This window comes from Corvus moneduloides, chromosome 3 (assembly GCF_009650955.1).
Source record: "Corvus moneduloides isolate bCorMon1 chromosome 3, bCorMon1.pri, whole genome shotgun sequence".
NCBI lineage: Eukaryota > Metazoa > Chordata > Aves > Passeriformes > Corvidae > Corvus > Corvus moneduloides.
In genome coordinates, this window is record NC_045478.1 from 53,665,968 (window position 1) to 53,810,146 (window position 144,179).

The window sequence follows — 144,179 nt, forward strand, 5'->3', positions numbered from 1 at the left end:
CAAGTCATAGTCTTTCAGCCCCTGAACAACATCATTGATCCCCTGTCTTGCTGTTTCATGGTCTGTAGGACTCCCCCACAGTGGCAGCGGGACAATGTGAGCTGCATTTGTTTGGTCTTGTGCAACGAAGATCACACAAGACCAGTGAGAAAGACCACCTGCACCAGACCAGACAAATAAGCCCAAACTGAGCCGTCCATCATGGAAGCCCTTATGCTGCCTGTGAATGAAGGTAGATTGGGGAGTACCAAGGGGATGGCTGTTGCAGGCTGAACCCATGAGCTGCACTCACTCTCCGATCATACTGCTAATCCCACAGTGAGACCATTCATGTACACTCTGTGATGAATGGGCTACCTACTGTATTTGATGTTGTGGACGCATGGGAGAATCAGTGGAAGCAAAACCTATCAGGATCTTTTTCTTTCATCTCTACAAAAGCAGGAATTATAACTATTTATCTTAGGTTCATTAGGTGACTCACTGTGTTATGCATTTAATATATTTCACATGGACAATGTTACATCTCTTTTCAATAAGTAATTTAAAAGAGCTGTTCATGTCATGCAAGACACAAACAGTCTGTCTGTAAGGCAGTATCTTAGATCCTGATCAACTTTGTCACATTTTCTTGTTTTCAAATTCCTCATTTTAAAAATACGAGTCAACATAAATAGCTTTGAATCTTTGTTACCTTATTAACCAATGATGAGTGACTCATAAAATATTTACATAGACAACAGTCTTGTGCTGGTGATGTATTTTCACATTACTTAGTAATTTAAAACATGTCAAACCTTTCCAAATAGTAGAAACAATCCAAACATGAAACCTATGTTGACCTTAAAAGGCTGCTACTTTTTATTTTAAGTCAAGCAACAATCATTACCACAGATTATTCACTGTGCATTCTTCATACAACTCTTTATCAGCAATGCCCACAAATATAACTCTAAATGGTAAGAGATAAAGTAGATGGAAAGGGATGATGTTACATCGCAGCACAATTTGTAAGGGAGTTTGTGGAAGACCATATGGAAAATGGATAATTTAACATTTCTTAATATTTTAATACTTCTTAATACTATTAATTAATATTATTAATACTTATTGAGGTAAATAAATTACATGTTTTATAAAGTTACTGATTTGTGTGTTTGACTGAATCTGCATCTGATCATTCTTTGCATCATAAGAGTGTGCATGAGTATGCAAATGAATTTCATGCATGAAATGTATGGTGATGGTGTAAAGAGCATTTAGTGTGTGCTCTTTACGGCATGGATGTACTATAACCTAGGTGACCTAGACTCATTAAAAATACTATCCTCTTTTTTTTTCCCAGGGCGATCAGTAGAAATGAATTTCGGCTCCCCATTTCACAGTACACAGCCATGGTATGAGCTGGAGCTGGTGAAAGAATAGATAAATTTAACATTCTTATTTATCATGTGGATATTTAGATAATACATGGTATTTTCAGTGTGTTCAGTGGCAAAAGATGGTAGTCCCCATGTTGTATAATAAGAGACATGTGTCTCCTTTGGCAGGCACTTAGTCCATTCAGCCAGCTAACTTCAGGCAGTACTTTACTTATGAAAAGAAGAAAGAACAATAGCAAAAATTCACAACAGTCTCCTGTTTCTTCCTGTTTCTCAGAACACTTTTCCAGTGTGAGCCGTGCAACTTGGACAGCTGTTCACTAAAGGCAGTATCTTAATCACACTTTTCCATGCAGACTGGAGCAGGTCAAAGAAACAATAAAAGCTCTGTCATCTACAGGACAGAAAACTTGATCACACCACGCTTCTAAGGTGACTGGCAGGTGTTGAAGATTTTTGGGGCAGCATATGTGACTAATTTCTCTGTTTCTGTACCTCAAGTTTGTTATATATTTTAATGCTGAAAAAAAAAAAGTCCTTTACAAACTTTTATTTTTCACTTCTATCTCTGTATTTCACCTGTAGTGATATGGAAATTAAATACAGTAATTTCTAGAGGACACGTAATATTTGAGAGGATGACTATCAATATATAAAGCTGTAGGGGCTGTGAAAATTTTCACTTTGGATTTTGCTTTTTATTTCCCTCTCTTTTCAATATTGTATCATTATTAGTCAGACTTCTACTGTTTTTTGTCTTGACGAAACAGCCCATTGAATAATTGAAGTGTAGGAAAATATTCATATTTGCTTTGAAGTTCTTTTAAAATGAACAGAGACATTGTTATTGGCCCTAATATGTAAAGTTAAACTGTCTATCCTGTGATAAATCAAGTCCACTCACACTGAACCTGATAGAAGGGCAGGGTACTTGATGGCTATAGTGAGAGGGATGAAGGGGATAGTAAGGCATCTGCAGTGATTTTTTGAAAATACCATTACTTGGCCCAAGGGCAGAGAGCAACACAGACCCCTCAGGTGGAGGGGTGTCAGTCTCTAGGATGAGACAGGCTAATCCCTCCCTGCAATGGACTTTAATCTTAGTAATACTGTCAATGGTATATTTCTATTTTTCATTTTATTTTCATGCCTGTCCAAGACAGCATTTTTTACAATGCTGGTAAGTGTTCTGACCTTAGGTTGGAGTTTGGATGATGAAACTAGTAAAGTGTTTAAAGGTCTTTGTTGAATCAAGTCCTTGGAAGAGAAGATATGTGGCCATTCTGATTAAGTTATAAAATTTATGATCTAGAAAATCTCACACTGAAATAAAACCTGCAGAGACATGTATAGTAATGATGGTGTTTAGCAGGAACAGCAGTTATAGAACAGCACAATAGTTTTAGATGCAGAATAAGGTAGAAACATGTTCAGATGAACTTTTTTTAAAGGCTGGAGAACCCTTTCAAATACCTATCAGTCCAACAGTCCTATTCTTCTGAAGCAAAGTCCAGTCTTCCTTACTTTGCTTATCATTCCAAGGCTATTCCATGTGGTTGCTCTTTACTTGGCTTGGATTTGCAAGATACGAGGCAGCTTCCAACAGAGTGCAAAGGTGACAGAGCAATGGAACAGGCTACCCAGAAAGACTGTTGAGTGTCCTTCTCTGGAGATATTCAAAACCTACCAGGACATTATCTTGTGAAACCTGCTCTAGGTAAGCCTGCTTTAGCAGGGAGTTGAACTTAGTGATCATCAAAGGTCCTTTCCAGCCCCAACCATTCTATGATTCTGTGATTCCATGATTCTGTGGTTCTGTGATTCTGTGATTCTTTGAATTGATGGTACACTATTTTATTTCAATGTGGAAAATCATCACATAGGAAGAAGCCTAGTAAGTACCCTTCACAGCAGAGTTATCCATATTATAAATTAAGGAGGCCAAAGGCTGCTTCTTATTGAAGGAGAGTAAGACGTGGTGTGGTGTAACTGGGAGATTCCCATCTGTGGGGAGTCAGAGTGGCGCAAGGAGGGGAAGGTGGGACATAGGGCAAGGAGTTTGGAGCCTGCTGCAACTTCTGTTGGTCATGTGTGATAAATGACTGCAAATTATTATCCCTTGACTTTTCCCCTTGTTACAGGTAGAAATTAAATCCTCCCAATATACACTGAGTGAAACCTGACCCAATAAAGCAGATGCCATTCTCTCCCAAAAATATGTGGGGAGGAGTGTCAGGAGGTTTCCACTACTGTCTGAGTCGTAGATGAATGGATGCTCCCCAAGCCAGTCCCAACCTTCTCTTTCACCTGCCTGATTTCTTCAGTTGAAGGTCTGAAACCTTTCATGCAACCTCCTCAATGTTTTCCAAGTTACCTAAAGAGGGTATGACAGAGGGATAAAACACAGGGTTAAACAACTTGGCCTAGTCCTTTCTGCTACTCCTAGAAATACATATGATAACTTTGCTAAACTTTTTGGAGGTCTGGCAGTGTACAAGGTAAGGCTCAACCAGTCATTCTACCTTTTGCTGTCAGTTCTTGAGCTGTGGTGGAGTCTCTTGGAATAAGAACTTTCTGGAGGAGAAGAGTGGTGGCATCAGTGGTTAAAAGCAAAACTCATGTTAAAAGAGGTAGATGAGTAAAACTGACAAGTGACATACTAATGCCAGGATATAAGGCTGAATTACTTTCTTATCTTACTCATACATGATAATTTGATTTTTGATTACATGTTCACATACCATTTTAAGAGGATCCTTGCCTAGTTCAGTGTACCTGATGTGCTGCACTCACGTAACATACTAAACAATGTTCAGCTGCATTCTCCTTGTTCAATGTGTGGCTGGATGGCTGGATGCCTTATTTACTGCATTCCCTTCTAAAATTAGAATTATTAATTTCCTCACAGACTTTGCTGTGGTGCTTGTGGTGGTATTAGAGACCTTAAAAACTAATTAATACTTATCTTTGTCAGACTGCTGTGAAATAAACTGGGTTTATTTCCATCTAGAGATGAGGAACCAGAGCACAGACAGAATAAGCTAGAATATTGCCTGGTTTTGAGGCTGATTTAAGTTATCTATGATATTATATTTAAGTACTGTATTTATTATGTGTTATACATTATAACAAGAAGTGCATCTACCACCTTCACAAAAATTTCCTGGGAGTGGTTCCACAGTGCAAAAAGTGTTTTCCAATGTTCAGGAGAAACTTCCTGTGTTTCAGTGTGGGCCTTTTGCCCCTGGTCCTGTCACTGGGAACCATTGAAAAGACTTGTCTCCATCCTCTCTGTGCCTTCCCTTCAGGTATTTATGTATATATTGTTAAAACCCTGTGAGCGTTCTCCAAGCTGACGATTCCCAGCTCCTTCAGCCTTTCCTTACAGGAGAGATGCTCTAGACCCTTAATAATTAAGAAGTTCCTGTTTTTCCAGCCTGTTGAGGTCCTTCTGGATGACAACATGACCCTCTTATTCATCAGCCATTTCTCACAGTTTTGTGTCATCTGAAAATTTGCTAGGGGTACACTCTGTGACTTATCCAGGTAATTAATGAAGATGTCAAATAGGACCAAAACCAATCAACCTGGGGTACCTCTCTAGCTACCAACCTTCAACTGGACTTCATGCCATGGATCACCACCCTCTGGGGCTGTCAGTTTAGGCAGTTTTCACCTCTCTATCTGCTCACCTAGCCCATAATTCATCAGCTTCTCTAGGGGAATCCTATGGGAGACAGTGGCAAAAGCCTTACTGATGTCAAGGTGGAAGATAGCCACTTGCTCTCCCCTGGTCTACCATGTCAGTCATCTCATCTCAGAAGGCTATCAGGTTGTTTGAGTATGACTTGCCATTCATTAATCCATGTTGACTATTGCTGATCACCTTCTTGTCCTTAACATGCCCAGCAATGGTCTCCAGGATCAGCTGCCCCATTGTGTTCCCACGGATTGAGGCAAAGCCAACCTGCCTGTAGTTCCCTGGCTCCTTTTTGACGGTAAGAACAGCATTTGCTTTGCTCCAGTCTCTGGGCACATTTCTCAGTCACTATGATCAATCAAAAATTATCAAGCGTAGATCAAAGACTATTGAGAGTTTTGAACAGGCTTTAACAGATTTTAGCCCTTAGGTAAACACAACATAATTGCCCAATTTAATCTCAGTAGCTCTTTATCCAATGAAGACAAAACTGAAGTTTTTTACTATTACAGTTAAAAAAAATAAAGCAGATAAAAAAAAAGAGCAGAGAATCTTAATACAACTGCAGAATTGAATTGACTTTTGGCTTTAAATTCCATTGATTTTGATGTATTTGTCATGCTGTCTTGTGCAATTCTGATGACTACAGTACTGATAATAAAAAAAAAACCCTGGCATTTGCTGTTTAAGCCTGAATATTTGCTTTCAAGTTTGAACAAATCTTGGTGTTTTTATTAAATTAAATTTATTGTGAAAAGAGTGTTGGAGCATATTGTTTTCCAGGCCCTGCTGATTCTCTATTTATTATCAATATTTGCTGGAAGTAATCTAATTCCTGCTGAGCTGCAACCAGAAAGTTACTTCACTGTCCAAACATTGACAGCAGTTAGAAAAAAAATTCTAGTTTATTCTTGTCTCTTGAGTTTGCCATTTTATTGTAGACCTACATTTGTAATGATAAAATTATTGATCATCTTTTTTTAATATGAGTAATTGATGACACTTGAAAGATTGATTGTTTTTGTCTAAGGTTTCTTCGGGTTATCTGAACCTTATTTCCTTCATTATAAAACCAATCTATCTCATGAGATTTCTGTCATTCCTGTCATTTCTTATGACAATAAAAACAAACCTTTTTCTACATGGTTTTGAACACTGGTGTTCTGACTTCATACTGAAAATTAAAAATAAATAATCTTAGCTATTTTGTTGGAAGACTACATGAAGATCCAGTTTAGACATGTATGATTATACCAAGGAGCTGTGGCAGTGTATATGCATCCCTTAGCAGCATCACATGTGCTGAATTATTACATTCAATCTCAATCATCCTTTCCACTCTTTCAGTGGCTAACTGTTATGACATCCTAATGAAGAATTTTTGAATTTTCTTGAAACTTTGATATAGTCACTGCTCCCTAATCTCTTTGATAGGCAAGATGGTGCCAGAAAGGGGCGTGTCCTATATGGGAGAAAGAACAAAGGGATCAAAGCATACAGTTCAGAGACAGGAGATCATTATCTTTCTCACAAAAAACTACCCACATTTATTTAATGCTTCATGCAACATGCACAATGTAGGTAAATATGTAAATTAATATATGGAGAGGCTTCTAACGGACAATCAGAATAGAATTATAAAATCATTTAGGTTGGAAAAAACCTTTATGATCATCCAGTCCAACCCTTAACTCAGCACTGCCAAGGCCACCACTAAAGCATGTCCCTAAGCACCACATCTACACGTCTTTTAAACACTTTCAGGGATGGTGACTGCACGACTTCCCTGGCTAGCTTCTTCCAGCGCTGAATGACCTTTTCCACAAAGAAATTTTTCCTGACATCTAACCTAAACCTCCACTGCTGCAACTTGAGGCCCTGTCCTCTTGTCTTATCACTTGCTGCTTGGGAGAAGAGACCAACCCCCACTTCCCTATAACCTCCTTTCAGGTAGTTGTAGACAGTGATGAGGTCTCCCCTGAGCCTTCTTTCCTCCAGGCAAATGTGTTTTGTGTTTGATTCCTAGGTATCTTCACTGATTCTCAAGTGTAAATTTGCCTTTCTGACTTCAAAATACTCTCCTCTACACCACCTAAAAGGATAAATGCAATACTGTTATTTTTCTGGGGAAAACCCCCCGACAAAACTGAACAAACAACCTTGAATTCTGCTTACAGTGTCTTTTTCTCTGGCTTATTTGGCCACTTCTCAGCTATTCGGGAAGGTAGTTACACAAATTTTAGCCACTGTTATGTAGAGTAATACCAAAAACTTCTTCCTTACGGTTACTTGAGAGCTATGTTTAAAAAGTTAGCATCCAGTCAGCAAAGATAAACTGTGCATGTGGTTTAGTTGACTAAGCTCACAAAAGAAATAATGAAGAGTCATAAAAAGGCTGTAAAAACCATAAGGTCATAAAAACATCAAAATTGTGAATATATTATCAGAAATGTTTCATAACTACTTAAAGAGTAGCTAGATGGTATGAACTACTAATAAATTTACTTTGCTATGAATAGATCCATAAATTTGACTGATGAACCTCAAAGGAGTGTTATGAGCTTCATAACATCACTCCTTTGAGTGAGTAGTACTTTATTTCAAAAGTACATAACTTAGTGGAATTGTACAGACTGAACAGTTTATTCAGTAGAAGTTAGCATACCAAAATCTGACCATTCATGAATTAGGGTCATATCAAGCCTCCCTTTGACCTCAGTGGGATTTTTGCCATTTGCTTCAATGAAAGTAGGATCAAGCTATCAATGCTTTAAAATGGTTCAATAGGCAGTGTTATTGAAATGCAAATGTTCTCTTAATCTGAACTTCCCATCTCCCCATTCAGAGTTGTTTGTAGAGAGTTTTATTATCGGCTCTTACTCTGGGACCTGTGTTAGACAAACATTTTTATATACTCATTAGAGAAATAATCTGCAGTACAGGGAAATACAACTTCAAATTTTGTAAGTATAACTCTAAGCAAATTTAATGAGTTTGGTTTGAAAAGCAACCAAGCCTTGTTGTACCACCAGCACTGAGCAAAGGTGAAGTTAACTATGCTGTTGAGCAGAGTATGTTCACTCAACACTTAGTGTGAATTGACTTGGTTGGTGTCACGAAAATCTATCAGGTAGTCAATTGCCAGGAGGCACTACTTGCTACGGTTTCATATAACACTTAAAATCACTGGAGCTGCAAAAGGCTGGTGTAGTGAAAACAGAAGTTTGAGCTCATGTATTTGATATAACCTAATGCTAGCTCAGTTTCATTCTTTGTGGATCAAATGTCATCAACACAAATGAGTGGATAAACCAATAAAGGCTCCATTTTATTAAAATCAAACCATGCCTGTCTTCCTCCTGCCTACCACAAACCTCCTTCCTATTGCAAATGCCTGGCTTTCTCTTCCTCCTCACCAGCAATAGTAATTACTAACACCAAACCAGTTTCACTGGGGAGTAGACATAACCTGTTCAGCTTGCTTGAGATCTTGAAAAGCAGTCTAGAGCTTTCAGCTGCAGCCAGCAGGCCAGCCTGCATACTTGTTCTAGGCCCAGTCAGGAGTGGACACACTTACACACGGTTGGTTGCTTGCACAGCCAGAAAATACACACCTTCTGACTGGTGGCTTTGAGGCAAAGTGTTGCCTCTCAGCCTCTAAGGGGGACAGATGTCAGCATAATTCTCATTGGGTAAAGACCAAAGGAGTTATTTTGTGAGAGATGTGTTATACAGACCTACCTTGGGTATTTCCCAGTGCTCTTTGAGTACAGTAGCCAACATAAAAGAAAACAAAACAACACCTCCCCTCCTGCCCCACCCAGGAAAACCAACAAACCCCCCCCCACCACACACACACCCCCAGCATACCACCTACCAAAAAAATTTAAAATCCAGTTGCAACCACTTCATGGTGTAGTGATGGAAGAAAAGAGCTAAATGGATTAGTCAAACTCTATTTATTTTCCTACTAGGTATCAATTCAATCTCATCACTGAGACATAAGAGGGGCACTGCTGCTTGAGTCAGAGTCTGTTATTATTGCATATGGCAATTGTTACAAATTTAACCTTTGTTCTGGGTATGTAGTAAGCTAATTTAAAAGACAGCTTGTTCATTGTTATTAAAGCACTAATAATAATAACTCTTATTTCCCTATCAGTAGTATTCTAATTACCAAGGACAAATGGCAGGTCACAGTGCCGCCTACACATTTTTCAGGGACCAGAGGTTGCATCCTTACTGTAATATAAAAGACACAAACTTGATTACTCTCCCTTAACTATTCATATTATTTAGGTTTTAACCTACTTTCTGGCATGGGTTTGGACTTGCTCCTCAGATGCGTCCTAGGCACAACTTGGGAAGAAGTATGGCCAATCACCTGCTATTGATTGCTGAATGGCTGAGACTACCGTGTCCAAGGTTGGTAGGGAGGCAGAAGAACCAAACAGAAAGTATGAAAATCATAAATTCAGATGTATTCTTGAGAACGGAGAATGATCCCTAAATAGTTTCATTTACTTGTCTAGATTTAGAGTATAAAATCCCACTGTCATTAGACTTGTAATTCCCATTAGAACAAGTCTTGGTCTTTCAATACCAATAATTCTCTGTAAAGATGAAGCAGATACAGAGGTCAGAAGAACTTTCACAGGGTTATTTAAGCAAACATATTCATGCTACTTATACCTTCTTTCTGTACTTGTGGCCACAAGTCATTTTGTGCAGGTGAAGAGGACTGTAAGTTCATGAAAGCGATTTAGTTACTCTGGAGGATGCAGAAGATCCTGAATGGCACTGGGCCACAGTGAGGTTTAGGAGACAGATGACATTCCATGCTCTTCAATTCAGTACACATTATCCAACTGGAAGAATTGTTGGGGGACCTTTGGGTGTACTGAGCACTTTTCCAGGTGATCCATATATACCTGTATGTTTGCACCTATGATTATAGACAAAAGTCTTTCACCATCATTTCTTTTAGATGCTAGTTGAAGTAATTTTCCTAGTCGCACAACTCTTCCTAAGATCCAGAATGAGTCCATGGGCCTGAGAGGAGTGCTGCTTCCACCCTTATTAAAACACTGCTTGCAAGCACTGCAAGACCTTTGCTTGTCTTGGAAAACTCCCCATTGAGTAACTTTGCTGAGCGGGATTAGTCCTGTTTAGTTTATGAGATCCAGCATGATCACAGCTGTGATGATGTTGCACCTAGCCAAGAGAACAAAGCAACCACGTCTTGCATATATGCCTATTTGGTAAAAAAAGAAAAAGAGAAAGAAAAACAAAAAAAAGAGAAAAAGAAAAAAGAGAAAAAATTTAAAAAGTTAACTAATTGAGGAGGGGTTTTTTTTAGGGTTTTTTTCCCCTCTTTATAATTAACTACACTTTGTTCATCATTTTGAGGGGATTTATTTTTAACTTTGGTTGAAACTCTTTTGTACAGAAGTCTGTGTTATATGAATTCCAGGTTTTGTTAGCAATGGATTAAGTTGTGGGAGACTCTGACCTTGTGATACTACCATGTTTCTGCTAAACAAAGTCCGGTATGCCAAACAAAGATGTAGCAAGTAGTTACGAAATGGCACGGCTATTACACATGCTTTTGATTCTCATTGTCTGGTGTTTATTTTGGGATAATTCTGTTTTGAGAGTGGAAAAACCAGACTGTAAATAAAAGGGAGGCCTATGATAAATGCATTATACTAGACCCTTCTCAAAAGACTAATGGAGGGCTCTTCAGTGAGTGCCTAAGAAATAGGAAAGTTATTTTCAATAGTGAAAGAAAAAGGTAAGAATATTCTGGGACACAATGACAAGTCAGAAAAATAGTTATTCACCCACTTGCGCAAAGCCGGAGTAATTTACTGTTGCAGCTCACAGTCTGTGTTGTTTCCCTCCTATGTAAGGTTTCTAGGTCGCCGCTTCTGGTGCTGCTCTAAACCATGCAGCTCCACTCCCAACATACTGCCCTCCTGCTGGACAGTGGGAGAATCTCTATTGCAACTTCCAGGAGATGTTGAGTTAGCCAGTACTGCATTTCCACATTTCCACTCCTGACTTCTCTCCTATATTACCCCACAAATGAAACCAGATGATAGGAAAGGAAAGAAGAGGGAAGGGAACAGGTCAGACTGAAGGTCAAATTAATCCAAAGACCTAAAAGAGTGCAATACAATAATCCAAACTCATAGTCCAAGACACACTAATGCCATTTTAAGATGAAACTTTTGTTAGTGACGTGGATTCAGCCCTTAGTCCCAGAAAACATAATCTAAGTTATCTACTTGTAGTTTTATAGCTCTATAAATCTTTAAGGCCAAATTCTGTCCTTCTGCACATGCAGGACTCCATTTATTTCATGGGGAGTTGCACTTGTATATCAGAGGGTAAAATCTGGTTATGTTTTCTAGATAGCAATAGGAAAAAGGGGAGGTCTTCCACTTTTAAAAACATTTACTGTATCCTAGCAATGTGCAGCGATGCTATGCAAGCCTGACAACAGACAAATGGTATTGAGAGATATTAAACCTTTCAGAAGACAATGTGATAAGCTTTGGGATTCTGTAGGTAGGGCAAGTTCCAAACATTGATTCTAGGCACAAAGCAACTAAGGTAATATAGAAGGAAATATCTGAAACCCCTGTGTTGAGGTTGATGCAAACCTCAAGAAAATCTGACTGTCCAGAAATATAAACAGACAGGGGAATTAGTAGAAGAAAAAAATTTTTTCTCAAGGTTTTGTAACTCAAAAAATTTTATCTACTTTTTTTTTTTTTTTTTTTTTTTTTATCATGTATAGGCTGCATTTGCAAAATCGTAGCCTGAGACTGTTGCTTTACAGCTTGGAGCTTAAGTGATTTTAAAGTTCTTAAAAGGAACAGCTAAACTCTCTCCATAAGCAAATTAAATATGAATCAGCTGTTTAATTCTCCAGGATAAAAAATTAAAGCAACAGGAAGAAATGTACTAAATGAACAGCTTTATGATCTTGTTTGCTACAAAGTATAGCTAATTAGAGAAAACATTATGAATTTAAACTTTGCTGGAATGAGAAATTGTTATTCACAAAGGCACAGTATGGCTGTGCATGTAGCCTGCCACTATTTATGATGCCAAGTTGACTCTTGAATAGGTTGTGCAATTACCAGAGGAGGTGAGAGAGATGGGAGTCTGAAGATGACAAACACTGCTGGCTTCCATAATCTCAACTTCTTTCAGCCATATATACAGAAACACGAACTACAAACAGAGCAAATGGAAAATGGCACTGCTGAATGCTTTTCTATGGAAACCTTGAAACAATTTCATTTCCATCTTCTAAAATTTCATAGGATGTGTTCTTAGTCTTCATGACAAGGTTCTGCCTGTTCAGCGTTACCTTCTTCCAGTTATGAGAATTACCATTTGATCAGTATTTATTGTTGTTCATTAGGTGCTCTACCAAAATCTTTGAAATGAAGTGTCTCCCAAAAGAATGTACTAAGAGGTATGAATGAAAATTTGGGAAATATCAGACAGGGAAAGACTTATTTATACTCCTGTAAATGCAGCATCTTGATACATCTTCATGTTTTGTTACCTTGCACACTTCTGACTTGACAGCATCATGCTCTGGAGCTTGGCTGTAGAGACGAAGGGAAGGAACAGAATTTCCAGAGAGAATGGCAGCATATCCAGTTGTGGTGGCAGGACACTCTGCTTGACCCTTTGAGCAGAGCTGATGCAACTTTTGAAACAATTTCAACTCCTGTCCCTATTGAAGAGTCCAACAATCATAAATGAAGATTGAGAGGAACCTGAACCAGGTTTTTTTGCATAGCTCAGCAATGGATTTAGCACAACTTTTTGAGAAGGATTAGATGCTAGTATTTTAAAGGGTATTTACAAAATATTTGTCAAAAAAATAATTCTCATATCCAACTGTCTTAATATAATGACCAAATAATTTAAAATGTACACTTAAAAAAATAAAAAAGACTTGCAGTTTTAAAGCCTTCTTTATTGTAAAATCACTTAGGAGAGATAAGAAAAAGTTCTTTTATGGAAACCTTAAAGATATTGTTCCTCTAGCTGCTGTACATTTGGGTTCTTGAAGAGGAGATAAAGGCATGGCTCTTCATTTGCAGATATTTTTACATCTACTAAATGACTGGTTTGAAGCCATTAGGGTTGAGGCCCTATCTCATGACAAGTCCTTACTGCTGCCTTCTGCTGCGAGTGAGAGCAATATCTGAGGCCTTTTTCTACTTAGGTTTCTTTCCTTCTCACGAGTTTACCAGTGAATTGGGTCATTCTCTGTGCCCAGTGATTTTGTGGTAACTTGTTGGTTTAGAGTCCTCCAGAATGATATCTTTAATATACTTATGAAACTTCTTCACCAGTAAAATATGTGGGCTAAGCCCAAAACCAACACTAGCACATCTGGGGTGTCTATACTTTCTGGCATCACTTCCCAGTACAGCCACATAGTAATTAAATATCTAGCTGATATCATAGCCAGTCTGGATAGCAGTTTTATCAGATGTTAAATAGCAGGAAAACATACAAAAATAGCAATGGCAAGCTCTGCTTTATATGATAACCTTAGAATGCATCATACAAAATAAGACATTATTAGCTCTTACTGCTGGTTGAAACAACATTCCCATTTATGTGGTAGTGAAGTCATTTAACTGATAGCAGTGGAGTCCTACTAAATGATTTCTGTGAATCCCTGACACGCTTTGAATATAGCTATTGAATACAGCTATATTGAGGTGTTGAATATAGCTGTTCCCAAAGGAAGCCATGATGGAGGGGGATTGTAGGTCAGCAGGGTGACATTTTCTTCATCCAGTGACCAAGGGAATGAGCTATATTTTACAATGCCAAGTCAGGGACTGTGGTTTCTTTTGCCCTCATATTTCTCACTTAAATCTGTGTCTCATGGTCCTTTTCTAAGTTGCTACTCATCACAGCCAGTCTAATTGTTATCCTCCTTATCAGTGACACTGGTACAGCTGAACAAGATTAATCACAAGTCATTTAATCAAACCAGACCCTCTAATTTCTGTTTGCATTTTGGGTTTTTGATAAGAATTATCTACATTAGTTCACTACTCCACCACTGTGTCCTGTCCAGTTGCACATGTAGTACCCCACAGTGCCCAATGTCTCTGGACAGCAAATTCTTCAGCTGTGTCATGGTTCTGCCACTTCCTTTTCATGTAAATCTGCTGTACCTCCATCTGCCACCTGTGGAACAGGGTTAATTTAATCTGCCTCGTATACTGGGGCTGCTGGGTAGGGCTTAATTCCCTGGGTGTGTCTCTAGTGCTGCTTTATTTTGGATGAGACTTTTGAAGTGGACTTTCCATCTGCTCTGATTACCTCACTTTGGTTCATCTTGGAGCAAGTCTTGCCATATGCTTCTTGGGTCCTTGCTTGTGTTCAGCTAGGGGACACACTCCAGCTCCACATCTGATGCTGTTCAATCAACAGAATGGAATAAAGCAAGTCCAAACTGAAACCTTCAAAATATTTAGCATAGGGGATATTGAGTCTCTGGTACTAACTGTTTTGCTCTGCATGTCCATTCCTATTGTGCCATAAGATATACTGAAAGCATAGACATTATAACTGATGGTTGCCTTTGTGATCCTTAAATGAAGAAAACAGCAAAAGTATGAGGTTTTGTGTGCATTTCAGAGAATAAATGCAGTCTTTGTGTTTTAATCCCAAATTTAGGCTTTATTTCACTGTACTATTTTAGTGGGACATTCCATAGTTTATATAAGAAAGTTTACCTTAGAAGATCTAATAGCAAATGGAACCTGCTTCTGCACTTATGTAAATAAAATCTATTCATGCTGAGCTCATTCTGGTCCATGGACATTAACCAGCAATGTTTATTTTTTTATACCTGGCAAATTTCCCTGAAATTTTCATTTTGAATAGATTCAGAAGGTTAACACCAGTAGTTTATTTTGATACACACTGTATACACATCCTCAGATACTAAGCTACATTTTGGGGTTACAGTAAAGTTAGTTTTTAAGTCCTCCACAACAACATTCCCCTTACCCCATCATAGGCTTGAAATGAAAATATAAATGCCAGCAAAAGAACTCTCGTACACGTCATTCCCTCGCAGCACTTCTGTGGTTTAGAGCACACCATTTTTATTGATGCTATCTTGTGGATGATTCTTATTCCACTCTTGTATCTTTCACTCTGATTAAATTCTGATTGTCTCTGCAGTATTACTTTCAATATAAAGAAGCATATGAATAATGAGGCCTAGAGAAATATTTTTTGTTACTTGCTCGAGTCCTTGGTTTTTCTTTTGTCCTGTACAAACCTGTTTTTTTTCTGTCTACCATCACTACTGACAACACTGCAGAAACCCCTTTTTGAGTGGCAGCAAAGTATCACTCAGTTTTGCGCACATTATCTTATACGCCAGCTATGCTCAGTTAGCTCTCGTACTGATAAAAGTCTCTCCATGTCTCTTAGCCAACAGGAGGTGCTGAGGAATGATGCAACAAATATCTTTTCACTGAGATAGTCGGGTTCCCTCTGTGCTCAACACAAAGATTTTCACTAAATTGTGAGCTGGATCTAAGCATTGTCACATCAAAGTGAGGATTTTAGTTCTATTTTTAGGATGGCATTTGGCTAGAGTAGGGACATTCTTCTTTTGCTCTTGTTTTTATTAAATAACCTTTAAGACAAGTGAGCAGGAACATTCAACCCAAAGTAATGCTTTTTGCTACTCCAAGAGGGAGCAGTGTCAATGCACGCCATTTATTAAAGGCTTGGCTCTTCTTGATCTGCTTGGAATAAATGACAATATATTACAATGCTAGAGGTGGGATAACCAATAAAGAGAGGAAATATTTCTAATCCTTAAACTAACTAGCAAGATAAACTGCAATCACAGCTTTAGATTATATATTATGTTAAACAGTGATCAAAGAAAATCCAAAGGAGATAAGCAAATATAGAAGGATTTTCTTGTTGTCAAGTTAGTGACTACTGGTTATCATTCACCCCTAAAAATTCCCCTCTGCATTTGTTAAGATTAGTCCTAACATAACTGAAATGACTACTGGACCCTTGAAACACAAATCCTCTTCTCACTCCACTTGCAACTTGCGTGTAGTGACTAAGTATCTTCAGTACTCTTCTAGGGAACAATTAGTAAGGGCTGGAAAATACATATTATTTCTCATGTCACTGTATTCCTTCAATTTCCTGGAGGTTTCAGTTCTCAGTATGTGATGTGGACACCTTTCTTCCAGTAAGGTCTATGAAACCAGATAATCACTCAGCACAAACACTTTATTAACAAGAGCAGGCAGGCATATGCACCTTGGAATACTTAATCAGCTAGCCAAAAGCAATCACTGAACCAGCAATGAGTAGTTTAAACAAAATATGGAATATCATGGAAGACACCAGGGTAGGAGAATATATACTGTAATTCCCATCCATAAATATGAGAGCCTAACAAATTATAAATGCCTAGAAAGATAATCCTGTTACCGAATAAATCCTACAATAATACAGTGTATAATCACTTTGTGAACGCTTTGAACATTTTTACAGTGATAAAAAAGTGTTGCATGGATTTATCAGGAACAAGTCTATCTCATTTATCTTTGACAGATTAATTGGCCAAGGGGATAAGGATGAAGAATAGACTTGTTAGATCTCAATTTTAAGAAAGCTTTCCACAGAGTCTTCCACACTTTTCTCAAAAGGAAACTGGAAAAATGCAGTTGATTTCACCAAAAGATACACATGGACAGATGTCACTTGTTGGTCTAGTTCTAACCACTATTTTCATGAATGACTTCATATATGAAGCAGTGGATCCTCAAGTTACACCAGCAGATAGGAAGTGCCTGCAAGTGCCAGCACTTCAGAGAACTGTGTTAGAGCCTGGAGAGAAAATCTGATACAAGTGGTACAAATTAAAAAAAAAAAAAGTGTAGTTTGCCACAGGTATCAACTGCATGAATACAAAATGGGAAATGTTTATGTGGGATGCAGGACAATAAATAAACCTGAAGACTATACAGCCCCTAAGCTAAGTAAGAGTAAGCTGCACTATATGGCTGAGGAAAGATGAATCTCACTGCAGAGCATGCTAGTTAGAGTGCCTTATGTTCTGTTTTACTCTGCTGGCACTGGGGAGACTCAGTTTGAGTGCTTTGTCCTGTTTTAGGCACCACATTATAAAACTATAGATAGATATATAGAAACAAACTGGAGAGAGTTCAGAGGAGAAGAAGAATGATAAGTAGTATGGAAAACACACTGCATGAGGAAAGGTCAAGAGAACTGGTACTGTTTAGTCTAGAAAAAGAAGATTAGAACAATGTGACAGCAGCTTTCCTGTATACAGAGCTAACTGTTCACCATGTCCATGACAGGCAGACAAGGAGGTGGTAATTTAATTTGCAGCAAAAATTTTGCTGCCCTATTGGGAAAAAGCTGTATCTTGGAAGGCAGTAATATGGTAGATTAAGCAGGTCTCCAACAGAGCTTGTGGAATCCACTGCACAGGACAGATTTGTGCAGAGGTGAGGTGTCTCTCCAGCATGGTCCAAGGGACTGAGGATGCCTGAAAGCAGAGAGAACATTTGTCTGACTGTGTATTCATGTTTCTGTCGTTCAGCTTTCTAACAAGAAAAGAAATTCCCACTGGATTTCAACTTGTGACAAAGAGTTTTGGTATTTCTCTGGTCTTTAAGGGATATTTATTTATCCAGTTTCCATTATTTCAGTGTCTTCTCTTATTGCTCAGACTGCTCCTCAAAACTCATAACAACATGTATGTTACTATCACTATTTCACTTGGAGCTTATTGCTCACACTCCCATTTCGTGTAATGTGAAAAAACATTCTCACATTTAGGAGTATGCAATATCCTGATAACAGTTTAAAAGGAAAATATTTACATTAGTCTGGCTGTGATAATGTGAGTAAATATTTAGCTGACTATTTAGTAGCTGGGTAGTCAAGAAATGCCATACAACCCAAAACCAGATGAACAACAAGAAGATTCAGTTCCATTCACTCCTTTCCTGGCCCCAGAAATAGGTACTAGCACAGAAGTAGAGACTTAGCTACTTTCCACATGTCTGGACATGCCAGTGTCTCAACTCATCTTACTTCAAATGCCACTTTAAAATACATCTGTGCTGTAATGCATAAAAGGAACCTGCTGTGCAATAACATCTTATGTAAATTGTGACTTGTGGTTGTTGCTACAGCTCCACTAAGCATTACAAGCACATTTCACCCCTACACTTTAACTGGCCACTGCTTGTCTTAAACACCTGCCTTGTGTTTGAGATTGCAAACTTTTCAGGTCAGAGTTTACCTGATGCTTGTACAGTGCCTCCCATATTTCCCTCTTGCCTGTCATTCCCATTAGTACTCTAAGCACTATTTGTGCTATCTACTGTAGTTCTACAAACCCAAGCTATGTCTAAACTCTTCTTTGTAGCATCTTTAAGTTGGCAATTTTTAGTTATCCTCTGGGACCTTTATTAATCCACCATGAACCTTTATACTACAATATTAACTTCCTGTCCTTTGGCTAAAGCAATGCTGCCCTACTCCTATCATTCCAAGAGGCTTCTGCAGTGCTTATTTTCCTGTTCCTATGGACCTGTCTGCTCTTCCACTGGCTCCTCCTCCACCACCACATCAAATAAACTACCCCCTGCTCTTCTCAGGCTGTCTAATGGCTTGCTGCCATATTCCAAGAAGCCAGTTCTGCTCTCTCTCTTGGCCAGCTTTCATTACCCACATCCTAGACTTTCAGACATGTACTTACACATTCCCAGCTCAAGTTTTCTCAGCAGAGTAGGCAAAATCAAATTTTGCTACCCCAGCAGGTTGACTGCTGGTGTGCTGGCACTGTTGATAATGCTTTTTAATCGTTTCTTCTACTCTCTTTTGTATGGTCTGTGCATATCAATCTCCTCTCTCCCCCACTCTCCCTTTTCCACTCCCAACCCCCTTTTAGGTTAGCAATTTATCAGGGAAGGAACCAGTCATTTGTTTCCCCATCCAGCACAATAGGGTCTTGGCCAATGACTGGAACTCACAGATAAGTCATTCAGTCTTCATTAGCATCTCAAGTTTTCTGCTTTCCATTGCAACATACATGGCTTTTAACAAGATCAACAAAGTTGCTCCCAAACTTCTGATCATTAGGCGTTTCTTCATTTTCTTTTAACACTGACTGATCCAGCTCTCATTTCCTTATCAATTCAGTCCAAATCAGTGCCTTTTAAGAACTGCATAAGACTTTCTATTTTTTCCTTTTCTTTGTTGATTAATTTGTCTTCTTCAACAGATGATCCTTGAATCATAGTTTATCCTGCTTGGTCATTTTACCATTCCAAATTATATTACCAACATTTTTCAGTCCTGTAAATCATATAATCAGTCACTACTGTTAAATCTGAAGAGCATTACATGCTCAGAGGAATAGTCCACTTCTTTCATAGAGAAGCTCTGAAGTCTGTGGTGACCTCTAATAGTTGTAAAAACCCTGTACCTGGAGCAAGAACACAGGGATTTCTGGATTTCCAGTCTTTCTCTTCATCTACAGAGGGCATGTTTACTCAAACTGATAATTCTGTCACTAGGATGAATCCAATATACCTTTTGCTGTTGCTGATATTGTTCACCTATTATTTGAATATCCTGGAGAAAAAAATCCGTGAAACCTCTAGAAGGTCAGCAGCATGCAGGTACCCTCAGCCATGCATCTTTTTCACTCCCAGTGCTGATAATATAGAGGCCTGAACACCTGGCTGAAATTAGCACATTTATAAAGGTCAGCCGGCTGAAACTCAGAGAAAAACAGAAGAAATAGTTTCAGCAAATGGAAAATATTTGGCAGAACTAGCCACAGCAGTTCTCAACATGGGGAGTTCTGCTCTGTCAAATAGCCAGCTGTAGTTATCATCTTTATGGATTTCCAGAAGCTTGTTGGTTTTTTTAGTGAGTGGCAGAAGTGCAGGAGCCACATATCTGGCAACTTGATCACAGTGATTTCCCTGTTGGATGGGACTCCCAGCAACTTTCAGCATATTTACTGCAGCATACTGGGCTTGGGAAGAAGTTGCATCTGCCCCGGAAAGAGTCGCACAACAGCATTTGTGCCTGCAGCAAGACTGGAGATCTCATTGCTCTGCTTGTTTTGCTGGATGGCTGCTGGATGACAATGTGCTTTGAAGTCCCAGGTCTCCATCTAGAATGAAGCATCTTCAGCCAAGGTGTACCTGCTATGTGCATCACAGCATGTAAGCTGTTAATAAGGGTTCTTAGTAAGAACTCGTTTCATTTATTAAAATATAACTACATGTACAGGCAGTGGCAAATGAAAAGGAAGACAAGGCAGAAAGTGCAGTTGGCATTTTACCACTATGGCACACAGATGAATAAAACCTAACCTAACCAGAGGTCAGAAAAGACCATACTTGGTGAGTTACACTCACAGTTTGTGGCTAGGACAGAAAATGAGAATTATCATTACCATATACAAGGTTGGACATCATGGGAAATCATAAGGATTGCTTTGGAATTATGAAAATGTGGAACTTGTTGGTATTTGGCCAACTCCCAAAACCCCTGGTTCAAGTTTCACTGTCCAAAGGCCAGTTTGATTAAGGAAGGAGGCTAAACTCAAATGACTTGGGTTAGGATTTGGACTCTTCTATGTTCTTGATCATCTTACTATCCTGTAGAAAAAATTGGAAGCATATGAACCATTTCTTGAGAAAAATAAAGCAAAACAAACCATTTTTTTTTTCTTCTGCCTTTGCTTTTTGCTCAAATATAGGGGAAATTATTAAACTTGGTAAAATTCATTATTCATTGTTGGATAAGCACTACAAAATATATCTGCAATGCTTTCCTCAATTATAAAGATTAGTCAGGCATTTACCTTTTGCTTGCTACTTGGACTCAGTTTTAAGATCCCAAAAACCCCAGGTCCAACCTCTTGGTTTGCAAGAAGACTGATTTAAGAAAGTAAGATTAATAATCCACTATGATTTTTTGGAGAGAGCCACGATGTGCTCATTAAATGAGGGGACTCATCTTCTGTCCTTTTCAAGACCAATTTTCCTAAGTATTCTAATGATCCAGTTTTACTGGAAAAAAATTACTGGAAAACAAATGCACTCGTGGTAGTTTCAATATATATTTGCAGTTCTGGAAAAAGTTTCAAACAGCAATTTAAACTGTACAGGAAATCCACAGATGTGAGTGTGAGCTAAAAATGGCACTGCTTGGAATAGTGGTTTGGCACAGAAGCACTGGGCAGATAGAAGATTTCATACTCAGGATAATGAAAAAAAAGGGAAAAAAGCTTTGAAGAAGCAGCAAAGGAGTCAGCTATGAAACGGCATGAAAGTTTTATATTTTATTTAAGGCAGAAAGAAAACAAAAATGTAAAGGGCTTGAAGATAATGAGTTGGTTTTTTTTAATGACAGAAACCAATTAAAAAGCCATCTTTAGACCATTTTTTAAAGAAAGTGACTCATTAAAAGGAACTATAAATAAGATTTGAGCTGTAAAAAATTGTTGGGAAAAGACTCTTTACTACCTGACTGGACACTTTTCATTTATGGCCTGTCAGGAAAAATTTTCAGAAAATTAAAAGACTAAGGCTAAAAAAATATGATAAACAAGTAGCAATTTATGTGATGTGGCTGTCTACATGAAAATTGTTCATAATTTGATTCATGTGTGGAAACTCCTAATAAGTTCAATTTTGTGAAGATGTGGATTTCTCAAAGACATAAGCAGAACTGAAGAGTTCAAGGACTGCAATGTGTGTGTAAGCTGGAATTTCTTTACATCAGGTGGAACAGGAACTGTGTCAATTCACTAGTCCACTGGAAAAGGCTTAGAGAGAAATGCTCCTAACTTAATTCAAATGCAGATTTAGAGATGAGAGTGAAAAAAGGTTTTATCAGCAAAAATCTGATGCTTTAAAGGCTGAAAAATGTCAAGCATTGGATTAGTGGAAAAGTGGATGTTGCTAGATGCTAAGAGAAGTACAACTTTACAAAGAAAACTGGAGCAACAGCAAACATTTTTTTTTCAGGTATATAAAGAACAAGGAAAGAAGAGACTTCTAATTAAACATGTGGCTGTTATTAGTAAGCCAGGGAAGAGAACATAGGTTTGGCCCTTAAAGTAACTGAATAATTTACCTCTGAGTTTGATGGGAAGGATAATGTTGGACATGAAGTCTGGGGTGGAGGAGTTAACGAAAACAGACTACAGAGGTGGGGAGGAAAAGGTGCAGAAGACTTGGTTTGTTCAGAGCCTCCACAAAGGTCAAACAAATGCTAGAGAGCAAATAGCACTCTAACTGGGACTGTCAGTATTTTAAGAGCACTTTCCTACCACTGAGTTCAGCCGTGTCAGGCACTGCTGAAGTCACAATTGGGCCATTGGGCAGTTGCCTAATGGAAGGTGTTGGGTGCTCCTTATCCCAATTCTCTCCCAAACAAAAGCATATAGTTTTTAAAAACACTTTTTTGACTGGCATCCTCCCTGGTGGGGCCAGTGTCTTGGGTGAGCCTGGAAGTTGTAGTCACTTTAAACCAGCTGGTGAAACACTAAAGGAAAACATCTGCTTGCTGCTTGCTCTTTGTATTTCTTTAAATGATCAGAATAGCAGAAAACTGTGGACTGTAAAGGTACAAGTTTATTAGAATTGCATATTTTAGGAGTTTCCTTTAAGAAGAGTCATTCAAAAGCTCTTTTAGAAGGAAGAACCTGCATTTAAAATGTCTTAAAGCAACCATGCAACAAAATACTGAAGAAATATCAAAAAGAACAACAAGTACAGTGCAGTAATTTTAACAAATAATAGAAACAATTAAGATGAAATAAATAAAAGCAAAGCTAAAAAGAATTATGGCATAAAACACACGCATGAATGCTATGATTAATGTAAAGGGAGATTGCATATTCTGTTATAAATGTTTAGTGCCTTTATTTTTAACATTGTAGTTTACATTATGGATATAATAGCCTTTCAGAAATGGCAGATAAATGACAATTTCAAGCTAAGAATTTTTCAACTACTTAAGGAAAGTTTGAATGCCAAGTTTTCTTATGATTTTTATTGCAGTATATTTACATTAAAAGCTAGAGATATATAAACTAGAGCAAAGAACCCTTTACTCAGAAATATAATTTGTTTGGAATTCCTATGGCTCTGCTCTCTTGCAGCAATATGCATATATTTAGATGACAACAATAAATCTTAAGAATAAAATCTCAGTACTTACAGATTAAAATACACTATATTTTATTTTGAAAGTTAATTTTATAATTCAACTGATACAAAAAACTCATGCAAACATTTCTAAGAGCCTATCTATTTAAAAAAACCCAACTTTCTTATATTGTTTATGGTTACAAAGTAATAGTTGGTTTTGTACATTTTTGCAAACATATATATCCCCTGTTGATGACTTTTTTTGTATTTTTGCATTACTATGGGTTTTATTTCCTCTCCATTCAGGACTGGAGCAAACGAACTGTTGATCTGATAAGAGAGAAAACACATTGATGGATCATAGAAGACGGGCATGAATTTTTTCAGATTGCTGGAAAATATTTGCTATAAAAGGAAATAGGCATTTTTTGGGAAGCATGTTATTGCTATGAAATTCAAAGCCCAGTTTAGGAGACCTTTTGCATAAAAATACCACCTCTGTCTTAGGACCATGGAAATGTAAAATGGGCACCATTGTGGTTACAGATATTGTGAAAGACCCAGGTTAAACTTAATGGCCCCACTGAAGTAATTCAATTTCACAGAGATCTTAGGCTGGAGTGAATTAATGTGATCACTGAACTGAATTTTTCTGTGGAATGAATTTTTCATGGACCAGCTGAGCTGCTCTGTTATGAGGGTGCTGCAGAGTGATGACATGAATTCAGAGCAAAGTATTGTACTAAACAACTAAAGGCAAACGATAACAAACTGTTTTATGTATGTGCAAGTGTTTGTGTGCTGCCTGGAGTTTTATATATCTTCTCAAGTACTATGTTTCCTCATAGTACTTGATCTGGAGTTAGGAGAGATGCTATCATGTGCTGGAACTCTCCTGGTGTGCTATGAATGACATAATTCACCCCTGATATGTAAGTTCATGATGAGGAATAGAAGGCTACTCTGCTTTTGATCAGTTTGTTATGCTCTTGTCTGAGGCATTACACAAAGCCTCTTGGGCAGAGCAATTAAACTAGTCAAAGCACTCGAACATGGCTGGTTTGCTGGAAGCACTGTGAGGTGGCCTCATGGGGCCACACACTAGATTTATGATGATCTAATTCAAACTTGTGCAGCTGCAGGACGTTTTATAACTTCACTTGCTTTATGCTGCGTTGTGTGTGGCGCCAATTCTCTTGGACTGGCAGATTAGCTTGGAGGAGGATCTGGTATTGTCTTTCCAGTGTTTTAAATACTTTTTTAATATTTGGAAATTGCTGAGCTTACACTAGGATAAGAATCTACTAGAGTGAAAAGGTAATGAAAATGACAAACAAAGTCGATAAATTTACCTACTCCATCAGTGATTTTGGTTTCCAAGTGTTTATAAGCCTCTGGCCGGAGTGGTTATCCTTAACTGAGGCTGGCGTTCCCTAATGAATTGTTTCTATAGTGATGTCCTTCAGCCTCCCTTTAATGAGCATCTGTTTTGCAAGTACTGGCAGTGGCAAGATAGCTGCTATGACATCACACTTGCAGCAAGTGGGATTGTGCAAGGGGCAGGAGGATGATACTGCAAATTTTCACCAGCGTATACTGGGATTTATGTCTAATGATGTTGAGTGTTACTTCATCACTGACACCAGTCTTGATGAGGGAAAAATGACTAAGGACTCTCACATTTACACAGTTAATGTTGTGTTCTATATTCAGAGAGGGCTGTTAAAAAATTAAATTCAAAATAAGTCAAAATTATTCAAAAGCACAAAACTCACTGTTTTTCAGTAGGTTTTCAGTCTGGACTTTTTGCTGGAGTGAAGGAGTCTGTGGAGCTGCAGGGGCAATGTGACATATGCAATGAGGAGCTAAGAGCAACACAAGCAGCCATCCACGTCTCCTCCCACCCCGGGTGGGCATGGAAAGGACTGAGAAAGGTAGGCTCCTTGCTGCCAAAGAAAACTGATTGCAGTGTGTAGACAAGGCTCCATTTTCAATCACTATACAATGCTGTCATTGTCACTCTTTGTTTAGTGTGTTTTAAGCAGTAGATAAACTGGTTAACTGCTTTCCAAATGAGTTATGTTTGCAGAGGGTTTAGTGCTCTTAAGAAAGCAGTCTGCACAGATGTAATGGGATCTGTGTAAAGAAGAGGCTGGTATCAGTTTCATTGTTCACTGATCTATGTATTTTTTGTGGGATTAATTTGAAGTGCTTTACATGTTTGTATTTTATTTCTTGAACTATTTCTTCATGACATGTGCTTTATGAAGTTTTTATCTGGAGTGATTAATTAGAGACTAGGCTACAGGTAAGGTATGGTGTGCTGATTTGTTAATGAGACCTCCTTCCCCAAACCCCTCCTTCCTGCTGTCACAGGATAGAGGGTGTGCTAGTAGGTTGTATAGCCCAGCTGTCATGATTATTAAGGTGACATTAGAGCTGTTGATCAGAGATCAGCCAAACCTGCCACCTCAGGGAAGGCTTGGTAGCTCTAAGATGACCTGGATTTGGCCAGAAACTCAGTAATGCTCTGACAATATTACCTGCTCCATGCAGGAAGTTGCTCTCAGCACTCAGTGGACTAAGAAAATTAGAATTCCTTGTTAATATAGTCAGTTTTCTTATTCTGTGAAATATGAGGATGGCTGAGTCTCTTTTAGGTGAATGGAGCTAGTCATACATACGAAATTTTAATTGTTAAGTCTTTCTGAGAAATTTCTATGGGATAAAAATGTCCATTTCTGAGTTCAACTCAGTTCAGAAATACTCATGCATGGCTGCTAACTTCAGTGGAAATTTCTGTGGCATGGATGTTTTTTCCAGCCTGCTTGCTTAAGAGGATGATAAGAAAAGGTAAACACAAGCATTTTGCTGAATAAGAGTAGTACTTAAATGATTGTGTTGAGTGAGTACCTCCAAAATAAGACTCACGTTTCCCACGACCTTGTCCATATTATTGAATTTTCACTTTCCTAGCAAGATAATACTTTGAAGACTGGAGTAAACAAATCAAAGACCTTGAACACAGATTGGTAGGATGGCCTTGTTTTTTCTTTTCTCTTTCATGGGATTTGCAATTTTCTCTGCAGCATCATGTAGTGGAAAATGTTAGCAGAGCTGCCCTCAGATGATAATCTGTATTCTCCACAAAGTCAAGCAGTTTGAGTGAGGACTGGAGAATGGCAGCAGAAGCATCTCGAAATGACCACTGAGTAACTTCGGTCTATTTTGTCCCCCACTAGTGGATTACCTGGTGCAGACTGAGCTTGAGTCAGTTCTCTGAAACAATTGTAAAATTGGCAGAAGTATTGAGAGAAGAAAGCCTAAAAGGTACATAACATCAGTTCAGGAATAGCTTGGGGTAGCAGGCTATCCTGATACCCAAAATTGTGGGATGCAGGGCTCTACTGGCACTATTACCCTCAGACTGGACATCCTTCACTTTCACATGCATACATATCTACAGAAAAATGCCCTATAGCTGGAAAGAATACTATAAGGGAAATGTGATGGAACTGGACTTTTTTGCACTCTGAAGAAGATTAAGATGAAATGTAATAATAGCACAAATTCATCTTCTTTAAGTGAAGCTCTGATGAAAATGTATGTATTGAAAAACCTGGGTTGCTGCTCATGATGGTGATCCACAGCCAGGCAGGCCTAAGTCAGCATGGATAGAGAAAGATGAGTTGAGTTGCCTGTAGGTCCCAAAAATTGTTCATTACCCGTGAACAAATATAAATCCTTCTTTTTTTAAGGCTAGAGGAGCAATGCCTCCCTAGTGCCCTTCTAATGCATTTTTGTAATGAATCATAAGTATGGACCTCTAATAACACAGAACAATTAAATGTCTGGTGCCCGGTGGGTCTTTTGGACTGCTGGTTATAATTTAATGGTAAATAATAAAAATGTTAGGTGTTCCAGCAGCACCTGAGAATGCTCAGACATTTGAGTAAACATTTTCTTAATAAACACAGCTGTGAGAGTCACTGATTTATCTGTCATTCCCAAACAGAAAGAGCACACCTGGCTTAAACAGATACAACTCTCCTCGAAGTTAATGCAAGCTGCTGTGATAGCAAGAGCTGAATGTAGCCTGATGTGACAAATCTCTGAGAACTGAACAAAAAACCCTTATTAACAGTCTAATTCTTTAACCACAAGAACATCCACTTTTACCAGGAAAATGTATGCTCCTTTCATATAATCTGACAAATGTGTCTTACTCCAAAGAAGATGTTTTTTAGGGAGAGAAAAAAAAAGTGTGGAGAAATCCAATCAGTAGTACTTAACCTACCTCCCTTCATGTGGATGTTCTCAACTCATTGATATTGCACAGGCTGCAATAGAACAGACAAATCAATCACACCATGGCACTGTTACTGGCTCAGCCTCTCTCCAGCCACTGATAAGTTGTCCTTTTCCCCCCCTTTTTAACAAATGCATTTCTTCCTGGTGGGAGAAGCGCCATCAGTTTTACTAATGTCAGTGTAGGTCGAGACACTCCACAGTGCCATCCTTCCCTCTCCAAATATCCACATACACCTACGGAAAAACTAAATACTAAGAGGTGTTTTTCTCGCTATGCTGGGATCCTTACAGGGCAATCAATCAATAAATAATAGTAGTGAAGTTGCAAGATATAATGAAGCAGGAGAAAGGAAGCAAAGAGAGCAAACGGAGGCTTTATTTTCAAGCCAGGAAATCGAAGACTCTGCCAAGCCATGTTCTGCAGCAAGACCCTAGCTTTTTTCTACAATGCTAAATGGTTGCTGCATAATAGTGCTTTTGGTGCTAACCCAGTGAAAAATGATTTTTTTTTCTTTTTTTCATTTTTGAGAGTTTTCCCCTATTGTTCTGGTGAGCTCTGCCTGTGTAAGAACTGTGCACTTCTTTGTTCGTCTTCTTAATAGCTACCTTATAAAAAGTCAGCAGAATAAACTGGTTCAGCTAGTTGAGACCAATCTAGCTGAGACCAATCTATCTTCCTCTTCTTCTTCTTCCTTTTCTTCTCTTCTTCTTCTTCTTTCTTCTTCTTCTTCTTCTTCTTCTTAATTTTTTAACAAATCTAAATGTATTTTAGAGCTAGAAAAGTCTGAATATTAGACTTACACTATACTTGTATAAAAATATGTGAAGAGAGACTAATTCATTGGAAAAATAGTGTAATCTGAAGGATTCGGTTTGTATATTATGTAGGTGCATATGTAAAAAATTGCATTTTTTTTTTAACTTTTCTTTAACATGTATACCCAACTCTGAAAACTTACAAACTGCTCTAATAAAATAGAAAATGTGCAGAACCCTAACACTCCCCTCTGCTTCCCAGCTAGAGATGAGTCTCTCCTATGTGGTCTGAAACACAGGGCATGTGTTTGGGGCCCTCTGCTTCTGTGGATCCAACTAAAATGTTCCTACACTCCCTTGTTCCATAACTCCACAGTTGCATGTGCTCCCACATGGCTACTGGCTGCTTTGTCTTGTGGCACTGCAGGAAGAAGTTACAAAATATGAAGTGGGAGTTAAGCTGTCTGAGGCAGCACTCAGCTATTACTTGCAATGAATGTGGTCACGGAGTACTTCAGCTAATGTCTCCTCCAGCTTACCCTGTTCCAATCTGGCCTGGTTGTTCCTTGGAGCTTTCCACTGTACTTTGCTATGATGGGAGAAAATCACTGCATGTTCCAAATTTTTGCCATGTGGTTTTGCTTCTATTCTGCAGAATGTGTCCAGCCTAGAGATGGTTTTCTTTCTCAAGCAATGTTACCAGTCACATTTGGTTTCTAAGCCTACATGTGTTTCAGCAATCCTGCTCTGTATCTGGGTCCTGCAGACCCCAAATTGATGTGGCCGGCTCTCAGATTTTCTTGTCTTGGACTGTTTTTCAATCAGTACTTCTTGTAACAGCCTTCATTTGTTGATTGTTTTCTGAGTGCCTTGGGAGTCACAGAAACCAAGGATCAGCATCCAACAGCTTTAATTGATGCATAATGCTCCCCTAGATACCTTTGAAAGACAAAGAGTAGAAGTGAACAAATTTGAAGTGTAGTTTTTCAGTATTGGCCAACTTGCATATCACAAAACAACGGAAAGATCTTGGACACAAACAATGTATTCTGCTTGAGATTCTGTTCTCACACATTTCTTGCTACATCTTATCATTGCCCACAGAAAATGCATTCTTCATAACAAGCAAAAAGAGGGTTATAATCTGCGGTTGACCTTTGATGGAGATAATGATACATTTTCTTTCAAAATCTGTGTGAGGCAGAGTTATTCATAGCTTCATGAAAATGCCCTGTTTAAAAACAGTGCATTGTTTTAAGTTAAAAAAAAAAATCACATTTGATTATAGTTTACAAATGTCACAATCCTACCCTGCACACAATAGGGGAGCTATGTTGATGTGGAAATTTGACAAGAGCCCTTATAGAACAAGAAGTTGAAGAGGCTGTGATCAGTTTTAAATGTATAATAAATATGTAAAAACAAAACTGAGAGAAAGTTCATGTTTTTAAGTTTAGAACTGGACCCATCAGATAAACATAGAAATGGAGAAAATGTGTCATAAGACTTTGTATGCTCTGTAGTACTTCAACCGAAAAGCTCTCCCTGGATCATCTGACGCAAGTTTGGTGCATTCAAAATTCCAGTCGAGTTCCATATAATTTATTTTTATCGAGGGGTTTTTCTCATCATATAAGGCACATTGTCTACCTTTCCTCTCTGAACGATATTCTACCTAACAGCCCTGATCTGTTCAATGATTCTGAAGGGCACAGAAGGGCTGTGGTCAAACTCTCCCTGTAGAACCAGTCAATGTTAAAATCAAGGTAGAGTTTACTTGAAGATCTCAACATCAATATCATCTTTATTAATTACTCCTGTTCAACTCAGAAACTTTTTATTTCATCCAAATATTCCTGTTAACAATTAAAATACAAGTAAATCTGCTGAGAGACTGATTTTATGGGCAAAACTAGTTGTAATATTTCTTTTCCTCCATTGTTCAGACTTGTTAATTTTCCTGATGTTCTGCAATGCCTCCTTCAGTTAATGGCCTTTTTTTTAGATGGCATGACTGGAAGAAAATGTGTAAAGGGCAGTTTGTGTTTGTAGTGCTGTAGAGTTATATGCCTCTGGCAGTTAATGGTAGATTTCTATGTTTAAACATATTTGTCAAATGCTGTGTTAGCTTAAATATTGAAAGGGATGCTTGGAGAATGCAGGTTACCCATATGTACATTTTCATCACACTGATTAAAATGAATTTCACAAGGAAAGTTCTATTAATGAAAGAGTTTAGGAGCTTCCACATTATTAATGCTTCTTGTTAAGCTTCTGGTATGCTCCGGCATTTCATTCTTGTGAACTCATTAAGTATTCGGAGAATGAAGGAAAGGGGATCAAAGAAAGGGGAGTAGAGAAATGAAATTTTGTGTGCCTAGACTGTTTAGGAGGTGGATTTCAAATCCTAGGATAAACAGTAACCATAAGTGACTGCAAAAATAATGAGCATTAGGATATCTGCTAAGACAAATTTAAGGAGTAATTAAAATGTCAGCATTATCACCCAGTCTATGTAAATAGGGCAGGCTGTTCAGGCCTTTGGGTTGCTGGATCTGATATATAACTGTGACATGGTTTACAGCTGTTCTAAAGAAGCATAAACTAGGTATGAGATCTTACCACATCATTTTCTGGGAAATATGACCTCTTGCTTGAAAACTAAGGCAGAATTTGTTTAGGTTTGCAGAAGCACACCCTTAAGTACTTTATGAGCAGGGATAGATTTCTGAATCATTGTGCTAGGCAGAGACAAATTAGGCTTCTAATATACTATGTGCATTAGAAGTAATACAGCCTTTCAGATATACGAAGCAAAGGTAGAAACTGACTTATTTCAACACATGCACCTCTGTTTCTAAGGGATACAGACATCCAAAAAAAGGTTCATCATCTTGGATTTGTTGTAGTTTCATTTATATATCAGGTTAAAAATAAAAAGCTATCAAACCCTGGTGAAATGTCCTGTATAAGTTTACACAGACACACCACTTTGATGGTCCTGGAATCCATTTCCTATTCCTTTCTGAGACATACCTGAGAAATTTTTTGTTAAACAAAAGGTTGTGGTTCTTTCCCTCTTTTTGTCAGGATGCCGTTCATAGACAAATATAACATTTTAAAAAGGTTTTGTCCAGACTTCAGTATAAACTCAAAAAAAAAGGACAACCCAGAGCGGATGGGAAATGATCCATCAAAATAATCATTATGTGGTGCCTTTTCATGCAACAGAAAATGAAGGGTTCAGTTTTCTCAAGCAAAGAAGGAAAACAAATACATTTGTGCTGTTTCTCAACTGCTGCAAATAGATTCAGCTTCACTGACCTCAGCAGAACAAGCAAGAGCCTGAATTTCACTTTATTATTCACATTATATTGTCACCATGAAGATATAATATGGTCTAAAGGTAGAAGAGATATAGTAAAGGGGAAATGCTTTCTCAAAGATGGGTTGTAAGAGATCACAAAGGCAAAGCCTGGGCAGAGGGGCAAAGAGTAGAGTTAACAGATGCTTTCTGCTGACACTGTACCACAGTGAAAGGTTGTACATCTCAGAGCTCAAGCGCCAGTGCTACGGGTGAGAAGTGTGGAAGCACCATCCAGAACAAGCATGAAAACATGGAGTTGTAATCCTTCCAGCAGCAAAATCCTGGGTGAACTTTCCCCCTTTAAACACCACTTTTAATTTTACCCTCTCTTGGGCCCCTAGGGCTGTACTTCAACAAAGCAGAGCACAAACTTTCGCCATACATGCCCAGAGCTGTCCCAGTCTTGACAGGATCAAGCAGCTCCAAGTTAATGCCTCCTGAATTTTTTGCTGTGCTACAGTTCATTTTCAGTGAGGCAGGTGGGTGGAAAGTTTTATTCCTATCTCATAGGCTGATATGCGGGCTGCTCTTCTGAGGGTCATGGGTTTGAACCCCTCAGGCCAAGAAGGAAAATTAAGTCTATTCTTTTACCTTTGGGATTGTATATTTGAACAAAACCCCCCAAGATATTCCTCCCACACACAAAAAAAATCAACCCAGATAAAAAAACCCAATAAGTAAAAGATCAGTGTGATGAGCACTTTTTTCTTAAAGATAGTTGCAGGGCAAACTGTTCAGTTTTTTGAAAGAGTTTCACCTCCTGGCTTTCTCCAGGCTGGGAGAGCAGCAATGACAGAGATGGCCACCCGCAGCTCTCTTATTCTGCCGTTAGTGCTCCCTAAAAAGTAGGTTTCAGCAGCTACCTGCTGAGCATACTGATTTCAGGCGGGTCCAAGCTTAGCATGTCAATAGTTTTGGATTTCATTAGGAAGTATCTGACTCTCCTCTGAAGATATGCGGGGGTAAAGATTTCACTCCAGGACCAAAGCTGGCAGACTGTGCTCTCCTGGGGCTAACCTTTATGTGCACACTGGGAGAGAAGCAGGGATTAAAGCCAACACTTAAATAGACCTTCCTTTTAAAATACCTGTGAATTCGTGCAGGATAGAACAGGGGCAGTCCACACATTGTCTTCTGCTGAAAATATATCTTTTGTGATAGTAGACACAAAATGCTTCATCTGTGTGCTTATGTGTGCAGCATGCATCAAAGTCTGTGTCTGCTGTACTGGAAAAAGTAAAAAATCAATCATATCAGGGCAAGTTGTTGCGTAAAACTTCCATCATACTCTAAAGCTGCTGTATACTTTTACCTGTGTCTGAAGAACCTTCTACCTCCATTAATAGTTATCACAGATTAATTCGTTTGTAAAAGAAGGCCACATATTTGCTGCTTCATCTTTTACCAAAAGCACTTTTATACAGCTGTATTCTAGACTGACTTAAGCCATCTCACCTTAATAGGTTTGTTGGCTTTTGCTTGCTTAAGTTCCTGCTCCAAAGTAGCTGCTGCCGTTTCAGGTAACACATGTTCTAAAGTGTGCTGAAGGCAAAACAGCTCTGTTGAAAGGATCAAATATAATAATTTCTGATGGAAGTTTCATGAAAATGGAATTATTTTGAAAACCAAAATGATCATTCCTTAGCTGAAGTTTTTTTTTTTTCAGATGCCATTGCTAGTGTATTCTTTCTCATGTAAATATAGTGTTTCCTAAAATTAAAGGGACAAGTTATCTCATTACTGTATGATCTAACATTCATGCAGCCCTTCTAGTTAGCTCTACATGAAGCTTCCAGATGCTAGACTTGATGATCTGAGAGGTCTTTTCCAAATTTAATGATCAAATTTCACTTCCCAAGGTGTGATGTTATGAAGGATGTTATAAAAATCAGTTGATTTGTAATCTTATATGAAGAAAGGAGGCAGTGATTTTAATCTGTCACTACCAAAGCTAGATTGTGAGTCAGTTTTATAAGAGCTACTAAATGTCAAACAAATAGAATAACAACAAACTTAGGTTAAAGCCTTGTGAAGTACCACTTTCCTGTCAGTGCACCTAGCTCATTTTCTTCATAGAATAAGAGAAACATAGAATCACATAATGGTTTGGATCAGAAGGAACTTTTAAAGATCATCTAGTTCCAGCCAGCCATGGGAAGGGACATCTTTCGCCAGACCAGGTTGCTCAAAATCCTGTCCAACCTGATCTTGAGCACTTTCAGGGATGGGACATCCACTGCTTCTCTGGCCTGCCTGTTTCATTGCATCACCACCCTCACAGTAAAGAATTTCTTCCTTATGTTCAATGTAAACCTCCCTCTTCCTGCTTAAAAGTGTTACCTCTTGTCCTATAAGTACAGCCTTGGTAAAAAGTCTCTCTCCATGTTTCTTATAAATCCTCCTTAAGTATTGAAAGGCCACAGTAAAACTTCCTCAGAGCCTTCGTTTCTCCAGGCTGAACACCCCCAAACCTCTCAACCTGTCTCCATAGGAGAGGTGTTCCAGTCCTCTGATCATCTTCATGTCCTTCCTCTGGGCTTGCTCCAGTAGGTCCACATCCTTTTAGTGTTTGAAGTCCCAGAACTGGATGGAGTATTCCAGGTGGGGTCACGTAAGAGCAGAGGGGGAAAATCACCTCCCTCGACCTGCTGGCCATGCTGCTTTCTAAGCAGCCCAGAATATAATGCCAGAAAATATTTTCCAGGCACTAAAAACTCTTAAAAACAATGGGTTCTTCTGCTCTTTCTTTGTGGGGAGATTTCTCTTTCAACTGAAAAAGCTGTTTACTGCTTTTATTATTATCTCTAATTATCAGCAAGGGCCTCTGACTTGAGGTGTGCAGGTGTTCAGAACATAAAAATAGCAAAAGCACAGCTGAGTAGTGTATAAAAGAGCACAGCTGCAAAAGCTTCACCTTCCATGCCAACCACGGGCCTAGACTTTTCCAGGCGATCCTATCCCCCTTATTGGGTCCTGCAATGACAGTGCTCTGCAGGGCTGGACATCTAGAAACGGGCTGGTCCTCAGCTCTGAGTGGTTACTCAACTACTCGGGGCACTAGGAGTAAAGCAAGAGGAGCCGCAGACTGCTGGAGCTGATAGAAGCCCTGCCTGAGCTGAAATGCTCTAGAAGTGCAAAGGATCAGTGGAGGAGGAATAAAGAGTAATTCACTGTACATGCCAGCAGCACCTGCCAGCTCAGGAGAAAATATACAGAAAACAGTCTTATTTCAACAATAGTTGATTCTGCAGCATTAGGCATTTAGAAAAAGTTTCAGTTCAGTCACACAGAGGAGGTTAGCATAAAACTTTGGTAATGAAATGTGAAACATCTGTATCTGCAGAGCAGCACTAAGATCCCTCAGCTGATTTTAAACAGGCTTTGATATTGGCAGCAACCTGGCCACAGCAGCCCTGAGCTCAGCACAGGCTGATTTATCCTTGTCAGGGGGAGTATTTGGAAATGGTTATAGTGTAGTCAGCTTCTATAACAAAAAAAAAAAAAGTCATGAATTCTGCAAACAACAGGAAAAACAAAACATGTATGACTTTGTACGCAGACAATACTGAAGTTCTGGAGAAAACATTGCAGCTTCTTCCTAGTGAAAAGGGTTAAAATTAGATGAACATATCCCTTGTAAATGACCAAATGAAAATGAATTCCACAAACTGTGTTGCATAGTTATTTATGGGGTGGGTATGGATCCCTAGCATTAGTAATATACCCTGAACAGCTCCTGAGGTAGATGGGAATGATTGCCTCCAGCCAGGTCCAGCCCTTGTCCTCACCTGGTAAACTGCACAGGATGCACTCATAAACCTGTTCGTGCTGTGCCTGCCCTCTCAAGCACCAACCCCAGTTCTGTCACTAGCCCTGCAATTCTCTGACTGAGGACAGTATGAAGACTTTCCTACCTGTTTCTGTCTGTCAGTCAACTTGCTTTAATGAAATTTTCTGTTACTTTGGCACATTCCTAATGAGCTTCTGAAGAGAATGCTGGCAATGATATATATGTATCACATATTTCACTACAGAAATCAGCTGGCAGATGACTTGTGAGTCATCAGGCCCCATCTCTCTTGTCAAGCCTGTATCCCCTTGTCGGGTTTGTTTGACAGGAGACCAAAGAGGCAAAATGCGCTGTGGATTGCATGACTATGCAGACTGATGTAGCAAGTTTTACTTTCACTGGAAATGTGCCTAAGGAAGTCAAAGAAGCACATTGAAGATCAAGAATTAATCTTTGAATCATGAGCTTGGGCAGCCAAAGGACTCACTCAAGCTTATGAAGTAAGGTGGTGGTTTGTCTTTGTGGGCCAAGGAATACAAGCTATCCCATGAAAGTGGACACAACCTGAAGGGCACTTGAGTGTCACATATGACTTCACTGCTAGAAACTGGAGAGTCACTGGAGACTTCCATCAGTCAAGGCCAAACAAAAAGTTCATTGTGAGCTGGGGTCCCAGAGGCTGCTACCACTTCATGAAAATTTTCCTGGGAAACAATGGTTGCTAGTAGAACTGGGCTGGAAGGGTTGTCACAGAGATAGATGCATATTACAGAGAAATATGCAACTTGTTCTCTAAAACCCCTGAAAGAAGAAATCCCATTTGTGACTTTCCTCAAGCAATTTGTCAAATAGACAATAGCTTCAGCAAACTGCAAGGGGCAGAGATCCTGGGCTGTGGGAAAGGAGGTTGATATGGAGTGCCCAGTGGTCTCCAGGGGGTGGCTGCAGCTATGGCACTGTGTGGGACTGCAGGGCAATTGGGATGTGGAGCATGATGGATGTCGTATGAACTAGAAATGCTGCACTGGAATGCTGGTCATTGTTTGGTGGTGGTGTTCTTTTGCTTCTCTTGAGAGAGGAGTTGTTGAGGAAACTCAGCCTTCATGAGGCCTTTGGTGGAGCCAGCCAGGAGGAGTGGCAGCGGCGCTCAGAAGCTCCAGTGGCAGTGTCCAGCAAGGAGGGGTCACACAGGCACTGGGTTAAACTCACCGCTGCCACACTCCTCATTCCACAGAGCAACACTGGAGAAGCCCCTCCCCACATGTGCTCCAAAAGGACCAGTTATACATTTGACCGAGGACACAATACCCAGAAACTCCTTAGGGGAAGGAAAGGGCATCGAAACCTCCTGTGCCTCCTCCCACGAGGGCCATAACCCCTCGAAGGTTCATGCTCTCTCATGTTCTCCACAGCTGTTGTGAAGCTGTGGTTTGCCCCTGTAGGATGGAAGAGCTTCAAAGGGCAGGGTGGAGAGCACTTTCACCCAGAACAGCCCCGGCCTTGTGGCAAGGGCGTGGGTTTTGATTTCCTTGGGCACAGGAGGGTGTAAACCCCAGCTTTCCCACATCTAGGGTAAAAGCCCTGACCACAGAGCTCTTGAATGTAGCAGAGGAGAGCAGCAACAGCTGCCGCTGCACTTCGCAGAGCAGCTCTCTGTGTTTTGGGAATGTTCATTGGCTCTACCCCTTGGGCAAGATGGGTGCAGGTGCAGGAAAGCTGAGTTCATTGGATCTGATGGTGCCAGAGTGTGAGTTAACTGGGTGCAGTGACATGAGAGGCATTTCTGAACATGCCCACAGCAGAATTTCAGAAGTCTGGAGAATTTTAATGTGAAAAGCTGGCGCCTCCGGAGTTTAGGCGCTTCCAGGGTGTGGCAAAAAATGAGCAGGAATTTAGAAGTCTGCAGTTTTGGATGTAGGTGCTTCATCCTGGTAGAAATAAATATCTCCTTTCCTTCTGTCAGGCTGGGTACAGTTCCCCGAATTTGCAGTGTAACTCCTTGCTGAGTTAGGAACAGTTTTTCTCCAATTCAAGGAGCATTATGCCTGGCAAAAAAATAAAAACTATCAGCAGAAATGATGCCACAATGTTCTGACTCTATAAGATTTATGGGGCTGTGGGAAGCTAGTTTGGATGAATCATAAATAATTGCATGTAACATACTAATGTAGTTGCAGAGTGGGAGTGAGTTTAGTTTTATCCATTAATTCAAAAGACCCTCCTTGTGAGCATTTGGGAAAAGTAATTTAGCAAATTCAAGCATGAGTCAAGGTAACTTAAATTAGAAAAAGATCTTCCTAAATGGCTAAAAATGAAATGAAAAAAGAAGAAGAAATAAAACTAGGTGTCACAATCTAACAGCCCTTTTTTACACAAAAGGTTCCATAAAACATATGCATAGCTCCTAATATATTACTGCAGAACAATTCTTTCTAGTTTTATAAAGATATCATGTGTCATTTTAACATGGATAATAAATTGTGCATTTAGCAATATGTGCAACACATTCATTGATAAATGCTTTGGGCACAGCGCTAGAGTCAGCTGTCTTTGATATTAACATCACATCTCCCAGACTCAGTGTTTTGAGAGGCAAATTTGACCTAATGCCCAAAGTCCATACAGCCAAGTGGAAGAAAAATTACCACCAACAAACGACTTGTCAACTACTAGTGTTTCATAGGTTTGATGTTTTGCACTGGAGGCTGATGTTATCTCATTGACCTTAGTTTATACTGGTATTCCTCTGTGACATCAAAGAATTTCTTTTGGTTGTAAATAGTAACAGTATCAGTCCCTAACTAGAAAAGTTCCCGAGGATGAGAAAAAGCCCCATCTTTTTTGTGTCAAAGCTCTAAATTATTGCAAGGAGACAGAAGACTCCCTGAACAATGGAGATGAATAGGAGGGTTGCACTTAAAACGAGAAGCTGAGAGTTGTGCTGAAAGAAGCTCAGCCTGGTTTCCTAGAACTGGCTCTTCAAAACTTGTCCTAAGAAGCTCATATTCCCACTGCTACAGCATCTCTTCCTAGTTTTGCCTCCTCATACCTAGGCTGAGAGGTCCCCTGAGCCCGATGTTGCTAATATGTCAGTATTGCTACTATGGGGTGTCCCAGATTCGACAGAACAGAAACAGACTTTAAGGCAATGCTTTTATGCCAGAGTTTTTAAAAGTTAAATGCACAAGACACATAAGGTATTCAAAAAGGCAAAGAACTGGAAAGTAAAACCCGAGTCGGTCAGTGACAGAGCCAGGACTATAATATAAATATCCGGCTGCCTACTCAAAGACTGATTTTTTGGATATCTCTGCCTGTCATTCCACATCTGTTTTTTCCAACAGAAGGATGTATATAGCATGTGATTTGCCCAATAAATATGGTTATATTTCCTCCCTTTCATTTTTCCCTGTCCAGAAACAAACTTACAATTAGAACTGGCTGGGAACTTTTAACAATGTCTTTTTCCACAAAAAAAAAAAAAAAAAAAGTTTACCAGCAGGGGTTTAGCTGGTGTGGGATTTATTGTCAAAATGAAAATGAATCCACACTATAATATATGTTATTTACCTAGAAAATAAGGTACCTGGCATCAAGCCTGTAGCCTATATGAGGAAGAACAAGGGTTTGAATCAATTTTCTTGAATGCTCAATGAAGGCATATTCTATTGAGTGTTTCTATTCGCCTTTCTTAAAAAGAGAATATAATCTAATGTATAAACCTAAGAGATTTTTTCCCAGCGCTATGTCTTTTTTAGCACCTGTACTTTTCCAGTTTAAAATCTACAAGTGAATACTTTCTCAAGCATGAATTTCAGAAATTCTACTCTATAATTGTCCTGAATAATTCTTGGCCTGCAGATTACTTGCAATTAGTGTGTTGTGACTGACATGTATTCAAAAAGATAAGTTTGTTTTGATTATGTAAGGTGGGAGAAATAGGTCATACAGAACACTTCCATTCTGACTGGCTGGGGTCTACACTTAGATCCATGTTTCTGTTTTGGAACTCATATTCTGCACATTGTTGATGACTACTAGTCTGTACTTTAACTTTTCTGTTTGAAAATGTCTGGCAGTAAAATAATTTGCTTGAACAGAGGAGGGTATAAGCAGAGACATATTTTCTAAACATTTGCCTGATTACTTTTGCAAATTGTTTTTGCCATGATTTCCCAGACTGTTTAACATCCAGATCAAGCACTTTGAACTTTAGGATGGGAACTTGATGTGAGAAGATATTAAGGAAGCGAATGCAGATGTAGAAATAGATTTGAAGCAATTACATGGAAGCCAGTTTATCCAGATCCTCTATCTGCCTGGTGGATACCACACAGAATTTGGTATTCTGGTTTTCCACCCCTCATCCCCAACTGCATGTCATGCTGTGTACACTTTAGGTGTGCTGCGTGGCTGAGACAATGTAAAGAAAACCTAAAGCTACTCTAGTGTCTCTTCGGGACCAGACAGTGGCTCTTTGGGACTTTGCCTCTGGAGGTGTTTGTACCACTACAAAAGGGCAGACATGATCAGACTCCACTCACATTCATGCCATTCCCAGAGTGGGGAACCTGCTTCAAAATCACCACAATGCTTGAGCAGGAGCCACCTGGCACCCTGAAAGAGGAGAGTTGGCTTTGCAACACTCAGGCACCAAGTGACTTAGTTGAGCAGACTGACTGCTACAGTGTTTATACCACATTCCCCTTTGGATGGTGCAGTCCTCCATTCTCTCTAGTTCGCCTTTCCTCAGAAAGCCTTGGGAAAGTGATGGTCCCAACAGGCTGAAGATAACTGTACATGATAAACCTGTACAGAAGCTATGTAAACATATGTAGTGCAGCCTTAGCTCTCAGGCAACATATTTTCTACTCAGTGAAGCTTGTCCACTCAGGTTCAGCCTGGCTTTTACTTGTGTTCACACAATTGCTTACCAGCCTATAATGGAGCAAGTTCTTGTATACGTGCAGTGGAGGCAGAGGAAACTCATTTCTGCCTGTATATTTTTGATGTTAAAATACTGTCAGTGCATAATTAGGTTATTTTGTCCCTTTTTTTTTTTCTTTTTTTTTTTGAAGGGCCAGATTTGAAGGCAATTGAAATGTACATCTGAATCTTCATCTATCAGAAGCTGGAGAAGACTTTAACCAAGCAAGTAGTCCCACTAGTGCTGCTGATGAGATGTCTTCTATGGAGAAAGACTATATCAAGGAATTGCAAAATTAGAATCATATAATTTTTTATGTTGGAAAAGACCTCTGAGATCCCTGAGTACCCCTATTAACCTAACACTGACAAGTCCACCACCAAACCACGTCCCCATTAGTCTGTAGGAGTGGCATTCTATACCTGAATTCTTTTCCTTCACTTTCTAATGCAAGAAGCAAAAGTCGTAAGAGAGCACTACTATAACTTTCCCAGAAGTTGTATCTGTATTTTTCTGAGGTTAATCTCTTTTCTGTAACAAGATAGACTGTGCATTGAAAAGCAAATGCAAAATCCTTGTCTGCTCCAACACACTGGAAAATACTGTTGCTAATCATCCTGAAACAAGCTTGGACTGGCTGAGACACACAAATAAAACATCATTTTAAAAGCAAATATTTCTTGAATTTACCAGTTCCCTTAATTTCTACTTTACATTGAAGGTGCCTGGGGCTCTTTCCTGGACTGATCTTCCTCCTGATTGAGGAAATAATAGACATTCAAGTAAGCCTAGTCACAGAAGCTTTTTGTTAGGACTAGTTCTTGCTTATAAAGAGCATTTTGCCGAGTTTACATAAATTCTAATTTATTAAGGGATCAGATTTTACATTGAGGACATTTATGCTGGCTAACAGGAAAATTTTAGGTTTAGGATTTCAGGAGTATTTTTTTCATTATATGCCTGCTGGTGAGCAGAAGTATTTCTCTGGAATTTTGTGACAGCAGCAAAACTGTGTTTATTTTTTTTTTTTAAGCTCAGGGTCACCAAATGTATGTCATTCTGGTTAGCCATATTCAGCAAATGTAGATTTAGATGATTTAGCAAAATATTGAAAGGGAATGAATGTTATTTTTACTTCTGTCATGAAATAATATTATTGTGACCACAAACTTATTCTATGTAAAATATATAGATAAGTAGATTAATTTCTGGTTTTGCCTACTACTTTCCCTAATAACACTTATAAAACACAGGTTATTAAACACCAAACATACTATTTTCCAAAGACCTCTATGAAGTAGCCATGTGTAATGACTGCACATTCAGAGCTGTGTGTGTTTCACAAATTTAATTCATTTGCCAATTTCCTTGATTTGCTAAGCATTTACAAATGAAAAAAAAATCCCTGTTCTAAAATTATACCCTATGTTTTGCCTCACAGCAAATTTTTTGGGATGTCAACTAGTCATTATATTCATATGACTGGTTTTTTGGAATGGTTTTTAAAATATACGCAAAATAGCAATCCATACATGAATTGGAAGCTTTGGAGCTTCATATTATTTTTTAATTACACATCAGTGCTCTAAAAGTAAGTGTGAAACACTTCACACTGATTCCAAGTATCATAATGCATTAGTGCTAGGTCTCTTCTAAACCTCTAAAAACAAAGAATTATTTGCCTGGGGGGTAGATTGCTAGAATGTTGGGCATCCTAACAACTGGATTCTCCAGGAGCAGGAAAAATCCATGAGCTAACTCAAATGATGAAGGAACTCTGCAGATAGTCACAGATTCTTTAGTTTATCCTTGGGCTGCAGCACTACTAGGAATCCTACTAATAAGCTTCATCCTATCTCCTTGTGGCTGGTCTGCACCTCCCATTGCTGCCTTTCCCTAGTCATAAGAGGAGTGAGAAGGCAGAAGTACCAGTAAGACAAGTATAGTAAAGAGAAAGGTTTCTTTTGCAGAAGCTGTCATTTGTGGAAGGCAATATGTTCCACCTTCTAAGCAGAGAAGTAAATACACACGGTGAATGGTCCCTGTCTCACTCGCCCTTTGCGCTGATCCGAAGGTTGTTAAATTTACAGCAAAAAGGGAAAAGACCATGAGACGTTTTTAGTGAAATGTTAGTCTTCAGAGCAGTCTTAATCAAGGCACTAAGGAGTACAAAGAAAAGAAATGTCTTCGATTGTCTTCCTATGCTAGAATCTAATGTAATAAACAAGAGAACTGAGAACTGCTCATTTTATGGGCTTAATTTGACTTAGATGGTATTGATACATTTGGAAAGATGTTCATGACTTTAACTTAAAGTTATAGAACTTAATATAAAAAGGGACCAGCTGAGCAAATTAAGAGAGTGGTACTTCATCAGAATGAAGCTATTTGTTTCTGGATCAGCAAAAATTTGGAAATAAATTATATTGTTGATATTAATCCTTATCGAGTAAAGAATAGCAAAGAATACCCAAAGTCTTCTGCTGAAAACCACACCAAACTAGTAAGCAGGATGATCATATCCCTAAATGTGTGTCCACACTGTGCAAGGGGAATTGTCAGCACTGAAACATCTTTAAAATTCCATGAGGTTTTAGAAGCAAATTTCCCATCCCAAAAAATACCAAATCAAATCACTAAGATTCTCTTTTAGCCCTTCACTCAACAGGTGGAGTGTACTGGTAGCATGATTAATAATCATGTGCTCGTATATATTATTTTAGGCATTTATAAGAAAGTCTTCCTTTCCCATCGTGATTCAGTGCGAAAAAATACAATAGAAAAATCTAATTTAATTCAGTGAGTTTAATGGTACTTTTTGTATTTCTACTCTCAATTTCTGGCTACTATATTATTACTCATCATATATAGGCTGCTCTGGCAGTTTGCTTTACTTGCATGAGTAGTTCCATATGGGTCCTTTATTCCAAGGAATTTTGGGAGTCACTAATATCTGGACAAGGGACACTGATTACTGAATTCCTGGCTCCGTTTTCAGCTTGGGACTGACTAGTATGTTTATACAATGCAAAAGTCAACCACATGATGCCTAATTCATACTTACAGCACTGCATGTTCCTATTATTTTGTGTAATAATATATCATTTACTTTATAAAGGCTTTTCTCATTCTACTTTATCAGTGGTTCACAGACGAATTTAGAAACAAGTTGAACATCAGAACTTGTAATTTTTCTAAGCCTCTGCTTAGAATCTTTTTCCTGTCCATGTTAATTATAAATTGCATTCAACACACTGAAGACAGTTTATTTGCTTCTTCTGTTTATCTGTTTTGCCTATCTGTAATACCATAGTGGGAATGGCATGTACAATGGCAAGAAAATGACCTGTGTCAAACAAATAGATGGTTTGCACACAGATAAAAAAAGCAAAACCAAAATATTTGCAACATAAATCAGATTTTTTTCTTTCCATCTTTTATTTTTCTGTAGTTCAACATGAATTAAAGATCTGAACTTCTACCAGAAATAATTGTACATGTATTCCTTCATCAAAAGGAAGTGTGATGTTTAATAACTTTCCTTGCTGTTTCTTGTCCAAGATCTGGACTGAATTTTTATTTCCCCATAAGAAGGGAAACTATATTTTAGTGTCCTAAAACCTTAAGGCAGCTTAGTCTGATTGGATTTGCTTTCTATGTAAATTTCTCATTCTTCCTGTTGTACTTGTCATTAATACATGATATTTCTGTTAATGAAAAAAAGAAAGAAAACAGTGCAAGTAGTAGCAAGGGAAGTGCACTAAATATGAAGGAACAAATAATACAGTCTGCGAAAGGCAGGGGTGAACAGGCCTAATATGCAGCCCCATTTTAACACTTTAGTCCTAGCACAGCACTGCAATGTGACCCTGGAAAAAAATACCTTAAATATAATGATGGAAATTTTTTCAGTGGTACTGGCAGATATTTACTCGACTTTTTTGATAATAGGACTCTGAGCTGAGGTGTGACCCAGTCAGACCAGCCTCATGTTCTTGTGCATCAAAATATCTGAGACGGCACATGCAGGCTACTTTCTGATGAAATCTCCCCAACACAAGTAGCTCACTGAAAGTGAATATGTTCAATAGACAGGCTGCCCACCTGAGAGGGTTAAATGACTATTTCCCACTTAGCTCCATCTGAGAATTATTAAAAATGCATTCTTAATTTTCATATAGCTCTTTCTGGATGGATTTGAGTTCACTACCTGTAGGCACCTTCCCTGAAGAAACTGGTTGATACCTACCTTGAACAATGGCCTAATCATTAGAGTACATCCAGGGACTGTGACACCTGAATTTTGGTCAAGTCCCACAAGGCTGGACAACAGAGTTACCACCCCCACAAAGAGCACGCTGGTCTAGAGTAGGACATTCCCATTGTGTAGGGTATTCAGGCATTTTTTTGCCTGAGTTTAAAGCTGGGATCCCAGGAGTAGAGATTCAGGCAGGGAGGGAGACCTGGCAGGAGTGAGGCTCTCTTGAGAGGCAGGGCGAGTACCCTGGCAAAATTCAGGGGTGTGATTTGCCCCCAGCCCAATGCTGGCCTGTGCTTCACTGACAAGCAAGAGAATAAAAGCAATGAGGAGTCTAGACAGCAAACTTGTATCTCTGTGGCCTTGGGGATATATGGAAATTCTCTTAATGTCTTCTATATACATCTCCACATTTAAGTCAAGGAAAAGCACAAATGGGAATCAAATCCTTCTTTGCTGAATAATTTTTATATTAAGATAAAAATTTCCTTTTAAAGCATATGTTTTGAAAGGCTTCTCACACTGCTGCTTCAAGGAAGTTAAGGATAGCCTGTTTCCCCGAGGTTGGTACCACTGAAGTGGAAGCAACTGGAGGGAAGGGGAGAAGAGGCAGCAGGAGGGCAGCTAATAATGACAGAGAAATCTGAATTTCACTGGGGAAGACAAATAAGAGATAACCACAGCAAATGGAGGATTAAACTGTGAACAATGTTTGCTTAAACCTAGAGTAATTTCTAGCTACAATTGCTTGACTTCTAAGCAAACAGTTTGTTGCCAAATTAGAAAAGTTTGTATCAAATGACCTGAACATGATTACAGTTAGAGGTATATTAGGATATTCATGTCTGTAATAATTACTAAGCTTGTTTTTTATGGCTGCTTTGAAATGTAAGTAATAACTTTTGTGTATTTTATTTCTGCTATGAACATCTGTTTCAACCACAACTTTCACAAGGCTTTGCTTCAGTCATTAGCTGTGGAGGTGCTCAGGCAAAGTGCTACAAACCCAGACAGGTCTAAGCTTTCTCTTGCCTGAATTTCAAACAGCTAGAAGAACCTTTTAAACAAAATGCGTGTCTCAACATCATTCCATTCCTGTTACTTTGTCCTAAGAAGAGGTTCAATATTGTTTCAAATATATATTAATTTACACTGTTTTGTTCCTCTCTTTAGGTCCTGACAGTCAGAACAATCATTCATAAGTGTATGGGGTTGAGGAGAAATACAGGCGTGTTGAATTAAGCCTATATAAGTTGTACATATTTTTTAATTAACACCAAAAAGTATTTCTTTACCCACTTTCTTATTTTCTAGGCTATTCATGCCTCTGTCATTTGTGTTTCTTTCATAATCATTTATGCACACATACAGATGAAATCCTAGTTACCATCCTACTCATTTGCCTATTTATTATTGTCAACATCTATGCAGAGGAAGATAGAAATTAATGTTGTCATGCTGTGATGTGATTTCAAATTCATACCAGAATTAGTTGAACATGGCTGTGCTACTTACAAGTGGGTGACTGGTCATGAATGATAACTTGCAAGTGGAGAACGTATATAATCCCAGAGCAACTCCAAGAAACCAAACAATTCCTACTTGAGGCATAGTTGAGACAGTTAGAGAGTATTCAAACAGTTAAATGGGTAATTTTATATCCTTCCTATGAACAAGCCAGAAGTAATTTTCACAATTACTTGTGCACCTCAGGATTCAGATAACCTCCTGGTTCCTCTTAATTTGCCTATGATGGATAGCAGAAAAATCCTGTGGGGAGAGTTTTATCTGGTATAGAACTGAGGCCTGATGTGAAACTCACTCAAGTCCAAAAAAATGCCAGCTCAAAACAGGTCTTTTGTGGAACAGTAGGACGCAGTGTTTCAAACAGTAAATGAAAAAAAAAAAAATCCCACAAAATTATCTTACTGCTTTAATGTTAGCTGTGGGATGATACTAAAAGCACATAATTCAAAAAGAGCAGACTTTATGTCAGAGATTTCTGTCACCAGGTGACACCAGCAAGTAGATTTTTTAATTTAGCTTTCTCATGTGTTTTCTGATATTTTAATACATATTTCATGCATTTTTGTTTTGTTTTTTTTTATTGTTTCATTTTGTTTTGTGTTTTTTTGGGGGGTTTTTCTGTTTGTTTTGTTTTTTTTTGTTTTGTTTTTTTCTTCAGGGTAGTTTTTTGTGATGTCTATTCTATGTACCAGATGAATACATAAAGTAATAAAAGCATGTTAATTTCATTTTCATAAGTATAGCAATGATCAAGATGGAAGAGATCAATTAATCTTGCAAGCAGACTTTGGAGTTATAATTGTAAATGTTGACAACCCTCAAAAATAATTTTTTGGCATATAGAGAAAAAGATAATCAATTACCAAATGTTTTTCATTTTACGCAGTTTTCCATCACGCTGTAACTGTACAGGCAGCTAACCTGACATTCGGCGTTCACGGATGAGTTAATAATCCAGAAACTCTTGTGAACTGCCAGCCAGAAACAGCAATGTTGCCATTTAAGGATGTTTGGTGGAATAAATTTCTTGATATGATTATGAAATGGGACACATGGAAACCAGGTCTGAAGATAGATAGCCTGCAATTCTCAGGAAGAGAATTGGAAGCAGAGGTCAGAGTCCCTTACAACTGGACCTTCCAGACATTGCAATGTTATTTTGAAGGTAAAATAGGGTGAGTGTTGGTGGAGATTATTTGGATTGAAAACTAGTGGATTTTTGTCATATTTTTAACCATTATTTTAATTTATGTTGTTAAATAATTTAGATTATCTCAAGAGTGAAGATTAAATTTCAGGAATCTTTCTTTTTTATAAAATGCTTCTCTTAACTGCAGGTCTGCACTTGGACCCCATTTAATATATTATTTGGTTTAATATTACATTAGAGCATACAGACTAGCCAAAACACAGCCTCATTTAACATCTGGCAAATAACTGAGCCAAATAATGAACCTGAAGCACTCCTTTTTGGAGTTTCTCTTTCAAGTATGTGAAAGGTGATGGACTTGTTTCATGAAAAAAAAGCCAACACATATTTGCGAACAGAGAAATTACAAGACAAATGGATTGTAATGAAGAAATTTCCTTTAGGTGATGGATGGCTGGTCCTCATAATTATTTGCAGGGTGAAAAATGTCTTTCTTCGAAAGCATTCAAAGAGGGATAACATTCAAGATTGCCCCTCAGGTGTCCTAACACAGATCCTTTCTGTACTGTTTCCCATTTCTGGTCTTCTATATGTCAGTGATTTCTCAATACTTTTGCTTGGTGGAGGGGAAGAAATAAATGAGTTGAAAATCATCCAGTGCAGACTTGTAGAAGAGGTTAGCAAAGTGATGGTTACAAAGTCTTTGTTAACAGGCTGCATGCCTTTAAATCATACCCATTTTTTTAAATGTAATGAGGAATTTTGTTGAAAATAATTTTGTTCTTGTTTTCCCTGTGGCCCCCCCCAGAAACAACCTTTTTGGAAGTCCTTTTCTCTATAGTTTTAAGATATTATTTATTTTTTTCACTTCTCCCATGCTTTTGAGATAGCTGCCACTTCTCTGTCGTTGCTCCCGCCTAAGTCCATATCTCTTTGAACTCACCAGTTCTTCCTTAATTTAACCAATGCAAACTCAGTATATCATCTTTAAGGTATCACTTTTTTACTTCTGTGGCACTACTAGGTTTCTTATTGACACATAAAACCTGCAAACATACTGGACTTTCTTAAAAATTTATTTTCCCTTCATGAAATAGATTCTACAGTAAAGTTTAGGATAGTTTGGGATAGGGAGACAGGAGAAAAGATGGAATGGGGAAAAAGAGAGTTTGGTAGCAGGAGAACATCTCACACATAATGCAGTGGCTGTGTCACGACTAGCTTTAAACATTGTTCTTCCAGTCAACATTTCAATAACACTAAATTACTTTCAGAAAATATTCTGTACTTTGGAGGATAATTCTGCCTGCAGGTGTAATATTAATTCTTTTATACATTTTGCATACCTCCCTCATTCCTTTCTGACAGCATGGTTTCAAGTTTCCCAAACTTCCACAGATTCTTTCTGACTTACGTTTTTTGATCCTACATCCTTATTTCTGTATTTTTTGGATTGAAAATGATATAATTCATGGTAAATCCAAGAAGTTGGAAGCAGCACAAAAATTTCAAAAAATGGAACAGTATCTTCACCATGTTGGTATTAATTTGGACCACGGTCTGTTCATAAATCATTAGGGAACCTCATCTTTTACTTAATAGTATTCTATGAAAAATAATTCTAGTAAATTACTTCAGTCCTTAGATTTTGGGCCAATAGGAGTAACAAATCACAGACTGTGAATGTACAAATCTCCTTCAATCCTCATTGTGGAAAGTTTTGCTAACTACTGAAAAACTGCTAACTACACCTAAAGACATGATCTTCAGGGCCAGTACAGGACATTTTGCCACTCAGTGAGAACACAAAAGTGGATTTTTTCCTGGATATCATTGGGGTAAATCTTTACGCACAGGCCTGCCTCTGGGCATACACTGGGAGCGGCAGAGCTTACAGGACCAGTTTAGATTTGTGGTGGAGGATGTCTTCTCCCTCAAACCCTGCCAAGTGATGTACGTGCAGATAACAGAGGCAAGAAGGAGAGCTCTAAGCAGATGTAGAGACAAAAAGGAAGCAAAACGCCTTTATGGGAATGGCCTTTGCCTCCTGCAGGTCTTGGAAGACCTGATGGTGCTCTGGGTGGAACCCTTCAGATCTTCTCATAGGGGAACTGAAACCTACTAAAGTCCTTTCTGAAAGGAAGTTTGCCCTGCCTTGATCAAAAGAATTACCCATGAAACAGTCTGTGCAGTCTGGGAAAGCTGCATTTCCCTACTCTAGATCTCATAAGCCCTATAAAAGCTGACATATGGATTTAGGAACCCTAAACATTTGCATAAATGTCTTTTAGTGATTAAATAATTGCCCCCTGAAGCACCCCAAAAGAAGCCAAAGGAAAGAGGAATCACCATCTACAAAAGATTAAAAAGAATTTCTGGTTTCTCAGCCAAGACATTTTGCAGTTACTATGAGCCAAAAAAAAGTTAGGAAAATTTTCAAGAGGTGAAACCACTTCCTTTTTTGAACCCTCCTGTCTCCCAAACATCTTGTTGAATTTACCTCAAACTTTCCATTAAATTTCTACTTTGCCAGAAACTTATGAAATTTCAATCAGATTGGTTTGGTCTGGTAAAAGGCAAAGAGCTAAAAAACCTGTTCTGGAGTGAAAACCTGCTGCTAACTTCAGTATGGAGAGAATATAAAATGAGAAATCCACCAAAGTGAACCAGGAGCATGGGTTGTGTGCATAATGCTTATTTCTGAGCAGTAGTATCTAGTGTCATTTAGACTGATGTCAGAGCGTAAAACCAAAGCTTAATTTAGATCACTCTTCAGCACTTTGTGCTACCAGCTAAAACAAGCATGTCAGGAAAAGAATATGCCACCTTTCAGTTTCTTTAGTGCTGCTGTCAGAAGGAGTTGATGCCCCCCATGATTTGCATAATCTCATGGAAATGTGATTATTCTCGAAGTCTATTGATAGGTTTTATTCCTAAAATCAAGTAGCTCCCTCTACTGGGCAGTTCATAATGATCTTCTGCCACTGAGAATATAGACGTCTTGACTTAAGTAAAATGCCTGCATAATTATCTACACTACAGAATCGGAAAATGAGACATTAGTGTAGAAGTGTCAGGGTGAGTGCAAGAATATAAAAGCATAGAACCATTGTGAAAAACTATATACTGTATTTTGGGGTTCAACTCTATAAATTTCAATGAAGTTTGGCTATTTAACACCAAAATAGAGTTGGCCACAACTTTTTGGTTAGCTTCATATTTAGATTTCAACAGAAGCTGGAAGCCTGAGCAGACACCCATGTGTTCCATTTGTTGGCACAGATATTTTCTCTCCAGGTCAGTGAAGGTATACAGCTTTTTTAGAAATATTTGGAAAGTCAGCCCATGGTCCCTTCCACGGCAATGCAAGAGGTGCATATGTTGATTCTGCAGCACTACTGAACTGCTGTGGTTTTAGAGGCTTATGCACAGCTGATGTTCAGGACATGCACATACGTCAAGAAGGCAAACTAGACAGATTGCCCTTCCTTTCACACCACTTCAGAGCCCTTAGTGGGTTCTCTCAAGGTTGAGAAAAATTTGGCTGTTACTGTTTCAGCCTCCATAAATGCCTGATGTCATTTGCTCACAGAACCTGGCAAAAACCTCTGTCTGATCTCTCTCAGTTGCGCTCTCTCTCCCACTCGTTCTCTCTCTCTAAGGAAGCTTCATCTAAATGGCTATTTTGTTCCTTGTATTCCATCTCCTTTTCTAGCCCTCCCCAGGAGTGCTGCGACACGACCGACCAGAAGCACCCCACCAGAGACTAAAGACAGTTTCTAAGAGCAGCTGTGCAGGATTGACCTGGTGATGTGGCACTTGGCTGAGAAATCAATCCTCTGAAAGCCAGCTCTGAACAGCACTGAAATCAGTGAGGGTCTTCCTGTCAGTTTAGGGCAGCTTGGATCAGGCCCATATGAGCATCTGGATGCAGTTTGTTCAAAAGTGCCTGCACTCTCCCACCTTTTATCTGGTATCACTTTTTACAGCACTAAAGGAAAGCCTCAGCCTTACATCTGATGCTCTGCTGTTTCATGATTCTTTTCCAGTAATGAGATTAATATGTGACTTTCTCATCTGTTTAATTTATTGTTGCTGTAGATTTAGATTTTTTTTGTCTGCTCTCAGTATATTAACCTCAAAGAATGTGCAACAACTTTTCTCAAGTGCACCAATTGCTTTTGGTGATTTTGGTATGGGGCTTTTTGTTTTTTGTTTTGTGTGGGGTTTTTTAAGTAGGAATCTAAATTTTTGCCTGGTCTAAATATACTAGGTCACAATATTGGCATTGAATCAAAACAAAACATATTTGGGAGAAGTGAACTCCTTGGCAAACGTGATACAGAGAATTTTAGTAGAAAAAAATCTAACTTAAAACATTTTTGTAAATCATAGTAGGAGTTAGTCTGTATTTGGTAAATTCTGATGCTTTATTTCTTGCACCTATCGCATGGAAAATCATGCAATTATTTTAGAAAGTTCAATTTCAAGTATTCAATAGTTCCTGTGAGAAGATTTTATTCTCACTAGTGCACAGCTACACAGACAGAAGGAGCAGAAGTACAATGTATTTGCTCTTCGTGGCTGGAAATTCCTCAAATTTCAAAGCTGGAAAATTTTAGAAGTGGCTACTCAAATGTGTCATGGAAGAGATAATACCCTCTCTGTTTGTCTTAAAAATGTGGCCCATGAGTAATGTCAAAACACTTTTATTTTACTGAAATATGACCTGATTCTGTAATTCTGGCTTTACTTAGGAAAGAATTGGTTTGTTAAAGAATTCACACAAGCCTATTTTCAGCAGTTACAGAAATGGGTGGGGAATACAACTTAAAATAAGGTAAAATTTCATCCTATGTAGAAGATTTTAGTAACACCCACGGTAGAATCAAGTTATATTTTTGTATTTAAAATGAAATACTGACATGTTTTCAAGGCAGATGTTACATATAATTTTGTATTATCCTTTGATGTTAGTACACACTGGTAAAGAATTTTCAAGAGTGCATAGACTTGGCATACTGAGAAGAAAGATTTAGAATATGATTGAGTTGGAAAAATTTCAAATACTGAGATTTTTTTTCTATATTTGCAATTGGAAATTGGCAGGAATTCTTCACAAAACTGTTGGATTGCACACTTAACTTGCTTGTACCTGTAAGAAAATCAGCTTATTCTTGTAATATGTTAGCCATCCATCCCAAAGAGTTGTGAAATATAATTGTCTCCAACATTTCCGTATAATTCTTTTCTCCTGGACTTTTGAAAGCATTTTTACATGTACCATAAATTGCAAATTATTTTATTTAAAGCTGTACAGAGGAATGGCTTTTGTAGTTTGCACTATGATTTCAAAGTTTTTGTTCCTTGTAAACCAAAGCAGCCCTTTTCAACTTTTGTACCCTTAATGAAGAGAAATTCTAAAGAAAATACACCACCTTTTGAAACATCCAATACATGCTATTTTTTTGGAAACGAGACAGTTTCAAACATTAATATTTTTTACTGTAATAATGTATTTTAAAATTTCAGCATTACAAAATTAACATTAAAAGAAATTTTGAAAAGAAAATTCGTATTTATCACCTCCCCAAACTTAATTAATATGATATATATTTTTCAGTTATTTTCCTAGATTTTCCTTTCAGGCAAAATTTCTGCTTTCCTTTACACAATCTCTGGTTACATTTTAAATGGGAGAAATATAAATAAATTTTGGAAAAGCTGATATAAAGCTTATTGGGCAGGACACTTCTATTTAATAAAATGATAAGGAAGTTATGGGAAGGTTGGGAAACACTGAGGACAGAACCTGAAGATAAAGGCTGAAAAATCTGGAGAGATATGAAGGTTTAAAACATGCAAGTGCTAGGCACAAAAAGGAGATGGTGATATAACTAGTAGACAGGTAAATGAATTGAAAAATATGGCTAATAATTTAATTTTTTTAAAAAAACCTGGTATAAGTAAAAGCCTATTTGTGTGAAGAGAGAAACTAGAGTAAGAGAAAATGAAGATAGTGGAAGAGGTTACAGTGGGTAGACCAGGGAAGTAGTTGGTGACTGAAGTTATGCTGAGATAATATATAGATCCACAAATAATTTCCATATGTTTTAATGTCTTTTATTTTTCTCCCAAATGCCTGCCAGAACATCCTTCCTTTTTTGTTTCTCTTTCATGCAACAGTTTCTTCTCTGATATTTATTGCCCTGCTTGCTAACTGTCCCTCTCTGACCAAAGTTCCTGATTTTTCCTATCTGATCAGCATGGAAGAGGCACATCCACATGAACATGGAGTCAGCTGTGTGAGCCGCCTCACCCTGAGGCTCTGACATACATCCTGTGAAGAATCACATGAGTCCTTTTCATGGATCTGACAAGACATACAGCAGCACAGAGCTCATCATAGCTTGGCATGAGCAGTGGTCTCTTGTTTCAGCATCAAGCTTGTTCCCTGATTTTATCCTCCTTGCTTCCAAATATTAGATTGTCTCAGAAGATGTTGCTTACATCATGCTTATCACTTTTTCTTTAATAGGAGGAGAGATAGTCCAGGCTGAATATGGTTGAAGAGCTATGCAGTCAAGAATATTCCACTTTCATGTGATAGTGTATTCAGTGTCCCTTGATATTCCCCTTAAGCATCCCTCACGACTTTCAACCCACACATCCATAAAGTTATTGCTCCAGAGACTGGTAGTCCAGTGAGTGGAGAGTTGGGAACTCCATCCCCGAAAATGCAGTGGGAGGTGTCCAGCAACTACTGAAAACAATGGTGGGAGGAGGACTGTTCTTAGGGACTAATATCTGTCCAGGGATAATCATAGGCTCCACACATCACTGAAGCCAACTGCAAAGGTCTCAGTGCTTTCAGTGGGGGAGTGGATGGTGTCCTATGGGCAGGAATAGTAAGAGAATGCTTAGCATAAACCAGCCGAAACAAGTTGTCAAATGGCGTAGGTGAGCTCTTTGTATGGGCAGGGTTTTATGGGCTGCTTGAGTCAGCTGTTTTGGACAATTACATTTAAAGGCAGCAACAGGCACTGAGTCACATTTGTACATCTGAGTTCATTGCAGAACAAGTTGCTTTAGGCACCCTCTGTGCATTGTCAGCCAATTTTGCACCTCACTCAAAGGACAGATGGATTGCTCTTTGCCAAGATTGCAGCTAATGTGCTAAATACATTAAGGAGTCATAGCTTACTAGCAAGGAAGTTTGGGATCATAAACGCAACAGAAGAGCTGGTGTTCAGCAAGCCAGCACTTTAGCAGCTTGATATTAATATTATGAACAGTATCAATAATAGACACATAACAGCTTTTACTTTGGATACTTTACCACTCAAGATTTTGAACTAAAATAATCCCTGATACTTTAAAAAACCTTTATTAAAATTGCCACGCAAGTCTGTTATGGAAGAAAAGATACATAAACTGTATTTTGTTGATATGGAAGAAGTAACCAACTGGCACTCAGTGCAGTTGGATACAGTCTGCAGAAGCAAGATTTGGCTAACTTAACATTCAGCCTTCAAAATTCAGGGCTAATTTTCCCAAACTGCAATTTGCAGCTGCCAGAACATGCCACTGCTTTCATGTTCCCGTGTTCTTTATACATATAATTTTCAAATTATGGACCTTACTAATCCACAGATACTGCTTCAGACAAAGCAGATAGGTGCAATAAGAAATGCAACAGTGATTCCTCGCATACAAAGCAAAGGGATTTTTAAAACATCTACATAATTAGGAAACAGAGTAAGCAGGATGGCATGCTGTGGTGCATCCTCCCCACCCCTGCAGAGCAAAGTTTCAGCATGGGGATGGTCCATGCAGTGGGAAGAGCTGTTTGGAAAAGCCCTCTTGTCTCCGGGAAGGAAGTGCTCCTTTGGGAATCTTGTCCAGGTGTAGAAGTAGGGGGAGGAAAAAACAGAGGAAGGCAGCTGCTCACCCTTCAGCAGCTGAGATGAGAAATCTGTGACATGAGGTAAAAATGAGGGTTCTCCTGGGAAAAAAAGAGTCAATTGTCCAGCCAGGACACTCTTGTATCTTTGCCAGAGTATTTATATTCATGATGCAAAGAAGAAGATGGTGTAACACGGGAGACTCAGACAGACAAATCTTAGTCAAAATAGATCACTCAGCACATTTTACAGGTGTTAATTGTGACAGGAGAATACTTTTACTCAAAGCTGCAAGTACAGAGGATGCTCAGGGGTGCCTGTGTGTGACAGGAGCCTCCCAGTAGAGAGACGTTCCCTTTGCTGCTCAGTAAATACACGCCTGTTTATACTACTTTGACATCAAAAGTCCTTGCAGGAGTATAGCTGTAAGCCTGCTAAGGCCATTTTAGTGCTTTTGTTGGGATGATACTACTAATATAAAGTTGGTTAAAGCCCCTTTTTTCCGAAAATACTTTTCTGTAACATAGTATATCTTACCACACACTGCATAAGCCTGGATTGCCATGAGTCCGAGTAGAAACTTCCTCAATTCCTACACGGTTTCCAGATTGGTTTTATGAATTGTTGGTGTTATTTGGCTACCTTTCAGCCTTTGAAAATATTTACAAATCAGTGGGAGGTCCGCTGGATATACACCTATGGAAATATACTTGTGGGAACCCAGCTGCAGAAGGAAATGGAGCTGCAGGAGGCTGCAGCTTAGCGCAGGGTAAGGGCACTGGTAAGCACGCAGTGTCCTGGGGCTGACAGAATAGGTAACTCAAGTACGTCTGCATGTGATGCAATCACAGCTCTCTGCCTGCAGTGTAGGCATGCCTTTGTAGTGACTGCTTCCTACTCTTAACGCTAAAAAGCCAAAGAGTGGCGTCTACAAGTCTGCCTGTGGGAAGGAGAGAGAGAGAGGGACTCATTAAGTGTTATTATCTTGTGAATAGACTTGGTCAGACAAAACAATAGGAGAGCTGAAGCTTAAGGGAAAGCTCCTCTGTGATGCATTGGGGTCTACATCAATAGCATTTCTTTAGTGACAAAGCCAAAGAAAAAAGTTCTGTTACAGCCCTTTGAAAACAGAAAAGCCAAAGAGGTGAATGCAAGGACACACATGGGGGTGTGAAAGATGGACATAAGGTAGGAAGGGAAAAGGCTGCTCTTCCAGCAGTGAAATGCTTCAATGAAATTATTTGTGACTGGAGAAGCAAAGAAGGAATCAGGTATCTGGACATCTACAACAAAGAAAGAAAAGAAGCAATGTGGAAGATGAAGGATATTGTCCAGCTTTTCAAAAAATCTAAGAACCTCAATACAGGAAAATATGTGTAATTTCACTTGGACCAATGCATTTCCCATACTATGAAAACAGAGGAGTTCTTGGGATTTCCCTAAGTGTACATATCTTCAAATATTCCATGGACTTACAGAGTGAATGTAAAATGTGGCATGACAAAAAGACTGGTGCTGTGGAATAGGATTCAGTGGAGAGTCAGGATGTGGGGACTTGTGGGTGGTACTGGGCAACTTCTGATTTAATTTGCGCGATGAGTAAGAGAGAGGGAAAACTGTCTGATAAAGACCTCAAAGATAACATTTGCTGCTTAGATCATGAGTGCTGAAGATCATCACACTGATTCCAGTGGAGATCTGGGATACAAAATATGATATTTAGTCAGAGTACAGTCATAGGAGCTTGATGAAAGAACAATGAAATTCGAATAATAGTACTATTCAAGCCTACTTACAAACAGTATTCACAACAAATTTCAAAATAAACAATATAATTGCAAAGCATAGGAAACAGATACCTGCCTTACCTACTATTAGCATTCAGTCTGTATTTGTTGGTTTTGACACACTAACAATTTCTGAAGGAGGAAAAAGAAAAGACTAAAATGCACTGCCTAATTTCACAAGAGAAGGCATATTAAGAAGACAAAGTCCACTGACTCTGTATTAGTTTATCACATTGAAGCTCTCTTTCATTTACATCACCTCCTCTGACAGCTGAGAGACAGAGTCTATCTAGAAACAAAATCTTCACTGCTGTCATCCTCCTCCTCAGATCTTCTTCCTCTCGAAGTATCTATCCACAAGTGCTGCTGAAGGACATTGCACCAGCACAGGCTAAAAAAGAAGACTTTGTAATGAAACCACATAAGATTGTTTGGGAAAATGTCTGCCTAGCATACTGAAGAGGAAGGAAGAAGGAAAAAGGAAAGCATGCTGGCAAAGCAGACAGTTGAGGGACATGGCCCTGCAAGGGGGTTTGAGGGGAAAAGTCTCATCATGCTGCCAGCCACCACGCTCTGCACAGTCTTTAAAGAACAGGACTGTGCCTCCAGTTCAACTGAAGTGGACAGGGGGACCCTACTCACTGCCTTGCTAGTAAGGATAATGTGTGCAAAGCACTACAGCAGAGCAAGGAGGGTAGGCACATCTCAAGTATTTGGGCTGGTTTTGAGCAAGACTGCAGTGCCCTGATTCAATAGGTGATTTTACCACATGATGAAGTGAAATAACTTTAGCTCTTCTACTTTGACAATAGAACAAGGCCTCCTAAAATAGCAGTAGTTTCAGGCACTTAAAACAAACATGCCATTTGTCAAAATCTTATTTGCTTCACAGAGATGATTGATGAGTGTGCTATTTTGTGCTAAATATGACAACTTTCTGGAACATTCCTTGTTAATGACCTTGAACTTTGCTCCTAGAGAGGCCAGCTGAGGCTGCAGGAGTGTAACCAGCATGTTCTTAGTGGTGACATTGACATCATTACTTCTGGATAACCCTCTGCTTCTAGATAAATATTTGCTTTTTAAAAATGGGGGAAAAGGCCTTGAATGTGCCTAGAACACTTTGTCAAATCAGCTGTCTGAAAGCCAACTGTTACATCAATTAATTTTTGTTTACATACAGGAAATATTTAGCTGTGTCTGAGCCAACTGGCTATACCTTTTGAAGGATAGGAAAAGTCACTTGAATACTTGTGGCTGCATCAAAGACCCTTTACAAGTATCCTGAAATCGTCATACAATATTGGAAAGAAAACCTTTTCCCTGGCTGCTCTATCTTGTCTGGAGTCAGCTGACATCAGCAGTGTGTATAAACTTAGAGGACCTTCTGTTAAATATATTTGTTGAACAAACGAAAGTGTTTTGGATGAACAGAGAGAAGAAAAAAATATTTATAACCCCTTTTTAGAATGCTCTGCAGCATGGCACATTGCAAAAGCAAAGTAGCAACAAGGCAACACCAGTTGCTTCTGGTTGTTCCCAGAAGAAGAAGAAGCAGGAGAAAGTCCATGAGACAGAATGCATGCAGTCATTCAATGCATATTGCTGGGTCAGGTTCTTGCTTGTTTAATATACTTTCGTGTAACTAATTTATTATCTGTCATTTCCTCACAAGCCTTCAAAGGCTTAAGACCTTTGAGTGGGCTGAAGCATTACGTGCCTTGCTGGTACCAAGATCACAAAGCCTCTTGCATCTATTTTACATAACTGTGAGGATCCAAGCTCTTAGGTCTTTATCATGGGTTGCCATATAATTAGAGTGATGCAGTGAGTTCAGTGTCAATGAAAAATGAATGAGATGGATGTTGTTTGTAATATGCCTACTGGTAATCTTAATTTTCTTGGTATGAAGATCATTAATATTGAAAAAAAATTTTTTTTCAGAACATATGGAGAGCTCACACATCTCACAAGTTCAGCTTCTCTAGTCGACAGCAATAGCATATACTATAGTAATCTACATTATTGTGTAATTCCAAATGGATTAAATTATCAGTTTCTGTTATACCAAGATTGTTACATCTAGTTTACCTAATAATACCTGTTCATAGCACTGAAAAATTACCCACATGATTTTGAATCTTTGATTAAGTAGAATTCTCCTTGCTTTTAATAAATAATTGAAACCAAAATAGAATCACAGGAAGCAATACTCCAGTAAATCCAGTTTTCATTCAGACCTGAAAAATCTCATCAAACATTGAATGGATGGAATTGCTTTTTTTCTGCTATCTTGAAATGTATACAGTTTTCTCATTCTTTCTAATGGAGCATATGGTTAAATCTGGCTCTTGGGTACTTTAAAGAAGTGGATTTTCTGGGAAGATATTTCGTACAACCAAGGAATTAGGAAAAAAACCAACTCCTCTCAGAGATTCACTTCTAAATCCAAATGGATCACAGAGAGAAAATCTGCTTTCACCACAAGTAGAAAAAATATTCAATGCTAAATTTTTAGCCCGGAAAAAGTAACATTCCAAACATGGAACTGGACAGAAATGTGAGAGAAACAGAACCATTCCAACAACTGAGTGATTGTCCAGGTACCACCTGCATGGTCTATATCCCTCCAACCTTGTGTTACACCTGGGCGCTTAAAAACTGACCATGCCAACAGGAGAGGTTCAGCAGCAACTACTCTGGCTGTGCTCCCACATTTCTTTATAGCCTCTCTGGATTGTATTTTTTCTTCCTAGAATGGAAATGATGGAGCAGCATGTGTTGCAGTGATTCAGTTTGCGTGGAGCCTGGACTAACTCCCATGAGCCACAGCTAAAGGGATCAGAGAACCTTTCTGCCTGTTGTTGGCCAACAGAAGTTGTTAGTGATTTGCTCAAAGTAAGCTTTGTGCTCTTATTTGGCTGTGTCTAGACAGACGAATACTTTGCTGCTATCCAAGGAATGTGCAGCTAATGTCAGTGATGTATTCACAGGAAAGCATTGGTTCTGGAGCATAGGCTCAACACAATCAGTGCAAAGTTTAGAAGCCAAAAGGCAGGGTATTCTTCCTTGAGCAGGCTATTTATTATGGGGCTTACTTAACTTCCTCCAAGAGCAAAAAAAAAAAATTTGCAAAAATTATTTAAAATTTCCCTAATTAAAAATACAGCTAATATTCAGTTTGATAGTCACATGAGAGATTTAGTTAAGATACATTTTAGACACATAAGCATACATAAAACATATGGTCCCAGAATTACAAGCAGAAGAAGCAGAACTACCTCATGTTCTTCACTAGCAATTGGAACAGTCTTTGGATAAAGATTTATGATCTGTCATGAATAACTGTATTAACAGTTGACAGGTGTTTAGAAAAAACAAAATGACAATCCAAGAGGTCAATATGAAAAAAACCCAAACCAAACAGCACTAGCATATTTTGGAAAGGAGAATAATACCCCGGCAAAAGTTTAGTTTCTGTTAGCTCCCAATGGAGATATGCCTGCTTACAGAAATGGCCTATCATACAGCGATGGGTTATCCTCTGCTTCTGAGGGAGAAAAGTTGGCTACTACTATTGTAAACTACAACCAATCCTATGAAAGACCAGGCAACTTTCTCACAAATAATTGAACAGATGCAATAATTTTTTCCAGATAATGAACGTTGCCTCCATTTATCAGCTGTGCAAGCAAAAGCACAGAAGAGACAACTATATTGTCCACAGCCATGCAAGGAGGGTCAAACATGGCAAACTTTCTAGGTGAAGAGTAGAGGCAGCAGAGCAGAACATGAGGTACTTGATGTTAGATATAATCCTAACATTGCAGTAGCTTTGTTTTTAACTCAGCAATGTATCTGGCACCTTGTCTCTCCTATACATCAAGTGCAGGAAGACAATATGAACAGTTTCTAACTCTACCTCATAAACTTCCCTGAACAGGCACTGGAGTTACAATAACATCTTTGTTGGCAAACATTTTCAGGCACTGTAAATCTGTCTGACTCTACAGGAGAGATGGCTGGTGTGCGGATCTCTAAGTCACTGTTGTTAAAAAACAGAGCCCCTGTTCATCCATCTTGGGCCTTATTTTATAGCACTCCGTATAAATGAGAACTTAAAATAGTTCTTTATCCTTCCAAAGTGCGCAGTCACTGGAAAGGATAACACAACAAGTTTAGCCTTGGGAACCTGAATCAGCTGAGAAAAGAGCAACCGAAGGACAAATCTGTGTTTGCCTTTCCCTATCCAGAAGTAACCTCTGCAGCCCATACCAATGCCGGTGTGCTTTTACTCACTTAAGAAACTGAATCTCTTCACAGAAATGTTCACCAGACCAAGGCAAGGAGTTGCAATCTTTATCACTTAGCACCAGGGAAGTGGTGCAGTATTGTACAAGAATGTTCCCAAGGAATGTAATAACATGAGCTGGAATGATCTGGCTTCTTACCACATGATGCTGTGGAGAGAAAAATAGCTATTCTTCCCTGCCCATAAGCACGTAGGAGAACATGCATCTATCCTTTGTTATCCATGCTGTAATGTGCATTTATTAGTAACAGCATGAAGATTTTTTCCTCATGGTTTTGACAGTATCTTTGACATGGACTAGATGAAGAGGATTTCCACTTTTTGAAGAGGTTTAAGGTTTTGAAAGATTTTAAGAAACACAAGCAAACACAGTTTGTTTTAAAAAGTGATTTCAAAATCAAGAAAAAGAAGAAAAATATCGCCGAGTTAGGGCTATTGTTTACTATAAAATCTTTTAGCTCCTCACTCTGCAGTACTATTCTGAACCTTACAAGATTTCCAGGTGAGACATGCATGAGAAAAGAGTTTCACCTCTTATTTTCTTTCCCCCAGCAGCTCCACTGCAGAGCCATATTTAGAAATGCTTGATCATAAGGTGTTTGGATTTGGCAGGGAAAGGCTATGATGCACTTTCCCCAGGGCCTGGGAAAGAGAAGCAGGCTGCAAAGACAGCTTTCACAAGTTGCTTTGAAAGGCACTGTATAATTATAGAGGCTGGCAATGAAAGACAGAGCAGCCTCCAGGGATACCCCTTTCCCATTCTGCCACTTACAGAGATTCTTGCTTTTGCAGTCAAGTTCTGTCGTGTCCTGAGTAAGAAGCTCGGTCAGCAGTGAATGAGACAGCTTGCATCATCTTTCTCCTTCAGCTAAACTATTAAAAGGAGGCAGCTCTAAGGCTTTTTTTTTCTTGACAGACCTGTGACTCATGAACGCCACAGAAAGGAGAAACCAGCAAAAATCTATTACTACGTTTTAGTTTTTGAGCTTCCCTTTTAGGGATCACATAAGGTAGAGTGTTCACAGCTTTTGTTGTTAGTGCTATTATAATTTATTATTATAATTATTCTTATTACTAATACTACTACTACGATCTTGTATTTAGGCACCTTACACCCACTCTAAGAATAAGTTTAAATATACAGCAGATCTGTGTAACGATGCCTGAAAGCTTTGTACTTTTGAAAGCTCAGCACTAGGGCCACCTGCAGAGCTTTCTGAGAAATGTACACCACCTCCAAAGATTGTTTTCAAAACCAATACTGACTTCCCACAGCCAGGGCCAGTTCTGCTGAGTGCCAGAAACTCCTTGTACCAGCCTCTTGTCTCCCTTTGTGCTGTGCAGTAGTTCTACTGCAGTTTTGGTGGCAGAGCTGGGAGGGAAGTGCTATGGCGCTTTCATAAACTGCATTTTTGTCTGTCAGCAGCACCTCCTCCCTCAAGTTTACATCAAAACCAGTTCTGAGTCTGTGGCTTAAGCCCATCTCTGCACTGGACTCCCAAAGAAACTCAAAAAAAGCAAAAATTAATTGCCCCCACTTCTCTCTGTCTTACGCTACCTATTTTGGGACAGATATTATGTGCTATATTCTCTTTAAGGCAATTTTTTAAAAAAAAGCATGGTATGGGGTGGAAGACACATGAGGAATGAAGAAAAAAATGGGTCAAGAAATGGTAAAGAAAAAGAGAACACACTGCAGTTTTAAAAGGCTTTCTCATTTGTTATTTTTATTGCCATTTTCAAATTAAACCTTAAACAGTTCAGCTGAAATGTATGTCAATATATATGGCCGTGTATATGTTATTAGTTCTGATCTCTCTAAAGGCCATTTCCATTAGTGATAAAATAGACAGCACTCGCTGGAAATACAGAATGCTCCCAAATTCACTTCTCCTGGTTCTTTTTTCTGGAGTGCAGGATGCTGCAAAAGACCCTCCAAAATTTAACAGTGCTGCTCATGCAAATAAATGAAGCTGAATAGAAGTGGAGTTTCTGTCACATTTATTCATTTCAGCACCTGTTTACATTCCAAATTGGAACAAAAGGTCAAAGATCACTGTTTTTGACAGAAATTATAAAACATTTTGATTTAGAAATACTAAACTAATTCTTTTGCCATTTTTAACCAAGAAGCAGCATTTTGATGTTCTATTAACTAGATGAAATCATCTAAGTCAAATTATTTTGCTTCAGTTTTCAAAAACTTTGATTTTTTCCTTGAAAATTAAACCATTTCCATGAAAGTCCAGATATCTGGAAACTTATTTTCCTATTCTGAAAAGAATTTCTGAGCAACTCAACAAAAACCTCATACCATAGTATAGCACTCTGTCAAATGCTTCTTACATTGAGCTGTACCATGTATATCCTTCATGCATCTGTGAGGAGTTCTTACTGAGATTTCTCCTTTTAGAGAAATTATCTCCATTGTCAATATTAGAAGTTAATTCTTACTCTTAGTGATTGTGTTAGGATTCTGCATAGCACAAAGTCCTGCAGTCATGGACAGTCATGAGCGACTGGGACAGGACTTTCTGATGTCACTATTGCTTTCTATTGCAGAAGGAAGGGGAGAAATGGAAGTTGCTCAGCAGGTTTTCCTTCTGGTAAGGAAAGTGGAACAGACATTGCAATGCACCAGGTTTTTCTGCAGCTAGTAGGGATAAAGTTACAGGTTTCCCTTCAAATAATATCAAATCACACAATTATATTAGAATTACCTAAATACTGAAAATGAAGACCTGATTGCTAAAAATTTAAAGAACAAATTTGAATGTGATTTGATTTCTCTATTAATTGACTGTTGTATCAGCTTTCTTTAGACCAGTGCCAAGTGAGTGAAAAAAACCAGTTTTCCGTATAAGATTCCTGAGATCAGACATAGATACTTTACATCACCTTTATCTCTTCTGCAACACTCCAGGAAATTCTTTAAATAGGTGTGTGGGATTTTAGACACTTTTGGAAACCTAGGCTTTACTTTACCAGAACACATAGCTGCAGTCAGAAAGATAAGCTACACAATCTTGGGTTACATATTATACTAAAGTATAATAGTAAGTTTTTAAATGTCTTCCTGTGGTGGCACAACCAGCAGCAGAGTATTTGTACATTTTCAGAGTGGAGCTGGAGATGCTGCAAAGAAGGCTCACACCACACACGACAAAAACCCTCATGATTTTCTTTTTCTTCACCCCCCGTCCCCCTGCCAAATCCGGCGAGTGACTTGGATGAATAGTTCAATAACCAGCTATAATCATACTAATTATATGACAATCACTGCACAGATGTATTAGGTGTTTTTAATTCTCTAAGTATTTAGCACTTGCAGAAAAAATACATAAAAGGAGGGCAAAACAATGCTTTGTCCTTTTAAGACACATCCCAGTTTTCACACCTGCAGTTTGTCACGTCTAGGAGGTATAAACTTGTATATTATTAGTCAACATCTCTACTGCAAATTATCTCACTACTGTGATGTTGAAATAAGTAGCTCAGCATAAAGCAAAGAAGTCCTGATGCTTGTCTTTTATCATCACAGGAGACGTGTCTCTAAACATGCAGTGAAAAAATGACACTTATGCTAAAATAACCATTCAGAATCAAAGATAGGTAAAAAAGATTTGCTTTGGTTCTGCACCTTTTAATGAACTCATGCAGCTTAAATAGTGGAATAAATATACTCCATCACATGAGTGAGAGCTAATAATATGTAGTTCTCAACTAGTTTATTTGGCTGGAATCTGCGATACCTAAAATAATTGCAATTGTTTCACAATTGCTTAATGCGTAAACCTGGGTAGCACTTTTTAACATGTGAAATGATACAAAAACCCAAGTCATTCAGATGTATTTTAAACAGTTGAAAGCTCTAATACTATATCAATATTCAACAGCCTGTCTTAGTAGAAACCCAGCAATTTTATTGGGAAGAATGGTTGAGTTATAAGAGTAGCTATGTGGTTAGCCTAGATGAAAATAGAACTGATATGGGTGGAGGGTTTAAATAAGGGTAGGATAACTAGCAGAGACATAAAATACCAGACATCTAAATTTAGGAGCGTTCGAAAGCTCCAAACTTTGTTTTCATTGGCTTTTTTGTGGTGTTTCATAAAGTTATTTGGATGGTGCTGAGAGCCTATAGCAAACACAGTCTTTGCACAAAACTATTCTGTAGACCACCTTAAGTTTTTTTCCCTAAAAGTTGTTAATAGAATAAGAATAAAGATTTTTATAACTTCCATTTCACTTGGGTGTGGCTGTCACAACAGTCTAGACTGCAAAAGTGGCATGCGAGTTTGCAAGTAGCTATTTAATTCAAAAGGAAAATTCTCCTCATACAATTTTACCCTCTGGTGTTTAATGCCAAGCTGGTCTCTCCTGCAAAATTGTCTGATGATCATTTCTCTTTCTGCAGCTTGTTCCTTTAAACCTAACTGTGGAAAGTTAGTGCTGGAACTTTATGGCACTTTGATTGAACAAAGGAGTGAGAGTGCTTCTGTCCTCCTCGGTGAAATACATCTTGATTCCTAAAGCACACAGGAGGGACCTGTCTCTCAAAAGGAGTACAACGAGGGCAGGTTAGTGTGGGAGGAATGGTTTAAGCTGTTTTTTGCCCTGTCATTCCTTGTCCGGGATACCACCTTGCAAGCTGAGGCTGGCCTGATGTCAGCCATGTGGAGGTTGTTCATCTGGTCTTAACAAATCACATAAGCTCCCTCTGGAGACAAGGGAGGAATATGAGCATGTCTGGAGAACTGCTCCAGACATTATAGTACCTGACTTACTAATTAGGAGGACCTCTTTCTTGCAGTCCGTAATATAACCCTCAAGGATTCTCTCAGACTAGAGACCTGTGTTTCAGATGGCCAGAACTAGGTGAGAGGATTCTTATTTTCTGTGAAGAAATATCTTATGAGTACACCAAAAGATTGTTTAGATTCACACTAGGAAAAAAATCAGGGAAAGTCAAAACTGTGCACCAAGTGGAGCTCACAGCTGAGAGTTTCCCCTACTATTCTTTCTGGAAATTTTTTTACTATATCCACTTCAGCCACTTGCTGAAGCATTTTTGCAAAGCTTGTTCAGGAAGAGATGGAAGACAAATACACAAATCTATGTGACAAGCAGCTTTAGAGAGAATACTATTCACATTTATTTCTTAGCATCACGTTATGCATCGCTCCTTATAAAAATCTCAGTCCATCTCTAGCTTTTATTAATTAATAAAAATAATTAATAGCTAATAGAGTTATTCTTCTCTAAAGAGTAGAGATAGGTGTGAGTTACCTGACATAATCTTCATTCTCAGTGATCAATTTCTTCAAGATCCTAGAACCTGATATGTGCTCACCAAAGAGAGACCTGAAAGCCAGAGATTGAGATCAATCAACTGCAATGGAGATTTCTTGTTCAAAGGACCCAAACAAACTTACCTCTCTGTATTTTTATATTATGAAAGAGAACATACTTATTTGCCTTTATGGTGACAGCCCAAGAGATGGCAAATTGCTTCCTAAAGTGAAACTGGAAGGGAGGACTTTGCCTTGGAAGGATATTATAGCAGCTCCTTCCTGGGAAGATGTTCAGAACTGTGCATGGAAAAATCTCAGAAAAGGTAAATGAAATGTGGGGAAAAAAAAGTAGGAAAATAAGACATTAAAGGATTCAGATGAACTCGGTGTGTTTACAGACAAAATGAGTCACCACTTTCAAGTTTTGCTTGTCTATAATCTGGGCTGTGGTAGCAAAGACATGGAATTGTGTGCAATTTTAAAACTATTTGCACAATTGCTTGATTGCTATAAAGGAATCCAGATTTGATCCTTCTTTGCTTTTTACAGATCTTTTAATTGAACAATAGTTCATTTTGCAGAAGTACCACAAATATTTCTCCAGACAGTTTTGGTTTATACTCTGTATTTTCATGTACACACGTGTACATGCATAGCTGTATATTTACAGATGCTGGTGGGTGGTCTGAGAATTTATGAAAAAAAATCGACATTATCTATCTGGTCCAAAAAATGCTAACAAAAAGAGACATTTTTGGATTATGAAAGATTTACATTTTCCTGCTCCACCAAATTTAAAAATCTCTTTGTTTTGACCCTTTGACAAAGACAGCAGGGTGTGTAGTTTAAAGAGGCAGATAAACCCTGAAGACTTAAAAGAAAACATTTTTTTACGTTTTGTGACCACTTAATAAATGAACTTTCCTACTGAGGAGGGAATGATAACTTGGCAGGGAGGTAGAGATTAAGAACACTTCATTTTCTGTTTTCTAATATTTTTTAAATGAAACTTTCTTTTCTTTTCAAAGTATGAGTCTCCGTGAAATTAAAGACTTACAGTTGTTTAAAAAAATTATTTTATCTACAAAATACGGAACCATGAAAGGGAATGTTTGTATAGAACAACTCTATCCATGAAAATAACTTGCTCCTGCACATATGCTAGTCAAAGAAGGGCAGTAAGTCATAGAGAACAGCTTATCATCAGTAATTTTATTTTGTTGCTGTTGATTTAACTGATTTAACTCCCTCCTAGTTTTCTTCATTGTGACATTTAAAATTTTTATTTTGGAGACTGTATGAGTTAGTTGATATGTGTTTCCAAATTCTTCAAACTGAGGTTTGAAAATGGTAGCACTTTTGTAAGTATTTGACGTGATCCCAGTTAGGGACATTTTTGCTCCATGAAGGCAATTAGATAGAATGGGTTTAGTAACTCTGTAGGTCCTGGTAGCAGCACTTTTTATTTACTTTATTAAATAAAATTTAACAATTAGTTTCTGTTCCAGTTCTCTCCTTCCAGAATGCACTTGCTGATTCCTCAGCCTCTCTTTTTTTTCCTCAGCTGAGCCAAGGAACCATGGCATTAGCAAAGTGCCTGTCTGGTTTCCTGTGCTTCACAGACTTCCAGAGTCTCTCTTCAGCCAGTGGAGCCCCAGCAGTGCCCTCTTGCCCTTCTGGAGTAGTAAGATTATACACAGGTGCATAGTGAAGAAGGAGCCATATAGCTCCCAATAAACATTAATCTCCAGAAAAGCAGTGGTATCCATTTTCTTAAGTTTACTGGAATCAGACTTAAAATTACTTTATCCACAATATTTTAAAGATGTTTCATAATAACAACACTTCAGATCTCGATTTCCTTTTTTAAGCTAAAAGTTCTCTGAAATATCATACATCCTTTCCTAAAATATTTCGTTTTCATCACAAGGAAAATTGCATTTACATTGCCTACCTGAAAAATAACAAAAGGCAAAACTTCTGGCATGGAGTGACTCAGTGAATAAATTGCAGCATTACTCCTCAGAGCACAGCTTGGTTGCACAAACCCATAGGGAAACAAAAGAATTCGTACTAATTCCTCCCTACAACTCCTTGCTTGGTGGCCCTTGTTCAGCTGCCCCTGATTTCAGTGGGGTGGAAGTGTTTATGACACGTCTGCTGGGAACTGACTCACATCAAAAATAAGTAGAACCTTTGTGAGTCTGAGTGAAATCCTGGCCTCATTTCATCAGTGCCTATGGTGTGTGAGCATATTCCAGGAGCAAAGTGGGGAGTACTGTAACATTTGAAAGTGCCTAGACAAATGTGATAGAATCCTATTATTTTGTCTGGATTTTTCCTTCTGGTCTCACTTTAAGGCTTGCAAAAAAATTGAATTATTGGGGCAGTGTCTCACCTGCCTGCACTGGATTATCTGCTTGCAATAGAAGAATAAAGACAAAATGTTCAAAACTAAGATAATGTGGACAGAGGAAAGAACAGAGCTTTTGGAGACATAACTGCTCTGAAGCGATAAGACTTAATTTTCTGTGTTACGACCCACTGTACTGTGAGTCAAATCTCTCTTCAACAACTTCTCCATTGTCTTTTTTTCTATTTTGATATTTTTACTCTCATATTCCTGTTTGAATATTGTTTCTCAAATTCAGGGCAGTAAAACAATGATTGTCCTCCCCACCTCCCATGGTTACTTCATCAATACTACAGCTGTAGTGACAGGAAAGATTTGTAAGAACAAAGCCTTCGTACTAACACGAAATTATTTACACATTTTGTTGCCAAATGGAAAGCATAATAATTATGTCAAGGTTTGCCCTTTGCCCAACAAGGCTTGAGGTAAGTGGACAAGCTGAGCAACTCAACCAGTTTCAAAGCTGACAGCAGCTTGTCCAGTTTTTTAGGATCCTGCAGCTGATACTATGACTGAATACAAAACACAAGGCTTACCTGTGCAGCTCCCATTAATTTAATTGCAGTTTTGTAGCTAAATGCCCTAGATAGCACTAAGTAGCTCAGCCTCCATTACCAAAAGTCACAGATTAAAATCATTGCCCCTTGACTTCAGAGGACTGATGTTTTCTTTTTCATAAAATAAATGAAATGCGCACTTAAGACCATAATAGTAGGCAAACTCCTTCTTCAATTTGATATACACTTTTATTCTATTACAAGTGGCAAACTCATCTGTTTCTGAGTACAGCTATGCTATATCACTTTCTTTTGGTGCAGTTTATTATATTTAAAATTCTATGTTAAAACAAAAGACAATAACGTACAGTAAAAATGAATAAAAGAAGAATTATACCTTTAAAGGAGACATAAAAAGAATGCTTAGCTGTTACCCTAAAAGTAACCCTAATTCTACTGAAAAGAAAAACACTGCATATTTTCAGCTGATGTTGCATTTTGAGCAGGTGAACATACCTTCATGCTTTAGAATTTGAGTAATTTACAGCAGAGTGCCATGGAACAAAATAATTGGGCAGAGAAATTGGTGTCAAACTTCTGAAAGTCTAAGTAGTTGAGCCAGAAAGAGGGCTATAATTTCAAAGAGAAGACAGTAGCAATTGCAGACTGCATGTTTAAGGATTGACTAAAAATCAATTAACATAAGTAGCTAAAACAAGTTTTTATAGTATTAAGTCTTTCGAGACATGTTGTCACATTCAGAATTCATTTATTTATATAATTTAATTCTCAGAAGTGTGCATCAGAGTGGAAAATATAGTGTCAGAGATCTTTGATGGAAGTACTTCAAAATCTTAAGTGTTTGAAACCTAGCTGCAGAGAGAAAACTTTAATAGTAGCATTAAAAACTTAAGGTCTTTGGCAGAAGGATGTGAAGTCATCCGGGTATAATCAGCCACATAAACTGCATGCGACAGTGTGATCCTGTGACCTGAACACTCAGCAAGAACTATTTCTGCTTCTGAAAGGATTCAGATGAGTTGTACTGCTCTTCCATTTTTAAAATGTAAGTTATTATATTGTGAAAGTGAGTGTGTGTGGAAGTAGGGAAGGAACATCACCTTGTCTAATAGTCCTGACAACCTAGTCTGAGCTTTGTGTTGAGAGCATAAAATATAGTCTTCTTCCTTTAAATGATTAAATATAAATGACAAAAAAAGTAATAAAGTAAAAAGAAAAAGGCATTGAAAAACTCTAAACAGCTAAACATTTTGGTGCCTGTTGTCACACACATACGCATATATAATATGAAGTTTATGCATTTGCACACAAATGTAGATGTACACAAATTTATTTATATATGAACTGGATCCTCAGCTAAGTGAAACAGTGAATCACAGATTTTTTTTTTTTTTTTTTTTTTTAGTAATTGTTTGGGTATCATCTTTGCTTTCTAAGCAAGAGAGCTTCTTGCCCTTACCCATATATACCTCAGCAACTGTAATGTCAGCAAATGCCTTTGGGAAGGAGGACTTTGATCACTAGAACCATCCAGGATGGAGTGAGTTTCTGTCTTCTCACAACGTGAAAACAACATTCCTTGCAGCACCACCTCCAAAGAAGTTCAACAGGGAAAGATGTGACTGAGCAACTCTCTCAGACATAGATGTAAGATCCTTACTCAGTAAATTCTAGTCCATAACTCTCTGATTCAATGTCAGTACAAATATATTAATTCTATTAGTAGTGTTTTCGCTGGCAAAGCTTAGATGTTTTTCTGACTTCTGTTTTTCCTCTTTCCATGCTTTTTACTCTTTCTTTTGTCATTTATGTTTAATCCCATTTACTAGATTGTAAGATAAAACAAACAAACAAAAACTCAACATGGTAAAGATGTAAACGTGTGATACCAAGGCAGGTGAATTTCTATCAAGAGCATGGGAGCTTTGATCATCCCTTCTCAGGAACTCAGAGTTCAAGAGAGGGTGCCAGCACGACTCTTGTTAGTGTTGTCCTTTGGGCTTGCTCAGGCTGTGCAGTTTATTTGGTTTCTAGGAGGTTCAGTACCTTGAACTTATTTTAACTTGGCAGGCTGTGAATCAAGGTAGCCATCAGTCTTCCCCTATAATGAGTGATGTTTAAATAGTTCATTCGTACTTATAACCCAGACAGCTTTTAGTTATAGTCATTAGGCAGCTCTGCCTCCAAACATCATAAAATATAAAGAATGACTTCTCCAAAGAACAGTATCTTTTAAAGTGAATGGTACATTACACTGCATTAAACTACTTCCAATCCCAGGCACTTGATTTCTATTCATTTGAACTGTGGACTTAAGAAGTTTTAAGCTTGCTTTGGACAGAGGAATCTGTCAGGAATATAATCACATCAGTTATGCTTTCCTTCCAGATTCTGAAGGTGCTTTCATGAGCCTACTTAATTAGTTACTGTACCCCTAGCATGGAGAGGATAATTACTATCATGAGTCATGCATTAAATGGGATCTGGAAATATCCCAGAAAGCATCAAGTTTTCCCAGATTTTCAATATTTGATGTTTCATGACTGCTGTGGGCTTTTTAAGGATTTGTAATTTCCTCTAGGTGTGAAATGAGGCAGAATATCTCACAGCTACTCACAACAAACTAAGGGCCTCAGAGGCCCAGAGCAAGCTCCACAGAGATGTATCTTAGTTTTCCTCTCTCTTCCCTCCAAAATTTTTTGAATTATGTTAATTTCTTTCTATGTCCTCTGCTCTGGAGCACATTTTTATGCTATGGTACATGAGAAGTTCTTCCTCATTTCACATGTACCCAAGAAAATTTAGTTCCTTTCCTTTGAATGAATGGTTGAATCAATGGCTATTAGGAGTTGACAGAAAGCACTTCCTTCTGCTTGTCACTTCACAGCTCACTCATCCCTGGAACACCTCTCAATGGAAGGAAGTCCTATTAAACAAGAGGTTTATTTGATCACCCATGTAAAACTTTTTCTATGTAGTACATGTGTGACAAGGGTGAATTTATAATAAATATCATTATTAGCTTTTAACATTTCAGGGCTTGACTTTGTTTTAGTAAATTTAAATAAATAAATAAAATCTATGCATTGACTAAGTTATCTCAGTGTCTACAAAATATGATAATTATTTTTTTTCCCTTTCCTTTTTTTTTTTCCCACTATGCAGATTCTCCAGACCCCTGCCCCGAAAGACAAAAAGTCCTTGAAGTACGAAAATGCTGGACACTGCAAGTTGATGTTGCAACAAGGGTGGAGTGTCACATAGTTTGCATTTAACAAAAATGAAATGTGCAGATGACTAATATTAGCAGATATTAAGACTTATGGACTACCATCAAGACAAATTCTTCTGATGTTTGCTTGGGTTTGAATATATTCATGTGTGCTGGCATGTAATTTCCTATGAAAATGTAATACATATTGTGAGTACCTAAATATTTTTTAAAAGCTGTGGAACTATTTTTTAAAGTACCAAGGAAATTTATTTTTTTATAACTTCTCTGAATTCACATAAACATAAGAGTTGTGTCACATTTTGGCATGTGCTATTCGGATACACCTAAAAAAAAAATCAGTAGAAGAAAAAATCATTTCTCTTTTCCAGGCCCAGATATTATTTATTATTATATGGGGAGAGGCAGTGATTAAACAGCCTGAAACACCAATTGTGATGAGAAAACACATGCATTTAATGTACTGTCCTGCAGTAGTGCTGTATGTGCTGTAGCGTCCTACTGTTTCATTCCTTCATTTTGGCTCAGTCCAAAAGCTATTGAATTCAGTGGAAAACCACCCACTGGCTTCAGTGAGGAGTAGATCAATCTCAAAAAACATTTAACAGTACAGGGTAAAAACGGATTTAATGCAATGTGTTATAAATCTCTCTTCCACAGCAGAACTTGTAGCTCTGTCTCAATAGCACTAAACCAGAGTAAGAAAGGAAGACGCAAATTAACTTTCAGCTGGGGAGATCTTGGGCTTTCAAATGTCACAAAAAAAGTACCTTTTTTTTTTTTTTGCATTGGATCCGGTACCCACACCATGGAGTTATGGGCAGGGGGGCTGAGTTGGAGGAGTTGACCAGTCACCCTACAGTAGCTGTGTAAAAACAAGCAGGTTAAAAGGTAGAGATTTGAAAAACAGATAAAATTGCTCATCATAATTTTGCAGGGAAAAAAATCACTGCTGGGTAGGTTTATGCTGCCTTTGCAGTGTTGAGTCATAAAAGTTTGTGATATTGTTCTGCAATCAATGTAACTTGATTTACCAGCTTCTCAGCTGTCCATCCCTTTATTCACATCTTCCACTGGGGCTTAAATTGTTAAAGAAACTGGGTAAGATTTCAAATATCTCTCTGTATGATAGACTTCATAACAAATTGGGGGAAAAAAAGATTAATGTAAATATAGGCTGGAAATGTTGCCTCAGCAGCCTGGGCATGTCATGCAAAAAAAGCAGCTGTCATAGGTTATGAGGTTAGACAGATAATAATTAAAAATTGAAAGTTTGTAATTTTAATATTGTCAGTAACATGAGGGATTAGCAGGGCTTTCTCCTTAGTGTTGTTAGATGAATATAACTCCACTAATTTTCATGAGATCTCCATTCACACATTCAGGGGAAAATGGCCTGGAGAACAACAAAAACTCAAAAGTCTTTGCACTTCTAGGACCATTTAATTTCCAGAATCTCAGCAGATATTTAGAAAGTAACATAATTGGCTCTAAATTCTGAATTTACTTACCTTATTTTTTTCAGCATTTTCTGGTTACTCAGAAAGAACAGTCAACAGGGAAGGAAAGTTTGAAAGGTATATCACTCTTTGAGCAAGGTTAGGCTTCTGTTCATGTTGCTCTAATCAAGCAAGAAACCAGATTCTCCAAGAGAAACTGTGCTATACTGGAGTCTGGAGCTCTGATGGATGGTGTTCTTCATGGGTTGAGCCCTTCATGGATGGTTATACTTTGCATGAGTGAACTCACAGTACAGATGACACAGATAAATTGTGTGCACTCATTCTACCTGGACATTATTAATCCTTGATTTTCACTTCCATTCTCTATTCTTAAATATACTAAATCAAGATCTCTTTGTAATAGCTGTAGAGTGCTTCTCATTACAATGGGAATTACAATGAATTAGAAAGGATATTATTGAGGAAACTAATCTGGATGAATTCCTCCCCTCTGCTAGGCTGTTGGAAAGCACCAGCACAGGTGCAGCTTGTTCCTCCTGCAGCTCACACTGCTCCCACCTGATTAGTCTGGCTGATGTTTGCTGGTATGGCAGTAAAAGTTCTGGACAAGATTTTTGATTCATCTGCTTTCACATGGGGGGAATTTTTTGTCTCCCTAGTCACAGTCTCTGGTCTTCAGGCAGTCTGTATGACAAATACCTCATGGAGACTCCTTCACCTTGGGAGCTGCTGTAATGGAATTTTTAAGAGCCGTCTAGCACAGTCCTCAGCTAAACTTGCCTCAGGTACAGAAAGAGAAAAGAAGAATAAATTACCAGGGTCCATTGACAAGTAGCAGGGGCAACAGGCTGTCAGTACGATGTAACTTACCCCAGTAAAACACAAGACTTATAAATACTGCATGTGTCTTGAGAGAAACTGAGGAGCTGCTGGAAATCACAAAAAAATCCCAATTCAGATCCTGTCCTGCCTAGTGAGTCTGTAGTAAAGCAGTCTTAAGTGAAGAACAAAAAAATACTTAAAATTATGTTTATGGTATTTATATTTTAAGTACAGGTCTCACCGTTATCTATGAAGAAGGGAATTGAATAAAAATCAATGTAGATTGTAGCAGTGTTTCTACTGCCAGGAAAGCAGGAAAAGTTTCTGGAAATGAACTGCTGTGATCTATATTTTGGTGTGAGAGAAAGGACTGCATTAGAATCATAGAATCAGGTACATTGGAAAACACCTCTAAGATTATTGAGTCCAACCATTAACCCAGCATTGCTAAATCCACCACTAACTCAATAAGAAACAGGTAAATTCATAAGAAACATTGAGGTTATCTACATTCTAGAGATTGTTGCCTGTTTAATCACTTAGTTCTAAAATGTCATGAATGTTGTGTAGTGCATGTCCAGAAATTTCAACAAAACATTGTGTTTAACACTGTAGATTAGCATACAACTGTGGAAAATGTAGCAGTCAGAAAGTTCACAAATAGAATCTTAAGCAGAATAAACTGCTTATCAGAGATAGAGGAAATGCAAATCTGGATGTTGGCATTCATTTCCATATTCTTTAAATAAAAGCGACGCATGGGGAAACAGCAGAGATGTGTAGACATGACCTTAGTCTGACAGCCATTCCCCAAAGACAGCACCTCTTCCAAGAGCAGTGCTTAAATAGTGTTGAAGAGCACAGTTAGCCCTGGGCACACACCTGCTTCCTAGTGGGGAGCTTGAACTCTCAGCTGAAAGGGAAAAGGGTGGGTAGAGCCATCTCTAACTTCATTTTTACATCCCTTTTTTTTGTTTTTTAAAAGGGCCTCTTGAACATAATTTTTGTTGCTGAAAACTGCACAACTCATTGTTCTATTTCAGGGTATTTGGTTTTTTTACATAGTGAATACAGTGAACAGTCTGTGGCATGTGCTAATGAAGTCCTTGGATAACTCAAACCCAAATAATTTTATAGCTGATGTTGAATTTACCTTTTGAAGTGTTTGTAACATCAGTGAAGGAGTCAGGCAATTAGTACTGATGTGATCTAGGAAGACCAGCAGCAAGCTGTGGTGCAGTGTCATACTGGAACACGACTAAATACAGGTAAGTTTACTTAGAGCCCTAACCTCAGGTTGAGGTGCTAAAATTGCCATGGTTCTAATGAACTGTTAGTTTGGGCTTGCGAATATTCTCTTTTGTCTTCATTGAAAATACAGTAGTGGCTGAAGCCTGGAAATAATTGCTGTCTATGGCAATGGTTAAGGCTATGAAGTGGCCTGAGGGCTCACAACACAAGAGAGGGTCACAGAAATGGGTAGAGAGGCTGTTAGAGCAGCTAAGCTGTCTTTTTTACTTCAGAGGACAGTACCTGAGGTCTGAGTGACAAATGTGAAGTAATCTGCCCTAACAAAGAGCCTGACCCAGGGCACTAAGAGTGAGACTGTAGGTCTCTATCAAGCTTTTGTTTCAGAGAGGTGACAAGCCTTCTGGACCATCTTGTAGTCCTGAAGGTATCTATGCCATCCTTTATAAAGCCGAAATGCAGTCAGGCCTCTCTGAGGGCTTGTTGTAGTAAGTTTCACAGAGTCCATAATTTTTTGGATGGAGGAAGGAATATATTAATGAGATTTAGAAAGGGAAAGGAAGGTCACAGTGGCTCACAAGGCATCTGCGCTACCACAGAGTGAAACTAGTATGAGTTCAAATAGAAGGAAGGAAGAAAAAAAGTGTGAAGGTTATTGAGACTGATAAGTTTATCTTGGCCTCATGTAATTTCCACTCAGGGTCAAGCCTTTTGTTGATTCAATGACAATCACACAATAACTGTGGGATGCGGTTGGGCTGGACTTTTCCTGAATTACCTAGGGTACTCTGTCACAGAAAAATTCACAGGGAACTTGAATCACCTTTGCTGTTACTGTGATCTAGCAACAGTATAATTCCACTTAATTAAAGGAAAACACATAGCAGTCTCACAGACATAATATGTATATATACCTCAGCCACACAGTTTGTCAAATACGCCGTTGTAAAGCAGAATACTCACCTGGTATGTAAAGTTCACTTCAAGCAAAAAGAAATATTCCCATCCAAAATTATTCTTGGAAAATAAACCCTGCCTTGCCAGCGGTAACGTCAAAGACCCAACGTCAACCAAATGACGTTCAGCGACACAAAATCTATTCCTTGATAGTAGCTTGATAGCTATGGATGTCACATATCTGGATTTCTGGTTCCCCACAACATCCCGCTCTCTAAATTGGAGAGATATATATTTGAAGGATGGGCTGCTTGGTCGATGAGGAATTGGTGGATGAGGAATTGGTTGGACGGTTTGGACAGTTTCATCCAGAGTGTAGTGGTCAATGGTTCAATGTCCTGATGTTCAGCGGTGACAAGTGGTTTCCCTCAGGGGTCCATGTAGGGGTCACTACTGTTCAATATGTTCATCAATGATGTAGATGAAAGGACCAAGTTAACCCTCAGCAAGTTTTCAAATGAACCAAGATGAGTGGTGCAGCTGACATGCCTAGGGGTGGAATGGCATCCAGAAGGACCTGGACCAGCTTGAACAGTGGATCCATGGGAACCTCATGAATTTCAACAAGGCCAAGTACAAGGTCCTGCAGCTGGGTCATGGCAACCCCTTGTATCAATGCAGACTGGGGGATGAAGTGATGGAGAACAAACCTGCCGAGAAGAACTTGCCACTACTGGCGGATTAAGAGCTGGTCATGAGGCAGCAATGAGCTCTTGCAGCCCAGAAGGGCAATCTTATCATGGACTGCATCAAAAGAAGCGTGTCCAAAAAGGCTGCGGATTCTCCCTCTCTACTTTTCTCTGGTGAGACCCCATCTGGAGTACTCAGTCTGACTCAGGTCCTGAAGAAAGGCCAGAGGAGGATTATCAGAGGGCTAAAATAGCTCTGCTATGAAAACAGGCTGAAAGAGTTGGAATTGTTCAGCCTGGCGAAGGCTCCTGGGACAACTTATTGTGGCCTTTCAGTACTTAAAAGGGACTTATGAGAAAGATGGAGAAAAAAAACATTGTACCAGGGCCTGTTATGATAGGATGGGGGGTAATGGTTTTAAACTAAGAGAAGGTAGATTTAGACTACATATAAGCAAGAAGTTTTTTACAGTGAGGGTGGTAAAATACTGGAAGTGGTTGCCCTGGGTCACTATCCCTGGAAATACTGAAGGTCAGGTTAGATGGGGCCCTGAGCAACCTGCTCTAGTTGAAGATGCTCCTAGATGGACTAGATGACCTTTAAAGGCCCCTTTCAACTCCAGCTATTCTATGTTTCTATGATAGTGTGCCAGCACTCCAACTATCCACTAAAACGAGGTTTTAGAAAACAAAGTTTTTATTTCTGTTCCTACAAAGTTATTACATACATACACTAAATCAAGAAAGATGCATCAAAATTCTGAGGCATGTGCCAGGTTATTGCATTGCTCCTTTGGGTTTCTCTTTGTTTGACATTACGCGTGTGTGTAAATAATTCTTCAGTGAGAAGGTCATATGTGTATTTCAGCTGGATGGGGAAAAAATTAAGAAGTGTGTAGAGTTAATTAGTTTTGGCAACAGCTTTTCCCAAAGCCCTATTCCACATAAATTCAGTATTCATTGCCTGTTTTTGAGAGTGCATGTAGGAAGGAAGATCTGTTTACTATTTGATTTCATTACTGACTTTACTTGAAGAACAAGAAAAGCAGGTTTTCAGCTAACTTGCTGTTCCTTTTTTATTGCATTAATTTAAGCTCTAGATTGAAGAATTTGTTTTCAGCTGTAGTTTTAGGGGCTATTAAATCTTTTTTTCCAAGCATTTAACTATTTTTATATATATGAGAATACTTTTTTCTCCAGTAATCTTTGAGGCTTATAGCAACTTTTTTTGGTGTAGAGTTCTACCCTCTATTGTATCATTTCACATGGTGGAAAGAATTTTTAAAGTATACATTTTACTTAGTAGCATACAATTATAGAACTTAGTTTAAACTAGTCCTTTTCTTTTAATAATGTGTTGTGCATGGTTGTGGCTACTGCTGTTTTGGCTTCAAGAACAATGGAGAGGTTGTGAGTGATCTATAATCCCAAATATGTTTGGAAAGGCTTAATTAGAGGTAACATTTAAACAGAAGGAATGTGTATTCCAAATTTCATGCAGTCTTAATACTACATGGCAAATCTAGATTTGCACACTCAGGCAAAATTCTGACCTTTATTTGTGAGATTTGTGTGACACACAGAGGTGTCACTGTTGGGGCGGTCACGACACACACAGTGCCTTGGAAAAAGTGCAAAAAGCCATTTATTAAAACAAAGCAGCCTCTTTTATACACTTTTTGTATGTTGTCATTTGTGTTACAGATTCATTGGCTGCTAAACTACTACAGTATACCTACTGGCTACTATTAACTCAAACATATAGTCATTGGCTGCCTATGGCACAAGCGTTCAAGCATTCAGGAAAATAACAGGTGTTGCTGTTTTTCTCCTACTGTTTAACTTTTATGCTTCTGATTATACTGTATTCTCATGGATAAAAACTAACTGCTTTTCTTCTCACAGGCTTTTCTCACGAATAGCGGTTAACCATGTCCAAATTAAGGTCTGTGAAGCCTGCAGACCTGCTGTCGGCCTCAACACAGAGGCATTGACACCCCAGCATTCTTCCATAGGCAGGACTCAGGGATGGGACCAGACCATTTCCCTGACCATCACCATGAATGGAATGCTACAGAAGGTGGCACAGGCCACTTCTCATGGCACCAGATTTCTTCTTACTAAAAGTGGGTGCAAGGCTGAGGTTAGGTTTGGGCTCCACAGTCTGAAGATAACTTACTTCTTAGAAAAAAAGAGCATGCTAGTTTTAATGATTTTTTTTTTTTTTCCAGTGACCCAAAGTATGCTTGTGTAGGCAGCAGAGGTATCAGTCAACTCATTTTATTTTTCCCCACTAGGGAGGATTTCTCTCTCTTTATGTTCCGATTTTTCATTCCTGGTCATTCTCTTGAGTGCTGTTAAGTAACCACTGAGGACAATAGGAGTGCATTGTAGGTCAGAGGAAGAAATGAGAGGAATGAAGCCTTAATCTGTGATCCTCTTTGGAGGGAGCTGGAGACTGGACATTATTCTCCTTGAGGAGACTACATTGCAGGTGGGAGCCAGACAATGTACATACCTTGGCTGCAACCACAAGGAGACAAATGGAGGAGATAAGCTGTGCAGCTGCCAGGACCATTTGATACTGAACTACGTTTGTGTCCCAGTTCAGTCTGTGCACTTCAAGCCATATAACATTCAGCCTCAAACGAGAAGGCCCTGGGTTTTCTCCATGTAGGAAGCATGTTATCCACTATGATACACACTGAACTCAATATACAGAGGGAACAAAGGGCAAATGTTTTGTTGATATTGTTTCCTCGTCTGCAAAGCCCACGGTCCAGAGCACTCAACGGTCTGACACATCCAAAAGGTGATGACCAATTGTTAACAATCCTGTGAGCAACTTCTCCCGGCAGTTCTCAGATAAAGCAGTGCTGTGACGACGGAAAGGCACAGGATGTTACGGGATCCGTCAATGGCTTCTGGGATGTGGGAAGCAGAGAGCACTCTGTTTTCGGAGGATGCATGGCTGTAAACAGGAAGCTTTGCAGGGCACAGCTGAGTCCTTGGGCTCTGTGCAGGACGGGAAGAAATCTGCTGAAACATGTAGTGATAGCCAGCATGGAGCTGTCAAAGCATAGACAGCATGTTCGGATTTCCTGAAAGTACATCATCCAGCCTTGTCACAGATAGCTCATGAGGCCAGCTTAGGCACTGTTGTGTTTTCAAACCACCGAAAAAGAGCTGAGCTCTGAAATCTAGGGCATTTTGGAAGCACTCTAAAGGTAAACACATGCTCCCTTAAGACTTTCCACTTTGGAAAGCACCTAAGTTAACAGTGAGTTGTTAAACCAGTATTATGCAGAACTACTGCCAAAATTTCATTGAATTAATTTATTACTAGTTCAGTTAATTACAGTCCAAATCATTTCAGCCAGCCCCCAACATAAAAGGTTTGACCAGCTGCAGGAAAACTGCACAGGGAAGGGGAAGGAATGGGGTCCCTACAGTGCTTGAGCAGACCTCCTCTGAAACACCCAGCAGTCAAAGAATTCAAATAAAAATCACTTGTCAGAAGAACCTCATATTTTGGCTCTGCAGGGAAAAAGAGCCAGGGCACTTGCACAGCACAGATTTAACCTTCTGAGCCCTGCCTCTCCCTCTTCCTCAAAAATCATGTTGCAAAATCCATTCCCCAAATTATTTTAGTTTTGCTGGCACTAAGATGTATGAATTTAATAGGCTGACAAAGGATCATGGGAAAAGATAAGTGCTCCAGCACGTCCACTATTGTGTTTTGTGGTTTGGGCAGTCACTGTTGCCAAATGTCCGCTAAAGAAAGCAGCGCATCTGACAACAATGTTATGCCACAGCATTAATGAGCAGAGAAAAACACATCAGTTTTGGAGTTTACATTTTAATCATTACCCCAAAGACAATCCCCTAGGACTAAGATAGGAGAATCCAGAAAGGTACCGCAAGGTTATGTCGTATAATTTGAGTGCATTCACCACAATGCCTTGCATTTTTGCCCTCTAAGGCAAGTAGCTAAAACTTAAGGGTCTGAAAAGACCTTCATCCTGAGCTGGCCACTTCTTACCAAATCTTCAGTAACAAAGGCTGGCCCAGGGAAGGCACTCCGGCAGGTTAGAGCTGAGTAAGTAGAAAAGCTCAGTCCTCTCACCTGCAGCTCTGCCATTACTGTTACCATGGAGCCTCCAGAGGAAACCTGGCAGAAGCTGGCACCCAGAATCTCTCCCCACTACTCAAACTTCATAGGCTTTGTTGTCCTTCAGTAAGACCTTGAAGAAATAACTCAGCCTGTGTTATAAATAAAAATAATATATTACTTGGGCATGGAAATAACAACTAAATTGTAAAGTAATTTTTTCTATAGGAGGTAGTTATCCACTATGATTTATATACTTTTCACAATAGATTTTGAATTGGGAAGTAGTAGGTAGAGAGGGGAGCAGCAGACAGCCTAGGAATGGGAATAATGATTAATAATTCCCAGCTCGCTCTAACAGAAACTGAGAAACATATTGTCTTTTTCAGGCAAGAAGTATTTTGCAAAAATAAAGTGTTTCTTCATGAGTAGTTTTTTTGGCCAGATCTGCCTCCTAAAAATTGCCATACCTCTTGAAACTCAGGGGTATTCCTTAAAACTTTTTAAAAGTGTAACCCTCAAAAGGCAAACAACAAATGGGGACAGGGGCATGAGATGAATCCTGGAACACCAGGAACTGCATGAAGTGCTTATTAACTCATGATCCTTTCTTCAGTCTTAAGCAAATATGCAGGCACCTACACGCTATTTTGGTATTTTCTGAACAACAGCTCTTAGCTGGTTTAGGCCCTACCGGTATGTCATTACTTACAGATGGAAGAAGAAAGGAGGTTTTTGTCTACTGAAGGAGCCTATAAATCTCCTCTCTCTCCATGACTTCAAACACCTGGCTCCGCTTACTATCCCGACAGCCAGCCCAATGCTGTCTCTAGCTCATTCTCTCCTACACTATAAAACTTTCCTACTTTATCTCTCACCTGTCTCTCATAACTACTCCTTAATAGGTACCAGCTTGAGGACAGTTGAGGCTGACTCTTCCTATCACAGATATTAACTCCTTCCTTCCTTTCTTGACTTGACATTAGCAGTCTGTGGATTTGGGTATGTTGTCCTTTGATGAGACCTAAAACAAGGTGAAGAACTGGGAAGAGTCTTATGACCCCACAAACAAGGTGTTACCATCCTCCTTCTTTCCACTTCAGACCAGAGTAGCGAACAGAGGAGTGGATTCAAAGGCATGAAACCTCTATTCTGTTCTGTGTTCTGCCACTGAACGGTATGCAACACTGTCATTATGGAAATGGAAAGATTTGATCAAAGAGAACATTTATAAATTAAACACTATTTTAACACAAATTAAATAAAACTCAATAAACCAGTGGTATGGGAACAATAAAATATCCTGAATAAATATATGTTCATGATCCACAACAGTGACAAAAAACCATTACCAACAGGAGAAAACAAACACAACAAAAACCAAACCCAGAACACTAAGATAGGATGAAAAAGCATGATTTGGACTACAAAATTACAAGGGAATTTTTTTCAAGTAATTGTAGCAGTCACATGCTGTATTCCTCACACCCAGCTTCCATTTCCGTGTAAATTGAGAGACAAATTAATTTTCAGTTGTGAAGTGCAGCTGACATATCCAGGACATAAGTGATTTCAGTTACACCTGTACTGACCTTTGTCAGATCCAACTGAATCCATCCATGGCATCCTTTTCTTGCTATGTTTCACCCTGTTTTGTGTTTATGATGTTACAGTTAATTTTTATTCTATGAAATCAAAATGCTTCTCTCACTCTGCTATCTTTGTGTTTAATGAGGGTGAACCACAAGAGATCTAGGAGACAAATATTCTTATAGAATATTTAAATTGTTGTATATTTAACAATTTCCAAAATAAATTACAAGAAAAACCACTTTCTAATACTAAAACAAATAAACAATAACTTGATTTAAAAACCTGGCAAATCACAAATGAGCTACAGTGAGCATTTTCTCAACGTGAGTGAAGTACAAAAAGTAGACACTCGCTGAGGGTGAACCTTTCTGCAAACATGCAGAAGGAAGAGGTGCAATGGGATTGCCACAGACCCCAACAGCTGCCAGCCCATAAGCTGGTTCATGTGGATAATGTGGTGCTTTCCTCTCCACACCTGACTCATTTCCTCCAAATGTGGAGAGGGCTATAGAATTATAGTGTCCTTGAACCCTGATATTAAAAGTCACTGGTCTGATGGCTTGTGGAGTTTTTTTGGCTTTGGCTTAGTGGCATAAACCACCATAAAGGTGTCTTGAATGACCACCTTTCTTTTCCAGTGTGAGTCTGTCATCATGGCAATTAGACAAGGCTCATGGCTGGAACCTGCCTAGCATAGAAAGTACCAGACTGCTGGCAAGCCACTGGCTAGGATGGACACTTGTTTGGAGTGTATTTCATCTTTCTTCTGAAGGTGATCACATATATTGTCCCTCTCAGGAAAATCATGAAACTCTAATAGTTTTCCCCTGGGTTTTGGGGGAAGAGCGTGGGAGATGTGTGGTGAGGCAAAGATGATTTTTAGCCCCTTTTATTATTATTTTTTTTTTATTGTATTTTGCAACAACTTGTGGAAATTCAGTGGTTGGATATTAAAAAAAATACAGGTTCCTCTTACATGCTGCTTGCTAGGACAGGAAACATACCCATGCCAAAAAAAATGGAGAGTTTTAAGGGAGGAGAAAAAAGAATTCTAAACTCAGAAACATTTTAGTTCAAATATATAACCTGATACAGGGGGGTGTGTGTGTGTGTGTGTGTGTGTGTGTGCGTGTGTGTGTGCATGTGTGTATACCTACACAGGTCTGGGTTTGTAATTTATGTCTTTCTGTATATTTAACCACCATCCTTAGCTAGAATTTCATGTGGTGACCTTGATGGAGAATATTTGTGTGACTGAGTCTTTTAAGATGCTTTTCTTTTTTTTTTGCTTTGGGCTGGAGTTTTTCAGTTTCAGCTTTGTGTAGTACCTTGCATAAGCTCTTGTGTTCTGTCTGATTGTGTTAAGAGACAGAAAGTCAAGGTTCCCCTAGCTGTATGCCAGACCTACATCTATTGTTTGCTGTCATGTGCTGTGCTCCAGGTATCCAGGTATCTCATGTAGCAATGAAGATGAAGAAATGAAGGAATTTACACTATCCTGGCCAGCTGTCTTGAAAAGTTGTATATTTCAAGTCACACATTACCTTAGAAGTGACTAAAGAAGAAGTCTAGTGTTTTCCATTAAAGCATGAGGTTAGAACTATGGCTGGTCTTTAGGGTTAATTGATTCCATAGAAGGCACAGAGCCTCCTCACAGATCAGAGACCAAATGGCACAACATGAAAAAAAATTACATAATGCATCTTAAATCATAATTCATTCTGAAATGACAATTGCTATTTAACAAAACCATTTGCTTTTGTGTGTGGCTAAAGGAAGCTGGATTTATATGTTCCTGTACAATCTTTATTAATGAGTCCCAGATATTTCAACCAAAAAAAGACCAGTTTTCCAAAGAGAGGTAAAATATAGGGAGAACTTTGTGACATTTGGTGTAACTAGTTGTAGCAGCTACCCACCTAAACTACAATGCCTAGTATGTAAACATGCAAACAAGGTTAACTATGTAGTAAATTTTCTTTATACTTGGGTGCAACACAACTATGTTGGACTCAATGATCCTTATGGGTCCCTTACAGCTTGAGATATTCTATTATGTTGTATATTTTGCATTCCATTCCAAAGCTGTTCATTGTTATATATGTTTACTATGTCCTTAATAAAGGGGACCCAGAAGCCATTATCAATTTTAGAGGAGTGGGGGGACAAAATTAACTTTTTCTTTTGTATGTTTTATATTTTCACTTAAAAGCAAATCCTCAAAATGGAATTGTATGACTCATAATTTACTGTATATTTAAATGTAAACAAAAACGAAGAAGCAGATCATTTCTCAATTCATAGTTAAAAACTCAAGTGATGGGTTTTCCTAGATGCTTTTCACAGAAGCTGGGGAAAACCATCACACTTGAACCAGCAAGGAATGGGTGAAGAGGGCATCACTCTGCAGACAGCTTTTGTAGTAACTCATGCTTTTCTCTGCTGCTTACAGTTAAAGGATGTGAGTATGTGAGTAGTTGTGAAGTACCTGTTCAACTGTATCCTAAAATGGAACCAGCTGTAGGATTTTGCTGTTGTACAGACATAAAATCTCTGCTGTTTTGAGGTATTTTCATACATGTGCACAAAAAATTTTATCCTTGAAAGCATGAAGTTTAAAAGATACATTTGTTTTTCTTAAAAAAATACATAAATAGCCTTACTCTTTAGAATAAGAGATATAATGAGGAGTATTAGAACAACGGCTTATAGCACCATGAATATTAGTCTGTTTTCTTTGTAGAATAAAAGAATTTGGACTTTTACCTAGTTTCAAAAGCATAAATAACATTCATGATCTATTAAGGTAATTCATCAGTATATACTCGTATGACCAAGTACAATGAAAAAGATGAAAACAAATATTTTTTTTAAATGACAACTTCATAAAGTACAGTTTGAAAAGGAAATCACCTAGTTGACACACTAAAACTAAAATCAATATTTTATAGCATCTGATCTTATATACTCTATGTTACTACTGAGAATTAAGGGAACAAGAAAAACCATCATCCAAAGTAAGGGAGCCAGGCAAGCAAAACCTGAAGGAAGGCACAAGCTCCTTGACCACCACTGAACTGGTAACACGTAATATGTGTGTTATTATGAAATACTGAACAAGTCCCAGACCCAACAAAACTCTACCTTTTATTTTTTTGTGTGTGACTGTCTCCTGCCAACAAGGGACAAGCTATATTAACCACTCACTCTGTTTACATATTATGAAAACATATGGCTCTCCATGCTTCTGTTCATTTCTTATCCATTTATTTGAGAAGCTGCTTCTTTCCTTGATTCCCTGCCACAGTGATGGGACAAAGTGAATGATCTTGTTGCCTTTTGCCATGGTAGAGTTGTTCCTGTTCATTTGTGCCTTTTGAGGAGTGAGTTCCAGGGTCACAGGCTGTCCTTTGGGAAGCTTTTTTTCCTGCACTCACAATATTTACTTGAAGATGACAAGTCCTTCCTTCCAACAGGATGTAAGTGATGTGGGAGTCACACAGTATGAAGTGCACTTGGTAATTGAAGCCAGTCCTGCTTGGGGCTTTGAAAGGAAGCACGAAGCCTTGCGTTCAACTGAGTTGTCAATGGGGCACCAGTGAAGAGAAAAAAGACAGACTCACATGTTGTCTGTGGTCTGTGTCACTGGGTAGATGGGCTGCTGTGATTTGAAACAGCTGTAAATGTGATCTGAATGCTGCAGAATTCTGACTGCAGTTTCAGTCTCTGTCTGGCTTTTCTCTGCAGTCTTACATCAAGGCAAGACGTTGTGAAGCAGGAAAGGAATCCATGGACAATAATGAATGCAAGAACAGGGGCCCAAATCTCAGCTGACAGCTCTTAACATATATCATGAGATATCTTGTCACCTGTTTTCAGACTTCTATGCAGGCAGTCTATAAAAATTTACACAGAGAAAATAGTTGTTCTTCTTCTAATGAAGATTCTTTTCTGAAAAAAATTGGTGCTGCTTTTGGTGCCACATGTACGTATGCAGTGTATCATCCACATTATGTTTGTTGTTTGTTATTGCCTTGCTGAAAGCACTAACTACTCAGAGTAATTCAGCATTAATATAAAATGTATTAATATAATATAATATAATATAATATAATATAATATAATTTTTATACATTATATTATATTATATATATTTATATTTATATATATTATATTATATTATATTATATTATATATATTATTATATTTATAAAATTATTACAATTTTATTATTATAAAATTATTACAAGTATATTATATTATATCTTTTTATATATTATATTATATTATATTATATTAATAATATATATATATAATTATATTTATAAAATTATTACAATCTTATGCTTCTGAGAAGACACTAAATAGATGGGAGACAGGTTATACCTTTTCTTCACTCTGACTGGTCTTGACTCCTCCACTGAGATGGGCCCTATGGACTTGCTCTCAGGGCTTGAACTGACAGCTCATTGAAGTCACTGTCCTCCATAAACATATCACAGTCTATGGACACTTTCAGAAAAACACACTGGTGTGAAAATGTGTCCAGTAGAACTGTTATTCACAGAAGGATTTTTACAGACTTGGAGTACTTGATGAATTATAGATAGTCCTGTAGACCATTTAGTTGTTATAGTTAAGCCTGAAATGAAGAGCTTTCCTGGATCAGGTGCTGCTTAGGTAAAGATGAGAAATCAGCAAAACTAATGCTGGCTCTGTGACATCTCTGTTTAAAGTGTGCCATAATGCTGAGTAGTGGTTCTGACAGCAGAGGCAGATGGATTTGAAAATGTCAGGGTTTCCAGCCTGCTTCCACCTTCCACTCCTTGACTCACTTTACCCTTTATAGTGTGTGTGAAACCCTCCACACCTACACTGCAGATCCAGGAGGCCCCAGGATAGTCACCAAAAGTGAGTGATCCATATTTCCCAACCCTGGCTAGTGACGTGATCTAGGTCTTAATGCTTACAATAAAGGCATTCATACAAACCCATCTGAAGTGATGATAAAAATGAAAGCTACATCTGCAGAGCAAATGTGTGGAGCTTTTCAGAAAGTATGCTTATTTCTATGTCGATAAAGTCTCAGAGAAACTTACAGAAAGGCAAGAAAAAAACAAAATACTCTTCCTACAAGCATCTTTGTTGTAATAATTAATATTGATCAAATGTGTATTTGCCATTTTTCTCTGTTTTCTCTCCTATCTTTCATAGTGAGGAGATCAGCTGTGACTTAGGTACATCTTCAGTTATTTCTTTTCTCTCAGATTGTATTTGTTTTAGTCAAATGGAAACCCACACTCTATCTGGTTTGCAGAGGCAGCTGCTCCCTTGTGATTGATAGCATTTGACTTTCATGTTTGCATACCTGTGGCTGATGTCTCCTGTCCTGCGTGACATTAAAGGGAGGCAGCATTGACTGGCATCTTAATTCATGGCTCATATTCTCTGTGCTTGGCTGGGCCAGGAGGGTTGTACTTGCCGAGTTTTCTTCCTGTTGCCGTGTGTGTGCGGAGCAACCTTGGTCACTCGCATCCTCCCACACAGGGAAGGTTACCTGATGTTGGAGGAATTCCTCTGCTTTCATCTTCTGATGTCCATGAGATAAGGCTGGGAGCAAGACAGTTTATTGTTTTTGCTGAGCCTTTAATGATGTGGAACACTTTTCATGGGGATGGGCTAGTATAGGGGTGAAGACCTCAGGTCTGTTCAAAGATTCAGGTCGCATGACAAGAACTGAGCTTGTCAAGGCTTGTACGTATCAGGCTGTGCTGTGATATAAAGTGAATTGAGCATTACTTGTGCACTCAGATATTGAGAAGAGATTTCCAGGAAATGTCAGGATCATCTTTTTATTTACATTTTGGTAATGCCTCAGGCACCAGCTATGACTTAAGCTTCATCCCAGAGATGATGTAAATATGCAAAGAGTGTGTACTATGGAAAACCCTAGAGCACCACAAAAAAGGTATGAAAGAGGGAAAATCCTTCTCCTATGATGACAAGCTATTTTAGGAACATAGGATTGGAAAGGACCAACTCAGTCACTAAGCTGAGTGCACCACAGCCATGGGCAACAAGATGTCTAGGTGTTCACAGACAGCATCTACTTCAGAGCAGAGCTCAGCACATGAATTGTGTGCCTAAATGCCTTTATTGTGAGACCCAAGATTGAGCAAAGAGATTTAGAATAATCTTGTCTAACACTTCAGGAAAATGTTTCTTCAGGCAAGAAAAATTTCTACCTAGTGCCCTGTCTACTGAATGAAGGTCCTGCAACTGCATGAGGGCAAACCCAGATATCAAACAGGCTTGGTGGAGAATGGATTGACATCAGCCCTGGAGAGAAGGAATTGGGGGTATTGCTTGATGGGAAGCTCAACCCGAGCTGGCAATGTGTACTGGCAGTCCAGAAAGCCAACAGTATCCTAGGCTACATCCAAATCTGCATGGCCAGCCAGTTGAGGGGATTCTTCTCTCCTACTCTGCTTTGTGAGACCCCACCTGGAGTACTGAATCCAGCTCTGAGGCCTCTAGCATAAAAAGGACATGGATCTGTTGGAGTGGGTCCAGAGAAGGGCCACAGAGATGATCAGATGACTGGAGCACCTGTCCTGTGAAGACAGGTTGACAGAGTTGGGGTTGATCAGCCTGGAAAAGGGAATGTTCCAGGAAGACCTTGTAGCAGCCTTCGAGTATATAAAGGGGGCTTACAAGAGAGCTGGACAGGGACTTTTACAAAGCCCTGTAGTGGTAGGACAAGGGTTAATGGATTTAAACTGAAAGAGGGTAGATTTAGGTTAGATATGAGAGAGAAATTCTTTCTTATAAAGGATGGTGAGGCACTGGAACAGGTTGCCCAGAGAAGCTGTGGACACCCCATGCCCAGAAGCATTCAAGGTCAGTATAGATGGAGTGCTGAGCAGCCTGGTCTACTCATGGCAGGGGGGTTGGAAAAAAGATGATCTTTAAGGTCCCTTCCAACCCAAACCATTATGTGAGCCTAATACTATGAATGGATCAGGAGCACCTCTCTCTATTCTAGGCTGACTACCTGTATGGCTACTTCCACTCAAAAGGATGGCAGGGATGGTAGGTGGTAAATGGAAAACACCTTCAGCACCTTGCTTCTCTGGTCTCTGCCTGCTCCTCAGCTCTAGGAGGTTTGACTCTCCAGTATGAGATATCAAGAGAGCGACAATACTAAAATTCTATGAGATTTTCTGTATGAAAACACTGTTCATATCTCCAAGGCAAGCCAGAACACATTGCAATTAGAAAAGCAGTATTTCTAGTCCCTGTGCTTGCAGATAGGGAAGAGACTTTCTGCTCTGTAGATTGCATTTGATTTTTCCAGCAGTGATATGGTGTGGAATACATAAATAGTCTTGATGGAAAACTGTAGCTGAGACAGATAAACTGAAGACAGATAAATTTCAGATTGTGAAGGCCAAATCCTTATAAATCCTGCTTAACTATGGCATTGAAGCATGTACTCAACTCAGTCTGGAGAGGAAATTTCAAATCTAAGCACTTCCTACTGGCTTTTTGAAACATCCCACTTCCAGGCCATGACTGCTGAGTATCCCAGTGAAGAATGCCTTCCAGTAAGAGATGTTTCATACAACCGCCTGTAAAAGTGAGGTAGCTCATCATAATTAGTACTACTTCTGAAGCTGGGAGATCGCCTCATAGGTTCTACTATACTGTTACAGCATCCTAACTCCCTCTGTTAAAAGTTTCCCTCTGCAACTAAATGACTAAAAAAGTTCTATAGGAGAAACCTGAAATTTTGTGACAAGATACCAGCTGATTACTTTAAGCACAGTATCAGTTTTCCTTGAAAAAAAATTCCAAAGTCTCGATCAAATTCAGACCCAATTCATTATTACTTCTACAGAAGCTATTTGAGTGTAGCATTTAAAAACACAGTTTAAAAAAGTTATGCTTCCCTACAAAAGATCTAAAATATATATGTGATATGCAATTGATAGTGCATTCACAACCAAAGGGACTTGGATGGCATTGTTAGTTTTTTATAGTCTTGGAGTATATAACTAGGAAATCAGTGGTCTGTACATAAATATATAATCTTCCTGTTTTCTCTGTTCCTAGAGTCTCAGGGTTTCAGTTGCACAACACCAGGTTTTGGCTAGGAAATCAATGAGGTTTGCCTAGTTGTAAGTGGAAAGATTTTGGCCTAGATTTTGTGTTTTGTGTAATCTGAGATTTTTGGTTGAAATCTTCAGGATGCAAAAACCATGTGGGAAAGCAAGACTCTTTACCTTTGGTAATATCTTCACATCTGGCCCAGACCACCACTGATTAAAGATCTTTTACGTCTTCTGCTAGAGGTTGCAATTTTTGAGAGAAATATAGATAGAATCTGCTCAATTCCAGCTCTCAAAGATGCATCTCACTGGTGGTCCACCTGAAGGCTGACCACTGCAAAAGCCAGAACTGTTCTCTCTGCTAAGAGTGTGGGATTCTTCAGGGTTACTGTCAGAAAAATGTTCATTTGTCCTCTTGGTGCTCTTACTGGACTTCTGAGACAAATATCTTTGGTTTCCAAGATTCTGTTCATAAACATAAACTTCGCTTTACATTTTGTAAAAATAGAGAAAAAAAAATACCATATTCCAAGAAACTACAAAGAGAAACAAAGAGAGCATGTTACCAGAAGAAAAAACATAGCATCTCCACATGAATATTGGTCTTGGCATTGCAATGCAGTATCACTGATCTTGTTAAAATATCTAAAATTACTGCTTCATCAGTATTATTACCTGCAGGGGAGGAGAGAAAGAGAAGAAGTTCATGGCATAGTTCAGAAAAACAAACTGTCAGAAAAATTGTAATGGATAAGGGTAGAATTTTTAAAACTGGGATTTTCTGATCCATTTTATCCCTTTGAAGTCAGAAATTAAGTCCAAGCAGGTCACGTCATCTGCCTTAGCACACAATGATAAAAAACTGAGGCATTTGCATATTGTGATTTATCCCATCAGTCCTAAACATGATTTATTTTTGGGAAAGGCTTGCTTCTACCTCTTGAGTCTAGGTGGCTAAGGCAGCCTGGATGGCCCATTTTTAATTAGATTAAGTATGAGAAGATGAATTTTACCCTGGATGATTCTGGAGAGTTCACATTTCTTCATACCAGTGGCATTTAGCAATCAAACTAACTTGATGAAGTAGGTTCAGTTGTACAATAAGCAGTTTAGCACAGAGAAATGCACAGTCATTCATTTAAGTGTATACCTTATTTATAAGAGGGATTATGACCAGAAAAGCAGTGATGTTGATATGGATTTCATGTTCTTGGTAGCTAACATATTAGACATGAATTCCTACAAGACAAAAACATTTAGGGACTAAACATCAGTTTTAAATGTATATACAAATTAATGCCTTGAAAGAGTAGCAGATGATATTATCTCTTTATAGAATATTACTGAGACCATTACTGCTATCTCTTTCTAGCTCTGTTACCTTTCCTTCAGAAAGGGTAAACAAAACTAAGAAAAGAAGCTAGCAATGCTTACATTACTGAGTAACAAATAGCATGCTGTAAGACTCAAGGGTTTTACTTTGAGTTGATCCAGAATATGATTAAAAGATTACTTCCTCACCTTCACTGAGAAACAAGGAGGAAAATTAAACAGTGCGGGAAGGTCAAAATGAAACTCTGTAACAGCAAAATATTTTTGCCGGTTAATTGACCACTGCTTCTTTTGAGCTAGTTTATTTGAGATTTGGAAGATTTCCAATGACTGGTTTTCCTTAAGAGAGGGCTGATAGCGTAACAGAGATGTTAGAAAAGACGCAGATCATATCCCTTTACAGAAGTGTGGAGGTTGTTTTCCAGTCTAGCGCTGGTATGCATTCATTTCTCCAGAAAAATAAGACTAATCTAAAAATCTTTGGTAATTAAAGGCTTACTTCAGACTTGAACTGTATAAAGTTTTCTCACTTCTCTGTGCTGATCTCTCAAATCCCAGTGGAAATGTCCTCACTGTAGATTTTTTACTATTTCTGAAATGCGTTGTTGTGCCACTGCATTGAGAAATACTCTTGCTCAGCTGTGCAGAAAACAGATGCCAAACAGCACTGCTCCCACCCCCACTCTGCCCCATCTTCTAGACTTCTGTCATGAAAAGTGCACATCTGGAGGAAGCTTCCTTTCCCAAGGAGTAGAGCACCTTGTTTTAACATCAAAAAACAAATAATTGTGTGCATGTATGTATCTATATATATATAGATACACACATGTATGTGTGCATGAACTTACAGGTATCAGTGGCTCCTCGTAGCAAAGAGTACACAATAAACATTACTTTCAAACTTTGCATATTCTTCAATTAACTAAGGTAATGGCACTGTGAGACAGATATATTTTCATCATTGTAATCTATCCACAATGTCTTGGAGTAAATATTTAAAAGCAGAGAAAGGGACAAGCATAACTCCCCTTCTTAGGGCCCTTTCTCAGCCAACTTTTCTGAGATGCTTTTCAACAAGATACAGCTATCTTTGTTTGTAAAACTATGCCAGCATTGGCCGTTTAAACTCATTTATCTACCATACAATCATATTTAGGACAGTGTTTCTTAATAAAGAAACTGTTATATAAATAATGCTAAATAAAACACAAATCAGCACATACCTTTGAACTAAGTAAAGGAGTAGTAAGGAGAAGACACTTAAAGAATCCTAATTCACTTGCAAGAGAAGAGGAAAAAAGCATGAAGAACAAAAGAAAAAGAGGAGATTGCTGTAATTTTTTTTTAAGGGTCTGATTTAATTCCCATGCATATCAGTCAGATTCTTTTTTATGAGTTTGAGATATGGACCACAGATAAAACTTCCAGAAAGATTGTACTGTGTGTTTCTTCCTGCACGGTAACAAGTTCCTTTCCGATTTATATCCTAAATTAATCTCACCAAAAAAATAGCCCAGCATGACATCTGCAAAGGTCAGGGACAGAAATCCCCTCTATTGGGAAGGCTTGCAAGGTTGCCTGCACGTGGTGGACATCCTGAGCAGGCACAAGGGCAATGAACTTGTTGCTCAGCTTCCCATGTGTTCCATCAGCTATTGTTCTAAACACAATTAGCTGATTTCTCCAATAAAACAAGTAGAACATGCTGAGTGATTGGAGAGATGCAAAAGGTGAAAAGTGTCTTTTCTTACTTTTTTTCCTGCTAATAATTTCAGAAGCAAGATGCTTTTTAAAATTCTTTTCTTTTATCTGACCAAAGGAAAGTGGCAGCTTTTTTTTTTTTTTCCCTCTCCACAACAACTATTATGCTTGCTAGATGTCTGTTCCTTTATTATCAGCCAAGCACAGATAAGGCAAACATGTAACATCCATGGTGCTACTGGCATTTGCTGGGACTAAATGTTTATTTGAAGGACAATGCAGAGTTCCTTGTACTGGTCTGAATATCCATGCTGAATTAAAATCCTAAGCACTTACAAATGAGGAGATTAATTTGCTCTACAATTATTTGGTACTTCAGGACAATAGCAACAACATCATTTGTGTAGTTAAATGTTGGCATAACATTTAGAAAATGACTTCTCAGCCAAATTATCCAACTCTGAAAAACCAGTAGAAATTCTTTGCTGCCAAAGATTTGTCACTGACAAAAATGTAGTCTTTGGCTTCTAAAAAGTCTTTCTGCTAAAAACCTGAGAGTGTACAGGTATTCTTGGTAAGGAAAGCACAAAATGAGGAAGGTAAAATTTATTTGAATTTAATAAGAAGCTACCAGAACCTATGCTGTCAGAAACTTGTTTGCGAGGTCTTAGAAAACTTGAGAACTTAAACACAGTTACTGTTATGATTTTTACTGCTTCCTGTTTAAGGGCAAGACAAGAAGTGGAAATTGCTCAAAAATAGCTTCTTGGAAGTTGCTTCCATACCAGACTGAGTGTGTTTTTGCTATATTTCCAGTTCCATTTTCTGTATCAACAAATTCTCATAAATAGTACTTGAATAGCATGTTGCTGATTAGAACCACATCAAACTCGTAAACCTTGGATCCACTCGCAAATGTAATTTTAGTGTTTGAACCTCAAAGTGTAACTGACAAGTTAAAAGCAACAGATGAGTACAAGTCCTTGGAGGTATCAGGGTGGAAGAGAAAGTTTTTTCAACACAAGGAATGCTTGCTCACTTAGCCCTAGCCTGAAACATACATGGTGATTTGTATTTTCTGAGTGCTCAACTGGTTGCTAAAAAATGTTTTCTCCTGAATAATAGCATTTTGTTTCCAAAGATTTATGTTTTAAAATATTTGCTTTTCAATTATAAAACTATGTAATATGGTCCTAATTAATAGACATATAAAAGTGAGTGATGAGATTTATGTAAATCACCAGCAATACCTGGGAAGATAATGTGGGGGAAGATATATGCAGAGATGAAGGAAATCAATTGTCCTTTATGGCCTTTTTATGTTCACAATTATCAGAGAGGCAGTATGGTTCATGCAATTCATCTAAATCTCATTGCACCACTGTGGATCAAGCAGGACTGACTCAAAGACCTGTCCATCCCATAGTACTATTTTCTCCATAGGCATAAAATTCCCATTTTCTATTTTTAAAGCATTTTCCTCTGTTCATCTCTTCAGGACAGTGAGGCAAACTTAGTTCAAAGTAAATGGTAAAAGAAATAGAAGTAGAGAGAAACACAACACCAACATGGTTCTAGTGACTGCTGTATGTAAACTGTGACAACCAATGTTACCCACACACCAGCCTTGTCCTGGAGCTTCCTTCCAGTGAAGATGCAGAATATTTTAATGGACCTGACCAAGACCATTGTTATCACATTTTTCTCTGTCCTCAAATGCTCTTCTTTCCTTCTCTTTGCCAAGTCTGGCAGATGTCTTAATATTCAATCATCTTGTTTTCTTTTCTTCAGAGAGCCCGATGTGGGAAGGGGGAGAACCCCAACAAAACCTAAATGTCTGAAGTGAAATCTTTTGGCAGGCTGACTTTATTCAGCATTTGTTTGTTCAGTTCTGATGATCAACCGGGCATAATAATCACTAGGGTGACTTTGGAGGATTAAAGTCTTAAGGCCTAGTGGATTAGTATGTTCAAACCTACATCTTTCAGCTGTCAGATAGAAGAAGGGCTGCTTCAGGAGTAGAAATTTTTTGTAAGTGCTTGCATGCAGAGACCCCAATTTGTCAAAGAATTGAGCAGCTCCCAAGAATTAACGAATTTATCTTTCGGGCTGCCTGGAGAAGTGGAGAAGGATTATCTCCAGTTTATAGTTGTGGAAGTAAAGCACAGACGGATTAAATGTTTCAGGTCACATACAGGGCACTCAGGCTGCAGGGGCACTTGCTGATTTGGAGCATAAACAAAAGTAAGTGGTCCTATGAATTTCTTCACTAAGAAAATGGTCCCATGAGCTTCTTCACTTCCCCACCTTTTACAAGGTGGGGAAAACACCTTCCTTGTGCCTTTGCCTCCTGAAAGTTTTGGGAAGGTTTTGGTGAACTCCAGAGCGCCTGGTCTCTCCATCAAGGACTTTCAGTAATGGTGCTGATATTAGACATTAAAAACAGGCTTAGTGTCCTGGATGTAAAGAAGTGCATCGTGGCTGAAAGAGGTGAACTGGGCAATTCACCAGAAGGTTTTGATTACTGCCTCAGCCCACAGGTTTTCTTCAGTTGGATCTGTTAAGGGAAGGAATGCTAAGTAATTGGTATAGACCAAAGCCTCTGGGGAAATTAAATTGGAGGAGTTAATCTCAGGTATTTTGTATGTGATACAGGAATCACAGCACTTGGTTTTAGTGCTGGAGTAAGGGAGGTGTGCTGAAGTGCTGATATGTCTTTTGTTCTTCCAACTGTTCATATTATCGTTGTCAGTCAAAATTATGTCTTTCCCACTTTTAAAATAGTTGACAAGAACTGGTGATCATTCTGAAAACTCTGGAGAGCAGGCATCTTTTTTCCATGCTATCATTTCCTTGTTGTTTTTGGAGGTTGTTGAGATTACTTCAAAATATTTGGAAGATTTGGAATCTTCTTCTAGAAAAGAAGCATGGGAGGTATACCAAATATACATGCTGCAGATAGTTACAAATATATTCTTTCAAATCTAAAATCTGCAAGGGTTTTCAGGGCATCCTTTAAAAAGATATATTCAAAGTGAGATAAACGAGATAATACATATTATGAAAATAAAATAGAAAAGAAAAAAGAAGGAAATCCTGAGTCTGGATATTTACAACCTTTTATCACCAGAGACTCCTGTGCCGATGAACACATACAGCCCTGTTGACATTGTAAAACTTCCTTTCCTATCTTTCTGTGAGACTGCCAAAAAGGAAACAAAATCATCTGGATTATCTGGAAGTCAAGGGCCTTAGCATTTCTCTCTGTATTATTGAGTTAAAGCTTGAGAACACACTGATAACCTCTGCTAATGCTGCCCTTTTTCAAGGATGTCCTAGTAACATCAGTAGAAGTCACATATATTTCACTTCAGTTCCTAAAAGTGATGCAAACATAGATAAGAACACTCATCATCATTTGAATCTGGGAAAGGAGTCCTACATCTATCTTCCCACTTCTTCATTTCTTTTCCTTTCTTCTAACTTCACCTAGCCTCACAAGCATGAAGTCTTGTATCTGGATGTGCAGTTTTCCTCCTAAAACAAACTCAGACCTGTTTTTTTCTGACTACCACAATAGTAGAGTGAAGCAAAAAGCCATGATTATTCCCCATAGTGTGATGGTTGTCTAATCTTTAGGAACATCACTAGTCTGTATACGAGTTGTGTAAAACAAGTTGTCTCACATCAGGTAAGATACACTCAGAGAAAAGTATAATCTTAGGAAGGTAATATATTGACCCTGTCTTCTGATATGGTAATCACAGGAAAAGTGAAAACCACATGTTCTGAACCATCCACACTTGTCTGGGTCAGAAAACTTTTATGGTTGCTGAGATTGCTTTTGAGGCTTCCTTTAAGAAATCAGAGCTTTACTGTATGTACTGCAATGTAGCAGGGTTGAATCATTTTTCCTTCACATGTGCAGGTAAAAGGTACTTAAAAATGTGGAAGGAGGTGAGCAATGGAAAAATTTTTTGCAACTATGTGCTCTGCATGGGTTAAAGATGTTCCCAGTAATACAGTACTGGATTGCTTTTAAGGATTTGCCTTTGCTTTGGGTAACCTACCTCTCTGCCTTTTACATGAAGCTGTTTTTGGAAGGTGTTTGTAAAGTTTTATACAGATGCTGGAGAGACAATGGAGCCATGCAGCTCTTCACTTACCCAGGCTCCCTACTTTTGGCCTCACAGATACCCTCAAAGCCAAAATTCACTGCATGCATGCAGACAGTTGTCCTGTACGGGCAGTCTGGATCCTACCCCTTGGAGCACATGGCACTTATTGCATTTAAACACACCACACTGCACTGGCAGTGTTTAGTCTGTCTGCAAAGTGGTGCAGTAGGAATGGAGGAAGGTAACAGAGCCCCTATCTCCACCCTCCATCAGATTTTGCCCAGATGTAGCTACAATTTTATCCCACAAATTGCTGATGTCTTTGATCAATGCTAGTGAACAGAGTGTATCTCTCAAAAACTGCTTAACAGCAAGTGCATCAGAGTTTCATTTTTTATCTCAATATAAATCTACAAGCATGGAAGATAAAATAGGAAGAAAAAAAGATTCCTCCTCCACCATGATATTCATTCATCACAAAGATGACATCAGGAGAGTATTCTGGTTTATATTATATATTATTTTGTGGTGCAGAGATCATTTTTCAAATTGAAAAGAAATCCACATAGTCATTTATTCACACTTTGATATAACTTTTGGGTCTGACTGAAAATCACCTGAGCTTCTTTATGCACTTAGGAATGATTCCAATGCATATGTAAAGGGATTTTGCTTCACTTTGGTGTTGTTTCTTTTTCAAAAGGCTCTGCAATATCATGGGGTTTTTTTTCCATTAAGAGTGAAAGCAATTTACCTCCGAATGTGCCCCCTTGGCAATACTGTACATTTGCCAGTACTAAGATTATGTGAGCATGTCTGCAGCTTACTGGTGTGCTTTCCAGACAAGCAGAAATAAGTTTGTAAGAAAGAGAAGTGGCTGAAACTGTTGTTTCCTCTTTGTTGTTTCAAAGGCACCTGTTGCTCTAAATAATTATATGTATGTATTATGTATAGAAAAGTGTCCTCTCTCTCTCCAGATTATAGGTATCCAATTTTTCATTGGAAATCACAGATGTGATGATGTGGCCTCAACCTATTCCAATGGTATTGTAGGACCTGCAGAGTAAATGCAACTGTCAAATGAATTACAAAGTGCTGAATTTTAAATGAAATATATTGCCAGGGTGATTCCACAGTGAGCTGCACCCTATATCACTTAAGCATAAATTTTAATTCATGAGCTTTTATCAGACTCTGGCTATGAGGCAGTGCCGTATTGACAAATCTTTCTGTCAATCCACTGAAATTACGTCAGTACACATAAATCAGAACTTTTTTTACTTATATTAGGAAGCAAAAATATTTTAGTACTCACTGGAGGACTTTGGAAATATATATTTATATTACTATATTTTGGACTATAACCTCTTGTATCCTGAAAGGTTAGGACCAATGTCTGTGGATCAAAAAAAAATAAACAGGTAAATCTTTGTGCAGAGATTTCATGGACTGTAAATGTGGAGGGCTGTGGGTCAGTTATATATGCTTGTTTTCTTCCTCTTTTGTTTTTCTGCTAATCTTGCCTGTCCCACTTCTGTAATTAGTTTTTCAGCAAAAGAGAACAGTGTGTGGCAATGTAATGATGTAGTTACAGTAAGAAGGATGAGAACAATTCCTTTTTAAAAGCACCTAAAAGTAAATATAAACATTAAAGAATTCAGACCCTCTAGAGCCCTTTTCAATAGTTTAACAGCCTCCTTGAGAGAAAGGTTTCAGATTGGATCTCAGACCCAAGCTTTTCAGGTTGGACAGGAGTCTGCAGATGAAGTTTCAGCCTGAGCATGCTTCTAGGATGGTGAATTATCGAATTAATTTCATCACTTCTGTCTCTCCTCATTTTTCACCAACTACAGATATCCATGCACCATGAGGAATCCCAGTTGGGTGTAAACAGAATTGACTAGCATAATTTCTTGTGCTACGTAATTAAACAAACACTGTAATTGTCTGGAATTAATGAAAGTAAGAGGAAATAGCAGGTAGAGTCATAGGTTTTCACTGCTGCTGAGGTAAAATGTTAAAGAATGCTAAATAGCCACAAAGGACTGAAGGGAAAATTTTGAGAGATGGATTCTGCTTCTGTCAAATTATCTGAGACTTCATGTATTGGGTAGAGATTAGGGGAAAAGAAACTCAGTAGGGTAACATCCGACTGACTACTACAGTGCAATACATGTTAACAGATCATATATCTATACGTATATACATACTACACAACATTTTGTTCCAGTCTGTGTTAGATCTAACTGTGACTAAACTGTCACAAGGAGCCAAAATACACAGCAAACCACAAATTAGAAAATTAACAGATACTTACAGATTTTTTTTTACAGAGTTTACCATGTGGCAAGAAAATATTCTCCTCATGTTATTAGTCTGGTGCTTGAGGCTAGTGTTGGATATAGAATGAAGAAAGAAGGGGAGAAGAGGGGGAAGGGGAGATAGGGTTGGGCAGAGAAGTAGAACACATCTGTGCCCTGTTGCCTGGAGTGCTTTCTGCATCCGGTGATGTAAATGGGGGCACATAGTCTCAGCAGTGACACATCCATGTGGCTGATGAGGAATTAAACAAATAGCCTTCTCATATTCATGTAGACTTTGGCTCCTCTGGTAATTTTATTCTGAAGCTTTGAGCAACAACCAGGCACCTGAATAGGAAAAGCAGTATTCCTTATTAATTTAATTGCTTCCTCACTTGCCTTGTAGCTTTCTCCATTTATCCCTTAATCTCTATATTTCTGCCTGGATTTCCTCATACTGCCTTTCAGTGCCTACAGCTATAACCCTGAAATTCTAGAACTACAATTTCGTGCTATGGAACACCTGGGATGGTTCCCTATTAAGGTTTGTAGAAAAGAGTTGTGTTTGTTATTTAGACCTGGCTTTCATGAAGGCAGTCATTCTTCAATGCATATCACGTGAAAACAGAATTTGTATTAGAAATTACACAAGATGAGGGCCAAAGAAAAAAAAAGTACAATAAAAATGGGAGCAAATGTTTTATACTTTCTATGTGAGTAAATCCAAGCATGATCAGCCAGGCAAAAACAACAAGAGGGAGATAAAGAGATGCAGAAACCCAACATAAGAAAGACTACAGGATATATAAGGAGAAAAAGAAAAAAGAATTTAAACCCTTGAGAAGGAGATCTAGAATTTAAAAAGGAGATCAACACTGAAGCAAGACCAGGAAAAAGAAAATAGGGAATTTTGTGAAAGACAGGTGGAAGATGGAAAAGAGAGAAAAAAAAAACTGAAAAGATTTTATGTATTTGTGAAAAAGGAGAAAAGGAAGACAGAATTGTTCAGATATCTGACTAAATGGTTTGGGACACAAGAACAATTGGAAGTGTGAGTTGAACACAAGTTGGAAAGGAAATATCATATATGATGTCTAAAAAACATTTCAAAGACTTTTTGCTTTTTCTCACACATATTGTCACTTACTAATTCAAGACAGAAATCTTGGAAATACAGTGAAAAAGAGGATTCTCACAATATTTTCCAGGCAGCTACCAGGAAGGAATGGAAGGCCTCTGAGAAAGGTTGTATTTACAGAAATTCAGATGAAAAATGTGGAGATATATAGAAAGCAGCTTTGAAATTCCACTTTCTGAGCACAATTTGCCAGCTTTTGCAGGGTCAAGCAACACACATGAGAATATCAATACAGAAGAAAGAGAACTCACAGAGATAAAACTGCACAAATACTGAATAGAGAATGATAGAAGGTGGAAAAAGGTGATAAAATATGATTACTCCAGTCTGATTTTTTTATGCATGTCTCAACACTGTGTGTACATATTCCAACCCCTGCATTATGATAATTTGCTTTCACTTACTGTTGATTTTCTAAAGCAGATATGAAAGGAGAAATAACTGCATTCAACAATATAAAGGCGGCCATAAGAGAAGTTATCTGAAATCACACTGTTTGGTCACTATGCCATCTAAAGCAACAGAAGACATGATCTGAATGTTGAACTGAACTTCTTTGGAGGATCGCAAATGGAAAAGGAAGAATTTGGGAAACTAAAACTGGATGACCTGAGTAGTAGGCAGAAAAATGTAGGAAAAATATATGAAGTGTGTTTGAGGATATCCAGAATATTCTCTGTTAAACTGCTGTCAAATTTTAAATTTAGAAAGAGCAGGAATTTCCTTGGATGAATACTTAAAAATAGAGCTACATATCACAGGCTTAATATCTGGCAGGCTTCTGATTAAGAGCTATGACAGTGCCTTCCTTCCAAAGATAACCTGAGCCAAAGAAATGTAACTTTTTCTTTAGAAGCCAAGGAGAAAGTTAATGAGTCTTTCATAGCCTTGCAAACATAAATCCTAAGATACCAGGATCAAATGATATGACTCCTAATTGAGCAAATCTCCCATGTATTTGCCTTGTGATCAATCATGAACCCAACACATGAGCAATCACCACTTAATGATGCAAAATCTGTTTCTGGACAACTTTGAACTCTGTAGGGGAATGGTACGGATACATCAACATTCCTCCCAAAAAGATGTTTTGGACAAACTCCAGCTTGGCAGGTTTTACACAACACTTGCTATCTGATGAATATAATAAACAGAAAGCGACCACTCTTTACAAAAGAACGTTAATGGTCAGTGTGTGAGGATAGCCTGGATGGATAAGGAAAAGTTTATCCACATTAATAGTGTTAGTTATAAAACCACATAGAATTTACATTTTTCCATGTAAATAGTCAACTAAAAAACAGGTTGCAAAGACTCCTTTCTTCTGCTTCAGTTGCTTATTGAGTGGAGCAGTCTCCCTGAAATCCTTTGCTAAAATGATTTAATCCAGTTAACTCATATTACTTATTAATATTTCTATTCTGTATAATAACAGCAGCATTTATATGTTTTATTCAGATATATAACTTTGCAGAGTCATTGCTCTGTGATTTGCAGTAAACTATTCTGTAACAGCATATATTGAAACATAAAAATGGACATGTAGAAATGACAGAATCAAACTCTACAAATAAGGATGACTTTTCCATTTTTAAAGTTATTTTTTATCTCTTCATGAGTGATTACACAGCTACAGGATTACTCGCAGTGTAACAGATACTCAATTGCCTGCTACTCAATTGTAAGTGGTTCTGGAACCTGTTAGTCATCTGCATGATGCATTTCCTAGAAAAGATGAAGGTGTCCTCTGGCAAGGACTGCACATTGACAGAAGTGGGTGAAACACTGAAGGGAAAAGCTCTATGCTGCTTCCAATAACACTTGATAAAATGCTTGATAAAAGTATATGCCTATAATGATCTCTCCCTCCCAACCCCATATCCATCCACGATTAAACTTGTGAGAAGTTATGCCTCTGACCAACATCCTGTACTCTCATTAGTGAGTAGTTTCCTTTTGGCTTTTTACCAAAAATAATAACCAATCTACAAACTGAATGAAAGCTATTCTATGTCAATTGACCCAAACTGAAAATGGTTATTAATCTCATTTCTCACACAGATTTCAGGAACTTCACATCCCCTCTTTGAACTCTCAGAAAGGCAGAAGCATTTTCCAGTAAATATTTCCCATAATTGTTCAGAAAGTGGTACATTGAAATTCCAGACACCTTTACTTGTTGAGGTCAACAATGTTTCATCTCTGTTACATACCTCACTGGAAATTAATAAGAAAGATTCTGGTTGCTATGCTCAGAGGTTAGCAGAGTGAGATGTCATATGACAAAAACAACATCCTTCTCAGTGTCAGCAGTCTGGTTTATAGAAGATGAGATGTGGCATCATTTTAGAAGCGGCACCAACTTTCAAGATACAAGAGCAAAGAATGATTTTATCCCCTATGAGTCCATTTTCCCCCTTTTGTCAAGAAAACTCTTTCTGAGTTCCGCAAAAGCTGTTGACTTGTGGTTCACTTCTTGACATCTAGAGTAAGAAAAGTCACTGGTGCTATATATAGTGAGAACACTTTAATGTGATGATTCTAAATGTTTACTGAAGACAAAATCCCAAAGCATCCAAGCTGATGTTATATCAGATGGCCTTTGATTACTTCCAAAGATGGTTTCAAAAGGGTGGGCATAAGACCCACAGCAAGCATCAGAGTCCTCAATAGATGGCAGACCATAGATACATGTCAAGAAGCATACCCCTGCTATGATTTAGAGCATAATTTTGCTGACTAGCAATTAAAAATTTTATCTTAGTGGATAGTCTGCAGCTTGGGTCAGTCTCAAAGCCCAGTTTTCACTTAGGGAGAATATTCTAGGCATTCTCTATCAATGGAGAAACACAGACTCCACTGGAATGAGATCCAGGGTTCTTACTTGTCATTCTTTTCCTTCCCCTTCTGTTACCTACAAGATACATTATCAGTCTCTGTCGTGATCAAGATATTTACACAGAGAAGCAATGCCTCCTGCTTTGCCCAAGCATCACCTTATGTTTGGTTGATCAGGGCAAGGCAGAGTAATGACTATGTTTGCCTGTTTCCATTCTGCAGTTATTTCTGTTCTGCAAATACATCTCCCTACCAATTATTGCTCTGTTTAAGTCAATAGGAAATTGTGATAGCTATTTAAAGCTGAGGATCTGTGCTACTATCTGAGAAGACCTCCAAGAGTCTTCCAAGTTCTGACCCCAAAGCCTTTCTTTCTTACCTGCTAATGGCAGAATTTATGGCTCTAATAAGGGCTATGCAAAATCCATCCAACATCTATTGTTAAGATATCTGCGTTCATCATAGTAGTCTTACCTCTAGAGATTTTATAATTTACTGAAACACAAATATTTGAAAACAATGTTAAACAGACATACCTGGGGATTTATTTGTAAGTTCTCTCTTAAAACAGCTTCCTCTCACCATTTACCATATCTCATGCTTTTCTCCAACATAGCTTTTCTCACATTTAAGACAGCAAGGCATGCATTTCTAGTTGATATCAGGTTTCAATCTCTTGGGATTATGTTGTCAGAAGACAACAGATGAACCAACCCATTTTCTTACTGCTCATGGGCAAAGTATCTCAGATACATGAAGGGACCTTTACTTTGAGATGACTAAATTACCCTCACTCATTTATAGACTGGACCTGACTTATGAGAATCTAGAATAAGTCTGAGCTAACATTTTGGGGAGGAAATGGAAATTGCTTAAATATGTTTAAATAAGTAGCATTGACTTTAATTTCTGTATGTTTCATTGTAAATGATATAAAATATTATTCCAATAAGTCTTACAGCAGGATTTTAGCCTTATCAAAACTGAAAAATGAATGGACTTTTGACAAACAGACATTTTTGGCAGGAAAAATATTCTGCAAACCATGCAAACAATTGTACATGTAATCTTGTAAAATGCTTCTTAAGCCCCAGTCCTCTCACATATCAGGCAGTATTTTTTTTATCATCATGGCAGAGCTGGTAGAGTTGCACTCCATGCACAAAGTAAAAAGCCTTTTGAAAACTGACTAAAGTGCATGAACCCTACTTTTCTGATCTCAAGATAAAAGGCAGCCCCTCATTTCTTAGGTAGTGTTATTTCTATTGCTGGCGTTCCATCAGCCACAGGAATGTGTGGCACACAAAGCAAATAAGCTACAAGCATATCTAAACACCACCTTCTGCCTCCCCTCATTGTTATGAGAATGGATTGTATTATACTCTGCTGCCCTTTGATGAGACAGATTTTGCTCTTCATGCCAAAAATCTTGTTTTGAACAGAAAAATAGAAATAAAAGCACTTTTTTTTAATAAAAGCAAGATTCTGCATGTTGGTGTTGGAAGTTACAGCAAAAGAGAAAGCTCTCGTATAACTAGTTAGCACTAGATCCATAGAGGTGGAGAAGAGGGGATGAACTGCAAGGGGTTGGGGCTTGACCCATCCTGTGAAGCTGTACCAAGAACACCAGGATGAACCTCTGCTAGGACAACCCAGGTCTGATACTTCATCTTTTGTTGAACTCTCAGCCACTCCTAAAAATGTTGTTATTTTGGGACACTTTGCCTGAAGACATAACTTGCATTCTGGTCTGCTTTAGAACAAGTGTATAAGGGAAATGATAGAGGTAAGTTCATATCTGTGTGAAGGTTAGTCTGTATCCAACCAGATGGTATGTTTAACTTGCAGCATCCCTCTGGCTTGTGTTACACAATCTCTATTTGAGTCAACTTGAGTACTTGGCTTAAGACAAGCACCCCACATAGAAACATTGCTTTCTTACACTCCTACTGGGCAGAAAGAGAAATGGAAATATGACCAGACCCTTTTGAATATTTACTTTAAAGGGAGGAATGAAAAACCTCCATCATCCAAGCACTGTGTGCACTTTAGGCAATAATATCCTCTTTCCAGGAACGCTTGGTACATTATCAAGAATGTTCCTTTAAATCTCATTGAGAGAGATTTTATTTAGCAGATGTTATCTGGTGTCTAAGAAGGTTAGAAAAGAGCAGATGTGAAGATGAAAAAAGGTTTGCAAAACTTGAGTGCAGGAGCAAAGCAGTGTCATCTACCGTAAGTGTTTCATAAGCCATGCAATGTTAAAAGGTATAATGGTTTAAAGAAAATAAAAAACTCTCTCTAGAACCAGCTTTGCTGTTCATAAGGCTTACTCCTCTATCAAGAGCTAATACAGGAGTACACTCTAATATTTTCTGAACAATACTTCAGCTAAAAGAATTCTAATTCTGGTCTGCTTTTCACCCACTGAGACTCTAGCCTGCTGGGATCTCGGAGACATGTGAAAGACAAATCAACCTGATAGTAGCACAGGAACTTCTTGTAGCATATCTGACATCTGCTGAGCTTTCCTTAGCAGTGAAGTACCTACATAAAGATCGCAGAGATGAATGGTGACAACAGAGCAGAACGTTCCATGTGACCAAAAGATTTCTTCTCTTGTGTTTCAATAAACCCGAATAGAAATAAGGAAGGTGAATCTGTGTTTCAACAGCAGAAGCTTATAATGGTAAGTTATTGTAGCCCAAGTTCTTCCCCAATGCAGTTCTGAAGAGCCAAACTTATTTGGAAATGTCCAGCAATAAAACTTGTCATATAAAGCATTAATCTGCTCTAAGGCATTGGATGATGTTGTTGCTTAACTCTGTGCCTTTAATATGACACTTTGCTGCCTCTCGGCAGGAAGGTTAAAAGAGTGGAAGAGGTAAAAATGAAAGGAAGAAGGTCATGCCTCTTCCGTGCAATCAGAAATGAAGAACTACGTTGGGAGTTACCTTCTTACAGCTTCATTGGGAAGTGGTACATACTACCAAATTAACTTCTGCACTAAGCATATGCCTAAACGTGACAAAATGCATTCAACAGCTGAGTTCACATGCTTCTGGGAGAAGATGAGACATTTCACTAGCCCACCCTCCCCAATGTATGCTACTAATAACAATAGAAGAGCTCCCTGTCAGCTCTAAAACTTAGTTTTAATGATGTCCATATCATGGGCCTCATGCTTGGTCCTTCCCTACTGAAAAAAGGAAGGGAAATTTTCTTTTTGGCATAGAAGGTTATCTTCAGGCTGGAAGAAAGGCTTGTACTCAGGGAGAGCCAAAAAAATGTCTTGTCCAGCCAATTAGGTTTGTCTTCAAGGTCAAAGAGTCTGATGGTTATCAGGTTATGCAGGTTACTATTAAATGAGTTAATGGCTTACCTTTCACTGCTTATCCAAATAGACAAAAGAAGTGATTTCATACAGAGAAGTCCAAACTTGTGAGACTGCCAGATTCATTTCACAGACTTGGTTATTTCAAATGAATTTTAAGAAACGTTTGTGAAACCTTTTTCAATTTTCTGCTATGCTCCTTAAAAGCAGGTTTAAGAATAAATTTTCATTGTAGAGCACATTGAAATTTTGAGTGTATGTGGTAGTCATGTTCACAGATGCCTGATTTGCTTAAGTATCTGGCAAAGACCAAAGTATTTCTTTACAGAGCATTTTTTTCATCCTGTTTTTAATTGAATCATCTGCTCATGCAATTCAGTTTTTGAATGTGCAGATCAAACCACAGGATTGAACAGACTTGAACAAAGAAGTAATTACCTGTCCCATGAAAATTCTCAAGAGTTAACAAACTTTACACATTCTATCTCAGGACAAACACAAGATTTAATGGCTCTCTGATTTCTCCCAATCACTCATTACTGGAGAGAATGAAAAAATGCTAATAGCAAGTCAAGAGTTGCTTGGTTAATCACTCACCATCCAGTAGATATTTACTTAACCAAAGGCAAAAACCACAGCAACAGGTGCTAGTTCTTATAAGGTTGTGAAAGACCCTGTTCCAGTCTGAAAAGCAGAACAGCCACAGCAGGCGAATAATGAGAGAGCCCACTCCTCACAGCCACCCAGTAACATTCAGTGCGTGTGTGACTGAAAGTCAAATCCCCATTCCAAATCCACCACAACAGAAAGCATGACTGCTATTTGCTGTATCTTAGTGAACATAACAACAACAGTGTATTTGATCTTCCATGCTTTATATTCTACAGAAAAATACATGCATCTTGACAAGACGTTTTCCAGAAAAATTCTGGCTATCTCCGTTTCAATTGACAAAAGTCCAACAATTTGTCATGAGTTCTTTACAGCTCCATTTTCCTGAACTTTAACAATTGCTCTCTCACTCCAGGGTCCTCCATATCATTGTCATTCTGCTATTACCTAGTTCTGCAGGCTTCATTCATTACCCTCTCTTACTCTATAAGCAGCACAGGACAATCGTTACTTCATAACTAAACAGTTTTTTCCCCAGGATATTTCTAATGTTGTTTTTTCTAAAACAAAGCAACTAAATAAGAAATAAAATGTAGCATTTCATTTCCACTCTTTCTTTCAGGGTCTTGGCTAACTAATCATTTGCAGATTCCAAGTGTGACAGGATTCTTAGTCTCTTGTACCTAAACTTTCTTGAAAGTTCAAACCCTCCTAATGATATAGACCAGTTTCTAGGAACTTATTCAAGGATTTTCAACAGATTTGAGATTTTCTCTGTGCTAAATCCTATCATGTGGTGCTGAGATTTTTTTCACTACCAGATTATGGCATGAGAGGCATCATATGACTTAGAGCCCACATTCTCAACACTCTCCTAATTCTTCAAGGAAGATCTCCAAGAAAAATCTCCTCTCCTGTCTCCTTGACTATAGATTTTACTTTTCAGAGTATTGTAATTTTCATAGGATATTTCTGGAAACTCTTGATTTTAGTTTAGCCAAATGCTGTATTTGTTTAGGGCTCAACTCTTCATGATATATATACACCTTTAATGAAAATATAATTCAAGAATTTAATAACATGAGAGCAAGGAATGAAAGACAACAGAGTTCACATTACTGCCTTTGCACATTTAGTAGATGTGCCAGTCCTCTGATTCCTCAGGAACCCCTTTGTTTATCTTCCAGCTCTTTAGACTTTTTTCCCTTAGACAATTGCCCAAACTCAGCAGTACAAAAATTGGTTGGAAAAAAGCACACTGTGTTCTGCCCACTTCACTTTATCTCCAGTGTGTTCTTAGGCTCCTCCTAAATGTCCAAATGCACAACTGGCAAAAGCCATTTTTCTGCCCCCTGGAAATCAATTGTTGCTCTCTTGAAGCACAGAGCTTAAGTTTTTCTCACATCTATTTAACAAAAATACCTTTCAGTGAAACACTATCCTCTTAAACCACCCCCCCCCCCCCCCCAAAAAATAGTGACCACTACCCAATTTTTCCTGATCAGGTGAATAAAAGCTCTTTGCCTTAAAACACAATTTTCTCACATCCCCCAAAAATCTTATGGGGAGAAACCATTTACAAAGCAACACCTCTGAGAAGATCAAAACCAGTTCTTTGCTTACACAGCCAGCAGGGTAAATTCCAATCCCCCCACACACACATATACAAACTTACATCACGTATAAAGGTAACATACAAAAATTAGGGAACACTGGAAGATTTAACAAGCTCCAGAAGTCCGCCTGGCCTGTCACTTGAAAACTGAGTCTCTAACACAAGTAGATACTTTTAGTGCATCAGTCATGGATCAAAAATATTTATTATGTCTATCTTAGGCCCAATTTATGTTGTTCCAGATCATTTTAGCCTGTTTTCTATGTTAAAACAACAATACAGCTTCTGCCCTTGAAGATACACATGTAGTTTCAGGAAAAGCCAATACAAATTATGATTTGTGAATTTCAGAACATATTCTAAGCCTTAAATTGGGCTTTGGAGCGGTTTGGGGAGGGGAGACATTTCTATGGTGATACAGTTATTTGTGATTTTGTTCGTGTGTTCTTGCTGTGAAAACTTCATGGGTGCCTAATTTTAGACTCCTGAAAACAATAATGAAAAAAAATATTTTAAAGTGCTATCTTTATTTAAGTGTATAGGAAATATCAAGCACCAGAAACACACACAGTAATTCAAATTCCTGTTAGGTTTTTGCAATTGTAAGGGTGGAACAATCCATTCCAGATATCTGATAGTTTATCCTAATTATTTGGACACATAGTTCAGAACTGATGCCTCGAAAATTATATAAGGTCTATAGAGTTTGGACTTAAGCATGTGACCTACCCAGGGTTCATGTCACAGAAAAAAATCCTTCAGGGTTTAGCAGCATTTAGGTCATGTCCCTGCTCACTCTATGAAAGCATGGAAGTTTTAATTAGTCTTTCAGAGGCTCTTATGTTGGGTTCTGTTTTCTCAGTTAGATTCATAACTTTGATCTCATCACTTTTGAGCTCCCTAGTGGGAAAATCTTAACCAACATTTTTTAAACAGAATGCAGACAAAGATTTTGTCAGAAAAAGATGCCATATCATTCTATGTACTTTTGCTTTGGTTAAAAGTTTTACTGGGTGTAATCTGATTTCAATAAACATTCATTTATGGGCAGACATTTTCCACAGTGCCAGTTAGCTGGGGTTAAACAAGGTAGAAAGGAAAGAATTTGCCAGCTGTGTTTAAGGTAAACATAGTGCCTCAATGTGCTATTTTTTTAAAAATAAAATGTACTTCAAAGTTTAAGTTAGAGTAATTTAAATGGCAAGTGAGAGTTTAAAAAGGCCTAAAAGATCTGGGAGTTTGGGAGTGTTTTTCTTGACAAGAACACAACAAGGACAAATAGGGAGGAGAGACCTCTAATCGTTCAAAGACAAGAATAGATAATAATCTTTTGATATGTACAAAGTAATAAATAGAATTACCAGCTTGCCATTGGCAATGTTAGATTTTCAGATATAGAAATAATATTCAGAACTTCATCAGACTGTAAATAAAAATCTAGAAGTGTTTCCTTTGAGTTTTGCAGAGCCAATGAAGAATAATTAGAGAAAAATCTACTACTAACAAACACAAACTGTGCTAATAACCTTGTACACATCTCAATGTCACTGTGAAATCTTAATGTCAAGAACTAAGAACACAGGCTCTCATCCAACAATTCTGTGTTCATGGACAAGTCTTTATCAACGTGCAAAAATCCTTGATGAATTCAAATTGTAATCCTTTGCAGAGCTGAACACAGAATTTTTCTTCCAGGAGCAGCACATTTCCTACTACCTACTTTTTTCAGGATAACATCTGGTCCTAGCAGGATATCAGGTCACAGATATGTGAAAAATTATTTAAAAGGATGAGACTTGGGACCTAAGATGAAATTTTAGAAGTGTATCATAAGTTTCATAAAGGAATCTGATACACAGGAAAAAAATTTCTTTTTCAAAGTATCTGGAATAATTGATAAATGTATATCTCTTGTATTTCATACTATACCCATGATCCTCAAATTTATCCAGCTGCGTATTTTGTCTGCTTGTTCCAATGTAAAGCTGGGAATAAGGTCAGACCCGCTCATTTTTGTTGCACTTGAGCTATTTCTTCCTCCAAACATTATGCCTGAGACTGATATTTTGACATAATTCTCTATATGTAGAGAGCATTTGTGGCATAAATCTGGTAAATGCCGATTTCGCTGCTTTTATTCCAGAGTGAAAACATAGTTCCAATACAGGTTTTAAAGGTTTTGTGAGGTACTCAAATTACTTAGCAATTGCTTGATTTTTGAAATTGTAGGGATTTAGCTCTCAGCAAGAATAAATGCTTTTTCAGCCTCTGAAGATATTTAGATTTTAAGTAATGAAGTGTTTAGATATCTTATACAGAATGATTATTGATACACACATTCAAACACCATAGCTTCCTTTGTTCTGTACTTTGGAAAACGGAAAATTTACATGCAGTCCCGTGACTGTGTACTTAAATACATAAAAATAAAATCATGGGTAGTGTATCTACATGTGTTGTAGATTGTTTCTCCTTTGTATAGATATGGATACAATTAAGTCATATAAATTGCTACATATGTAAGTTGGCTACGTGGTTTTAAAATTAACATTTTGCTCTTACATTCGCAGCCACTTTAGAAGTGTTACAGAGGGACTCTTTATTTAGTTTTTCTTTAACTGTTAAACATTCATAGATAGGTTATTTGATATCAATCTTTTCCAGACAAGGTTACTGAAATAAAGATGGAAAAAAGAACATTGCTTTGTTTTATTATATACTTGCTGAAAGTGGCCTCATTCTCAAGACAGTAAGGTCAGAACATGTTAATTTCCTTGAATTCAAATGCACACAGACATTATTCTGAAATACAAATATGATAAAGTAACATGAACTTAATTGCAAAAACACTTCCTGGGGCATCTGTTTAATCCACAGCCAAATGATAAACAGCCCTCTCAGAAAGACCTGTCCCTTAGCCCAGTGGAGTCCATTAGCCACTCAGTTTTCACACCTTCCAAAACTCCTCCTTGTTTTTTGTTTAGTGGGGGCTCAAGGATATGTTCGTTTGATCTTTACAATGAGAAAACAGTAAGATGCTTAGTTCAACCAGTACTCTCAAAGAATTTAATTAGAACAATCAACAAGTTTTCTTGAGTAAAATTATTATTTTAGTCTACTTTAAAACAAAAGTATTTGAAACTTTAAAAGCATGTCAATCTACAACTCTATACAGTAAGTATATGAAAATCAATGCCTTAGTATTAAAAGCCATTTATTTGTCTGACGACTTGCTGTGAAGATAGCAGGACATGCAGAACTGTTCCCAGTGCTGGGCAGTTTCACTCCTGCCAAGGTTATTGCAAACATTTTCCTTGGTTTCATTCTTTGTGGATTTACACCCTTCCCTCTAAAATTTTTGTTTTGGTGATGCTCAATTGGACAGGAATATTAAACTGAACTTGATTTGATCTTGGGACCACTAGAAGATTATTCATGACCAGGGTTGACCTCAAAACTCAAGATCAAGGCATAACTGCTGAGTCTCACTGTTTTGCCATTGAAATGCTCTCAGCATTAAAATTTCCATTGGCTATAATCTTCTCTTAGAATGTTTTCTCATACCTAAGCTATAATTTCTGAAGGCTTGTGTAGGAAATTGAAATGTAAGATGGATATGTCTTTTATCATTCTAAAAATATTGATTTTTTTCAGATAGATAGTTGAACATGGGAAATAAAGGACATTGATAATAATTCAGCAGAGCACTTAATCAGATGCTTAAAGTGAGCCTTAATTATCAGTCTGTGATCCTGAGACCTAAAGGCTTGTGACTTTCAGTATTTATGAAAAAAGCAAGTACTTAGATGCTCTGCCAGAGGCAGTTTGGATGCTCTTGCAGTGCCAAACATATGCTTAGTTTACAACAGGAGCTGATTTACACTGAAGTGAGGTCTGGTGTCATTGCTGCCTGCCCCAGATCAAATTTAGTGTAAGAACAGGGATTCTAATTCATCAACCTAAAAATGTGCCTCTGACAGGAAAAGAGATGTAGAGCTACCTAAACATAGGAGACAAGTGACCTCCTAGCATCCGAGTATGTCCTGCTTAATCTCCAAAACCGGTTCCAAAAATATACAGGTCTGCCTCCCTTAAGGTCATGTGCCCTACCTGTGTTAAATAACAACAGGCCTCAAAAAAATGTGACAAGGTGCATGTGTTCAGGCATCTGAATTTCTCCATTTGTCAGAGTGCTGTGGCTTTTGATGAACTCCTAGCAGGTATTTTGCTGCGTGTCCTTTGGACATAAGTATCTAATCAGTCCCATTCAGAAGAACAGCATGGAGTTTTTGGGGTGGTGGTTTGTTTAAATTATTATTCTATATCGTTCTTGAATTTGGCAGGTCAAGTGGACAACCCTGTCAGTCAATCTGGAAAGGGAGATTTCTACTTGTACTCCTTTGCTATAAATAAATAAATAACTTTATTACATACTAGATTTCTAAAGCAGCTGTTCTCAGCTGAAGAGTCAGATGGAAGGATCAGTGACCTCATCTACTCTGTCAGCTCCTGTGTTTTAATGTCCCATCGCTGAAGAGATCTAATGTAGGCTTAAATTGTAAAAGTAAAATTACCCACAAATAACAAACTTATTCTATATAGTTCCATATTAAACTCCTTTTTATACAAAAAGATAGTGAGATTTTTATGGCCCAAAGTAATAAAAAATTCACCTATCCTAGGCTACGTTACTTCCCCCTCAGGTTAAATGGTCTCCCTTATGCATTTGATGACCTTCTTTCCTTCAAGCAGTTTGTTGCAGCTGTGAGAATGAGGCTGAACAAAAGAATTAAGAAAACTCAAACAGGGGTCATGAAAAATTAAAAAGCCTATCAAGACCAACTCTGGAACTATCTTGAAGGACAGCAAACACAAGTTATTTGTTGTTCTCATTAACTGGCAAAAAATCTATTAAGAAAACAAGGTATGCCATTTTTCTCTCACAAAACAAAACCTTAATGAAGAATGTCCTGTCTGTATCATCTTTAGAAAATATCATCTTATCTCAGACCAAAATCTGTGTGTCACATGGCAGTACTAGTCAAGAAAAACAGGCTCAGACCCAAGCAAACATTCATAAGACCTGGAGGCCCATGGCACCAATCTCATATGTGGACGTGAAAGGAGCTGTGGTCATTTAGGGGAGAATGTAGGGCAATGTCCACTGCCTCCAAACTCACAGTCTACATGAAGCTGCAAAGAAATGAACTTGTTTACTTTTCATAACTCATGCTTTCTTTAGCCTTTTCTATCTGTTATAGCCAAAGGCTTAATTCACCAAGAATGTGCTGATAGGCCAGACCAAGTAATAAAACACACAAGCATGCAGATTATTCCCAGCCAATGATCAAGAGGAAATGTAATTAACAAATGCATTAGAGAAGCCAAAGTTGCTGTCATGAGGATGGTGCTTGCTCCCACTGTGAACAAGGCAAATCCCACAGACAGTATGATCTCAGGTCTGTGGCTTCACAAAGCCTCATGGAGGGTGCTAGATAGAGTGTTAAATAACAAACTTATCCACTGGGACCTGGTGATGAACTTACCCCACAGAAAATTAAAAATTATGAACTAAGGCATGGATCACTAGCTCACAGCTTTAACCATCAATTTGCAAGCTCATCTTCTAGAAATGATAAAATAAAGAAATTTCACCATGCCAGATGAAACTATTTTCTGTGTAACTCCTTGCAGTTATGAAATGCAAAAACAAGCAGGTCACATTTCGTAATTCTGCCGTTCAAATGCCTTTTACTTCCAGAGAAATCTTGCTTTAAAAAGTACACCTGGAATTATCTTATATATGCACAGCTCTGGATAAATGACAGTATTTCACAGCTGACATTTGAGGAAATCCTAATGCTTGTTCTCACGATTCCCTGAGAATCTGTATTTCACAAAAGTATTTTTCACATTTTAAGTCTTCTCTTTTTATGTCCTGGGCAGACTTTCTCACCAGACCTTCCTGACATTTTAGTTTACAGTCATACTGATGGTATGAGAATAGTCTTGATAAGTTAAGTACTTGAGGCAATTTCAGATGAGGGAGCTGCTGTCCTGGACCATTTTCTGGATGCACCATTTTAGATCAGACTGCTTTTTTCTGTAATATTTTAGGATTAGAGGGTACAAAGATCACTTAGTGCCATTCTTATAGACTTTTCCAACAGGCTTTGCCTCTTAGTGTACATTACAAAAAGTCAGACTACAGAGTGACAGCTGTCACCTTAACTGAGGTCACTATATTCCCATGCTCAACAACAGCAGGTTGAGTTCTCAACTCTACTTGCTTTTACTTTACTTACATTTACCTACAAAAGAACAAAGCCATGGCCATAAAATATGATATTCTGTGAGATCCTTTCACTGAGCCCACTTCATATTTGCTAGCTCATTAAATTTACACCTTCTGCTCACATCTTAAATCCCTCCTGTCAATTCTGTGACTTTTATATAGTTCTGACTGTTACTGCAGAAATGTCAAAAAACCCCTCCTAACCATGTTAGCTGAAAAAAATGGTTAGCTTAGAGAATTTTTAACTTATTTTTATTTTTGAAGAAGATGTGAGGAAACTATAAAGAAATGAAAGGAAATATTTGAGCATGATTTACAGTATAAAGCCTAAGAAGTACCAAAGGATAATGTCTATTTCTAAAATGACTGTTTCTGAAATTGGAAAAAAGCCTTCTGTCACTGGGGGGAAATTACAGTCCATGTAAATGAACTGTCAACCAATGAAGAGAGTACTATTTCCCTAGGGTACATAAGCCCATATTTCATTTGAGGTTGTGTGTGATGAGTCCACTAATCTGTCTTTGACAAAGATCAGTTCTAAATGCTGGCAAAAGTGTACTAGAGGCAGAACAAACATTGCATGGTACTTCTCCTGCTGTGTCCTCCCAGCTTCTAGAAATCTATGGTGCTGAGACTTCCTGAGTTCACAACTTCATTTCTTATGTAAACTAAGCCTTGATGAGCAGAAAGTAACTATATAAATTTTAGTAATTTTTGAAGTTCAATTATTACCTACTCATCTTCTCTAAGCAACTCATAATTCAAAGATTGCCCTCAAATCCTTCTCTTTATATTGCTTACATTTATTGAATTTTAACTGCCTATATACCTGCCAGTTTTACCTCTCTCAGTTGGGAAAATCTGTCTGCTCATTCCCTGTCCTTTGATTTCCATCTTTTAAGTAGCATTCTGTCTATGCTTGTCTTTCAAATTCGTAAGAGGACTTAGTCTTTTTTTAACCTGCAATAGCCTGATTTGTCTAAGGGTCTGTGGTGAGCAACCTCCTGAGAACCTTCTGGAAACCTATGTCAGCTGTACTAACATGATGTAATGTATATGACTCTGCTTCCTCAAAGACCACAAGCAGCTTTTGAAGTACAAAATTGCAAGTAACATGTTGGCTTTTTTCTTGTGAGTTAATTTAACTACATGCATACTATGTCTACCTTGATGACAGATTTTTCCAATTTTAAAATACAGAAATAGGAGTTACTGGGCTATGATCTATATGAGCCCTTGTTTAAGAAGAAACCATCTTCTGTCTTATACAGGTGGTGATTGAATTGATAGAATATATACATTTAATAGCTTGAGAATGTCATATTTCAGCCCTTTCAAAGATCTTGGGTGGCTGTTATCTTGGCCTTGAGACTCATCACTTTTCATTTAATGAACATTTTTCTAAGCTTCTGCTGCTGCTGCTGCTGCTCAAGATGACTCCTCTGACTCATCCTGTAAAAGTAACAGTTCCAGAATGAAGCTTCCTCAGGTTCCTCAAAGGCAGAAAGAATGCAAGGAATTAATCTAGCTCTTCTCTTACAGTCTTTTCTGAATGGACTTTTCATATCTTGACTACCTGTTAATCCAAAGGACTCTGTCAGGCTTCTAGTTTCTGGGATATTTGCTTTCTATCTTGCTTGATTAACAGTTTTATGTCTATAATACGTTGATTCTAAAAACGTGGTTAATCTATATTATAATTGTTTTGCATTTAATTCTTCAGAGTTTATATTTTTTGTTTTTCTTTTAGTTTCAATATGTTGGTTTTTTGAAGAATATTTTTTTCATAGCCACTTTTCAACTGCTTACTAATTTTTTTTGCCTTTTTTTAAAGTACTTTTGGGTATGCATTGTACACTCAATTTGAACTCTTGATAGAATGTCTTCAAAAGGGGGTTTCTTCCATCTGTAAACATTTGGCTGCCTTTCCTGTTTGCTTACATTAAAAAAAATCTGTTGTTATCAATTTCTATTTTTTTCAAATTTTTTTTAAAAATTAAAACCTATCAGATTTCTGTGCATTATAAAGTTGAAGAAAACTTGCTTTCACAGAGAAGTTACCATCAAAATGTCTTGTTTCAACTGTATTCATGTATCCTTGTTATTAATTACCCTCACAAAAATTACTTGCAAGGGTGATATCTGTCAAAAGTATCTAACAGAACACACAAAATATGACTGGAAAAATCTGTCTAGATATCATTTGCAAAACATCTGCTAGCAGGACACTATCCCTGTGAGCAAGTCACTCCTGTCCATCTAAACACCCAAACAGTTTCACAGGGTAGCCTCATAACAAATATACCACAGCAACTTAATTCAGTGGCAAGGTTTCAAAGATGGGTGGCAATCTCTGTACCTAAGAAGAAAAGTCAGCTTGCCAGTCAGCAGCATTGACAAAACCCAGTTGAGCTCTGACTATAAATTGTCATCAGGCACAAACTGGGTACTACACCAAGTTGTGAACAATCTTAGCTATGAAAGGCTTGGCTCTGTCACTAGAGAGCCTGAGGCTACTTCTGCCATCTCTGTCAAAATTTCTCCCAACTTTTCTTCCTCGTCTCTTTATATCTTAGCTGAATCACAGTCAGGTTCTCATGTACCATGTGTCCCTAAGTCAGATATTTGTAGGGTGAAATTTTGGGTTGAATGTCTTATCAGCATATCACTGTAGGAAACCTTTGAGTACACATGTTGCACGTCTGACTAAATAGCTTTTAAGATTAACAAAATTGAGTAAGAAATTCAATAAAAGAAAGGGACAAACTAGCTCAGGTTCATTGCCCATAAGTTTTTGTGCCTGTTGGTTTTTGCCCACTACCTACAGAAATCAGAAAACTGATTTAATAAAAAATGAGAACTTAAGGGTCTAGCATCTGTGTCTAAGTCAGTAAATCAAATTCAAAAATAGGAAAACTTGAGGAGAACAGTGGATTAGTTTGCTCTGGCGAATTCTGTGTTTTGGGAGTAGGGGATAAGAAGGAGAAGAAATTTTGGCGCTGAAGTTTTGAATTGTAATAGTGAACACAACCATAGGACATGATGGAAATTAGATAGTGGAAACTTTGTCCATATAAATTCCTAAGTGATTTCTTGTTAAATATTGCTATCACTTTCTTGTCCACTTTTACAACTACTCCAGGAAGCTGTCAACCCAAGACATACAGGCCTTTTCACCTTCTTTTCCAGTATCATCAAATACTTTCTTTCTGTTCTGCATATAAGTGTACTTCTCTCTGTTTCTATTTGGACTTGCCCAATCTGTTTCTCATTTAGGACTGTCCACCGACATATTTCTTGAAGAGTGCTTCTAGTGATCTCTGTCCACAGCAGTTTTTGGGACCAGTACTTATTCACAATCTCTTTGGCCTTCTTTTCGCCTGTCCTGCCATCCACTGACTTAGGGATTTCCACTCTTCCCTGATTTTCTCTTTAAACTTTTGATGAACTTTTTTTCTGTGTCTCATTCAGATACCTCTTACTTTTCCTGATGCTCCTGCTGATGATGGTCATAAATCTGTAGTCCTTGGTCCACATTCTGTATATTTCCTCTAAATTACTATCCAGTGTTATAGGTCTGAATTGTGAAGGATCATTATACAGGTCTACAGAATCACAGAAAGTGAGAAAGTCTGTGAAGACGAAATGTCAGGAATCCCTTTTAAAATTAATCCTGCCTGTCCAAACCCGTACAGCACTATAACCCTACGGCAAGTTTCTGAGCTTCTGCACTGTTGCTGGATAAATACTGAAAAAAAAGTAGCTCTCTACATCTTTTCCGCTTGCCCACAGGTTTCCTTCTCTTCCTTATATATAAACTATTCTGGATAACAAAAACTGTTTCTGGTTCAGTTTGTCACTGAGGACCATCTCCATGTGTTTTCAATATAACACATAACAGATTACGCTGCTCCCAAAAATGATAAAAGGTTTTATATGTTACAATATACTTATATTTATAGAAATAGCTAAAATCACTTGCATTATCCATTTCTTTTTGTGCTAAAATGAGATAAAATATTGTAGAAAAGAAATATGTGTTCCTCTGAATCCTTCATAACCCGTGTGGGACACTCAGAAATTTATTTGCAAATAGAAAACACACGCATTGTCAAGTAGTGCCAGACAAGTTCACTTACAAAGACTTTGGAGCATTTCAAATGTTCACATTTATAGCAAACATAATGCTCTTCCAATAGTGAATCTATCCAGGCGTGCAACTGTCATTTACTTTTAAAGCTTACAAGATCTGAAATATCACAGCTCTAAAATGTCAGGCTTTTTTAAAAGCAGACCCCATCTTTGGCTCTGGTGATGCAGGGACAGCTGGACGACCATGGCTAACTCTACCAGAGGAGATCTGGAAGGCAGAGAGGGCCAGAGACCATTTCCCAAGGGACAATTTACATGTGCCCATCCCGCTTCCGAGGTCTCGCAGAGTTTAGTAGTATGGAAGTGGCCAAACTGCTCAGTGGCCTCACGGTCACTTTGTTTACTGCCAGAGTAATCCTGCACTGATGGTCAGCGTGCTGCCCATGCCAGCGGCTCCCTCAGGACCATGAGGCAGGACCAGGGGGTACCAGGGCTGGCAGGACAGATCCTGGCACCAGGGTCTGCTCTCACCCACCCAGCTAGGAGCAGCTAGAGGGATGAGGGCAGGCCAGGATGTGACCTGACAGGGTCCATACCTGGTCAGGGAAAGGCTGTGGGAAACTGGAGACTGGCCCTGCTGCAGCAAGACTGAAGCAGGGACTGACGGCCCTGGGGGACTGAAATTGGGTCCAGGGCCATGGCTAGGGTGGGGGGAGACACTAAAGGGATGGGCAGGGACAGTCAGGGTGGTGAGTGCACTCATGACCATAATACTGAAGTTTTGCTTCCCTTCTTTTAATGATTTAATTCTCTTGTACACGCCGATGTAAAATAGTCAGCTTTTTTTAGTACAGGAGTGTTTTCTTAAAAAAATCAGTACACAACTTTAAATACTAAAAATACAGCTACAACAAATGGCCAGGTCCTAGCAGCCATCTCTTGTCCTGCTCCAGCCCTGCAGCAGGTTTCTGTCGTCCTGCTCATCCCACCACCCCCTGTGGACACAGTGGGGCTCCGGGGACAATGGGTAGAGTACTAATGCAGAGCAGACTTCTGCTGTTTTCTGAACAGCTACTGAAAAGAGGGAGAAAACGATCAAAGTGTACTGTACAAACACTGGAAAAATCCAGAAAACTGATTCTACCTATAAGGAAATATTGTATTTAGATAAAGGATCTAATTTCCGCCTCACCCCCCCCAAAATATCTGAAATTTGAACCTGAAGATGCTCTGTACCTGTTTTCACAGCCCTGAGTGCCTCACGGGAATGTATTTCGTAAGCAAGAGCTCAATTCTTTATAGCTCCAAACATCTGCCTTAAGCGTCTGCTTTTAATCGAAGTGAAACCAATGCCCTCCTTCAGTGGACAATGTGGTGCAGATAAAAAAGGCCAATGGTGTATTGACTGCAAAGCCCTCCGCTTTCTTATTCCCTACTTCAGATCCTTTGCCAAATAACCTTTGGTGTCATTTCAGTTTTCCAGCAACAACCCAAATTTAATAGTCAAAATTTCAAGGAAAAACTTTGTGTATATATATTCTTTGGGATTCATTAATATCTTATTCTTTTTCCACAAGAAATGCTTCCTTGAAAGAAAAAATTTAAATTTTGTTCATTCAAGATTAAAATATGTTTTATTATCTCTGAGGGAATTGTAGATTATTATTTAGTGTGGTATGTACTGGGGGGAGTTAACCACATACTTCCTGTTAATGATGAAAAATGAGTAAGCAGTTCAAAGTATACCAATTTAAAAACTCTCTGAATGTCACAGAGCACAGAGCATGTACATGGTGCTTCCAAAGGTGATATTATTGGGGGATATTTTTGCACACATATGTGACAGGTTGTAAAATGCTCATTTCTGCTTCAAGAAGCACTTTCTGCAGTAAAACTAGATTCCTTCAAACAGCATTTAACATAAACTGCATATGCTGTTTACATCATAGAATAAGCTACTTGAAAACATCAGATTTCAGTCAATGAAAATGAGTGTGGCCTGAATAATTAATTCTTTTGAAATTAGGTGCTGAGCTGGTGACTGAATCTGGGTGAAATCAGTGGAAAAACTTCAGTTAACATTAATGAACTTTAGTCCATCGGGTCAAACACTGGCCTCACTGTGCCTTTTTACCATTGCTGCCAACTGAACCGAGAGTTCACCCTCGAGCACTGCTTGCTCCTGTGGGATTACTGATGTCCTGCTAGCGGGGGGTGGAAGCAGTTTTCTCTCAGCCAAATCGGTTCAATCCTGGTTACATTGAGATGTATTACTCACGTAACCACAGCATGTCTGTTAAATGAGGAGCCAGGGATATGGTAGAAACTATTCAAGATCAACAAACTAGGTAGGGTTGGTAATTTTACGGAAGCTATGTGTTTCCCCCACTACTCCAGCACTATTTTTACATGTTTGCCCTTCCTTTTTCAACATTAGTCTTTAGTCTGGTTGTTTGACCGCTATGTTATTTTGACTGCTCTGCCCTCTCCACTGCTGAGTTGTGAAGGCCAGCTGGAGAGGCAGTGCTGGTCTGACTGCAGCTCAGGATGTGACCAGCTATTACTCTCAAATGAGTCAGCAATTTTGGCTATGGAGTGCTGGGTGAAAACCTGTTGTTTTCCTTTTCCCTTTCCCTTGTTGCTACACACAGAAAGAAAAAGGAGAGCTGATTCTGTTGCTCTGGTTTGAAAATATGACAATGACAAGAGAGAATGCAGATTGCTTTTTATGTTTTACTCTGTCCTAGAGCATGATTGCTGCTAGGAAAAGTCCTGTAAAAGTCTATAGAACTCAGTAACTATAGATAATTATTTTAAGTTCTGTCTGTTTTTGGAAAGACTCCTGCAGAAACTTATTTCAATTCTGTAGATCTTTATGCCTTATCCTTTTAAAATTCTATCACTATCACAATTCCACAATAAGAATCTAATCTTTTGAATATTGACTGAAATGTTTTGCAGAATTTTTTCTTTTATTGTTTGTGCAGATCAGTTCAGTGCAAAACAAACAGTCCAAAATGTGAAGAACCCACAGTTTCAGGTGACGGAAACTGACAAGTGAAGTATTTTTTCCGTTTGACTTTGCAAATATTCACTCTGAATTCATTCAGATTCATTCAGTATGTTTATTGCCCCTATCACTGCAACAATTTGATGCTTTTATATATATATATATATAAAATAAATAAATAAATAAATATATTATATATATTTTATATATATATTTATATATATATTTTATATATATATAAATATAAATAAATAAATAAATAAATATATATATATATTTAAACTTTGCTAAGATGAAAGTGAGCCATAGGTAAAAGGAAAATTAAGGATGGTGTCCTGGAGGAGGGAGTTCATACTTGTTTGAGCTTCTAAAGTTCCTTTGTCATTTTTTCAGCTGCTAAGAAAAAATGCAAGAAGCACAGAGATATGAAATATCACCTTCCCTCCTCATCCCCTACTCCTGTATTCTTGTCCTGAGTACAAGCTTTGGGAAAGGGGAAGCCTTACACAGAGATTATTATTTTGTCTTACGTCAGTTCCCAAAGGGCATATTATTTTGAAACAACAATAGTTCAATGGATAATTAGTGGCCTTGACTCTGATCTCACTTGTACAACCAGAACAATTCCCTAAAAGTCTATGTATTTGCAGCAATGAAAATTTGGTTTATGCTGAAGGAAGATTTCTAAAAACTCAAGGTAATCTATTTTTAGGGAAAGCAGAGAGACATTAGTTCTACTCACCTGAATGAGATTTTCTCATTTCTCCCAGCTGCACAATATCAAAACTTACTTCTACAACTACCGTAGCTTTTTAATCCAGAGACAGCATGTGATATGTTTTAAGCAGAAGATAAGCCAGATAAAATTTGCCATTAGAGGCAAATTGCACACAAAGACACATCCTTCTTTTCCAGTCATAATTTTTATTAGGCTTTGAAGAAAATTCAAGTACATATGCATTAAACAATTCAAGTACAAATCCATTAAACAATAGCATAGCAGGATAAATGCTTTCTTAGCAACTTTTCAACTACATGCTTGTTGTTTATAAATTCAGCATCTTGTGTTGCATCACACTGGCCTCCAGTTACAATCAGCCAATTTGCAGCAGGCTGCACTGCCACGTGTCAGATAGCAACAAACTGAATTGTGCAACACAACCATTGCCACACACTGATCTCCTCCTCTTTTTCCATTATTGCATTTCTAATCCCACTTCAAAGGGCATAAAATGAGTAACTCAGTGTCTTAGCATCTTTCAAACTACTTTAAAGTTTGAAATAATTAAGTAGCCTCTTGATTGCTCACCCTGTTTGGGGGTTAACAGACTGCATTTTGGGGACTAGAAACACTTCCCACTTTTGTAGATATGGTGTTGGCTTTTGATATCCTCGTAGTTTCTGATTTTCCCTGCTGTTTGTGCTCAACCTAGATGATTTTTTTTCTATCCTTTTAAAATTAGGAGTGGATAAAAATAACAGAAAAGTTGCAAGGAACAAGGCCATAAATGCTCTGTGTATTTAGATGAAAGATTTCACTTCAATTGGGTAAAGGCTGTGCAATAGGCATTTTTTTATGAGCTGTCAATGATCAGACAAAACAGATGTACTCATGCTATTTGCTTGTTTGAAAGAAAGAAAGCAGAGCCATTTCATTGTCTTCATCCTGAGAAATTAAATTTTCACAGAAGAATTGCAAATGATGTCATCATGCTGAAGATTCCTGTCATGGGCAAACACTTTTCACATTTCCTCTTCACACCAGTAAAATCACCCTCACTTTTATCTTGATTGTTTTTAAAATAAAGTCTAATACATTTTTAAAAATAATTTATTGATAAGTCAATAAAATCTACCTGAGAAGCTGGGAAAGTTTTTCAGAAAATTGCCTACTTTTGTTGAAATAGTTTGCAGAAAGGATGACATCAATAATAGGCTTGATCTATTTTGAATTGGAAATTCAAAGCTCTTAATTTTAGGGCCTTACTTCACATGTGATTTTCATGCCTTTGTATCCCAAGATGGTACAGAGGGAGTGGAACCAATAAAATTCTTGAATAAAACGGTGTTATTTACATTCCAAATGTTTTCACAGAGACCAAATAAGATTTTACTTCATTTAACCCAAGCAGGTGCAATGTGCACCAGGGACATGGCAGTTAAGGGATAGGTTACAGATGTTACTTTTGGCCTTAAGTAATACTTCACACAACGTTAGAGAAATTGAGTCACTTATATTGAATTTATTATTCTTCACATTCGATTAGTATGGATGTCTTCCTCTGAGTGGCATTTGTCTATGCTCAGAGCACAGCAAAATTTTCATAAAGCACTCAACTTTTACTGCAATGCTTTAGCATGCAAGCACCATCAATTCTGAATTGTGCAAACCAGGTTTGATACAGACAAGGATTGTGAAGTTGCTGCCTTCTTGATGTGTGGTCTCTGTGTAAATCCATTTCAGTCAGTTCTAGCAACTATATGATGTCTGAAATTTACTTTTTCACCCACTTCACAGTCATAGTTAAGGTGTAAGATTTATTTATCCAAACTACAAAATATTGTTGCTGGTGTCTCACTAGATAGGTGAGGATAATTTATTTTATTTTATAATGGAGATAGAACTTACAGAAATTTCAAGATAATAATATAGAAACATTTTTCTTAGAACATATATGTGTATAAACATGCTTCATATATTCACACCATGCAAATTACCATCTCTACCACTGACTGCAGAAAATAAAAACTGTCCAGCTACAATTAAAGGAAGTAAATCTCATTTATTCTAAGCAATGAAATAATTTTTTTTAAGGATTAATTCATATTCTAGAAATATGGTTTATCTTTAGCTTATGCTGAAAAATTGGTTCTTATAGAGTTGTTAAAACAATAAAGATCTCATCAGCACTGCTTTTAAAATCATAAAACACTGCTCTTTTCTAAGCCATGCACCACATGGATCTTTGGGGGGAAAAAAAGGACCACATTTTTTAAGTTGCACTGATTCAGAAATATGGCAACTGCAGTTTTCCTTCAGAAGTACTGGTTTCTGAGTCAATGCTTGTGGGAATATATTGTTTCAAAGTACTTCATGGGATATAATTTTCAAAGGGATATATGAAAACCATGCACTTCCGATTAACATTAATGGGGAGTTGTGTGGCTGAACACAGCTTTGAACATTCTGGTTAGAAGTTTATATCTGAGTGAGCCACACATGGTTCCTCTGCTCTAAGCAGATGGTTTTTTATAGATTGCAGAAGAGCCTGCTGTTGATCAGCAGACACCATGTTGAATGCTTCTCTCTACCATATACTTCATAGGTAACTCCACTACGACAGAGGGACCTTTTCTCTGTTAAATATCATATTTCATTGGCTTAGCTCTTGAATTATACATTATAGCTGTCTATTTCAATACAAGAAACTTCCTCATGGAAAATCAGTGTTTCCTTGATCACATTAACTCCATCATGCACTGCCAAGTAGCCTAAATTGCTATTGTGTTGCATTCTTATCAGAACTGCAACCCGCTGTGGAAAGTGCTCAGTTAGCTTTACTCACAATTTGCATGCTCTGTGAAAGATTTTACTGTTTGTCTGTGCCCCAGGTGATACATGATGATAAAGGATTCCATAATTGCAGCACACATCACTTGAAGGGAATGGGATAATGGGAAGCTGTGCGATGCTGAGTGGAAAGAGGCTCACAGCAATGTGATAAGATATCATGAAAAATTATTATTGAGTAAGTGTATGCAATGAATTAGCATTCACATTTACTAGCCATGAGCTGGAAGCTGTTATGAGTAAGCTCTAAACTACCTCACATAACATGGCATATTAGAATTGATGGCATTAATTATCTATATTTGCCTAGATATCTATGCAAATGATCTTTTTGAAATATGAATTTATCAATCTTTCTTTTTCCCATTGAAGAACACTAAAATGCAACATGGACAGAAAGGCAAGTTGCCTCCCGGTGCTGACCATTTGCATGATTAGGACAACAATCAGCATTAGAAGGATTCCACAAGGCTTTTCAACCAAAACCAACAAGAAAAAACCCAGCTATCTCCTTTCTCTTCATATCTCTGCAGGTGTTCAAAGAATCCAACTTATTTTATTCCAGATATTAGTGTTGCCAACTAATTGTTTTTATAACAATAACTTATGCAGGGCGTGGGAAACCAGGCTTTTATGTTTTCTCTGCCTGTGTCCTGATTCAGGACTCAGCACAGAGATCCAAGACGTGCAATAAACCTCTGGTATCACAACCACTAAACTACAAGCTCTTTAATACATGATAATGCATAACATAGAGATTAATTTAATACCTCATAAATTTACTGATGGGGACAGTAGAGATACATGTTGTAAAAGGAGAAAACATGTTTAAACAATAGAGTTTTCAGCTCTGACCTTCTATTCCTTATTGATCCACAGGCTGATTGTCATTTTAAAGTGCCTGTAAACTCTCCAAAAGTAATAGAGCTGAATGCATTTTACCTCCAACTACAAAACCAGGACTGTTCTATTAATTTGCTGGAATGACAGAAAAGATGGATGGAATAGCTTAACTAGTCTTGTGTTGCTCTTTCTTGGAAACCAGTGAGAGTCTTGCATTAGGATCTGTGGCCTCTGGAGCAATCTCTAAAGATGGCATTTTTACAAATCATCCTGAGTGAACTGAATCGTGACTCTTGACCAGAATACTGCTGAGGTCAGGAGGATTTAAAATTTGGGTTTGTAGTGGAATTTTAGCTTCTATCTCATCATATATCCCATCATAAAAATGTTACCTTTACTAGTAAAATATTTGTATTTGTTGCTTCTGAAAAATACCAATGTTTTCACTCTCTTAGCAGTACTGGTATTATTATTTTATTAATTTTATCAAATTGAAAAGGTGTCCCTGCTTTAAGAACCTTTTCTTCTCCTACAATTGTAATATTTCTTTTCAAGCATCAATGAAAATTATGACAACTGAAATATGCTTTTCAAAATGTTATCATTTTTATAGGTCAGAAGATGTTACCGGAAAAATAGTTTTAACAAAACTTAAATTTTATGACATATTTTGCTCATAAATATTGCTGAGAATTATCTTGAGCAGATAAGTAATATGAATGCCTATTTTGTTCACTGATATTTTTAATTACACCCATTCTCTAGAAATCAGATAACTTGAAAGACCACTGTAAAATGGGACCCTCAGTTCCTAAAAAGTAGAAAGAATATGACACAGCAGAACCAAAATGGTTAGTTTGATGGACAAAACTTTGATTTGCATTTTTAACTCTTAGCTCTTGCATAATCTACAAGAAAAACAACAGCAAATGGCAAGCTTGTGTTTTAAGTATTTTCAAACTGGAGAGCTTAAAACACCTTACTAGCTTAAATTCTTGTATACTCAAAGTCCAAAGAATAATATGGTCTAATATGCAAATAAAAAAAAAAATCAGAAAATGTTCAGCTCTTTTCCACATTTGTTCAATCAGTTTGTTTTAGGTATCACTGGTAGGCAAAGACATGAGCTGATACAAAGTCTTTCCTAGCTATTAATAGGTATTTATATACATAACACCTTTTAAAAATAATATAAATATAATATATGTTTATGAAAGTAGTCAATATTATAAAACAACATAATTTTTTTTATTTTCTGAAGAAAGCCTCAGAAATCAGGCAATAAAATCCTAATATAACAAGATAATCAATTCCAGTCTTATTTAGTAATTTGTTCAGTTCAGTTTATATGGATAAATCTCATAAGAAAAGGCAGTGCATATTTTTGAAACTCTTTTCTAATGAAATGGACCCTGCACTTCTGTCCTGTTCATTGATATAAGTTAGCTTTCCAAATTAATTTTTAGTTTTGGCACCTAGGAATGAACAGATTGCTTTGTGGTAGAGAGTATTTCTGATAAACAATGAAAAACATGAACAAGAAGAGGCTAATATCAAATTTTGAATATGAAATAGCAACTAGAGGTCTCAAGTCTGGAGAGGTTTATCTGATTGTGTTGATTAAAACACCTCTAACAAAACCGCTGTCACTGATGTACGCAGATCGTTGCTCCTTTGGGAGTATTTGACTTTCAGAAAAATATCATAGCAAGTTAAAACTCCCAATTAATTCTTCTCCTTATATTCATATTATAAACTCTCTTACAACTCTTATAGAACTTTCCTAATTATTTCCTACAGCTACCCTATTGTTCCTTCTTCAGCCAAATATCTTTCTTTTATTGTTTGCTAACGGGGAATTTCCTGCATGCACATTAAAAAAGATCAGACAAAATTATGTATCCTGCACAGAGTACTCGTCTGATTTGTTAGACTGAGCAGGAATAAAGTTCAGTACAAACAAAGACTTTAAAATTGAAATAGCTAAGATGCCATTGGGAAGCTCTTGGCCATCAGTAGAAAAATTTTACATTCCAAAAGTGTATCTATTCATCTCGCAATACACAAACATGCAGTTGGAGCAGTATGGAATATTTTCATTCTAATCTTTAAAATCAGATTAGATAGTTCAATGGTTGAGTGGTTTGTTTTCTGACTGGACAATAGAAACTTAGATTATTTGTTGTGGGACTGTTTTCCTCAATTCACCCTGATAAATCAGTGATTCAAAATCATATTTCCCATATGGGACCAAGCAATTTACAGGTAAGTTATGCAGAACAGATGAAGCATACTTTACTTTCAGCCCCATGGTTTGTATTTATTTGCCTATGTGATTGAAAACTGAAAAGAAACATTTTTTGAAATTATGGGAAATCTGTGTTTTAGTATGATAACATGCAATAGTTACTTTTATGACTACCTTATGATTTAGCCATGACTATCAATTTTGTTTAATATGTGTATGCATTACTTTAATATACAAGAAATAGTAACTTCTAACAGTGGAAGAATTTGACTGACTCATTTAAGGCCAAAGCTCCAGCTGATCAGTGCACTGGACAGTACATTTTGTAGTCATACATAAAAAGTAAATTATAGACAGACTCTATAAATATCACATCTATAAAAATCATTCCAGCAGCTGGTGCCATCTTAGGGTTTTACCTGGAAATGTTGTAGCACAATGGCCTAAAAAAACTGCTAAGGGCAGAAGATATTACTGGTTTTATGAAAAGTTTCAATAAAAATATTGTGGCTTTCTGTTTAAACATCTCATGCAGAGCAGTGAAACCAAAGATAACAACGCTGAGTTTCCGGTGAGAGGCAGAAAGATAAAAATCAACATTAAACAGAATTGGAAGAAAAGTGGTTTTATTTTTGAGACAGACACAAAATGTAAACAAATAGTTCAAATACTGGAGGGCATGCTGGATCGTAGGACATGGCTTGAATCGACATTTTTTGGTGCTGATTAACTCAGTGGTCTTTTAACATACTTTAAATAGTGTTTCTTTTTACAACCATTAACCTCAAAGGGTTAAGAAATCACTTTATCGAATGTCAGGTTTGTATATTGGAAGACGATGGAGCTGATGCAGTCCCATAAAGATTTTAGCTTCTGACCTTTAGAACAGTGATTTTATTGTCTCAGGCAAACCTTAAAGTTATGCCTCAGCATCAGAGAGTAGTACAGATATATCCCATCTTATAAAGCTGGTGCCTGGAGGGACACATTCCTCGTTAACTAGTAGAAGAAAATTATGTGAAATTAGTCATCTTTGCCTGTAATATTCACATGACAAGGCACCATATTTTTTCAAATGTCCATGCCATGATGTTTAAAAAATAACAAGATTTTAGGGGTTCTTCATGACTCTGCTGTGAGAAGACAAAGTGTCACAGAAAACTTGTTGTATTTCCTAACAAATTAATTACTTCCAGTTTCTGTTGGACATAGACTTTGTTTCAGTGGATTTCAGTGGAAATGTAACCAGTGAATATGGCAGCTCTGACAGAATACTTCCCAACAGGAAGTATCAGTTTTGGGGGCGTGAAGTTTGTCAGTATTAGGGACACTCATCTCTAGATTTAGACATGAGGTCTAATCTAACCTGTTTCTCCTTAGATCTTCCTGCCCTGTGATCAGGTCAGTTTGTAGCCTGTTCCCTTTTGATGCAGGTGATTTTTATACAGTGAAACAGCTTCATCAGAAAGGAGTGCAAAAGTTACACCATGGTACAACCAAGTGCTTTTCATCTGGCACAGCTGTCAGGGAGGCAGAGAACGGCTCAGTGTCCCTTTGAAACAGGTGAAGTAGAAGACATGCCTTTCACTTTTGAGATGAGTGCTTCCAGGTAGCTTGAAACCTTCAGCTCTGTGGTTCTAATGAAAGGTTTCATCATGCCTAAGGTTCTCCATGCAGAAATTACACCTTCTGCTCTCCTCAGCAGATTTTGATACCCCTTTACTTGCCATACTTCTTTCTCTGCTTACTGCTCTGCCACCAGAACAGTAAGCAGGCAAAGTCTTACTACACCCAATCTTCCCCTCCTACCTGCTCCCAAACAACCTCTTTTAGCACACTTTTGTATCAGCTTTTATTTTTATTTCATTCTGAAGCTATGCAGCATCGTTCCAAAACAATGAAGGTCTCCTGGAACTGGGAGCAGTGGGGACTGCTGTGCATTGTCATCTCACGTAGCTGTTATCTCTACAAAAGAGCTGTGCTATGAAAGCAGTACTTTGTTCAGGCACTAAAATAGCAAAGTTCCTGTCTGCCCTATGGGGTTACTCTGCACTTTCCATATTATCTTAATATATTTTAACTCAGAAAATCCTGGTTCAATCTCAGCAGAAATCAGGTCAATTCTTGTCATTCTAAAAATTAAGATAATAAATATTACTTTCTATATCCAAGTTTTTGGTGCTTTTCACTAGGTACAGGCAATGAGAGGTAGACACTGAGCCTACCTGGGTTCTTTATTTAAAAGAGGAAAACTGAGCAGAAGGTACTGAAATTCCTTGCTTTTTAATGTCTGCTATCCAACCTGCTATCCACCTAAAATGGGTGGATAGCAGGTTGTTCCTGATGCTAGTGAACTCAAGAAGACAGGAACAATCTACACTAATAAGGTTCAGTGTGCCTAGAAAATCTTCCCTGCATTAAAATTATATCAGTTATGCACGCAACACTAAATTCTTCAGTGACACAAATCTGTCCTCTTCCTCTTAGAACTTTCCCTGTACAGTTTCCTTTGTTTGAAGTCAGGACACACCAGAGGCTGTTCCCAGTAGGAAGTGTGTACAACATCACCCTGTTTTGGAAGCTAGCAGAAATCCTGGTGATTCCATGTCTGCTGGTCTCACTGCTGTGCAACTCGTGTTGTCTTTACTGGAACACATGTAGCTGTATTTACTGACAACATGTGAGAGTGCTTTAAATACATACATATTAAGTTATCTGTGGCTTATTTACAGAACTTTGGTACCACCTTTACATTCTAAGAGCATATGGTAGGGATAAAATCTGTGGTGCTTTAGTAACCCTTTGGATCACAAAAATTGTATATTCTGGTTATGAAAACAACACACTGTTAGATATGTTTGAAATTATGGATATTTCTTTCCTGGACTGAAGATAGAACAAATAAACTCTTGCACATGAATCTTGAGCCTTTTCTTGTTTAAACAAGTCAACTTGAATTCTTTTAGTATATAATATTGATAATTTTACTGATAAAAGCCAAGAAAACAGATAGAAAATAATTCTGCAGGATTTTTTTTCCACTGAGGATCTCTAAATAGAGCTGCATAATCAGAGAATGCCTGAGGTTGTAAACACCTCTGGAGATAGTCTATTGAAACACTTTGCTCAGAGTAAGGTCACCTAGACTAGGTTCCTCAGGCCATGTCCAGCTAGGTTTTAAATAACTCTGAGGATGGAGACACCACAAACATAATTGGCAATCTGTCAAGTGGCTGATAATGTGTACAGTAAAAAAGTCTTTTTCACCTTTTTAAATGTAATTTCTTGTGGTTTAATTTATGCCAACTGCCTCTCATTGGTACTACTGGAAAGAATGTTTCTTCGCCTTCTTTACCCCCCCACATCAAGTACTCATACGCATAGATCGGATCCATCGGAGCCTTCTCGTCCCTAGGCTAAACTCTCAATGTCTCTTCATATATCAGGTGCTCCGTCCAGTAAGTCCACATCATTTTTGTACTGGAGAGACAGAACTGGACCCCCAGGATTCCAGATACCTTTTACCAGTGCATAGTAAAGGGGAAAAATCACTTCATTTGTGGGTGAAAATCTTAATGCAGCCCAACGAGCTGTTGTCTGCCTTTGCCACAAAGACGCATTGCTGGCATGGTCAACTTGGTGCCCACTAAGGCCCTCAGGGCCTTTTCAGCAAAGCTGCTTTCCAATCTGCCTGTCCCCAAACCACTGTCATATCAGGTTATTCCTCTCCAGCTGCAGGACTTTGCATTTCCTGTTGCTGAATTTAATGAGATTCCTACTGGTCCATTTCTCCAGCATGTTTGAGATTCCTCCGAAGTGCAGACCTGTCCTCCTGTGCATTGACTATTTCCCCCATTTGATATAACCTGTGATTGTTCTGATGGTACACATCAAGGAATCTGCAACTACAAGCAACCACTCCCTCTCTTGGGAGTCTAGTTTTATATTGTGTTTAGCTACCAAGGGCCTTAGGCAACACAGGCGAGTCATAACAGTAAGTGGGTCATAAAGTATAGATGGGCAGCTCTTAATCACCTTTGTCACTTCCCAGTTTAATGCTCCTCAAGAGATTAGCATTAGAGATTTTGCGCTTGCACATGCCAACACTGTTCCAGTGCTGACAGTCTGAGACTGCAGACTCAGCACCAAAGGTTGATCAGTATCTACACACTACGTGCTCCTCTGCCACATCCCTTGTGGGACTTGATCTAGCATAGTCTTCCCGAGGAGGCTCCCTAAAGATACTATTGCTCTTATTTATATGAGCATGTTAGAAGAAGAAGACAGCAATGTTACCAGCCTTGTTTATATAAAAACCAAATGGACAGATCAGTCAAGTCTGGGACTCTGCATCCATGTTACCCATAAGGCATCAAGTCCATCTCAAGATGAGTCTTCGATCTCACCTATTATTCAGAAACAAGCATTCAAAAGTTGGTGAGTTGGACACAAAACAAAATAAAGCAGTGATTTCCTGTTTGCCAAAGCAAATGAGATTGTGAAAGTCACTCTGGAGGCAACTGAAGTTTCTAAACCCAGGCTGACCAAGAAGATTTTTAAGTATAGTTAAGGACAGGTACAGCATGAATTCTGGCTGTAGCTAAAGAAACGTGACTACTCTATGCTGCTGCTTCAGACTGTAGAGAATCTGTTGGACTCCCTATTGCAAGATTCTCTATGGACGGAGGAAAACTATTATTAACATTGCTCAGATTTAAATATGGTGGAGAAATGTGGGTGTCTAAGTCAGAAGAAAGAGTTATCACAGAAGAACCTCTGGCCATGGAACCAGTGGGACAAGGAAAAAGATATCAGGAATAATCAGCTCAGAGTTTTGTTTGTATTGAACCCAGTGATTTTCTTAGTTTTTTCTAATAGCCTTGCAACAGGAATTTCTGAACAGTAAATTAGAATCACAGTTAGCATAACAGGAAGCAAAAACTAAATGCTAAAAATTATTATCAGCAGACATATGGGAAAAAAAGACTAAAGAAACAGTCAACATAAAGAGTGGAAAGTAGATCCGCGCATATGACTTGTATGTGTATATTAGGTTGATTTTTAGACCCCCAACTCATATTTAAGACCCAGAAAATAAAAAAAAGGGATAATAGAACTCAGGGGTTTTATGTCAGGAACACCTGAAGTACCTACACGAAGGCAATGAGTAAGCCCAGAAATCCACTGAAGTTGTTAAAGAAATTATGTAATTGCCATTTACAGTTCAATCATCTGTGAAAAAAAAAAGAAAAGGCAGTACATGGCAAAAGACGATGCAATGAAAAATAGCAGAATTAAAATGTCACTCTCCCATGCTACAGGGACCAGGCAATTATTTTTTCTCTCAGAAAAAGAGGGGTTCAAAGGTCAGCTGGTGTTAAACCTGAACACTAATGATCTTACTGCTTATTCCATGGGGTCTGATGACTGGGCAAGATGCCAGGGCATCTTAGCTAGTGAAATATCTCAATTAGCTGCAAACCCTTTGCCAAGTTGCTCAGACACATAATATGGTTCTCCTATCTCATCCTGACTCAAAAGTCAAATACTTTTTGGAATTCAACAAATGGCACTAGACAGAGGCAACTGGAGGCAAGAAACGATAGCAGAAAATTTTTCTTTTCTAAGGATGAAAGAGAATTTTTCCTGTACAAAGACTTTCCCTAAGTACTGATCACAGGTATATAATTTGAATTGAGATGATTTTTAAAAGCTCCTACATTTTGTTGTATTGTAGGCCAAACCCCCTCCAATAGTTGCATCTGTCTTATGCTTCTAACTCTAACTTTTACCCTGGAGTTTGATGGTTCAGATCCTGGGTCTGTTTGATTATTAAAAATCCCAGTTCCTTTCACATCATCCCAAGTAAATCCAAACTTGATTCTTTTATCTTGTATCTCACACTGTAACTACAAAGTTACAGTCTTTTTTATAATCATCTTCTCCCTCTCTAGTTCTGGCACAAGTATCTGTCTGATTCTGTCTTCACAAAATATTTTGGATTTACTAAAAGAACATACTTTGGCAAAACAAAAATTCTTCCAGGTCTAACAAAACTATTTTCATACATGTACTTAGGTGTACATACATAGGTATATTGCTACCATGCCTTGAATAACTGCTGTTTATCTTTAAATATTTTCCTAGATCAGCTGTACAAATATCTTGTAATAATTTATTACAGGCCATATGTTTCAAATTTTGTCATAGATTATATAAAAGGAGTGTCAAAAGTCTTTCTAAAGTCACCTCATGTATTTAAATTCTTTGTCTGATGGGTCAATCCTTGTAAAAGAAAGATTTTAAACTAATCTACCATGATTTGGTCTTGAAGAATTTAAGTCTGCTGCTTCCCCTAATCTATAAGCATTTACAAATTGATTGTTTAATGCCATGTTTCAATATCTTCCTAGGTGCTACCATTCGTCTGACTAATGTGCTGGGTCTTTATTCTTCCTTTTTAACCTACAAGACCTAAATTTGTTTTCTTCAGCTCCCTTGGGTGTCAATCACATTGAAATTCAATCTTCATTCCCAGACCTTGCTGAAGGATTTCAGATCATAAGGCTGTGTCTTCATAAATTCATTTTTTTCATGCAAAGCTATACTGGATAGTCATAGTCCTTCTATGTGTTGAGAAAGTGGCTTGTCTGGCCTTTGGGTAGATGGTACAAAAGAGATGTTTTTTGATGTAGCTTTGCTTATTTATTTGAAGGGGACCCTTGGACCAGTTATGCTTACATCTTTTGAAACTGAAGACAAAGTATCATGGAGGCCATCTGTAGATTGGCCTTAATCTCAGCACCACCTTTTATATATATATATATATATATATACGTATGAATTTACTTGTGCTTTAATGTACTTTTCTTTTGTGGACAAAGAATTTTTAAATTGATTTTGATATTCTACGTAACAATTCTTTATGTAGGTGCATTTTGTCTGTGCCAAATCTTCTCTTGAATGATAATTTTTTACTATTATTTTGTTGTGAAGATGTGGAGCCTTATCTTAAAATATTTTTCTCAGTTTGGAGACAACTTGCAGATTCCTTTGTGTGCGTGTGTCTATCTCTTATTTAAAGGAATCTCTACAACGATCTCTATCCATTCATTTAATTTACGTGCACTAACATCTATATCTGAGGATATTCCATATTATTTCTTGACAATTTATGAGTTGTACTGTACCTAGCAAGCAACAAACAGCTTGCTAGTCCCCAATCTTTTCTTCCCAATCCTTACAATTTTTGCCTTTCTCTGTGCACATGTGGCCTGCACTGGATTTTTCTCAGATCCAGCTGGCACTGGCTCTATCGGATGTAGGGGAAGTTTCTAGCAGCTTCTCACAGAAGCACATGCATGTGAATGTGAAATGAACACACATACACACACCTTTCCACTGAAGCGTGTCAAGTGATCACTTCTAGTGGAATTTTTCCCCTCTAGTAGGGGTTTCTCCTCAAAATTACTGGGGCTATGTTTTAAGTGGAACAAGCTATGGGAGAATAGAGCTGAGATCTTTTTGGGTTATATTTTTGGCAGAAGTACACCTTCCACATAGGCTAGAACCTGCTGACTGGTTACAAAAATGCAGGGAAATTTTTTGAAGTAGAGATAAAAGAAAACTATGATTCTATGATATCAAGATCTGCATTCCATTGCCATCTGGACCCTCACCTCCATTTGCTACAGAAATGCAAGGCTGTTTAGATGTAGAGTTTGGGTTTGGTAGGTCTGGGTTTTACAAGGCAGACATGTGATTGGAACTGCAGTTCTTTTTGAAAACTAACTTCTACTTGGAGATCATATACGACCCTAAAAACACATTATTTGCTTTCAAGAAGGCTTGTCTGTAGACCAAAAATATTATTATTGTAAACAGCATTGCTTGCTACTAGGTAGAGTGAAGAAAACATACACAGTAACCAGAGTTCATAAAGAAGTCTATACTAGGTAAACCTGTAAGAGGCGAGCAGTGTCTTGACTTGTCTCAGTTTCAGAGTGATTTTGTTCACTGTTTTATGTGGGCTGTTTTAAGTACATATAATGGACTCATGAGTTTATTTAATCCCAAAGTGTGTAGAGAGATGAAAAAAGGCAGAAAGCTTTGTAATACAAAATTCACATTACTGTTTCTAACCAACATGCATTATAAGACCTTTTAAAATATTTTGTAATTGTTTTATGTCTTTCCATTCCCAGGCTATGCCATCAATTAAGTTTATGTAAGTAAATGAAATTATGTTAGTGCTGAAGTAGTAAGGACTATATTTGAATCCAAGCCTTTTCTTGGCCTTTGAAGCTATTATGTACAAAACTGTTCCTTCATGTGCATTTGGCTACAGATTTGACTGACTCCACACCTGTGCAAACATGTGGTATTATGTGTGGGGATTATCTAGTGAATGTTTGAGTGCCAGATCTCCCACTTGTGTACTGGTAGTGTTGAAGAGCAAGTCAAGTGTGGGTGCAAGTGTTTGCACTGCTGGATATGAGAAGGTATAATTGTTAGCGCAACTTCGCAGGTACATAAAGGAACCGCCAGGTTGAATATCTGGTCTGTGGAGCTAAGTGACAATAGCTGCACTGGTGTGGACATCTCAGCTCACAGTGGAACTCATAAACACACATTGATTTATTGTGTATCTACACCTAAAATTACCTCACCCGTGCCAAATTTGCATTCTGGGTAGTCAAAGTCTAGGTCCCGAGAAGGCTAAGCAGTGAGCAGGAACAGTTTTATGTGTCTCCTCCCAGTGTGCCCTCTACATGAGCAAGATTCATGGTGTAAAGCAGATGTAAGAAAAAGCAAACAAAGAAAAATCTCCACCAACACCAACAAACTAACAAAAAATAACCCACCGCCCCACGTTTTTCTTCAGCTGTTTATCCATCTCACACACCTTCATAAGTTCCCAGACTTTCTTCCAGAAGGTTTCCAGAGCTTATCTTTTTCTGCCCTTTCCTCTCTCTTCAGTGTTTTTTGATTTTTCTCTCCTCATTTAGCTGCTCGGACACATTTTTAACAGTGTAGAGAGCAATTGTAAAAAACTTAATTTTTTCCAAAGGAAAAAAGTCATCTGCAGATGAGAGGTGGCTACTGGCCAGAGCTTTCTTTCCAAACTCTATTTAATAATGAGGACTGAGTTAGCAGTAAGCTGTGACTTCAGGAGAGGCACCTTTAAAATGGAAGTGTTGATCAGTGTATAAGTTGGGACACGTTGAAGTGTATTGTCAGACTCAGTATGCAGTGTCTGGAGAATGTTAACAAAAGAACTCAATTAGTTTAAGACTAAGTGAGTAGTAAGTTGAAATACCATGACTCCTTGATTGAGGAAAAAGAAACTATTGCAGAAACGCATCCTGCTTGACAATGGTGAGCTTAGGAGATGTAGGTCACATTCTTGTAGAAACAGGCAATGATAGTTCTAATAAAAGTTTCTGTGCTTGGAAAACAATCTAGGAAAAGAAATTACTGAGGGGAAAACACAATAAGTAACAATTATACCACTTGTCTTAAGCCTATTCAGGCTTCTGAAAATGTCTAACACATTAGAAGACTGATTGGAAAACATCGCCTACTACAATACAGTCAGTCTGCGCTGCTGCCTTACGTTGTTTGCACTGACATCTTCTTGTTGGCCTCTTCTGACTGGGGTCCCTGACATCCCATCCCTTTCTTTGGGAGGATATGTCTCCTTGCATAGCGTTGATGGGATAGTTAGGGTCCCCTTAGATCTGCCATATTCAGAAAACTTCTTTTTCTAAACCCGCTTACTCCCTTTTTTTTCTTTACATGTGAGCACTCTGCACTTTCTGTACTAATTCCTATCTCCCTTGCTGAAGGACTAGCATGCCATAAAGTATGACATCAAATGGTAGGTAAGCCCAGCCTACAGCATTTCTTAACCTGTGGACTGGAAAACAGACATCTCTTGGAGCAGTGGGTTTAGGAGGAGATGGGAAGGGTCACTGCACAGGGAGGCAGCTACATGTACTGTGACTCCCAGCTAGTGTGTTTTGGTTTTCGTTAAGGTGTTTTTAATCTAAAAATATTCTGTAATCTTACATTTTAAAGTTATTTTCTCTGTGATTTCTCACTTGCAAATAATTCACTTAAGTGCAAACACACCCCAACTCTCGCAACTTCTCCATATTGTTTAAGCAAATTACTTTAATGAAAGCTCTTATCAGTGTCATGATTACTTTTTTTTCTGTTTAAAATTCACTTAAATTAGATTGCTGTAATAATTTTTTCCATACAAAAATTAAGGTCTGTAAATAATTAAATCAGAAGTTATCTAATTAACATACATATTAAATCAGTAGGAGGAAAGTATTTTTATATACATTTATCAAAAAAAAGCCAAATGCCTTTTTGAATGAGTGATGGTCAAATGTACACTTTGGTCACAGGTTTTCTAAATCTGTATCTACGTGAATTTTCAGCAAATGCATTTTTAATTTCTAATGTTGAATGACATTTATCATGCATATCTGAAGAATGTTGATTTTGTAAGGCTTGCATCTTCCTGTTGAATTAACTCTAAAGCTGGCACTTACAAAGGGTTTTCTGCCAAACCTTATCCAATTTGGTGACACCAGAAGACGTGATAATTCCCATAACTGTACTGTCTCCTATCCTCTTCTCTATTTTTACAGGAATCTATAATAAGCAATGGCAACATTCTTTTTGTTTGAGCCAGTTTTGACACTTGATTTTTAAATAACTAAGATTGAAGGAATTTTTTTTTGGTTTCAAACTGATGCACTCTTTATTATTCCTTTGCCCTTTGCTTCCTAACTTGTAAAGAATGAAACAGATGTGTATTTATGAGACAACTTCTTAGAACAAATTAAGGACTGGCTTCCAAAAGTTATGACCAGCTTTTATTTCTTGTCTAGACATATTTTTAAATTGGAAAAGAGAAAAAGAATGCTTATTGTTTTTATAGCATGACAATGTTTTGATTAATGTTGTATTAAAAAAAAAAGAAACAGAAACCCACTGACTCGAGGCAAGCAAAGTTGCAATCTGCAATACAAGGTTTTTATCTCTCATTGCAGCAATCTGATATTTATGTGAGGTTCAAACACTGCTGACTGATCCCATCAGAGGTCTGTCCTGTTGAAACAAACCAGAAGGGAGTGGTCAATATTTTTGTCAATGCATACACAAAAAAGGTTTCTGTCTGAAGTTTAATAATCTGCCTTGCATGAAAGAATTTTACTGGAGAAAATCTGATATCCAGATTTCTCCTGAAAAATTTTTCCATGTGCATTGACTCTTAGTTAATTTCTGTTGTCTTTCTTCACAGTTCATTTCAGGCTGCTTTCCTGGACATGGTGTTTCACTTTGACTGATACTTTGAAAACCAAACAAGAAAAATACAGTGAGACATGATGAGAAAATGTCCAAAGATTTAGAACATGGGTTCCAAAAGTATGGTCCAGATGTAAATTGTCACAGACATATAGACCTTAATGGAATCGTTCTGATACATGCCAGCTGAAGGTCTAACCCAGAATGTTCATGGGAAGACTTGAATGTGTAAAACTGGGCGTCCAGTCTAGAATAAATTAAGTTTCTTGGACAAAGCAGGTCACATTCATTTGGAAAGGAGCCCCACTAGTTGTCATTGATTTTAAAACCATTTTTCAAGCACCTTTAATAGTGCCTGATTCAAACCCAATGAAGTCAGTGGAACAGCTCCCTTTAATGGGTCTGGAATCAGGCACATCATGAAAACTGTTTCACCATATGTTTCAATGACATTTAAGTTCACTCGTCTTGTTTGAAGAATTCTTTATCCAGCTACTCACAGCTTGAGATTCTGTTTTTTAGACATTTTTGTTTGATTTCTTTCTTATTTGGAAGACGCTGGAATGGGAAGAACTCAGGGAACTTTTCAGGCTAGGAAAAATAGTAAGCATTCTGGGGTTGGTTTGAGGCACTGAGAATTATTTTAATGCCAATTTAATTCTACTAGCTTGAACTTTGATACAAAAGAAAATGTTACTTGTGTGCCAGAGACAGAGAAAATTTTGAAAATTCTTTTTCCAAATTTATTTTGTTTTGAAAGGAGGAACAAAATAGAAGCCATACCCTACATTTTGTAAGATCATGAAAGACCATGTAAGATTGTTTTTGGTGTTCATGGCAGCTTTACTGATGAGCCACATTTATTATGAGATGATTATCCTTCAAAACTGTAATAATGCACCACCAGAAATATGGCTGCCATTGCTCTCAATACTCTTACTGTAACAGTGACAGACATTTAGGATGCCACTCCAACAAGATCAGTGTGATCCTGTAGGAAAGCAGATATTTTTATGCATAAACTTTCATTGAATTGTCCCATCTTTAACAGCTTAAAATCTCCTGTGAACTGATGAACATCTAAAAAGAAAAACTGGTTATTACTAGAAAGAGCAAATATGAATGGAAAATAAGAAAAACGTGTGTACAAAATTCATGTCTGGAATTCGTTTTTCTGTGTTACGAGGCACTAGTTAGTCTAGAACTAAAAATAAAGACTAGCTGAAAAGAATCCTAATAGTGTGGTTTCTTTTGAACTGCAAATTGACACAGACATTTTATGTGGAGAAAAAAAAAGTGAGGCAAGTCATCTACCAGTGTGAAACAGTGAACTTATGCTGCAAGGGATATGAATTCCCTTACAGTGGCGTTAACTTCCATATTCAGCAGAGGTGGATTTAATATGTGGTTGAGTCATGCTAGTTTCTTGCTGTCAAATCATTGCAATTTCAAAGGCATGACCAAGGAGTTATGCACATGGAATATCTTACTGTGAAATGAGGAACAGGACCTGTGGTAATAAAATTATTTGCATCTACATATACTTTCTTGAAAAAACCAGACAAGATTCCCCCCTTTTGCAACTGCCCATCCCCAACTACAACAGCCAGAATAATAACAAAAAGAAAAAAAATATGGTTGAGGAAAATTTTGCACCTATTGGCTAGTCTCCTAGTGTTCTAGGGTTTTATCTTTCCTTATAAAAAAATAAATATTTAAAGACATATTTTAAAAAAAATAATGTTTGCACTGTGCAAATTTAGATTCTGGACTGAGGAGAACAGCATAAACTTCTGGATAATGGTTCTTTATTCAATTTATTTTGTATTTCAAGGAAACTTCACGGTTCTTCACAAAAATATTTAAAAATCATAGCATGTTCCCATTAAGGAAGTATTTTCATCTAAACATAAAATTTTAATTGTATTAATTTATGTAAATATGAATGTGATGGGATTTCTGAAACTCTGTATACCTAATGGGTATTC

General features: G+C 38.0%; 2 long non-coding RNA genes across 2 annotated transcripts; both read right to left on the minus strand.

The window, feature by feature from the left end:
* Window positions 1–22,824: 22,824 nt before the first annotated feature.
* On the minus strand, window positions 22,825–62,294 carry LOC116440644. Its single transcript, XR_004238716.1, has 3 exons — window positions 62,201–62,294; window positions 32,861–33,000; window positions 22,825–29,345 (listed from the first exon to the last, which is right to left on the minus strand). It is a non-coding gene; the product is annotated as an uncharacterized LOC116440644 (long non-coding RNA).
* Window positions 62,295–86,375: 24,081 nt separating this feature from the next.
* LOC116440645 lies at window positions 86,376–101,447 on the minus strand. The gene is made up of 6 exons (XR_004238717.1): window positions 101,288–101,447; window positions 100,286–100,366; window positions 92,386–92,494; window positions 91,994–92,284; window positions 89,077–89,318; window positions 86,376–87,659 (listed from the first exon to the last, which is right to left on the minus strand). It is a non-coding gene; the product is annotated as an uncharacterized LOC116440645 (long non-coding RNA).
* Window positions 101,448–144,179: the final 42,732 nt, after the last annotated feature.